Below are 144,179 nucleotides of genomic sequence, written 5' to 3'. Positions count from 1 at the left end.
CTTTGGCTGGAGATCTTGGCAGTGTGGTCTCCTCGGGAGAGGTAGCACTCTGTTGGCTGCTTTTCTTATTGTTTCAAACAGGACATGACCACCAAGTATTTAAAAGCTGTTTTTATTTCTTCTTCCTTGAGACAGCTCATCCTGTCTCTAGCTGGTTGCTTGTGAGGAAAAAGAAAGGAAGGAAAATAAGGAAAGAGGGAAGGAAGTTCCTTCCCCACATTGAATGACCTGTCTCCTTCCCCAGGACATGCAAGGATTCACTGCAGCGGGTCCTTCCCACCCACCCTCCTGTTTCCCCTGACTCAGCCCCTCCAGCACCTCACAGCTGGGCACACAAATCTTCCACCTGCAGCCTCTGCCTGCTGCTTCCCAGACCAATCCTGACAGGAGGCAGGAAGCAATTAAGCAGCCCTCCTCAGGGCCAGACATCCTCACCCTCTGCCTGCTAACCAAGGATGGGTGTCACTCTGCTGAGGGCTGGACACCTGCAGCTGACTTCTCCAGTCGCTGCTGGCCCCTGATGGTGCATGTTCAGGTTTCTAAATCCACCATGCTGCCTGCAGATCACCTCAGAGAGTGCTGAATTCTGGAAACTTCTCAGTGGTCTGCAGTGTGTGTTTTCTGTTGTTTTTTTGGAAACTGGTGTCCTGCTGTGCTGTCCAGGCTGGTCTCGAACTCATGGCTCAAGAGATCTTCCTGTTTCAGCTTCCTGAGTAGCTGAGACAACAAGCATGCACCACTATGCCCAACTTGTGGTACATGTTTGAGAAGTTTAAGCTTGCTCTCCAAACTCCATACTTCCCCAGTTTTGGGGATGTGGAGAATTGGCATGTCCTCAATCCTATGTAAAGTCCTACATGAAATAAAAAAATTTGAAATTCTCTTCAAAGTAAATTGCTATCTCTAAGGCCTTCTTGGTGAAACTGGGGAAGTGTCACTGCCCTCAGCCTTCTGACTGGGACTTGCTTGACTGGGTCCTTGCTGATATTCCTCAGCCTCAGGCCTGACTGTTTCCTAGCCGCTGTTGGCCTGGCTGCCAGGGCTTCGACTGCAGTGGGGCTTGGTTTCTTGTCATCGGGTCCTGCCTGCTGTGCCCTGTGTCCTGAGACTCAGTAATAGCTGTCTGTCCTTCTGGACCCACCCGGGTAGGTTGGGGACTAAGAGAAGGATGAGCACCTGGGACCCTTTGAGCTGACAGCTTTTCAAATCTTCACATTCTTACAAAATGGGGGAGAATTCATCCTAATGTTTGCTTCAGAATTTTGTTCTTTTTGTGGAAAGGGACCAGTTTAAATTTTGACCATTCTTTAATGAATCCTGTGTGCTGATCTGAGTGAACCTGGGCCCTACTTTCAGATACATTTCAGGAAGATTCCAGCATTTCTTGTAGATTGAAGCTCCTGAGGGCTTAACAGGCCAAGGGCCTCCCTGAGTATCTTCAGCCCCTCAGCAGACTTCCCCTTACTGGGCTGTCTGCAGCCTGTGGTGCCAGCCCCAGGCTGTGACGCTAGCTGTGTAAAACACCTTGCCAGGCCACTCACTGTGAGATGCCACCTGCACGTCTCAAAAGAAACAAAGTTGTTAGAACTGTGGAAGCATTTAGATATCCATTTGTCCTCCGGGGAACAGGAGGGTTGCTTTTGCTGACTTCCGCAGGGCTCTCTGCAGTCCAGAGTGAAATAACCCTTCAAATGAGCACTCCATCTCATCCCTCAGGATGAGTTCCTACTCCCATAAATTCTGCTATCAAGACAATTTTAGGAAAAAAGGGTCATTTTTGTTTCATTTCAGGAAAATCGATTTTGACATTTCCATACTTATGGGAAGATTCTGCTGGAAAACTTGCTGTGCAGATAAATGGCTCCGCGATGTGGGACAGACTTGAGAAAATAAATGAAGTGACCGAAGTCCTTTGAGGGAGCATCTATTTTATGCTTGTCTTCTAGCTTTTGAAAAGGGCACAGGTGTGACTGTTTTCAGCGGGTCCGACAGGGTCACAGTGTGGCTCACTGAGCTCGGAATCTTCCCACGATGAGCAGGAGCTGGGGAGCTCAGAACTCCCCTAGGAGATATGATGTGGGGGAAGGGAGGCCGAGGTCTGTGACTTGGTCCTTCCCCAAAATGTCCAACCCCAGAAAGGAAGGTATTGCATTTAGACTACAGGGAGACATTCACCCTCTTCTTCCTCAGTAGACTGTGTGCTGTTTGAGAGCGGTGACTACTTCTAAAATAAGTCTATACCATAATAGACAATTATACTGTAAACATTTGTCTGCACATTGTTCTATACACACTAGTAAATTGTTTCAATTCATAACAGTCCAAATGGAAGAGAAATAGTCCTATTTTATGGACAAAGAGACTGAGTTTTAAATTCTTAAATTGTTTACCTTAAGTCATACAGATATTATGCAGAGAGCCACCTCAGCAACACACATAAAGAAGCAGAAAATTCCCCCCAAATCTACCTGGTTCCAAAACCCAAGGTCTCAAGACTGATGCTGTTTTTCTCTCTAATCCTGAGCGGTGCCCGGAAGACATTCAGGTCTTGTTACTGACTGGCATGTTGTGCTTTTTTGTCATGGGGCGGGCTGAAGGAATTTCACCCATTGCTGTCTCACTTCTTTGATAACAAAACCATATTTCTTTCATGCTACTTCTTTTTTAAAAATTTTATTTTATTGGTACATTTTAGGTATACAACATAATGACATTCATCATTGGAAATTTGCACCTTTACATAATCTCTTTTGGTTCTTATTTTTTCTGCCTTCCCCTGCCCTCCCTTCAACCCCTCCACCCCTCCCTATTTACAAAGACTTTGTTTCCATTTTTTCATTTTCTCAGATTAATTCCATTCCTTTCTTTCCTTTCCCCTACCCCTCCCACTTCCCCTTTGCCCCTTTTCTTCCTATTTCACATTATCTATTATACCTTTTAGTCCTTATTTACACTTTCAGTTTCTCACACTAGAGACACTATTTGGTATTTACACATGTGTGTCTCCTATTTATTTCACTTAAGAGTATCACCTCAATGTGCATCCATTTAGCAATAAATGTCTCTAATTTCTCATTTTTGATGGCTGAGTAGTATTCCTTTTTATTAAAAAACCACATTTTCTTATCCAGTCTCCAGTTGATGGGCATTTGGGCTGTTTCCAAGTTTTACCTATTACAAATTGTGCTGCTATGAACATGGACATATATGCACATATATCACTGTGGTATGATTCTTTTAATTCTTTGGGGAAGATCCCCAGCAGGGGAATGGCTGGATCAAATGGGATTTCCAATCCTAGTTCTTTGAGGTATCTCCATACTGATTTCCACAGTGGTTGCCCCAGTCTATACTCCCACCAGCAATGGAGCAATGTTCCTCTTTCTCCACAGCGGCCCCCCCCCCAGCATTTGTTATTGGTTGATTTCATGGTAGCAGCCATTCTTTCTGGAGTGAGGTGGAATCTCAGCATTGTCTTCATTTGCATCTCTCGAATGACCAGTGACATTGAACATTTTTTCACGTGTTTATTTGCCATGTCTACTTCTTTGTGTGAGAAATGTCTGTTCATTTCAGATGCCCATTTTGGATTGGGTCTTTAAATTTGGGAGGTCTGATTTTTTTTTTTTTAACTTCTTTATAGATTTGAGAGAGTAGACCTTTTTCTGAGGGGCCACTGATGAAAATTTTTTCCCACATTGTGAGTTGTCTCTTCACACTGTTGGTGGCTTCTCTTGCTGTGCAGAAGCTTTTTAGTAAGAAGAGATCCCACTTGTTGATTGTTTGTGCTAGTTCATGGGAAACTGAGGTTTTGTTCATGGAGTCTTTTCCTACCCCAATGTCTTCAAGAGTTCTACCTAAACTCTGTTTTATTTGTCAAAATGTTTTGGAGTGCTGGTTTGGTATTCATGAAGTTCCTAAGGTGCTCTTTGTCATGAAAGTGTCTTATTTCACCATCAATTTTGAAAGATAGTTTTGCAGAGTACATCAATCTGGGTTGGAGGCTGTTTTCCTTTAGAGCTTGAAATACATCACTCCAAGCTCTTCTTGCCTTGAGGGTTTGCGTTGAAAAGTCTGCTGTGATTCTGATGGGCTTTCCTTTGTATGTGATTTGTTTCTTTTCTTTAACTGCTTGTAGAATTTTGTTCTAGTGTTGTGATTCTGGAATCTCAACAGTTATATGCCTGTGTGTAAATTTTTTTTGATCCAGGCTAGTTGGAGTCCTATATGCCTCACTTATCTGTATGTCAAATTCTTTCCCCCTGCTTGGGAAGTTTTCTGCCATCACTTCTGTGAACAGTTTTTTTATGTCATTTGCACTCTCTCCTATTTCTTCTTTGACTCCAATCAGTCTTATGTTATTCTTCTTTGCATCATCTAGCAGCTGCTGGATTGATTTCATGTAGTCCCTTACAATTTTGAAGCAATTTTTCTTTTCCTGGTCACTAATTGCAATCTTATCTTCTATATGTGAAATTCTGCCTTCACATTGGCTCATTCTGCTGCATGTACTTTCAATGGAGTTTTTAATCTCCTGGAAATCTGTTTGCATCTGTGTTATGGATTCCATTTGTTTCCTATGTTGGGATTCCATCATGTTCCTCAGCTTCTCTATTTTTTTATCTGTGTCCTCTCTAGATTTATTAATCATGTTTTGCACTATGGGCACAATCTTTCCTTTTATGTGAGAAATTATTTCTGATTTCATTTTTTCCAGATCCTCTTTTTTTTCGCTAGTTCAGGGAGTCCAGGTGGTTGAGTATCAGATTGTTCCATCTCATTTCCCTTTGAGTTTTATGTGTCTTCTCATTCTGAGGGGGGGAGATGGTGCTGCCGGAACCCATGTGGCTCACCTCCTCTGTGCTGGGAGCGGTAGTAGGTTGGCCTGGAAGCCTCCTCTGCACTGGGAGCTGTGGCACATTGACCTGGAAGCCTCCTCTGTGCTAGGAGCTGTAGCACATTGACCCAGAAGCCTCCTCTGTGCTGGGAGTGGTGGTAGGTTGGCCCAGAAGCCTCCCACTCTGCACTGGGGGCTGTGGCACAGTGACCCAGAAGCCTCCTCTGCCTCATGCTGCTTCTTCTGAGTCCCAGAGTCTTCTCCCACAATTCTATCTCTTCCAAAAGAAGCATTAAATTATCAAGGAAATTTCATTTTATTGTTTTTTTCATGTTTTATTTTATTTCTAAAAGGAGCAGTTCAAATAGATTTTGGATTAAAAAAATACAGCTTTCTGAGAACTATGGCAATGTCATCCTCTGTGGGAAAGTATGATTCAGCCTCTTGTCAGCATCTTTTATGGGCTCCGAGGGATGCTAATGTGGGAGGCAGCACAGTGTATTGCTCTGCTGCAGGTAAAACCAGGCACAGGGCGAGCTAAACATGACCTTATTGTTTTCAGACCATTGGGACAGTTGGATGTGGCCTCATCAATGGGGTCTTTTCATGTTGAGTCTTGGGGAACAACGGGGTATGGAAGCTAGACGCTGTGGATACCAGTGAGCAGAATTAATGAACCCAGTTACAAGTCTTCTTAAATGAGTTTAAAAGATTTCAAATTCTTTGGCTCTGTGCACTGATACAGCCCAGGGTGAAGTGTGGAAAAATCATCATGGCTCAGCAACCGGGGCTTTTAGAGGCAGAATGAGACACGTGAAGCGGCTGACAGGAATCCCAGTAGAGCTGGAAGTGAAAGATGTGGACAAGCCAAAGGGGCTGGAGGTGCATGAAGTCCAGAATCCTCCAGGAAGACCCATTCGGGGAATTCTGCCACCTAGTTAGTGAGCCCGGCACTTGTCACTGTTGGATCCATTAAAATCCTGTTAATATGGTCCAATGGGCTCACCTGCCTTCTCCGACAGAAAAAGCTCACAGTCTCTGGTGATGTGTGTGAAGCCCTGAGCCAGGAAGTTTGGTTTATTTCTGAAGCAAATATAAAAAGGAAGGTCCATGCTGAAGCCACCTGGGCAAATCTGTGAAGAAACGAATTACTTTTAGTCAGGGGACTGCTAAATTATACAACAGCACATCACACACTCACGCATGCACAGGTGCGATCAAATCTGATCGCTGTAGACTGAAGGCTTACATCACTGCCAAACTGCTGGCCACATGGAAATTACTTTAGTTTTTTAATAATTGATTCAAAACACAACTGTCACTAAAGAAAACATAGAAATCTTTATCTTCTTTTTAGGTGAGAGTTATTGCAGTTCTGCTGGTAGTAGTGGGCTGGATTTTTTTGTTGTTGTTGTTTTGTTTTGTTTTTTGGTACTGGGGATTGAACTCAGGACCTTGTGGGACCTTGCACTTGTGAGGCAGGCGGCGGAACCACTGAGCTAAATCCCTGGCCCTGGGGTGGATTTTTGTTAGCTCATTTCAAGCAACTAGTTTGATTTCTGTGCGTGGTAGGGCTGTTTAACTGTGTTCTCAAATCAAGCTCTTTGGAATGTCAGGTGTTCTCCTGGAAGCCTGACTTGTGCAGGTCCTGGCTCTGGGAGTGAGTCATCATCCCCATTGTATAGGACAGGAGATCAAGGGTCAGTGACTTGCACTCAAGGCCACACAGTGGGTTAGCGCTGGGATCTAAGGTAGGGTCTCACCAAAAGGTCCTCCATGGCATGGGATCCCTGGTTGGGTTTCCTTTTTTTGTGCTGGCTGCTAGACTGCTGAAGACACATTTGTAGCTTGTTGGTAGCAAGTCTGAAGAGAGGTATCAAATATATTGAATTTTCTGGCTTTCTTTTATTTTTACTACTCTTACTTTTTCATTTTCAAGATTTATTTATTTACCTATCAGTGTCTTACTGATCTATTATCTATCATTTATCTATTCATCCGTTCTATCAGTTTTCACACACTTATTTACATTTTAAGCTGTCTCAAATATTTTTGACAAGATATTTAGGGCATGTAGTAGCAAATGGGGAGGAACACCTAGAGAAATAACTATCTAGACCCAGTAATTGCTAAGGTTTTCTACAGAGTCATAAAACTGAGCATGGTCTCTTTTCTTTTCTATTTTTCTTATCTTCTTCCTCCTCTTCCTTTCTCTTCTTCCTCCTCCCACCTCTTTTTTCTTCTTTTTTAGTGGTAAAAGCCTAAAGCCACCACCAGGCTTTTGGCTATGTGCAAATTGTTTTCTTTTTTAATTGATTGAGTAAAACCCACAAGTTTCTAATGAAATGTTTGGGGGCTTTTTCCATTCTTTATTCTGGTGTCATTGAAGTTCAGCTGGCTTTGTTTATAAGAAGCCCACAGTTTTATAACAGATCACTTTCCCAGACATGGTGGCAAATGAAATGCATTATGACAATCTTGTGAATAATATAATTTTACCTCATTGTTGAGAGAGAAAAATGACCATCTTGGCCACTGTTGGATATTTCCTGTAACCACACACATTCTCTGAGTCTGCGAGACAAACTTAAACCTTCAAGTTGGAGAGCTAGCCCCAACTCCTGCCTAGCTAGTAAAGCAGTTGTCTACCACTTCTGGAAGCTTGAAAGTTTAGCTTACTAGAAGATGGAGTCTGAATGGTGCTTCTTGGTAGTTAATCAGCAGATATATAGAACGAGTTTAATTGGCCTGATAGGGGTTTTTATTATAAATTTTTATTATTTTTGTATCAGACAAAGTATAATGCCACATCAAATATATTATTTTAGGGACACAATTATGTAGTGTAAATCCAAGATTTATAAAAATGACTGGAGGGGCCAGGGATTTAGCTCAGTGGTTCTGCTGCCTGCCTCGAAAGTAAAAGGTCCCGAGTTCGATCCCTGGCACCAAAAAAAAAAGACTGGAGTTTGAGACATTATCAGTTAAACAATCATCCTGGTGGCAGCACATAGGGCAAAATTTACTAAGGTCATGGGCTAAAACTAATGTCTTAGAATCTCTGAGTGAGGGCATTACTTCGTGGAGAAATATGGGGTGAGGTGTGCAAGCTGATGGGTACCTAGAAATTTTGCAGCTACTGAGACTGATTCACTGGAAGGTCTTGCTGCCTTTATGACCTTCTTCACCTCTTGCAATTTTGCTAAATGTCACTTCTTGCTCTATTGACTAAAAGTCACTTTGATTTGTGTTGCTACTGCACTGTTGATGAACATTCTGTTTATCAGCTTTTCTGGATTGCAGCAAATTCCCTTTATGCCTCTTGTGTCATGGATTTTTCATTTTGAACACCATTATTCAACATTTTGCTTGTATACCTATGAACAGAATTTTTAACATTTAGTGTTATCAACTTAAATAGTTACCATGGGGTAGTTACTAGTATTTTACATATACTGGCACTTAACATGAAATTGACACCTTAGTTCAGTTGTTTTAGTGAATACAATACAACAGAATCCAATGGAATTATGACCCACTTAAAATGCAATGTACAGGTTCTTCTATACCAGTCAAAAAATGTACATCTCTCCTTTCCCTCCTCAAACTTCTATCTGTATTCTTTCTCTTTGCCTTTTATCTTAATGTACACTTTTGGGCTTGAAAGTTTTCTATTGCACATCTTACTATATTTCCCTGCCATGTAGGTGTACGTTGTTTCTATGAACAAAAGCCTCCGTATGTTAAAAAAGAACTTTTATAAAAAATCAACATAGTTATTATTGCAATTAAATAAAAGTAATACAGACAGTTTGATAAATTAAAAAAATTTAATACAAACAAAAGCAATTATTCTTTAGGAATACAAATTTAATGAGTTGACTCAGATGCATATTTGTGGCACCTTGCTTAAAACATTTGTCTAAGTGTCTATTTTAACACCTTTGGTTTATATAGCATGGTAGGATTCTGGATGAACAAGAGGTCAGCCTTTGTTTTGAAACAAGGAGAAAAATGATTGTGAAAGGGAAGCTGAGAAAGGATGACTCTTGCCACAGAGCCTGCTATGGCAAATTAGTTTTAGAAACGTGGGAACTAAGATATGGAAGTTGACTCTCTTAGAACCATCTGTGGCTCATAGGCCTTGGGTTTGAAGACAGCTGATGGAGAAGTTGCTAATAGTCTTGGACAAGGCGAGTGTTATGTGTGCACCATCTGGTCAGCTGCTTTGAGGTCCCAGGTGTGGAGAGATCCTATCTTTGGTTTAATGTTCTGCTGTTGCCACCCTAATTCTTTTTGAATAAGGGATTTTCATTTTGGGCCAGCAAATTACATAATTGGTATTGGTCATGAGTATTTGGAAGGGGTAAACCTTGGCAGCGGAAGTAAGATGTAGTTCCAGAGCCACCTGGAGGAGCTGAGTAGCACCATCTTGTGAAAGCCAACTTAGTAAATATTTGGAAAATTTGAGCATCAGGTAAACCTTTGATAGCTTGAAATCAGCCATTGTAGGAAATATTTACACTCTCAAATCTTCAAATGCTCCAAGTCAGGATGTTTTTCTGATCACACCACTGTTCATTACCCCCCGCTCCGCCCCGAATTCTGACTGGTCATGCTTCATGATTCACAGCTAGAACAATGAGATTAGGAGGAACAATTATAATATCTAAAGTTAGTTGTCAGGCACAATGCTAAACGCATTACAAAGACTACCTCAGTTAAACCTTAGAACATCCTATGAGGGGTGCCATGGCCTGAACGTTTGTGCCTACCTTGTCAAAATCCATGTGCTAAAATCCTAACCCCAATGTGATAGCATTAGGCTGTGGGAGCTTTTGAAAGGGGACTGGGTCAGGAGGGCAAAGTCCTTAGGGGTGTGATTTGAGTGCTTATGAAAGAGGCCCAGGGAGCTCATTTGTTCCTTTCACCAGGTACTGTCTACAGGGAAACAGGATCAAGCCTCACCAGACACACATCTGCAGGCACCTTGATCTTGAACTTCCTAGGCTCCAGCACTATGAGAAATAAACTTCTATTGTTTTGTACACTATCTAGCAGCCTGAAGTGAATATGATCAGGTACCTGACTATCCCCATTCTACTGAAAATGGAAAACCTTATGGTTGGAGAAGATGACTAACTCGCCTACAGGCACCCAGCTAGTAATAGAGAGAAGCAAGCTAGGACTTAAGTCCAGAGCCTGTGTTTCTGACTCTCATTAAAAGCTTTTTTCCATGTCTTCATCCCTAACCCCAGTGAGGTTATTTGCAGCTACCTCTTTTTCCACCAATCTCTTGGGCCTGCTGTCCTTCAGTTTTACACCACAAAATCTTCAAGTCTGTTAAATATCTCATAGTTGTCCTTGAGGATTATAATTCTGACCCAGCATATCCATCAGGCACCACAAATCCCAGCAGAAACATTTTTATCCAGATTCATTTGTGGTGTACCTTTTGATGTAGGTGAGAATATTTGTATTCACTTCGACTTACCCATTCACAAATAACCCAAACAATGTCAAACAACATTGTCATTAAAAATTCATTAATTTTTCCAATTATAAAAATATTAGAAAGTGTACATTCTGCAGTTGGATGGACCTATGTTCAAATTCTGGTCCAGTCACATATTTTGGACATGTGACCAGTGTGTAAAATGAGTATGGTAGCAGTTGTTACCTCATAGGATTGTTGCGAGGGTTAATTGAGATAATATGCACATCCTTCTGCCCACACTGCTCTGTGCCTGAATGCCTACACTCTCAATTTGGACTAGTGCCTTGACTAGTGTGGCAGACATTGCTAATGACTGTTCAAAATCACCCTCTTCCTTTGCCACCTCCCACTCCAGAGGCTGAATTATATAATGTTCATACTCGCAGCTTTTCTAACGGCTAAGGACAGTAATGTGATATTATGGTCTGTAGATCATAATAGTAAATTCAGTGGGCGTTGCTTATGGAAAAGTTTTTTTGGGGTACCAGGGATTGAACTCGGGTCCTTGAGCTTGCACAGCAGGCTACGAAACCACTGAGCTAAATTCCCGGTCCAAAGTTGTTTTTTTAACTTGATGAAAATGGGACAGATGTAGAAGCTGACTCAGTTCATCCTGTTTTTCCTCCTTAATGTGATGTCTAGAGATTTGGCAGCCTTTCCCAGCCCTGTGGCAACAAACATGGAAGAAAGGCCAAGGGACTCACAAGACATTAGCCCTGACACACTGCCAACCTTGAGGCAGCTGCAGACCCTCAGACTTCTTACTATGTGTTAAAGTTGCTGTAAGTTAGTTTTGTTACTTGCAGCTGAAAGCATCCCTAACAGATAGATTATTCTTCATTTGTCTGCTTAGACGGTATTTTTTCCAAGATGTCTTCCTAGGTTCCAAGATGGATTGAAGGTTCTCTCCTCTGAGTGTGTATAGCAGGCTGTGCTTACTTCTACCATAACACTCAACTGTTTCTTTGTCTCAAAAATCCTTGAAGAAAGGAGTTGTGTTGATATACACTTGAGTCTTTCTGAGCACTTACAAAGTAGATGCACTACTATAGTTATCATAAAAACGGATGGATGCTTTTATCAACATATTATCTAAAAATAAATCAATCAGAAGCGAGAGTTGGGAACATTTCTCTCACTCCCTTCTCCAGCTGTGCTCACTTTCCTTATGTCTTAGTGACTAAGGAACTGCTTTTTGAAAGGGAGGTCATAACTTCCACAGACCCCTGGTTGGAGAGATCCACACTCCCTCCTGACAGCTCTGTTTGGAAACATCTTTGTATTGAGTGACTACGGTGACTCAAAATTTCTTCATATATTAACTCTTGGCTGGAAGCTTTGATCAAGTATAAGTTTGCGAGTTCATCAGCCACATTTATTTTGCTTTTATTTATTTATATATTTTTCAGGCCCTAAAACTACATTTATTAAATGTTTACTACTGGGCAAATCATATACAAAATAGGTAGAAGAGAGGCAGATAACAATTTGAAAAAATCAAATACACATGCTTAGAATCTTGTCATTAATTCTAGCTACTACAGAAGTACAAAATTTGTGCAGGTTATTTATTTATAATGACATTTTGATGCTTACCAAAAGGAAGACAAGCTACTAATATACTTCAATAAAAATTGTGCTTACCATTACAGAATTTTCCTAAAATGGATTGGTAAAATGCCTACATAGCATCTATTCTTATCACACATTTATTTTATATTAAAGATTGTTTGAATAGAATATTTTGACTCCATTCCTGAGAAATCCATGATTGACAACTATATTTGCAGTTCCTCTAAGAAACATCATAGCCTTTGCATTAAGAACATTTCTCCATAAATAAAATACTCATTAGCACATAACCAAGTTCTCTTCAGAGCTGTTTATATGTCTTTTGTCTAATCATCTTCCAAGTTTCCTGATTTCATTTTTTAAAACAATTTATAGTTTCATGACTTGATTTTAATCTCTCCTTAAACTCTGCAATTTCAAAGCTGTGTTTTCTTTTTGGCAACTTCTAATTTTTCTCTGATTTTCACTTCAAGTTCTGCAAATTCTGTTTCCTGGTTATAGGCCCCAAAGGTTAGCTGACAAGACATGGTTAATAATTGTTGCATCATTGTTGTTGAATCTTGAAATATCATTTTATCCTAGAACTCTGAAACAACTGTCTTTTCCCCCAATATTGCATTGGTGCCTGACTGCAACAGCTTTAACAAATGATACAGGCTTACAGGTCTTTCATTAGTGTCAATGAAAAATATTTTTATGATTATTTTGAATTCTCCCCATCCTGTTTCAGTAACTTCATATGGTGGCTTAGTAACAACTCTTAAATGGTTGCCATAACTTTCACATAATTTTACCTGGATTTTTTTCACATATGATAACATATCTTTATTTCTATATGGTTTTACATATACTGTCCACTGATGAGTGTGCCCATCTCCCCAAAATATCGAGTGACATTACCATAAAGTATTGGTTTAATGACAGTAACCCCCTTCACTCCTGCTGGAGTCAGGCTCAGATTGTCCCATGGAAGAAGCCCCCACCACCAGGGAAAGAGACTGAGGTCGCCAGGGTTGCTGGGCCCAGGCGGTGGGTTTCTGGCCAAAAGAGGCCAAGTCACCGCAGTTCTCTGCGCTACCGGCCAACTTCTCCTGGCCATTGGCCATATGATAGGCCGTTCAGCGGTGTGAGGGTGAGGGTGCAGAGTGGAAGGAGGGGGCAATGGCCTATCTTGCTTTTAGAAAAAACTCAACTGTTTTCTATTCTGAATATTTAAATTACTGTGCTTGCCTTTTTTTGTTTTTTGTGGGTTTTTTTATTCCTAGTGCAAGATCTAGTAAAGCCTGCCTGTGTGCATTGGAGTTCATGGTATTGAGGAGCTGGAGACTTATTTATTAAACCTATAGTAACTATGGACTAAGAGATCTTAAGAGAGAAACACAAAACGCACTCTCATTTATAGGCTTGTTTTGTTCTGGTCTGTTGTAAGCAGCATGCAGAGGAGTAAGCAGAGAAAACAGAGCAAAAGTGACAGTTCTCAGAGCAATGGTGGTATGCCAAGCAGTTACAGAGAGCAGAATTTGCAAAGTAATGTGTTGCTGTGGGGGTGTTTCCTTACCATTCTGCCTTGGAATCAGAAAAACTATCCAAACAGAATTATTTCACCCATTTTATAATAACCTATATTTACCTTATGTAATCTGTTCTGTGATCGCTCAGAGGAAAGGCTATTGCTGTAGAATCAAGACATGCACTGGTCTCAATTGGGGGAGGGCAAAACCTTAAGTATTTCTGCAGTTTCTGGTCTGGTAAATGTGTCATGAAGTTTATTCTTCAAAAAACGACACATAAAACACTTAATTCAATTTAACAACAAAGTTTGGCTTCTAAGCAGTTTCTTGTGTGTGACTTCAACAGGTTTCTAGAGTTGACTACAGGCATTTGTGAGGGGTTTTGCATGAATTAACAATGGCTTCACACAGAAAATTAAGTGTTACTTTGCTATTTATGCTGCTATACCCCTTGGTGCAAACCCCAGTGGAAAACTTGCGTCTCCACGAACTATTCCTAGCAGAATACCCTTCTAGCTCCATGATACTAGACAGAACTTAAAACATATGAGGGAATAACACACATGCGGGCTTTTTGTGCTTTATTATCCTGGTGGAGTGGTCATGCACTCCTCTTTCCAAAGCCAGGGCGCTTTGCTGCAATGAAAATCCTTCCTCCTCGGTTTCTGAGCAACAGTGGTACCTCGGTGAGTGAGGACTAGTTCATGTTGGTTTCAAAGAAAGCCTTGTGTAAAAGAGGGCACTCCACCTAAGAATCTGCCATTTGGGGTGTGTTTTTTAGATTAGGAGCTTCAGCCTGACCCTGGTGTGTTGGGAAGTAGAAGGCCTTGGTTTAGTTCTGTCTCATCTCCGGCTCTGACTTGATCGAGTGGAGTCATGTGGTTGCTTGCTCAATGTACTACTTTGGAGCAAAACTGGGAAGAGGCTCAGTTTGTTTTCAGAACTAGCTCTGTTTTTTTCTCTTTTCCTCCCTCCCTCCTTCCTCTTCCTCTCTCTCTTCCTTCTCTTCCTCTTCTTCCTCTCTCTCTGTCTCTCTCTCTCTCTGTCTCTCTCTTAATTAGGGATTGAACGAGGGCTTTGTACCTGCTAGACAAGCCCTCTAGTGCTGGGCTATATGCCTGCTCCATTTGGTTTTATTTTAGTTTTTATTTTGAGACAGTGTCTCACTAAGTTGCCCACCTGGGCTCAAATTTGTGATCCTCCTGCCTCAGCCTCCTTTAGTAGCTGGGGTTAGAGTCATGTATCATCACACCAGTGCCAGCTATGTTTTAAACTGTAATCTTGCCTCAAAATTCATTTCTAATACACAGTAATCTGTGATTTATTAAACTATTTGCATAGCCATCGACATAGTATAATACTTAATGTATTTACTATGAGTTAGACACTTCCTAAGGAATTCTCATATTTTAATTTATTAGTTATTTCATACTTGTAACAACCCGATTGGATAGCTGAAATTAGCATCCCATTTCAGAGATGACAAAACTGAAGCATAGAGAGCAGAGATGACTTATGAGGTCAAAGACCTGAGCTTTGGTTCAAATAGCCTGAATTCAATCTCTAGCTCTTAACTATTCAAATATGTTTATTTAAATGATAGTGTTTCTGATCACAAGCTATCTTTTTTTTTTGCTTAAATTCTTTTATTGGTACATTTTAGGTATACAATACGTTTATATTTATCATTGGGTGTTTGTACCTGTACATGATGTATCTTGGTTCTTACTTTTTCCCCATTCCCTGTGTGCCCTTCACTCCCTCCATTCTTCCCTATTTGCATAGACTTTGTTTCCATTTTTTTCTTTTCTCATAATTTTTCCTTTCCCTTCTTTCCTTTCCCCTACCCCTTTGGACTTTTTCTTCTTATTTCAAATTACCAATTATTTGTTTTAATCCTTATTTACACTTTCAGTTTCTCACACTAGAGAAACTGTTCGGTATTTACATAGGTTTGTCCTATTTATTTCACTTAAGAGTAATGGCCTCAATATGTACCCATTTAGCTATAAATGTCTCTAGTTTCTCATTCTTTATGGCTTAGTAGTACTCCATTTTATAAAAAACCCCACATCTTCTTTATCCATTTTCCAGTTGATGGGCACTTGGGCTGTTTCCAAGCTTTAGCTATTATGAACTGTGATCACAAGCTATTTTATTTATTTTTTGTGCCTCTGGAGCAGTGGAAGAAATTTTTATTTCTGTCACTTTTTCAACTTTTTTTTTTGTACTGGAGATCGAACTCGGATCCTTGAGCTTGCGAGGCAGGTGGTGGAACCACTGAGCTAAACCCCCGCCCCAATTTTTATTTTTGGGTACCAGGGATCAAACTCGGGAATTTGTGCTTTCCAGGCAGGTGGCGGATCCACTGAGCTAAATCCCTGGCCCTCTTATTTATCTTTTGAAGGCAATGATTTTAGGCATTCCACAGTGTTTGTATCCCTAGGCATTGTGGGTAAAAAGGGAAATTAATAATAACAAGTATTTGTGTAATCTTTCACACTATTACAAGGCACATCCACATATGATGACAGGAATAATCACCATTTCCATTTATTAAGTGCTTCCAATATAGTAGGTATCTTTCTTGAAGGTTTCCTTATGTGCACTCATTATTCCATTTAAAAATCACAATTGTGATTATTAATACCACTGAACAGTAAAGAAAACTGAGGCTTGGTGAGGCTGAGGGACTTGTGCAAGGCTGCCGCCTCACCAAGTGCAAGTGCTGGCTCTGACGTCAGACCTGCCGGTTCCTCGCCTTTTGCCTCACCATTGCCCAGTTTATAGAGGAGAAAAAAGTGTGGGTTGGTAGAGGCTGCATTGTTTTCTTATGGTTTAAAAGCCTATATGATGTGTATTTCAGCACACTGACCTTAGACTGGCAACTGTTGGAAGCAAAGTGCTCTGATTGCTGATTTTTCTTAAACAGAGTTACTGGTAAGTATTAATAATGATAAAACCACACCTTATAGAGGAAGAGACTAGAGTTTCAATGCCTGGCCCAAGATATTTCTAGTAAACGGCCAAGCCAGGACTTGAACCCAAAAATTCTGACTTCTAATACTTTACTCAAGATGACAACTCAAGCCGGGGACTGCAGAAAGTCCCCTTTTCTCCTGAGCCTCACCACAGGGTTACCCCAGAACTAGCCAGTAACTATGCCATGAGTCAAAGTGACTGGTCCCTTTTGTATTTCAGGCAACAGAAAGGAGAGTTCTGCACTGCTCTTCACCTGACTGAGATGCCAGCAGTCTGCAGCTGGTTGAGACCCATCTGGGAAAACCAAACCTCCTGGTTGGGGGGAGGGGATCTGAGTCACATGTGGCAGGGTGCCCAGGGACTGGAGTAGAAGCAATGTGCTGTCTGTGTTCCTGGATCCAGACTGGGGCTGACACATTTGCAGTTGCTGTGCAGCTGTCTTTGGCTCCTGCTAGAGATGAGAGAAGGTTGTCTTTGAGAGAGGAGACCACCCCTCCATATGGAATTGGGCAACTATGGGTTAACTGAGTTATTAGGCAACTATGGGTAAACTAGGTAACTATGCTCTTTGTAGAATGTACTTGAGCAGCCATGACAACTTCTGTAATCTGTCACCAAAGAAGCGTAACGGAATCAGAAACTTGCCAGAACTCTGCTCTTCCTTGCTCCACTGCTCTGCTTTGTGTAAATCCTGCTTGCTATATTCCCAGGGAAACTCCAATAGAATTAAGCTTCATAGATGTAAAAAGAGGTATATAAAGAAGTGCAATCTTCTATTCAGGACTCTCAAGACTGACAGGAGCCAGTTGCTGAGCTGCTAGCATTAAAAGCCGAATTTTGCTCCTATCTTCGTGTTAAGAGTGGTCTGTCTGGGGTCCTCACAGTTTCCTGCTTTGTCTTGACAGATGTAACACTAAAAGCTGCAGAGTCAACCAGGACTTTGGGTAATACATTAAGAGATCTGGGTGTGGATCATCAGAAAGAGGTCAAGGCTAGTCAGCGGGGAGATCCACAACTCTGAGAAAGAGTGCCAGTATAGAGTTAGGTTGAGTTGCAGCTTTTGATTTGAGGCTGCCTGACTCCAAGTTGTGTTTGCCATGTTCTAGCTAACCATGAACTTCCTACCTGGAAATCTTTTAAACATTCTGTTTAAAAAGCAAGGAACCCACAGTGCTTCAATGAGGAGCTCATGCTTTAACATCAGAATTCAGTTCCTGGTTTTAGGACTCAAAAGACTGTATTCATTGCTCAGTGGTGTATTGTCCCTTAGTTCAAATGGATTGCCATTTAAATTTGCTGTTTTGTTAAGATTGTTTTATATAAAACAATAAACAATCATAACTCATTAACTATCTTTGGGTACATGCCCACACTCTCAGACCTCACCTGTGGTCTGGCCACTGCAGGAGAATCTACTGGCTTGCTCTGCAGCAATGCTGAGGAACAGGGAGAATGGAGGTGGGCAGCAGGTACAACTATAGCCATGTATTCATGGAGGGGTTGACTAGTGAAGTGGGTGGTGGGGATGTAGCTCAGTGATAGAACACTTCCCTAGCATGTGCATGGCTCTAGGTTCAATCCCTAATACTGAAAAATGTTAGTGAAATGAGCTTTGAGATTCTAGGAGGGCTGTAAAGTCAGAAGAGGACATGATTCAGTGGTTAGTTTATTTCTTCCACTGAGCGAGAGCTTTTCATTCTAAATTTGTTTACCTGGTCTGGCTCTGCATCCCTTTGGTTCACTGTGTGCTTGCTGTACATTGATGAGACACTTCTTGGTAATCCCAGGGTCTGAGTGTCTGGCTGTTGCCACAGCAGTCACTGCGTCTTCCCAGGTACAGGTGGGTGAGAAGGAAGTTCCTGCCCAGGGCAGAGGCACTGTGGGGACTGAGAAGTGACCTGGGCTTTGGTAGCTCATGTGTCCCAGGGATAAATGTTATGTGATCAAAAGTGAGCTGGACAGACAATCAGGACAAAGTATGGAAAAGACACAAGGGATGAATGGTGCTCAGGTGAGGGATGGAATACTTATTTTGGGGGCACAACCAGAGGCATGAACTTGAGATGAAAGAGCAATTGCCTTGAGGAGCAGTACTTCCTAGACACTGGCAGTCCCTAAAGGAGAAGAAAGTAGCTGGCTGGCAGAGAGGAGTCTCCAAGTGGGTGTGTGCCCCGTCTTGCCTTCCCCTGGAAGTTCTGGACCTGCTCATGATGGAGACAGCAAAGCTGTGGGGTCAAAGAGTCAGAAACAATGTCTGTAAGAGGAAGGCATCTGCTGGGCAATGGTTGGTTCTCCTCAGTGCACCAGTGCACGTTGCCATGGGACCCCAGGGCTGGCAGTCATCACACACATATCTGTGTGTGTTCACATCTGGCCCAGGTGAGTCAGGAATTGTATCAGCATCCATTTAGTAACTAGGGGCAGCCAGGATCCAGGATGATGTGATCTGTTTTCTGAAGGTACGGCTTGATTCCTGCCTCAGCCATAACTGACATTAGCCTATGTCGTGTACACCTTGTTTCTGTAAGTTCCAAATTTTTGCCCCACGGCTCTGAGACTTTGTCTCTCTGATCCTGTTAGTTCTGATTTGGACGCCCCTGGATCAGCTGTGGAGAATTCATGATTGCTTGGTGGCTGATTTGATCCTAGACAGCATTTCTTTGCTTTTTATGTGATTGTATACTGGATTAAAGAGTATAATCATGGCAGGAGAGTTCCCATGCACTTCTGCTATGACAATTGCAAAAGTTATTCCTGACTCCTCTATTGGAAAGTGTAGTGTGGATTTAGTGACAATCACATATCAAAGGCAATTGATATATTGTTGCTGTTTTGTCACAGGCAAAGACCAATTTAGAGATAAGTAGATTTGATGCAGAGGGGGCACTCCCAGCTTGGTTATTTACACTTAAATTTCTCAAAGTTTAACAATAGAGATGTCTCTTCTCATAAGGAATGCCAGAAACAAGGAGTTTCCCCCGAGGGTCTAAATAAAATCACACATGTGGGTTGAAAAATTTAAAAAAATCATCCAGATATTTCTATATGGCTGGAAGTTTACCATAACACGTATACAAGACCCAGCATTTCCCTACCACCAGAGTTCTTCCTGTTTCCTTGCAGAGAAAGGACCAAATACTGTCACAAGGCAGAAACCCTAATTGGGAAGAAGAACTTCGAATTATTAAGCTTTGAAGTTGGCCTTCTGTAAGAGTCAGTACTGGGGAATTCTTGATGATCGGGATGGTTGTCAAGCAATGTATTAACGAATTGGAGAGCAATTCAAAAAGTCCTGCATCCTGGCTGTACCCTGGATCCATTAAAACAAGACCTAGGTGAGATGTCTGCATCAGTAATTTTGTAAAACTTCCCTGGGGTTTGCAGTGTGCAACTGAGGGGATTATAGGTGTAGCAGGAATTGATCTCAGCAGTATGTGACCAGAGCCCCTGAGCAGGGGATGTCACCTCTAGCCTCAATCTTCCTCATCTAGATTGCCAAGAAATATGATCATTTGGTGTGTGAAATAGGTTGAGAGTACCTGGTGGTTTAAAAATCAGTCCTTTCTTTTGTAGCAAATGCTATGGTTCAGATATGTCCCTCCCAAGATTTATGTGTTGAAACTTAATCACCAGTGCAGTATTGGGAAGTGGGGCCTTTTGAGAGGTGCACAGATTATGAAGGCTTCACCCTCATGAATGGGTTAGGGCAGCTATAAAAAAGCTTGTGGTTATGGGGTCATTCTTTCCCCCTCTACCTGGCACCATGTGGGAACAAGAAAGCCCTCCCCAAAAGCTGGTGCCTTGATCGTGGATTTCCAGCCTCTAGAGCTGCAAGAATGAAACTTCTGTTCTTCCTAAATTACTCAGTTTCAGGTATTCTACTATAGCAGCACAAAATGGGTTAAGATAGGAAGTTAGCCCAACCTGATGTGGTCAGCCCTTTGGTCACCCACGTCAGCCCACAGCTTCTAACAGAGAGAGCCCTACTCCTGTGGTACGTGCTTCCTTTCTCCCCCTCTCACCTCTTTGTCCCTCAGTCTGTCTGCTGACTTCTTTACTTGTTATTAAATCTACTTATTTATATTATTTTGCCAACAGTTTCCCAGGGGAGTCCCAGGAAGCCATTATAAATAATAACTGGGAGACATCAGTGGCTGAGCAAGCTGATTCAACACTGTTCCTGCCCTTCTAGATTTATTCACTTGCTTCCTAATCTGAGATTCTCTTTCTCATGCATTTCCTTATTTCTTGAGATTCATTTACTTTTGCTGTCACTGGAATCCCCTTTCCCATGTTTCCTCTTATATTCACCTTTTGTATTCTTTGAGGCCCATTGCAGATGCTGTCTTCTTTGGACACCCCTGCTATCAGAAATACAATCCCTCAACTTCTTGAACTGCTGTAACACTTTGCACACAATGTCTTTTTAAATTATGTTTTTATTATCCTTAATTGAAAAATACAAATTATCTTTGTGATGTACAACATGATGTTTTGACATATGTGTGCAACATGGAACAGCTAAATCAAGGTAATTAACATAAGCTTCATGTCAAATACTTAACCTTTTTTGGTGGTTGCCTCCCATCTCTTAAAGTACCTGCCTCTGGAAGCAGGTGGGTGTCTGCATGTGTGACTTCTCCCCTGGTGGTCGGTGTCATCGGTAGCCTACCAAACTCCCATTCTCTTTGTGGCAGACTTAATTTAAACAAAACCAAACCAAACAAAAACAACAGCAACAACAACAACAACAAAAACAACAAAAAACAAAGCAAAAATGATTCCAGTCTCTCATACTCTTTCAGAACTTTTCCACTGAACAATCAGGATGTGGAATTTATGTTCCCATCCCTTGAAACTGGGTGCGCCTTGACTGCTTGTATGAATTTTGATGTAAGTGAAGCTATGTTAGGTGAGTCAATACAGCATGACCCACTCTCTCTGCCTTGGGGCAGGCACCTCCCAATCCCTGAGCTGCCATGTAAGAAGTCTGGCCATTCTTAAGTCACCACACTGGAGACCCTAGGTGGAGACAGAGGTGCCTAAGGAATCACCCACTGATCTTCATCCAGCTCCCCTTTCCCAGCTAACTCCATACTGAGCATATGTGAGTTGTCCCTGTCTAAGTTGCTCACTTATAAACTAAGTAAGATTATTGTTGTTCGGGGGCTACCAGGTTTTGTGCAGTTTGTTAAGATGACAAGTAACCAGAACATTACTTTTCCTCCATCTTAACACAATTTAAATTTTGTTTAACCATCTGGGTTTCTTTTACCAGTTGTGTGCCTGGCCTAGAAGAAGCAGACCCCATACCCATTCTATAGGTTGTTCTATTTGGTCTAAGGAGAATCCTGTCTACTCTCCAAACAGTTTTTCAGGATTCAGTTTAGGTCTAAGTGCAAGAGGAGAAATTTGTTGGGGGCTTCGAACTTTCCCCCTCCTTATAGACCTTGTGTACAGATGTTGAGCTGCAAAACCTCTACACCTCTACCATTGCCAGCCTGAGACAAGCCCTGCTCGTGGAAGGCAGCAAAGGCCGAGTATCAGAAGGAGTGGAACTGTAGTCACTAGGTCACACTATTCCTGAAGCCCAGCCTACTGTAAGATTCCCCATGACCTAAGTACATCATGAAGGTTAGGCTTCACTGATTCGTGAAGACCTAAAGTAACAATAACTTAAGTAGGAGGATGCTGAACTCCTTTTCATCTACAAATCCTTATCAGTATAGGTCAGGGATGATGTGGTAGCTCTGCTTCAAGAAGTTTTGGGGGAACTAGGATTCTTCCAGATTGTTGCTCCACTACCTCCAACAGATGGTCTTCATCCTGCAGGTCCAAGATGATGGCATCTGTTTTCCAGGTTACTGGAAGGAGAAAGGCAGAAAAAAGAAGGTGATGTGTATATACCACCTAGCTCTTGAGGAAGATACTCAAAAGCTGTTAATTACACTTCTGCTTACATCTTGCTGGCTAAAACTCAGTGTGAGGGAGGCTGGGAAAAGCAGCTTATACAGTAGGAGGCCAAGTGCTCAGGTGATAATTAGGAGTTATAATGATTATGGGGTGTTTGAGGACAACTGAGTCTCTGACACAGTGAGGCAAATATACATTCTTTTAAACATTTAAATTAGTTTATTAATTTGTAGCCAAGGAGATCTTGACTTATACATCCCTTTTGGGGCATATAACCTTAAAAACCCTTCTTTCACCAATCTGTTGCCCCTGAAGTTGAAGTGCTAGTGATCTCAAATTAGCAGGAAGAATAGTTATGCTGTTTCCCTCTCATCTTATGTCACCTGAGACAAGGAAACAATAGCACATAGTCTAAGTCAGGGATGGAAATAGCTTTTGTGTCAGAAAACAGGTGAAGTTGACATTTAATAGTGCTCAAGAGAGCAGAAACCGTATTTCTCATCAGTTGCTGCTATAATCCAGTACATATTACAATTCCCAGCATCTAGTAGGTACTCAATGCTTTGGCTGAACAAACTGAATGGGCAGATGAACGTCTATCTCTAGTAGATTGACATAGGTTGCCTGGGAGCTGTGCTGAGGACTCCAAGACTTTGTTTGGGGTGAACTATGGTCCATTACCAATATCAGCTGTCAGCTCAGCATGGGGAATGCCAGGTTATTTACCATTGCAGATGACTGATAGAGAAATGCCTCAGATGATTCTTTATAGTAAGTATCTATGATAACACATCTTATACATTTTACTCGAATTTATATTTCAATTAACTACCATCTTGTTCTATAAAATTACATTTTTTTCCACATAAGAAAACTTGCATAGTAACTTGCATGTGGTAGGAATCAATCGATATTTGTTGAGTCTGAGTTATGTTTTCCAAAAATACGGCATTACTTTCAGTGGGCAATCAATGAACTGTCCAAGTGTCTTTTAATCAAATATTTTTATATATGTCTTCATGTGTATTTACATCAGTTAGCATCTTTTAAATTCCCCAAGAGAAGTGTAATCAGAACATCACAACTTGTTGGCAATGTTTAATTGAAGGAGTAGCAAATACAAGACAGAGTTCAACCAATATAAAAACCTTCTGTGCAAAGGTTTTTGTTGATAAGCAAAATAATTCAAAGTATATATTAAGGATCTAGGAGCAGTGACAAGACAGGAATGTCCAAACAGTCGTGGTAATAATGGGAAGACAATGAGACCCATGTGTGCAGCATGATCTCCCAGTGGGAGAGGGCACAAGTGTTCCCGACAGAATGTCTCCCGGAGGAGGAAGACCAGTCCTCCTCTAAGAATCTCTCAAGTGTTACTGCATTTAAGAATGCTATGACCAAGCTGGGCATGGCCCACATGCCTGTAATCTCATCACTCTGAGAGGCTAAGGGAGGACTGCAAGTTCAAGTGCAGCCTGAGCAACTTAGCAAGAGTCTGTCTTAAAATTAAAAAAAAAAAAATCAAAAGGAATTGGGGTTGTAGTTCAATGCAAAGGTCCTGGGTTCAATTTCCATTAGTAACAAGAAGGAGGAGGAGGAGGGAGAAGAGGAGTGGGGAGCAGCCATGTCTAGTTTTTACGCATATTCTTCAAAAGAGGCTCATATGCGTGGAATTAAAAGAGAAATTCATATGGATAATAATAATTATAGTAGCCAATATTGGTAAAGTTTCATTCTCTGTACTGGACAACACTATATGCACCTTATAGTTATGCTCAATTTATTTCTCTCAAGTCCTTGAGGTAGCCACCAATACTTCAAGGAACAAAGGAATGATTTATGATGAAAAATACAAAAAGCTCTGTGTTTTTGATTGCAGAATATACTACAGTTATTTAAAACCAAAGAGGAGTCACTTATATTTGACATAGAACATGAAGAAAAGAGATATTATTCAGAAAAAGAACCCAGACTACATGTTGAAGACAGCATTTTAATGGTAATAGTGCAGTAGAGACTGGTACTTTTGAGATGCTGAACTGCACTGGCAGTTGGTGGAGTGGCCAGCCTCACTGGGTGCAGTGTTTATCTTCAGTAATAATCACGCCCAGGATATAAACTCCATTGGCAGAAGAAAAGTAGAGGGGATGTAAGTACAAGGGATCTTTCTAATCCTTAGTGGTTATATGTCTGTATTAGCTTTCCCATTGCTGGTACAAAATATACGACACACACAACTTACAAAGGAGAGGTTATTTGGCTCACAGTTCCCAGTGGGGTCAGTTGCTCCAAGGTAGACACAGCATGGTGGAAGGGCCTGGTTCATTTCATGGCAGCCAGGAAGCAGAAAGAAAAGGCAGGAGCGGGGGACAAGAATTTGCTCTTCCAGGTCACTGCCCCCATTGACTCACATCTTCAGACAAGGCTCTACCTCCTAACAGCACATTCGACTCTGAGTTCATCTGTGGATTAATCCACAGATTAGTACAGTGTCCCGTGACCCAATCACCTTCCACAAGCCCCACTTCTTGTTCTATGAGACTTTGGGGGGACGCTTTAGATCTACGCTGTAATAATGTCATTAGATTAGAATAATTCTCCAACTTCAGATTTTATTTATTTATTTATTTATTTATTTATTTATTTATTTATTTGGTACCAGGGATCGAACTCAGGTACTTGTGCTTGCAAGGCAGGCAGCAGAACCACTGAGCTAAATCCTCAGCCCTCCAACTTCAGTTTTTTTTAAAAAAATATCATCTGCTGTTTTTTTCTTCCTGTTCTATGAGTTCTTTCTTAGAAAGGGTTTGGTTATGGTGCTGTGAACAGGAATGGTGGAATAGGAATACATTAGACAGATGCACTATTGTCATTTCCACCCTTGGGGTTTTGTGGTCTGTAAGTTACTGAGAGTTAGTGGTGCAGGAGAGCTGGCTGAAACTTAGACCCAGTAAGGGTGATGAAGGGGAGAGAGGAAGTAGGAGAAAAGAAAGGCCTTTGATGAACCTGCTCACTGCTAGTAGCTCTTTTGTCATCAGGATCCCTAGGGCTGGCCATCCTCCTGCTGGAAATGTCACGGGGAAAGTCAGAATCAATTATAAACAAAGCTACTACATGCAGCTCTGTGCTATAGAACTTGTTCCCAGTAGTCTGGAAAAGTTTCAAGATGATTACAGGGATGAGGGCAAGACTCACCAGTCTTGTGTCATTGAATCTGAGGCATGGTTGGGGTGGGGATTGAAGCCAGGGTGCTTTTCCCAGGGAGGCTTTGGATTACCCTGGGTCAATGACTGTAAGTCCTCTGAGAATATTTAATTCAGCACTGCCAGGGAATGGTAGATTGTGGAGGAGACCTGGAAGAGCAGTTTCGATCATGAAAGAAAACAGGGCATATGCAACAATGAGTAGAGGGAGTCACATAAGGTCAAGGAAGTAGAACATGGGATCAGAAGTGAAACCCTGCTTCAGCTTGGGTATTCATCAAGTGTCCTTGCATTTGCTAAATTAACTAACCAGTGAATAAGGGCTGTGGTTCTCTTTCCTGATCAGAACTCATAGATTCCTCTTGTTCCACAATCTGATGGGGGTATGGGACTAAAATGTTTGTAAAATGGAGAGGGGATAAACTTATGAGATTCCTAAATGACTAAAGGGATCGATTTGATGGTGCCAGGAATTAAATAACCCACTGGGGATGGAAATGGGAACTGAGAGATGGAATGGTGCCTTCTGCCAAGTTGTGTGAAATAGAGAATTTGGTGAAAAAAGTCAGATTATTTAAATTATTTTGGGACAACTTGCCAGTTGCCAAGCACACATTGGGATCTCTTCCTCTCTGCCATTAGGATTCCTACCCACTCAAGACAATGTCTCCAAAGAAATCAATATATTAATTGACTTTTAGGATTCTGTGATGTGGTGATGACTAATGGTCCTGTCACCAGTGATGAATGTGTGGCCTTTGATTGTTTATCAAGACTTTGATGTCTTCTTATGCTCTGGGTGCCAGTTTGCAAATCTTAATGCTCTGGAGGTGAGAAGTCAAGAAGAACTGGAATGGCAAAGGGATTCTATTGTGGCAATAAAAGTGCTTCCTTCTAGAGCTTTTCTCTGGAGTTTTGTAAGTTCAGCAGCACTCTTTCATGGCCTGGACATTGAAGATAGACAGAATCTTCTGGAGATCTACAGTGTTTTTCCCAGTGACTTCCATCCTATGTCCTAGGCTCTCTGCTTCTTCATTTCTCCTCCCATGTTCCTTTACCTTCAGGGTCAATGAAGCACAGATGTTTAGTGTGAGGACACTGGGCTGTCTGAACTGGACCCTGAGGGAAGTGTCAGGGCTGATGGATGGCCTGCCCGCAGCCCGAGCCGGGACCTGCCCTGGAGCAGCCCTGCACTAGCAGAAGCTTCTCTGAGGAGCCTGCTGTGCTCACTTCCAGATTGTTCCTTAGACTCAGATATATTCTTCAAAGGTTCTTCCAAGTCTCAACGCCCAAGCCCCTTCTGCCGGCAGCAACGTGCTCAGAAGCTCCCTGTCTGCCTCAGCTCGTTTCCTATCTGCACTACAGAAGTTCTCAACTCACTGAACCAGGAGTCTAGTTTCTCAGCCTATTTTTGGTTGTAAAGTGGGTGTTTCAAGCTGGATTAATGTTCCATACAGCCCCTGAATTTAGCCAGATTTCTACATAGAAACCCAACACCAACTTCATGCCACCAGTACAGAGGCCACAGGGTGGGAGGCAGCTTCTCTGGGAAACTTCGAGGACAGAGTTATCATAATGAGCTGGGCTCTCTGCTGATGCAATCACAGAAGGAGCTGGGAACTCCGGAAGCAAAACCATTTCAGCTACAAAATACGAAAAGGGACGACCCAGTGACTTCATTCTGCTGGGAATCAATGACATGTTTTTTAAAGAAGTTACCAGTTCTCAAAGCAATAGAAATATTTCTTTTCTGCTTTTCTTTCTCCTTTTATCTTTGTTCCCTTCCTTCTTTCCTCTCTTTTCCTCCCCTCCTTCTTTCCTTTCCTCTCTTCTTTTAACAATGTTTCATAATGTAAAGAATCCAGGGAAAGTTATTTCTTCATTGCAAGTGGGCGATGATCTGCACAAATGATCTCTTACCTTTTATAATGTCCCTGTGTGCTGTGTTTATATCACATTGGCCTTTTAGGATGTCTACGAAGGATTGTAGATCAAGGTGTTACAAAGCATTGCCATTTACTTTTATTCATTTGAGTTATGCCATTCATGACCACACTTTCCAAATGTGATGGGCAGAAAATGGAACTTATGTGGTATACCAGATGTTTCAAACTAAATGTAGCCACTCAAGAGGCCATACATTCTGCTCTTGAAAGTCAAGGTCTTGCCCTATATGCCCATGCCACATGGAGCCCATGCCAGTGTCACACTCAGACAGGAGAATCAGTCAACTTTCTTTGTGGACGTGGAAGGTGAGAGTCTAGCTGTCTCTCTCACTCTGATGTGACCTATTAGAAGGGAGGAATTATGTCTAATCATCATCTGCAACAACAGCAAAAATTCAGGCAAAACAAAACAATCCTACCCAAAACTCCCAGAACGTTAAGTCCCACACACTAGGTGTTGTGCAGCAGATGACAAAACTGGAGTACATGTTCTGTGCTTGGTGAATAATGGCAGGCTTGATCTTAGGTGTACAAACACTTCTTGGATTACCTTTCAGGGTTCATATAAATAGAACAGCAGAGAGTGTTAGGTCATCTATTTATTCTGCTATAATTTTTTTTCCTTAAATTCTTTTATTGGTACATTTTAGGTAAATAATATATTGACATTTATCATTGGGTGCTTGTACCTGTGCAAAATGTAACTTGGTTCTTATTTTTTTCCCCGTTACCTGTGCGCCCTTCATCCCCTCCACCCTTCCCTAAGAAAAAAGGACATTTATTGTGCACGTCTGACCATGTGTTACCAATTTGGGAACTATTGTAGTTACAGTCTCATGTTTTAGAATCCAGTGGCTGTTGCTTGTTGGCTTTTCTCTGTCCCTTGCTCTGGAAGTCTGGGAATACCTGGCCCCAGAGCAACAGCGCTGAGTGAGCCTCAGGGTACAGAGCCTGGGGCCAGGCATCCCATGTGAGGAGTGAGCAGGGCAGGAGGAAGGACGGACACTGAGGAGAACATAACTGGACGGGTCTTTTCGTTTCAGGAACTTGCCCTCTTGCTGGAGGAAGAGATAATGCACACAAACACACATCTCTCAGCACCCATGTTATTTATGGCTGTTTACTCATGCTTAGCTCCTCAGTACCCCAAGAGAAGCTGTTTTGAGGCTATTAGAATTATTTGTTGTCCTGAAGCAATGAAAGAGAAGCTACATTTTCCCAAATGGAGCTGCTATCTACAGCTTCTTATTTGCATGGTTGTGTTACACACACACGCACACACACACTCACTTATCACAGGGTTCTTTTCTTTTTTCCCTCTTTTTTCTTTTTTGGGTAAGGTGGGTCCCTTTAGAATTGGCCTTGGTTTGTCACGTTCTTTTACACAAATAGTGATCGCTAAAGGTATCAGGTTTTTATAATAGCTTCTGGCAGCCTAGCAGCTTTCAGCAGGTGTGGTTTCAATTTATATTTAGTTTCTCAGACACCTTAGCGGGCTTTTCTCACCATGAGGTGAATGACAGTATCCGCTACACTGCAAGTCACCTTCCTGAGTGTGTTCTCATGGACTAGCTTCTCAGGCAGTGGGGTGGCAACCTGTGTGTGTAGCGCTGTCTACCAAAAAATTCAAAGCTCTCACAGACAAAGGCCAATTGATCTTAGTGCAGTTGTCCTTGGTGGAAGGTAGGTATCCCATTCAGAGAGAGAGAAGCTGAGACACAGAGGTGAAGTTACTTTCCCGAGGTCGTGGAGAGCTTGTGGCAGACAGGAATAGAAGCCCCAGCAGACCGGCTCCTGGTGACAGCCTCCTGCCTCAGCCTGACTACCATAGGGGTAATTTTGAATCAGATTTGGTTCCCTTCATTGATTCTTTATCCAACAGTGGGACTAAGCCTGTTTCTCTTGTAGTCCTGGAAGAATCTTTGTACTGTGGGGTTTTTGCCAAACAAAATATAGGGGTTTAATGCAAGAGAGTGGACTGGCAGGCCAGTGTGGCCTCTTAGCAGCTCTATGGCTGCAGAAAGTCATGTTTCTCTTTGGGGTTTTGTTTCTTTCTATGTAAAGTGGAAATGCAATGCTGCCTACAGGGTACCTCTCAAAATAGATAATGCAACAGAGTGCTTAAAAATTTAATACAACCACTATGGAAGTCAGTATGGAGATTCCTCAAAAAAGTTAGACGAGAAATTCCATTTGACCCAGCTATTACCCTTCTAGGTATCATCCTGAAAGAGTTAGAGATGTCATATTAAAGTGCTACATGCCTACTCATGTTTACAGCAGCACAGTTCATAACAGTTAAGTCTTGGAAGTAACCCTAAAAGTATATGTCCACCAATAGATGAATGAATAAAGAAAATGTATTTACACAATGGAGTACTACTCTGCCATAAAGAAAGATAACCTTGAGTCATTTGTAGGAAAATAGATGCACCTTGAGACCATAATGTTAAGTGAAATAAATCAGGCACACAAGATTAAATATTGTATGGTTTCTCTTATATGAAAAATCGAAATTATAAACAAAAAGCAAAATAAAAGGATGAAATAGATAATAGAAACTAAGGAGATAGATCTTTCTCAAATAGGAAGGGGATCAAAAGATGGAGGGAGTGGGAAGGAGGAGAGGGAAAGCAGATGAAAAAGGGAACTAAGCTGTGTTATGCACATGAACCAACTCCACTCAAGGGGTGTAAATGTTATGTATTGCAAACATGTACTAATAAAAACCTCAATATTATTATGCATGTTTGTAGAATAGAAAACTCTATGCAAACAGAAAATACACATATTAAATACTGAACCCCCCATGAGAATATTAGAGTCTGTATGTGTTAGTTACGTTTCTCTAGTTGCTGAGACAAAATCCCAAAACCCAAGGTTCAAGTGGAAAGGGTTTATTTAGCTCACAGTTTTTAGAGGTTTCAGTCCATAACCCACTGGCTCCAAGGTATAGATGCCAAACAGGCATCACAGAGGAGAAACAACATGGCACGCACAAGGTAACAAATGCAATAAGGGACCTTAACAGCATCTTTCTGCTCCTTTTATCCTCTCTAGACTACCAGGATTAGCATGGTGCCAAACCAATCACTCATGTGTAGTGATTTAATAATTACACACCCTAATCCTAGCATTACACACTCTAGAGTCACCCACCTCAGAAAATCCCCACCTACCACTGTATGAGGCTTTGGGGGGACATAAAGACACAACCATAAGACTACTCATCTAATACTCATACTCTTTGGAATTCCTTGAAACTGAGATTCCTCCTTCTGTCTGTCTCACCCATTGACCACCTCTATCCTCAGAATTTCATGCTCCTTTCTTTTATTTTTTTTCATTCTTCTTTCTATCATGCTGGGGCTTTATCTTCATATTCATTCTTCTAGAAGAATGTAGCTTCTGATGCTTTTCATGCTTTGTTGATTATAATTATTTATTGGACTACTCACAAAAAGCACAACTATATGTATGTAGTGACAGATGGAACTGTATCTAAAAGTACATAAAGAAAAAGTTAAACAATTTCCCTTCCTCACTGATCATATCCAACCCCAATAATCAAAGTTAATAATTTGATATGTGAGCTTCCACTCTTATCTGGGCTTAATCAACCACAGTTAACTCTGCATGCACAAATATCCCCTGGGTAACTTTTTTTAAACAAAAAATAATCATATTATTAATATTTCTTTGTAATTTGTGTTTTGCTTTTAAAATATTACACATCTCTTTTGGTTAACACGCATATAGCATATATTTTATTATATTTTATTTATTTATTTATTTTTTGGTACCAGGGATTGAACTCGGGTCCTTGTGCTTGCAAGGCAGGCAGTGGAACCACTGAGCTAAATATACAGCCCAACACACATGTATTTTAAAACTAGAAATTCAGTATTTCCTAGTTTGGGTAATTATGATTTATTAAATAATTTTCCTTTCTTATGTTAAATTCTTTTATTGATGCATTTTAGGTATACAACACAATTACATTTCTCATTGGGAACTTGTACCTTTATATGATGCATCTTAGTTCTTATTGTTTCCCCATTCCTAGCCCTCCCTTCACGCCCTCCACCATTCCCTATTTACAAAGCCTTTATTTCCATTTTTTCCATTTCTCAGCATTTTTCCTTTCCCTTCTTTCCTTTCCCCTGTCCCTCCCACTACCCCTACCCCTTTGGACCTTTTCTTCCTATTTTGCATTATCAATTATTCATTCTAATCAATGGTACATTTTAGGTATACAGTATAATGACATTCATCATTGGAAATTTGCACCTTTACATAGTCTCTCTTGGTTCTTATTTTTCACCCTTGCCCAGCCCTCCCTTCAACCCCTCCATCCCTCCCTACTTACAAACATTTTGATCCTATTTTTCCATTTTCTCATATTAATCCCATTCCCTTCTATCCTTTCCCCTAGGCCTCTCACTTCCTTCCCCTTTGCCCCTTTTCTTCCTATTTCACATTACCTATTATACATTTAGTCCTTATTTACACTTTCCGTTTCTCACACCAGAGAAACTATTCAGTATTTATACATGTGTGTCCTATTTATTTCACTTAAGAGCATCACCTCAATGTGTATTCATTTAGCTATAAATATCTCCAATTTCTCATTTTTTTGGCTGAGTAGTACTCCATTTTATTAAAAAAGCACATTTTCTTTATCCAGTCTCCAGTTGATGGGCATTTGGGCTGTTTCCAAGTTTTAGCTATGACAAACTGTGCTGCTATGAACATGGGCACACATATATCACTGTGGTATGATTCTTTTAATTCTTTGGGGAAGATCCCCAGCAGTGGAATAGTGGGGTCAAATGGGACTTCCAGTCCTAGTTCTTTGAGGTATCTCCATACTGATTTCCACAGTGCTTGCACCATTCTACACTCCCACCAGCAGTGGAGCAGGGTCCCTCTTTCCCCACAGCCCCACCAGCATTTGTTATTGGTTGATTTCATGATAGCAGCCATTCTTTCTGGAGTGAAGTGAAACCTCAGTGTTGTTTTCATTTGCATCTCTCGAATGACCAGGGATGTTGAACATTTTTTCATGTATTTATTTGCTATTTCTACTTCTTTGTCTGAGAAATGTCTGTTCATTTCAGATGCCCATTTTCAGATTGGGTCTTTAAATTTGGGAGGTCTGATCTTTTGAAGTTCTTTATAGATTCGAGATAGTAGACCTTTGTCTAAGGAAGAGCAGGTGAAGATTTTTTCCCACATTGTGGGTTGTTTCTTCACACTGCTGGTGGTTTCTCTTGCTGTGCAGAGGCTTTTTAATAAGAAGAGATCCCACTTGTTGATTGTTTGTGCTACTTCACGGGCAACTGAGGTTTTGTTCATAAAATCTTTTCCTACACTGCTGTCTTCAAGGGTTCTACCTAACCTCTGTTCCAACGGGTTCAGAGTTTCTATTTTAATATTTAGATCTTTAATCCATTTTGATTTTAGTTTAGTGCATGGTGAGAGATACAGGTCTAGTTTTAATCTTTGGCAAGGTGAAACCCAATTTTTCCAGCACCATTTATTAAAGAGGCTATCTTTCCTCCAGTGAAGGTGTTTGGCTCCTTTATCGAAGATGAGATGGCTGAGTGTCTCTGGTGTTGTTTCTGCATCTTTTAATCTGTTCCACTGGTCGTCAGGTCTGTTTCTTTGCCAGTACCATGCTGTTTTTATCACAGTAGCTTTGTAGTATAGTTGCAAGTTGGGGATTGTGATACCCACAGCCATGTCTCTGTTACCTAGAATTGCTTTTGCTATTCTGGGTCTCTTCTTGTTCCAAATGAATTTTTGGATTGTTTTCTCAAGGTCCATGAAGTATGCTGCTGGGATCTCAATTGGAATTGCATTGAATCTATATAGCAGTTTTGGAAGTATGGCCATTTTCACTATATTAATCCTTCCTACCCAGGAGCAGGGGATGTCTGTCCATTTTCTGATATCATCTTCAATCTCTCTTTTCAGAGTACCATAGTTTTCAGTGAAGAGGTCTTTGATTTCTTTCATTAGGATGATTCCTAGGTATTTCAGTGTTTTGGATGCTATTGTGAAAGGAATTATTTGCCCTATTTCTCTCTCAGTGAATCGGTCATTGGTGTAGAGGAAAGCTATTGATTTTTGTGTGTTGACCTTGTAACTAGCTACTTGACTGAATTTGGTTATTAAGTCTAGAAGACTTTTGGTGGAGTTCTTGGGGTCTTCTATATACAGTACCATGTCATCTGCAAATAATGACAATTTGACTTCTTCATTTCCTATCTTTATTCCTTTTATTTCTTTCTCTTGTCTAATTTCCATGGCTAATGTTTCCAGAACTATATTGAACAAGAGTGGTGATAGTGGACATCCTTGTCTTGTTCCTGATTTGAGTGTGAAGGATTTCAGTTTTAGACCATTTAGTATGTTATTGGCTGTTGGTTTTTCATAGATGGCTTCTATCAGTTTGAGGTAGAGATCATCTATTCCAATTTTTTGTAGGGTTTTTATCATAAATGCATGTTGGATTTTGTCAAATGCTTTTTCTGGATCTATGGAGATAATCATATGGTTTTTGTCCTTGACTCTATTGATACAGTGTATTACATTGATTGATTTTCGTATATTGAACCATCCCTGCATCCCTAGGATGAATCCCACTTGATCAGGGTGTATGATCTTCTTGATGATCTTCTGCATTCTGTTTGTCATTATCTTATTAAGGATTTTGGCATCTATGTTCATTAGAGAGATTGGCCTATAGTTCTCTTTTTTAGTTGGGTCTTTCTCTGCTCTGGGGATCAAGGTGATGCTTGCTTCCAGGAATGAGTTTGGGAGTATTGTTTCCCTTTCAATTTCATTGAAGAGTTTAAACAGTAGTGGCAGCAGTTCCTCTCTAAATGTCTTGTAGAATTCAGCAGTGAAGCCATCAGAACCCAGGCTTTTCTTAGTTGATAAGTTTTGAATTACATTTTCAATTTCATTGGTTGATATTGGGTTGTTTAGAATTTTTAGGTCTTCTTCATTCAACTTTGGTAATTCATATGTGTCTAGGAATCTGTCCATTTCTTCTGTGTTGTCCATCTTATTGGCGTACAGGTTCTGGAAGTAGGTATTGATGATCCTCTGGATTTCTGCAGGGTCTGTTGTAATTTCACCCTTTTCATTCCTAATTGCATGGATTTGGGCCTTTTCTTTCCTTTTTCTGATAAGGTTGGCTAAAGGTTTGTCAATTTTGTTGCTTCTTTTGAAGAACTAACTCTTGGCTTCACTGATTTTTTGTATCGTTCTCTTAGTCTTCATTGCATTGATTTCTCCTCTGATCTTTATAATTTCCTCCCTTGTATGAGCTTTGGGGTTGTCCTGCTCTTCTTTTTCTAGAAGCTTGAGGTTCAGTATCAGGTTGTTTAATTGGGCTTGTTCTGTTTTCCTAATATGCGTGTTCACTGCTATGAATTTCCCTCGTAAGACTGCTTTCATTGTGTCCCATAGATTCCGATATGTTGTATTGTCATTGTCATTTATTTGAAGGAACTGTCTGATTTCTTCTTTAATTTCCTCTGTGACCCATTGGTTATTCAGCAGTGTGTTGTTCAATTTCCACATGTTTATGAAATTTTTTGAGTTTCTTTTGCTATGGATCTCCAATTTCATCGCACTATGGTCTGATAATATACAGGAGATAGCTTCAATTCCTTTGCACTTACTTAAACATGTTCTATGTGTGAATATGTGGTCTATTTTTGAGAATGACCCATGTGCAGCTGAGAAGAATGTGTATTCTGATTTTGTGGGGTGGAAGACTCTGTAAACATCTGTTAAGTTCATTTGTTCAAGAGTTCGATTGAGTTCTAGTATTTCATTACTTATTTTTAGTCTAGTTGATCTATCTATTTGTGACAGTGGGGTGTTGAGGTCCCCCACTACAATTGCACTAGTGCGTATATGACTTTTCATGTCCATTAGTATTTGTTTTATATAGTTGGGTGCACTAGTGTTTGGTGCATAGATATTTATGATTGTCATCTCTTCCTCTTGGATTTTTCCCTTTACAAGGATGTAGTGTCCTTCTTCAGCTCTCTTAATCAGTGTTGGTTTGAAATCTACTTGATCAGCAAAGAGGATAGCTACTCCTGCTTTTTTACAGGTTCCTATTGCATGGAGTATTGTTTTCCACCCTTTAACTTTCAGTCTATGAATTTCCTTTTGAATTAAGTGTGTTTCTTGTATGCAGTATATTGTTGGATTTTGCTTCTTGACCCATTTTGCCAGTCTATTTCTTTTGATTGGTGAATTGAGGCCATTAACGTTGATGGTTATAACTGAAATGTATTGACTTGTCATTGCCATGACTTTTTCTTTTTGTTGGGTTCTCCCCCTTTACATTTAATTTCTTGTTGTGCCAGATGGGTTCATTGTGCTTTGCTTCCTGGGGTTGTGATCCTCAATGTCTGTTCCTAGGATATTGTGTAAAGTTTTTTGGAGTGCTGGTTTGGTATTCATGAAGTTCCTAAGGTGCTCTTTGTCATGAAAGTATCTTATTTCTCCATCCATTTTGAAAGATAGTTTTGCAGGGTACATCAATCTGGGTTGGAGGCTGTTTTCTTTTAGGGCTTGGAATATGCCACTCCAAGCTCTTCTTGCCTTGATGGTTTGTGTTGAGAAGTCTGCTGTGATTCTGATGGGCTTTCCTTTGTATGTGATTTGTTTCTTTTCTCTAACTGCTTGTAGAACTTTGTTCTTCTGTTGAGTTTCTGGAATCTTAACAGTTATATGCCTATGTGTAGGTTTTTTTTTTGATTAAGGCTATTTGGAGTCCTATATGCCTCACTTATCTGTATGTCAAGCTCTTTCCCCCTGCTTGGGAAATTTTCTGCCATTACTTCTGTGAAGAGATTTTTTTTGTCATCTGTACTCTCTCTCGTGTTTCTTCATTGACTCCATTCAGTCTTATGTTATTCTTCTTTGCATCATCTAGCAGCTGCTGGATTGATTCCTCATGTCCCCTTATAATTTTGAAGCAATTTTTCTTTTCCTGGTTACTAATTGCAATCTTATCTTCTATGTCTGAAATTCTGTCCTCACATTGGCTTATTCTGCTGTGTAGACTTTCAATGGAGGTTTTCATCTCCTGGACATCTATTTGCATCTGTTTTATGGATTCCATTTGTTTCCTATGTTGGGATTCCATCATGTTCCTGAGCTCCTCTCTAGATTTATTAATCATGTCTTGCACTAGGGGCACAATTTCTCCTGTTATCTGAGAAATTATTTCTGATTTCAATTTTTCCAGATCCCCTTTTGTTGCCAGTTCAGTGGGTCCAGGTAGTTGAGTATGAGTGTTCCATCTCATTTCCCTTTGGGGTTGCTGTAGGTGATCTAGAAGTCTGGTTTTGAGACTCATTTACGTGTTTTCTCATTTCGACTGGGGGGGCGGGGGGGGTGCTGTTGGCACCCTCACGGCTCACCTCCTCTGAACTGGGAGAGGTGGGCCAGGGGTCAAGAGTGGCAGGATGGTTGGTGGCCTGGAAGCCCCTTCCTCTGGACCAGGAGCAGTGGGACAGCGGCTCAGAAGCCCCTACCTCTGGGCAGGGATTCTTTAAATGCTGAGAACTTGATTAGCTCCAGTACATTGGTCTGGTGGTCCGGTGTCCTCTGTGTCTTTGTAGTGTGGAACCAGGTGGCTGTACAGAGAAGAGGCCAAAGGAGCGGGAGGGGGGAGAGGGTATCCAGTGGATTGCTGCTTGGGCATGGCCTGATTCGGTGTTTTCAGTGCGACTCTATTAAATAATTTTCTTATCTGGATTCAATTTTTAAGTCCCCCCCACTAAGAAATTCTTCAATAACTATTCAAATATAAGTGTCTTTCCATATATTGGTGCTTTTATTTCTTTGATAGATTTTCTTTTCTTTTTTTATGTGTGTACTGAGGATCAAACCAATGGCCTTTGCACTGAGCTACATCTCCAGCTTTTAAAAAATATTTAAATTTTGAGACAGGGTCTTGCTAAGTCATTAAGTTGCCCAGGTTGGACTCAAACTTATGACCCTCTTTCCTTAGCCTCCCAGAGTGCTGGGATCACAGGCATGCATCACCATGGCCAGTTTACATGTGTGATGGATTTTCAAAGTGGAGGGATTTGTGGGATCAAAGGGTGTGTGCATTTTAAAATGATTTAGGTCTGGGGATGTAGCTCAGCAGAAAAGCATGTGCTTAGATGAATGGCTCTCTATGTTCAACCCCAGCATCCCCAAACAAAAAACAACTAACATAAAATGTATTATATGCTGCCAGATGACTTAGAATGATTGTAGCAATTCACAGTCTCATCTGCAGTGTAGAAAAAAGCCTGACTCCCCATACTCCCCTTACCATGTGTGGTATCAATATTTCTGACAGGTTTTTATTTTCATTTTCTTAATTACTGAATGTTACATTTTCTTTTTCAGATGTAAACTGGTCATTGTCAGTTCCATTCCTGTGAATCATTCTTCATATCTTCTTGCCCTTCCTTCTTTTTTTCTTTTTTTGCAGTGCTGGAGATTGAACCCAGGGGCTCATACCTGGCAGGCAACCACTTTGCCACTAGGTTCATCCCCAGCCCCCTTTCCCTTCTTTGAGCACAGATTTCCTCCTTATAAATATGAATACATATGCCATATGTAGTTCATATATACTATGAATTGGTTGCTTATGTCCCTCTAGAATCCACATGTTGAAACCCAGTCACCCACGCAATTGTATTGAAGGGTGGGTCCTGTAAGGTCCTGTGGGCAGTGATCAGATGAGTGGCTCTGCTTTCACAGATGGGATTAGTGACCTTATAAAAGAAGCCCCAGGGAGTGTGTTTGCCTCTTCACCACAGCAGCACACATGAAAAGTGCCTATCTATGAAGAACTGGCTTTCACTAGACACTGAGTCCACTGGGTTCTCGGTCTTTGACTTTCCACCATTCAGAATTGTGAGCAATAAAGTTCTGTTTTGTAAATTACCCAGTCCAAGATATTTTGTTATAGCAGCCCAAATGGACAAAGACAAAATGTTTTGTCCTGTCTGTCATTTGTTTTCTACTGTTACTTAGGGCACCTTTTAACCTCACTGGCATTTCTAAATCACCTCCTCTCTTCACAGACACTTCTCTTACCATCTGTGGGGCTCATGGTCCATGCTTTCTCCTTCCCTGATCTATTCTTTTCTTTCCTCATTTATCTCCTTGTCTCCTTTTCTTTTTTTTCATTTTACCCCATGGCCATGAACTGTGCCCTGTTGATCTTAAAGTTCAGAACACTTATCTGTTCTTTGTCACCTCTCACCATCATGCTGCTGACATCTGTATCTGTATCTCTAGCAACAACTTCTAACCTTGAGGGTCCAGTTGCTCATTAGACACATGCACTGGGTTTTTCTCTCTCACCTCCTACAAATGGGGTAAGAATAAATTCCTTTGTTTTACTCTTTAAACCAGTTTTCCTCCATCAACTTCTCTGACTTTCTCAATACAATTAGTTCTCTGTCACCTGGATGTGAAACTTTGGGGTGATCATCAACTTTTTTTGAACTCACAGTGTAGCCCAGGCTGGCCTCAAGCACATGGCAATCCTCCTACCTCAGCCTCCTGAGTTCAGGGACTACAGGTGTGCACCACCATGCTTGGGTTCATCATCAACTTTTATAGGGAGGCACTTATCTGAATTTTGTCCATCCAGCCCAATCTTTTTATCTTTTTAAAAAATTTTATTTTCTTGGTACATTTTAGGTATACAATATAATGACATTCATTAGTGGAAATTTGCACCTCTACATAATCTCTCTTGGTTCTTATTTTTTTCCCTTCCCCTGCCCTCCCTTCAAGCCCTCCATCCCTCCCTATCTACAAAGACTTTGTTTCCATTTCTCCATTTTCTTATATTAATTCCATTCCCTTCTTTGCTTTCCCCTACCCCTCCCACTTCCCCCTCCCCTTTTGCTCCTTTTCTTCCTATTTCACATTATCTATTATATGATTTAGTCCTTATTTACACTTTCAATTTCTCACACTAGAGAAACTATTCGGTATTTACACATTATCTTTTTATCTTGATGCCCAACACCTCCTCTTTGGTCTAATACCAACCTCCTTGTGGGGAAACACTCTCATTTTCAGGTGTGTGATTTTTCCAACACAGTGTTTCAAGAGTAAAGACATAGTTCAGGGTAACAGTTATAGGCATGGGGTCAAAGATAGAAATCTCACTGGGAGAATGAAGTCATGTGTGATGCCAATCAACTGGGGGACAGGTGAGCCTTCAGGTGAGTTGACGGAAATGAGAAGTGTTCTACTATTTCTTTAAGATAGATGTCTGGGCAGTTGCTCCCATACTGCATATTTTATAGATGGTTTTGCCACATAGAATAGGGTGGAAGGTGAGGGTCTTAGGTGAGGGGTGTACATGGACATCGGTCCTGGGGGTGAGTGCAGTGTTCTAAGGAGATCATGATGAAGAACAAGGCAAGCAAACTATGAAAGAATTAGAGACCGTGTTCCCAAGATTGCATTGCTTCTTCCCATGCTTCCACTTGTTTTCCTTTATGATTTTGAAATGACTTTTATAAGTATTGGCCTGTGTCAGTGCTGCTGAGGGACAGTGGAGATCACCACTGGGCTCAGCATGGTGGTGGCAAAGAGATGGAGATGGGTGGCCTCAAGAGGAAGTCCTGAGTTGGAGTAGCTGAGTCCCGGGAAGGGAGGGGGTGTGAGGCAGTGGTGGACGATGCAGACTGCCCAGACAAGTTCACTTAGGCATCCCTGGATGCCTCTGTGCCTGCCTCAGTTTCTTCATCCACAGCTGGCAATACTAATGCTTTCTATTTCGTATTGTTCCTGGGCATACTAAATGAATTAGTATGTAAAACACAATGCCTAGCATATTGTCAACATAAGCTAGTTTTGCTATGCTGTAGCCTGTCCTTTATAACAGGGTACTACTTTGGATCTGAACTATCTATCTGTAAACAAACAGTTCAGTTTTTATTGGTGTATATTGTAATGCAGAATGGTGAGATTTGTTTTTGTATGTTAGTACCTGCATATGGCATATTTTGATTATTTTCATCCCCATTACCTCAAGCAAGTGATGGCAACAGCCCTCTTTCTGTCTCTTGTATTCTATCCAGGCTATATGTCCTTAGGGCAGGTAGCGATCACACCCAGGGTGCGCCTTTCCATTATCCACATCTATAACTATGCCAAACCAATCTGTGGACTAATTTAGTAATCACTCACCCTTAATCAACATCACACACTCTAGATCCAGCCAGCTCTGTAAAGCCCCACCTATGACTGCACGAGACTTTGGGTGGCCATCTAGACACATACCATAATAGAGGGTTTTTAGTTCTTTTCATCTTCACCAGAATTCATTGATTTTGTGTTCTAGATGATAGTCATTCTGCCTAGGGTGAGATGGAATCTCAATGTAGTTTTGATTTGCATTTCCCTAATGGCTGAGATTGTCCAACATTTCTTTCATATACTTTTTGACCATTTGTACTTTTTGTTTTGAGAAGTGTCTGTTTATTTGTGTATTTATTGATTGGGCTATTTGCCTTTCTGATATTAAGTTTTTGAGTCTTTTATATCTTCTAGATATTAATTCTCTATCTGAGGAGTAGCTGGTAAAGATTTTCTCCCATTCTGTAAGCTGTATCTTTATTCTGTTGATTCTCTTGCCATGCAGAAGCTTTTTAATTTGATGTAATTCCATTTACTGGTTCTTGATATTATTTCCTATGTTACTGGGGTCCTATTTTCTTTTTGTTAAATGTCTATTTCATTTTCATCTTTTTAAAATATATATTTGCAGTGCTGAGAATCAAACCCAGGGCCCTGTGCATGCTAGGCAAGCACTCTACCACTGAGCTACATCACTGGCCCATTGTTCAATCATGAAAGTAGTAAAAAAATTTCATATTACATTAAAAGTAAATGATTTACTCACAGGCCTTCCGGGTCGCCAATCAAGCAATGAGCTCCCTGTGGGGGGTTATTCATAACCCTCTCATATGTGGCCCATTAATATTCATTGAATAAATTAATAAACAGAATAAACCATACTCTTTACAACTGGCACATGACTTCTACAAGGACAAACTCAGTTCTTTATATATGTGCTTGCATCCCTCTCATACTTGTCACGTTGCGATCAATGAATATTTAGTGACAATCTTTGTTGGACTCTGCCACAGAACTGGAGTCTGTTTTATATTTTCATTCACAAATGCTCTTATGCTTACATGCCATGCTCTTACAATGAGATTTAAGTTCCTGGAGAATAAGGATGGTGTTTTATACATTGCTTTCCCTTCAGTGCTATTTAATGAATAACCATTGATTGAATAAGCAGGTAGCAAAGCCTGGATTATTTTCCCCCAGCTTTTATGGCATTTTATTTCCTGGAACTGTTTCTGGTGTCTCTGGTCAATGGCTCCTGGTGAGGATGTTGCTGAGGCCTCCGGGACACTGTTCTCTGCGCCCAGCCTGGACTCAGATCTTTATGCACGTCCTGATGTGCTCTGGCCAAAATCACATCTCCGGGTGTTGCAAATAACACACTCTGGAAAGTACCTAGCCATTGGATTTTGCAAGAAATGGCATGGCTCCAGGGCCGGTTTGCGCGGGCTGGCAGCGGCTTGAGGACTCCAGTAGCCTTCACACTTGGGTGGCCACGGTCAGCTCTGCCCTAAACAGCGGGCGACTCCTCTGTTCTTATCTGCCAAGCAAAACTGGCAATTGCCTCCTATCTACCTCAATGAGATAAGACGAGGTAAGACTACTCAGGAGGCAGGAAGCACGGTTTGGAAGTGCTTGAACAGCATAAATGCTGAAGAGAAGCCGGAAAACTCCTGCTCACCCGACATTAATACCTGCTGTGACCTATCACTGAGTGATGAAAATCAGAAATGATTAGGAAGTGGAGAATTGTTCCATTAGATAAGGATAATTACAGAATTATGAACATGAAAAGCCTTTTTTCTTCCGTTTTAATACATTTTAATCCAATTATGGAGCTTGTCGCCTTCAAGGATTGTGTGTTTATTAGTAGTGTAAAGGGAATGAATAACATTCTGCGTCCAGGTCCCAGTTTCTCTTCACTACGGCAGACAGGAGCGCTCTTGCCCAGGATTGGCTGGGTCAAAAGAGTTGTCCTCCCTGTGATCCGACACTGCCCTCTGGTGGTCAAATGTGATTTCACATTTCCTCCAGAAAGGAAGCTGATCACAAATATGAACCAATCTCTCTCTCTCTCCCCCTCCCTCTCCCTCTCTCTCTCTCCCCCCTCCCCCTCCCCTCCCCTCCCCCTCCCCTCCCCTCCCCCTTCCCCCCTCCCTCCTCTATTTTCCCCAACTTCTCTCTCTTTTCCCTGCTATGCTTCCTCTCCCCATCTCGTGATTTTACGCCACCACACCTGACACACATCCTACTGTGGTTCCTCTGTGGACTTGTTCAGTCCAATGAGCAAGGAAACATTTCTGGAGACTTGCGAAGGGCCAGGCATTTTGGCACCAGCTCAGACAGGAATCCTCAGATTTCCCCTAGTTGCTCTCTCCCTTATTTGCTACCAGACCAAGATTCTCATCACTCCCAGGGCCATGTGTTTGTTGTTGATTTGCCCTCGCCAGTGTGTAAGGTCCCTGCAGACAAGGGCCATTTCTATTTTGCCCATTATCGTGTAATTAGTACTTGCCCACATTAGGCCCTTAGTTGCCCCTTAATAAAGTTTGTGGAGCGAATGGATAAAAGTTAAAGAAAACATTTCAGCTGCAATGTGGTAATTGTTGTTAGAGGCCGAGTTACAGAAGCAGGGAGACATCCAGCCTGAGCAGTGGGAGGGGTGGGGCTGTGGTCCCCAGGCTCTCCTGGCGAGGCCACTGGGTGTCTGAGAAGCAGAGGACGCAGGGGAGCAAGTGAGGGAACAGAAGGCCCCAAGCAGGGAGAACAGCTTGGGCTGGGAAAGAGCTCATGGGGGCTGGGACGGCTCCGCGATGGAGGAGGCAGCTCAAGCTGGGTGTAGTGGGAGTTGCAGCTGGCGAGGAGGTTTGAGGTCAGACCAAGGTCTATGCTCTATGCTTTGTGGTAGCCGCAGGGTGGCTGGCAGCCACTGTAGGCGCATGTGATGCTACATTTGCTGCCTAGATCTGCTTTTTAAGCAGACCAGCATCTGGAGGGCCTCAAAGCTGAGGATCAGGTTCTACTCCTTTATGCTCCGGGGCCTGGTATGCAGGAGGAGCTATGTACACTTTAAATGATATCATGAACCAGTAAGAACAAGAATAAAATAAGGACACCCACGGGCATGGCAGACACAAGCAGAAGGCAAATGAGGAGATCCAGCTTTGTTGGTGGACAGAAAAGCAGAGGGTAGATGGTGCTGTGGTTGTTTTCTTGGATTGTGAAGCCTCATGATAGATCTTCCATGAATGTTTGCTGAACAAACCAAGGAACCTTAGGGCTAGTTACTGAGAAATAATTAAGCTGAAATTGTACAGCTTCTGCAAAGTTTTATTCAGTGTTTTCCCCATGCTGGGCACTGTGCCTATGGGTTCCACTTTCCTTCTGCCCTCCTGTTGTACTTCTAATTCTGTAATGCCTCATCCTATGTGCCATTTAAAGGCCTGGGTCATTGATTTGCTTAGATTTAACTTACATTTCATAAGGTTCCCACTATGAAATAAGAGAGAAGCAAATCCCCTGAAATCTGAGTATCTCTTAGAAAGAGAGCCCTACCTAAAAGTCTGTAAGCCTTGCTCTAGGTGTGTTGCCATGAGATTTATATTTGGACTCATTCATAGAGCAGGATTTTATCTTACACGTAGTGATAGAGCAAAGTGCATTTAGAGATAGTTCTCCTCACACGTTTTTCTCTTTCTGGAGACTAATAAAAATATTAGGTTTTTAAATACATTACTTGAGAGTGAGTTTTTCTGCATGGCAAAACCATTTCTATTTTATTGCAGTCCCTAGAGGGGATGAAAATGTAAGAGTCTAGCACTGCAACATACAAATATCCTGGATTAAAAAAAAATCTTAAGAAATGACATGTTATTTTTTTTTTAACTGAGGTTTCTTGTATTGTTAAGTATATTGAATTCTTTAGGAGTAAGAGTGGGAGAAGCCTGATATGAGGTTTGAAAAGAATCCTGATAGAAATTTAGATTCCAGAGAGTTTCTCTTTATGAACATATTTTTGGAAAGCATTTTTTTCTTTAGGTTTCAAACCATACAGCCTTTAAGAAGCCCATTATCAGCCAAAATTGAGTCATCCTAGTTATGTCCCACAGAAAGATATTTAAGGGAATTAGGTGCTTCCTTGAGCTTTGGAAGAGCTGAAGAGTGAAAATCAGAGCACAAATGCTTTAGCTGTGATTCAGAAAAACAGGAAGACGTTCCTGCCACACAGGAGCCAGGAGATAGCGAGAAAGGCGGATCCCCACGGTATAGTTTGTCTGAAGTGAAGGGTGGCCAGGGAAATAGAACAGCGACAGGAGATCAGGTGTGCACTGCCAACCCCAGAGGGGAAGGGAAGGCACCTGCTTCCCTTCCATCATCCGCATCTGATCCACCATCCATCACTAGCAGAATCGATAGAGCACCAAGGATTCTGCAGGCAAAGAGAGCAAGGAGATGCCATCCCCAGGCTTCTGGTCCTGGAAGGAGCACAGAAGGGGGTGGGAGCGACACTGAGTGACAGTAGATAGCTGGCGTGTTCACCAACACTAATTCAAATAGTATACACCTTTCTAGCTTTTTCCCATTGACAGAGTGTACCCGTAAGTAATTATTTCAGAAAAGGAAGTGATTGGGAGTTTTATTTAAAAAATCTATTTTTTTCCTTCGTATCAGCTGATTATTCAAATAGATACAGGATCCTACATTCAAAAGTATTTCCTTGAGATTGCACAGATATTGCTCCTTTATCCTTTAGCATCCAGGGTTACCTAAAGCAGGTCAGAGCAATTTGATTCTATTTCTTGTGTACGTGGTTAGATCTTTCAGTTTGCTGACTCAGGTTCCTCTGCAGCACCAAGAAAGTCCCTTCTGCCATCCGCTCCCTTCCTGAGCATCAGCACTGCCGCCCCAGCAACCCAAAGAGCTCCGGGAAAACTGCAGCCTCCAATCAGTCCTTTTTTTTCTTTGTAACTTTCCTTTCATTGATAGAGTACTCTAGGTTTGAGGAACTGTTTGAGGATATTAACTATTTTAAAATTCCTCTGTTTTCTTCATGAAGCTAATTTTAAATTTTCTTTTGTTTTGTTTTGGTTTTGCTTCTTTTGTTGATTTTCGTGCCACTATATTATGGTTTTTGTTTTCTTTAAACATTTGTGATTCTCTGTGGCATGTTCTGCTGTATTTTTGAGTTATTTAGCATGGACTCCATGTGGTCAACGTGAGGACGGGCAGGGTGTGCCATTTGTTCTTGGAGTTGTGGTTTCCTTATCATTCTTTGGCTTTAGTGACTGTTCCAGGACCTGCTCTGGCTTTGTCCTTGGGGCTGGCAAGGCTGGTGGCTCCCACTGACCCAGCAGAAAGAACAAGTGACCTGGATGCTCAAGGGTCATGCTCTTGGTTAAACACTCTGGTGCCGGAGGATCCGTTCCCTCTTAACTCTGGGCTTGCGGCACACACAGATTTCATGCACCCATGCAGTTCTTGGCTTTGGCCAGCCAGCTCTCTCTAGAAATCTGAGTTCATTTGCTCAAAGGCTACTTGACATTTCTGCTTCTTGTATAGAAGTTCGTTATCCATTACTGCAGTAAAATTGTTGCATTGGTAAATACCTTTAATGCCATTTCACAGGATTTGGATAGAAGCAGTGATGGATGAGAATACCTAGACCTGGATCTTGATTCCACTGGTGACATCTCATTTCTGTTTTTAACAGAATTGTTCCTTAAGTCATTTATGTTGTCACTCAAATAAGAGAAAAATCACCCTTTGCTTTACACTTTTAATTAAAAATTAATTTTCAAATTTGTCCATTAGAAACCACTACCCTTAGTTAGTAGAACAAAAATTACAAAGCTGTTCTATCTATCCTGTCTTACATGAAGACCTGCCCAGTGATTGAAATATTAATTTAATTCCTTGAGATCACTTTTGAATCTGAATTTTTTTTCTGACACTGGGGATAGACCTCAGGACTTTGTGCTTGTGAGGCAGGTACAGCACCACTGAGCTAAATCTCCGGCCCCTGAATTTTAATTTTTAATTTTTGTTTACTGTCCAGACTCAAAAAGTTGCCATTGGCATGATTGTGGGCTTCAACCCTGAAAGAAGAGGAATTAAATCACTAAAAAATGTATATGTTTCCTTTATTTTATCCTTTTATTTTCATTCATTCATTCACTGCCGAAATGTTTATTAGGCTCCTGCTATGAAGCAGGTCCCCCATTAAATGTTGTGAATAGCAATTTATAGTGCTTTTCAGAAACTAAAGGAAGTAAGGTTGCCACACTTTGAAATGAAGACAGAGCTGGCTAGTGATGAAAGTAGTGAGATCGCATGTTTGTGAATTATGCTGGAGAATACAGAGACTCTTTCAGGACACTGGGAAGTTCCAGGAACATTTTAAGTGGGGAAGTTGCAGGATCAAGTTTCAGTTACAGACACCCCTCCCTGGAGTGTGCAGAACAGATCAGAGGTAGGGGAAGCATTTTCCAAATGACGCCCTGTTTCTAGCACTCTTTCCCCCATGTTCTACTGCAGTTGGTGACAGTTTCCTTTTACAAAAGTGAAAACTCAGCCGAGAAACTCCATGTTAGATAACATAGAAGGTTGTTTCTCTAATAGTAGACATTGCTTGTTTAATAGATTTTCTCACCCTTTTGGTGATTTTTCCCATCCCTTTTGTGACGGTGCTTGATTTATAGCTATGTCTCTTTCTTCTGTAGCCATCCGTTTCATACTGAATGTGTGAACATTCACAGTTTTCCAGATAAGTATTATGCAAAGTATAACACTGTGGGGGATTCCTTGAGTTGGTTTATTGCTGCCTATTATTTTTTTATAGTATATAATTTTCTCATTAATTGTTCATGTGCCAGTGAACAATGCAAAATGTATATAAGCAAAATGTTATTGCTAAGTAAGTGGTTGTTTATTAGTAAACAAACAGATCACATACAGGAAGTTGTTGACGGCTGCTTGAATTTACAACAGACTGTCATTGTTGTGTTGGGCTATCAGTGGTGGTGAACCCAAGCCACACATGCCGTAGTGGCATGCAGAGCCCTCTCTGCTGGCATGCAAGCCAAGTCGCCCCAGCCAAGCTTGGACAAATTATCAGCATGCACACAACAGCAAAGAGCACATTAATTGTGCAAAAGCATGCCAAATACAAACTTTTACCTTTCAGTAAGAAGCTGTTTGTATAGTTGAAAGCTCTGTTATTATATTTCTCCTTCAAGACAAGAGATATTAATATATGAGTTGTTTTTTCTAAACCTAAAACCTCAGTATTCAGGTTTAATTGCAGGATTGGCACTTTGCGATAAATAAGTGGGGTTTGGGTTGCAGTTTGGGCACTGGTCTCTAAAAGGTTCACCATCCCTGGGCTATGTGTTCCTTCATCAGAGTAAATGTATGTGACTAATATGTGTGGGCTTGGTGGCTACAAAAATTGTGAGTAGAAATATATTTATTTATACCCCACTCTGTTCTAAAATAATTCTAGATATATGTATAAATATAGGTCCTCATTGGGCTGGGGATTTAGCTCAGCGGCACTGCATCTACCTCGCATGTGCAAGGTCCTGAGTTTGATCCCCGGTTCCAAATAAAATAAAATAAAAATATAGGTCCTCATTGTAGAGAAAGGGGTATTTTTCTGTTCCAAAAATATTATATACCTTAATGTACATATGTACATGTTATATAAGTAAATATGTTTATGATGTATACATACAAAATCTCATCACAGACAAAGGAATGTTTGGAAATGAAAACTTGAGGGATGGAGGGTTTGAAGGGAGGGGGGGAAGGGGGAAAAAATAAGAACCAAGAGAGATTATGTAAAGGTGCAAATTTCCAAGATGAATGTCATTATATTGTACACCTAAAATGTACCAATAAAATAAAAAAAAGAAAACTTGCAAGAGAATCTCAGTAATTCAGTTATAACTAAAAAATATCATTCCAACAGCTATTAGGAATGACTTTAATATAAAGTTCATGAAAGAAAAGCTTGTACTTCTTTTCCTTCTAGATAAAAATTGCAAAAAATTATCATTTTATAAATAGGTAACAAGGAGTTTTTAGTGTTTAAAGCTGCTAATTCATTTAATTTTCATTGTAATTTTATGAGGTGAGTGCTATTTTTCTCCAATTGGGGAAACAGAGGCAAAAATGGTGAAGCTGTTTGTTTATTGGCACAAAGATGGGATCTGAATCAGGCTTAAATGTCCCTATTATTGCCCTGCACATCTGCACAGTTAGGGAGGTATTTCAATAATGCAAGGAGGAGATGGTGTAGATTAGTGTGGATGACAATGTCTAGCTCTATATCTGCACCTATAGCCCAATAGATAGATTTCGAGAATAGAGCCAGCTGCATTTTCCAATGTTTGTCTATGCAATGTGAGAGAGAGCACTCAGAGATGGCTATAAGAATTTGGGCTAAGCAATTTAGAAGGATGAAAATGCAAGAATGGGGCAGCTTTGGGAAAAAATACCAGGAGTTTCATTTTAGATGTGTACATCGAGACACCTGCTCTACATACAAATAGGCTTTTTAACAGTCAGTTGGCTACCTGAGACCAGAGTTCAGGTGAGAAACCTAGAGATATTTAAAAGGAAGGACAGAGTGCATAGCTCACCTGCATAGCAGACTGAAAGCATAGCATCAGCAGTGGGTTTTTGGATATGTGGGAGGGGCGCTGCTATGGTTTGTGTATAATTCCAGTGGGTCCCCTAAAGGTTCGTGGGCTGGAAGCACTGCCTGTAATGCAACAGTGTTGAAGTGTCAGAAACTTTAAAAGTAGGACCTACTTGAAGATGATGAGATCACAAGGGCACCACTGTTGGAAGGGATCAATGTCAGTCTCACTGGAGTAGGTTAGGTTCCATGTCACTGGATTAGTTCTTTTTTAAAAAATTTCAAACTTTTATTAGTACATGTTTGCAGTACATAATGATTACATAATGATTACTGTAGGGATTGACATGTGGATAACATGTTTCAGCTTATAACCCCCTCTGCCCATCCCCTTTTATTTTTCCAGCATCAGACTAATTTATTTATCTTATAAGACCTCATAAAGGTAATTATCATATGTACAGATTGAAAACCAAACTAATAGGCCAAAGAACATATAGAATATGTAAGACAACTGTACTAAGTAAAGGTATATATTCTTTGCACTGGCTTACAATACCTTTTTTTTCTTTTCTTTTTTCCTCATCTTTTATTTCAGACTATATATGATATATATATGTATAATTTTTTTCCCCATTAAGTTTATTGGTAGATTTTCAGTATAAAATACAGTTACATTCATCATTGGGATCTTGTACCTTTACATGAGTATCTTGGTTCTTATTTTTTTCCCCTTCCCCTGCCCTCCCGTCACCCCCTCCACCCTTCCCTATTTGCAAAGACTTTGTTTCCATTTTTTTCCCCTTTTTTCATATTTTTTCCTTTCCCCTACCCCTCCCAATTCTCCTGCTCTTTTAGACCTTTTCTCCCTGTTACACAATGTCAGTTATACATTTTTAAAATTACAATATTAAGATCTAGGAGACATTATCACAGATTTTACAGAATTTAAAAGGCTATAGAAAGCATATTACAAGAATCTGTTTTAAAATAAATTTGATAACTTCTAAGAAGTACCTTGGAAGACAAATTAATGAAACTAACTCTGGAGGAAATATAAAATTTGAATAGCACCTATTAAAGAAAGTATATTCCTAGCTTGAAAACCTACCTAAATGACATCAGGCTCATATACATTTTAACTGATAAATTATATCAAACAATTAAAGCAGAAAAAAGAAGGAACACTTCTCTCCTCATTTTAAGAAATCAACATTGTGCTAATCCTAAAACTGGATAAAGATAATGGAAGAAAAAGGTATGAACACAGATAGAAATTTGTTTAACAAAACAAACAATTGGAAGTCAGATCTGGCAGGATGTAGAAAGTGGTTTTGTTATGGGGATGGCAGTGTTGTTTCAGCATTGGAAGATCCACCCCCAAAAGTCATCATTTAAACAGAGGAGAGGAAAAGCCATATGATCCTGTCACTAGTTGGAGAAAAAGTATTGGACTAAATTCCACAGCTGTTCATGGTAAAAGCTATCAGGAGCCTAGAAGTAGAACAGAAACTTCTCAACAGGTTAAAGACATGTACTCCATACTTCCAGTGAGAATGCCTTATATGAGTGAAGAAGATACAATGCTTTCTCCTTAAGGTGGGGAACAAGGGCAGATATGCTTATTCTTTATCTGTCCATTAAACTTTGAAACCTAGTCCCCACCAAAATATTCTGGCAATAAAATGACACAATTAGGATAGGATTGGCAAGGCAGAAGCAAAATCTTTCTATGTAGATGAAATAATCTTCTACAGAGAAAATACTAAGAAATCTCTAGGAGCCCCTAGAACTTGTATTTGAATTTAGCAGGATTAGAAAACACAAGGTATATATAAAAATTCAGGTCTGTGTATACTTGCTATAAATGAAGAATTGGATATTGAAATTTAAAAGTTATGTAAGAGTACAAAGGACCTAGAAAAGTTAAAAACAAAAACAAAAACAAAATCAGTGTTGTAAGACATTTAGTACCTAATTTTAAGACTTCTTCTAAAGCTACAGTAATCAAGGCAGTGTTGGTGTAAGGAAAGACATATAGATCATTTGAATAAAACAGAGAATCTAGAAACAGAACCACACATATATGGTCCACTTAGTTTTGAAAGATTATTTAACATTAGAATTTTATAGAATATAAACTCAATTCAAGAGCCGAGGAAGAGATAGTGTTTTCAGCAAATGGCACTAGAACACCTGGTATCTGTATATAAAAAATTAACCTCAACCCTTTTTTTCCATACATGAAAATAACTTGAAGGGATCTATGAACCTAAATAAGAAAGCCTAAAAGTATAAAACTTTAAGAAGAAATTATAAGGGAAAGTATTTTTGGATTCAGGGTAGGCAAGAACTACCTAGGATACAAAAAACATGATGTATAAAAGAAAAAAATTGATAAATTGGATTCCATCAAAATTTAGAACTTTAAATGACATCATTAAAATGAAAAGTAGTCCTTAAACAGACCATATTTACAATACATATAACCTATGACCAGAATATATAAAGAATTCTTAGAGCTCATTAATAGACAACACAATTAAAAAGTAGACAGAAGATGATAAATAGCCAGTACAGCACAAGGAATGGTGTGCAACTCTAGAATCAGAAAAATACTAATCAGTACAATAATAAGATTGAATTATACACTCATTAGGGAGATGAAGTTAAAAGTTTTAAAAGCCTTGTCATGACTTTTTCTTTTTGTTGAATTCTCCCGCTTTGTGTTTAATTTGTCACACCCAATGGATTCAATCTGCTGGGTTTCCTGGGGGTGTGATCCTCATTGTCTTTTCCTAGGGCATTGTCTAAAATTTTTTGGAGTTCCAGTTTGGTATTCATGAAGTTCCTGAGGTGCTCTTTGTCATGAAAGTATCTTATTTCTCCATCAATTTTGAAAGATAGTTTTGCAAGGTACATCAATATGGGTTGGAGGCTGTTTTCCTTTAGGGCTTAAAATACATCACTCCAAGCTCTTCTTACCTTGAGGGTTTGCATTGAGAAGTCTGCTGTGATTCTGATGGGCTTTCCCTTGTATGTGATTTGCTTCTTTTCTCTCACTGCTTGTAGAATTTTGTTCTTCTGTTGGATTTCTGGAATCCTAACTATTATATGCCTATGTGTAGATTTTTTTTGATTAAGGCTAGCTGGAGTCCTATATGCCTCACTTATCTGTATGTCAAGTTCTTTTCCCCTCCTTGGGAAATTTTCTGCCATTACTTCTGTGAACAGTTTTTTTATGTCATCTGCACTCTCTCCTGTTTCTTCATTGACTCCAATGAGTCTTTTGTTATTCTTCTTTGCATTGTCTAGCAGCTGCTGTATTGATTTCTTGTGTCCCCTTACAATTTTAAAGCAATTTTTCTTTTCCTCCTCACTAATTGCAATCTTATCTTGTGTATGTGAAATTCTATCCTTACATTGGTTCATTCTGCTGTGCAGACTTTTGATGGAGTTTTTAGTCTCTTGGAAATCTGTTTGTATCTGTTTTATGGATTCCATTTGTTTCCTATGTTGGGATTCCATCATGTTCCTCAGATCCTCTATTTTTTTAATCTGTGTCCTCTCTAGATTTATTAATCATGTCTTGCACTATGAGCAAAATCTTTGCTGTTATCTGAGTAGTTGTTTCTGATTTCATTTTTCCCAGATCCTCTTTTGTTGCCAGTTCAGAGAGTCCAGGTGGTTGAATATCAGATTTTTCCATCTCGTTTCCCTTTGGGGTTGCTGTAGGTGATCCAGAAGTCTGGTTTTGAGACTTGTTTGCATGTCTTCTCATTTCCATGTAAGGGGATGCTTCTGGCACCTGCGTGGCTCAGCTTCTCTGTCCTAGGAGCTTGGGATGGAGGCGGAGATCTTCCTTCCGGGTGCTGGAGCTGGCTCACCTTCTCTGCCCTAGGAGCCTGGGATGGAGGCGGGGAGCTTCTGAGTGCTGGGACCAGCTGAGCTTCTCTGCCCTAGGAGCCTGGAATAGTGGTGGTGGTGGGGAGCTTCCTTCCAGGTGCTGGAGCTGGCTCACCTTCTCTGCCCTAGGAGCCTGGGATGGAGGCGGGGAGCTTCTGAGTGCTGGGACTGGCTGAGCTTCTCTGCCCTAGGAGCCTGGGATAGAGGTGGGGAGCTCCAGACTTTATATATATCTTAAGTTTTTCACATAAGAGAAACCATGCAAAATTTAAACTTGTATGTCTGAGTTACTTCACTTAGCATTATGGTCTTAAAGTGCATCCATTTTCCTAAACTGACTGAAGTTTGTCCTTCTTTATAGCAGAGTAATACTCCATTGTGTAAAATACTACAATTTTTAATCCATTCGTCTGTCGATGGACATACAAACTGTTTCCAAGATTTAGCTGTAATGGATTGTGCTGCTATAAAGATGAGTATGCACATATCACTATGGTATGAAGTCTTTAACTCTTTTGAGAAGATTCCTTAGAAGAGGAATAGTTGGGTCAAATAGAATTTTTACTTTTAGTTTTTTGAGGAATCTTTTTTTTTTCTACTGGGAATCAAACTCAGGACCTTGTGCTTTCAAGGCAGGTGTGGCGGCTACTGGTATCTGATATCTGTTTGCCAGTATCTTATTGAGGATTTTCACGTCTGTGTTCATTAAAGAGATTGGCCTGTAGTTCTCTTCTTGATTGGTTGGTTTTGGAATCACAGTGATGCTTGCTTCCAGGAATGAATTTGGGAGTTCTGCTTCCCTTTCAATTTCATTAAAGAGTTTGAGAAATATTGGTATTAGATCTTCTCTAAAGTTCTCATATAATTCAGCAGTGAATCTGTTGGGACCTGAGATTTTCTTAGTTGGTATTTTTTTCTTTTTTAAAATTACTTCTTCAGTATCACAGACTGATATTGACTTATTCAGGATTTTTTTTATATCTTCTTGGTTCATCTTCGGTAATTCAAATATATCTAGGAATTTATCCATTTCTTCAGAATTTTCCATTTTATTAGAGTACATGTTCTCAAAGTAGTTACCAATAATCTGGATTTCAGCAGAATCTGTTGTGATTTTACATTTTTCACTTCGAATTGGATGGATTTTTTATTTTGGTAAGATTAACTAAGAGTTTGTCTATTTCGTTTAGTCTTCAAAGAATCAACTCTTCAATTCATTAATTCTTTGTAATGACTTTTTAAATCTCAATTTCATTAATTTCTTCCCTGATCTTTATAGTTTTCTTCCTTGTATTGGCTTTGGGTTTGGATTGTTTTATTTTTCTAGGACCTTGAGGTGCATCATTAGGTTATTTATTTTAGCTCACTCGGCTTTTCTGGTGTGGGAATGCACCACTATGAACTTCCCCCTTAAGTCTGCCTTCATTGTGCCCCATAGGTGCTGGTATGTGGTATTGGGCATTATCATTTGATTGTTGAAACTGTCTGGTTTCTTCGATTTCATCTGTGACCCACTGATTAAGAGTCTATTGTTTTATTTCCATATGTTTGCACAGTTTACATGGTTTCTTTTGTGGTTGACTTCTAGTTTTATTGCACTATGATCTGATAATATGGATGGGATAATTTTGATTCTTTTGCATTTACTTAACTATGCTTTATTGGCTAGTAGGTGGTCTATTTTAGAGAAAGTCCCTTGTGCTGCTGAGAAGAACATGTATTCTGTTGTTGGATTAAGTTCATTTGTCTGATGGTTTGGTTCAACTGTGACATTTCTTTGTTGATTTTTTTGTCTAGTTGATCTGTCCATTTGTGATAGTGGGGTATTGAGGTCCTCTATTATAATTGTATTGGTACTTATCTGATTTTTCATGTCCATTAGTGTTTATGAAGTTACATGTGCCAGTATTTGGTGTGTATATGTCTATAATTGTTACTCTTCTTGTTAAATGTTTCCCCTAACTAATAGTATGTAGTGATCTTGTTTATCTCTTCCGATGAGTCTTAGCTTAAAATCTACTTTGTATGAAATTAGGAGAGCAGCTCTTATTTTTTTCTAGGTTCCTGTTGCATAGAATATTGTTTTTTAGCCTTTGATTTTTAATCTGTGAGTATGTTGTGAATTAAATGTGTTTCTTGTATGTTGTGTATGGTTTGGTTTTCTACCTTCCTTGATCCATTCTGCCAATCTGTGTCTTTTGATTGGAGAATTGAGACCATTCACATTGAGAGTTATTACTGAGAGGTATTGACTTATTCCTGTCATTATATTCCTGTTGCTGATTTCCTCATTTTTCCCCTTTTGCTTAGCTGCTCATCCCACCAGGATGAGCTCATTTTTTGGGACTTATTGACATTGTTGGCTTCATCATCTCTTCTTAGGATATCTTTGAGAAATGTTTGTAATGCTGGTTTGGTGGTCATGAATTTCTTAAGGTGCTCTTCGTAATCGGAATACCTTACTTCTCCATCAATTTTAAAAGAAAGTTCTAAGTTGAGTTTGGAAGTTGTTATCTTTTAGGGCTTGACACACTTCACCCCAAGCCCTCTTGGCCTTTAAGATTTGTGTAGAGATGTCTGCTGTGATTCTACAGGGTTTACCTTTGTATGTGATTTGTTGCCTTTCTCTAGAAGCTTTTAAGATGTTTGTCCCTGTGATAGACTTCTGGAATTCTGAGTATAATGTGTCATGGAGAGGTTCTTTTTTGGTCATTGCTATTTGTCTGTATACACCTCATTTATCTGTATGTTTATTTTTTCCCTATATTTGGGAAGTTTTCTGCCATTATTTCTATGAAAAGATTGTTTATGCCATTTCTGTGGTCTTTTGATTTTCCACTTATTCTAGTTGTTCTTATATTAGTCTTCTTGACATCATCTAGCAGTTGTCGGATCAGTTTTTCATTTCTCTCGTTGTTTTTAAGGTGTTTTTGAGTAGTTGGTCTTTGAAAACATCACTGTCTTATAGTTCTGAAATTCTGTCTTCACATTGGTCCATCTTGGTGGCCATCCTTTCAGTATGATTTTTAATTTCCTGGATTTGAAACCTTTTCTAATTAAATTGGTCATTCATGTTTTGAATCATTTTGTTTAGCTCATCTATCTTTCTTCTGAGAGTTCCTACATCTTTTCTTGTTATTACTTTTATTATATATTTATTATATATTCTCTAATCTTGCTGAGCATCTCATTGAGCTGTTTCTGACTTGCTCTGCTCTGCTTTGGAGTAACTGAAGTTTGTGACATATACTATTCTGCCCCTTGGTGCTCTGTGGACTGGCTTTGGAGGAGTTGGAGGTTTGGGAGGCTTTTTGTTGCCTTTTCTTCCCACGTTTCTATTGGTTTTGTTTGTTTTGTCTCATGCTGAGGTTTGTGGATGTACAGTCTAAATACTTTGTTCCTAGTGTAGAGTCTGTTTAGTTGCTTTTCAGTGAATGTACTTTGGGGCTGGCTAACTATAATCCTTTGCTACAGCCCTAAGATTTGACTTCCTTGGTTATTTTGGGAAAGAAGGATGCAGCGTAGTTAGTCCAGCAACCAAGGTCTCTGGGAATGTACTGTAGCATTGTTAATGTCACAAAAGCAATGTGAGTGTCGGCTTAAAGAGAAATAACAACAGTTGTGAGACCCTGTCAATAACAAATTAAAGAGCTACAGCTGCATTGGCCAAGACAGATTAGATATTAACATACCATAAGAAACAGTTATGTACCACTCCCAATCCTAGAGAAGAAATCATTTATTGTGATGTAAACATTAAGACAACCCAGGTATTGACTTGGAGCTAATATGTACTAAATGTAATAGCTGTATCTCTGCTGATGGTAGAAAAGAATTCAGTAGTAATTTTATAGTTAACTATCAACATAGTAATAATGCTTTTGGTTATATTATTAAAGATTTAGGGTTTGGGAATGAGGGATGCGAAAGGAAAATTCTGAAACCTTAAACTCTGACTACTTCTTTTTTTTTTTTTTGGTACTGGGGATCGAACTTGGGACCTTGCCCTTGCAAGGTAGGCAGCAGAATCACTGAGCTAAATCCCTGGCTGAAACCTTAAACTCTATGATACAAGAAGGAGAAGAGAGAAGTGGCACAAAGGATCTTATTGGGGAACAGAAGGATGTCTATGGAATTACGTAAAGGTAGGACAAAAAATTGACAAGAAATAAAGATAAAAAGAGGGAGAAAAAAATAAATTGAATAGAGTAAAAAATAAGAGAGAAGTGATTAAGGGGAGACAATTTAAAAGAGAGAAGAAGAAGAACCCCCCCCCCCAAAAAACCCAAAACAACAACAAAAAAAAAGGGAGAAGAGGAAAAAATAGAGAAATAAAAGAAGAAAAAGAGATTACAAGCAAGTCTGAAGGGCAAAGGCAGATTATCCAAGCTCCATGAAACTGGTGAGGATAGGAGGGAAGAAAAAAAAAAAAGACCAAAATAAAACATAAAAAACAATGTTCACACTTACAAATAAACCAAAACAATCAAAAAACAAAACAAAACAATAGCAACAAAAACCCAACTAAATCAACAACCAAAAAGCAAAAAAAAAAAAAAAAGAAAAAAAAAATTCTCTGTGGTTTCAAGCCTGTGGTTACCTTCTGGGGTTTACAGTCTTGTGGCAGTGTCCAATTCAAGGTGTGACCCTGCTCTTGCTGGTTGACAAAGACAATAGTCAGAGCCCAGATCCAAGTGAGCCAGGATTAGGGTGGGGTGCTGGTTCTGGTACTTTCAAATCCACAGAAGGTCAGGGCAAACCTGGCCTCTGGTTGTGGGGCTGGAGCCCGAGTCATTTAGCTTGTAACACTCTGGATGTCTCTTGCCCAAGGACCATGGCTACTTGACCAAGAATGGCCCTGTGGTTGTCCCTCATCCAGTCACCATGGCAGTTTAACAGTAGGAGCCCTGAGATGAAGCCAACCCACGGCTGCTCTGAGTCCCAGGTTCAGTCGGCCCTTGCCTAAAATGCTGTCTGACCAAGCACTCTCTCCAGGGGACATGGCAGTAGCTTGGACTGGAGTCACTCACTGCTCCATTCCACTGGTGCGTTTATCCCTGAAGGTATCAGGAGACTCCCGCTCTCACTGTGTTTCTACAGATTTGGCCTTCCTTTCTCATGAGCCAGGAGCCAGGGACAAAGTGCAAATTGCCTTTTCCTTTTTTCTTCATTGTGGTCTCCTCAATTTCTCTGTAGGCTCCAATTTCCCCATCAGATCCTTCCTGGGTCCCAGGGGATCTACCTCCCTCCTTTTTTCCTTCCACAAGTTGTTATTTTCCAGTGTCTGGATTCTTTATCTTGGAGAGGCTGATTTGTTGCTGCTTACTGCTTCACTACCTTCTTCCTTCCCCTTGGATTAGTTCTTAAGAGGATGGATTGTTACAAACTGAGGACACTCCATGTGCTTGGCCCCTTCTGCCCAGGGCAGTTCCCCTTTTGCTTCTCTACCATGGTGTGATATAACGAGAGGCCCTCACTATGATGCCAGCCCCATACTATCCAGACCCCCTCACTACCAGAGCTGTGGGCCATTAAACTTCTTTACTTTATGTTACCAAACTTCAGATATTTTGTTATAATAACACAAAACAGACTATGAGTCTATGGGAATTGTATTCTAATTGCTTCATTTTCACAGAGGAGTGAAAAAAGGAGAATTACAGCTGAAAGTGAAAATAGAGGAGGAGGTGTTGGAAGTTTGAGGAAGTTTCAGTGTATAAAAATGAGACTCGGGAAATATAATGTGATTGCCAGGGAAAAATGAAGGGCTCACTTAAATTTAAGATTTGTGTTCATGAATTTATGGAGACAGGTGAACATGGCTGTGTGATTTCTACAGTAGCTTCATCTGCCCACATATAGTCATGGGCTAGAAAGAGAGCTAGTTTAGCTAGCATTATGGTTTTGACCACCTGACACATTAAAAGAGGCAGTTACAGGGATATCTGAGAGAGATTCCAGTGATTAAATGACTGGAATTTTAGCTGGGTAAGGAGGGAAGTGAGGACTAAGATAAGTAAGGGACATAAAAAGGTCTTGTTTCTAACGGTTTGGAGTCCAGTGTGGTTGGTGGATAGGAACTTCACTGGAAAGACAAGATTCTTCACTGTGGTTGGAGGGTAGGATCCATACAATGGAGATAGTGGAGGAATTGTGATTGTTGATGACAATAAAATCTAGGGAATGACCCTAGGGTAGAATGGATTAGCAAAAGCTGGGGAGCAAAGGGGAGGGAGTCAAGAAACTCACCACAGAATGTGGAAACTTCCTTTATGTGGTTATTAGAATGGCCATTCATGAGGACAGACCCACAGTGGAAGAGAACAACAGTGACCAGGAGGTAAATGGAGAACTGAGAGAACACCAGTGACGAAGAGAAGTCTAGTCACATGAGATTCAAGAGTGAGTGTCTGAGGGAGAACACTGAATGATTGAGAAGTGTCAGAGAGTAAGGAAGATTCTTAGCACATTTCTTTGAGAAGCCTGCAGAGGAAGCAGAATCCTGGGGGGCGGGGTGGGGGAGATCTGCATTGGGAAAGACTGTTTACAGAGGGAATTTAAAATTGAATGGAGATAGCACGTAGGGTTTAGTGTAAAACACCAGGGATTTATTTGTGATCAGACACTAAGAACAGTGCTGGAGTATATTTCCTCAAGACAGTTTAGTTCAGCTAGACTCCATGTCATCAGGAGTAAATGGAAGCTTCAGGATTCACAGACCTGGAATGGCTGCAGAGCCTGCAACAGGTGATGCCATCCCGAGGGGACCAGCATTGGTAGCTGACAGTGTGGCGTTAAATTCCTAGTCAAGGAGTGGCTCTGAAATTTCATTCTGAATGTTTCTGTGGGTAGGTGTCAGGAAGATTCCCATTTTTCACAGAAGCTTATTTTTCTGATAACCTAAAATACTCTTTTGTATGACACAAAGCTCAATTTCAAGCTCAAATAATATGAAACCAAGCAGACACTAGCAGACTATAGAGGAAGGAAAGAAGATGGCAACTAAAAATTAGCTGTCTACATGGGCCAAGGATTGCACTAAGTATTTTTCCATCTGAATTCATTAATTCATTTTGTTCATTCATTTACCTGCATCATATTGTGTGTATATGGTTGTATACTGCACTCTGGCTAAGTACTGGGATCCAAAACTATTCCTGAGAGGATCTTACAGTTAAATGAGAAAAACAGCTAAGCAAACAAATTATAATGCAGAGTAATGCACATTAATAATTAACAATTCTTGAATATTCATTATGTACTAGATGCTATGGTAAGCCCTTTTACATTAGCTCATTTAATCTTTTCAGCAATCCTTATGGACATTATATGAATCGTCTCTTGGTAATATTGCAACAAGCCATTCCAAATTTCAGAGGCTCATGACCCTAAATATTTACTTTCTTGTGTATTTTATTTTCAGGCTGTTGGTCAGCTGGGCTTGGTTCCAGGCTTTTGATTGTGTTCAAGTCCTCTCCACTAGTGTCCACATTCTCTTTGTTGGGTGTAACAACAAAGAGGTCATAAACCCTTTCAATGCAAATGTTTACCAGAAGGCAGATGGTTGTAGATGAAAGAGTGAGTGGGAGGTGAAGGAAGAAAGGCAGCTTCCAGACGCTTGGCTGAGAGGGATGGGGAGAAAATGCCAATAGGATTGGAACAGAGGAGAGTAACATTTTATTTTTCTTCAAAAACCTGAGTGCTTAATGCTAATCTGGAAGTTAATAGAGAGATCTTGTTGGATTTGGATTTGGCCTCCAACATATGCTTCATGTCCTATCCCTTGGTACAAGTTGGACTCCCCTAGGTATGGGGTATAATGGGGGAGTTGAATATGGCTCAGGCAGAGGGATAAGGGATGATGGCAAGGGCAATGGCTGTGTACTGAGAATATGTGGTATAGCTTAGTACAGAACTGAATTGACATTTTAATTTAGCTGTTATATAGGGTACCAGGTAACATATTTATCCTGAGCAATTTTTAAAAGACTTTCTTGGATACTCACTGATTTCAAAGGTTTCTTTCTTTCACAGTATTTCATGCTAGTCGTAGGTTAGCAAATGGTGTCCCTTCATTTAACATCAAAGGAATATACTGAAGTGTCCATCAAGTCATTAGAATTGGTGTGTTAAGAAATTGTAACTGTCAGAGGTGGCTGACACAATTTTGCATTGAAGTTTTTGAATATCAGAGTTCATACAAAATTTAAAGAATTTTTTTGGATCTCTTACTCTTTATAATTACCATCAAAAAATGTCTTTTAGCTTCTAAGGTAATAGCTTCAATTAGTTGTATCAGGACCCCCTCCTAATATCACAGCTTTAATTAGCACTTTTGGCATTTCAAGTGAATGGAAGATATGTAAGCCACTTGAAAGGTGTTGAAAAATTCACAGAGAACGCCCCCACCCTCCCATAAGCTTTTGGTCTGGAGTTGATGTGGCTGACAGAGAGGCTGGGCTTGCAGAATGGTAAGACGTTTGTCTACTGAGGGCCGGGGATTTAGCTCAGCGGTTTCACCTCCTGCCTCGCAAACACGAGGACCCGAGTTCGATCCCCAGTACCAAAAAAAAAAAAGTTTGTCTACTGATATTTATAATCAGCCACTCCAAAATCCTGGAGTGTGAAGCCCATGAACAGCTGGGCATGGTGATGCAGGCTCATAATCCCAGCTTGTGGGAGGCTAAGGCAGGAAGGAGGACTGAGTTTCTGGTCAGCTTGGACTACACAGTGAGAACCTGTCTCAAAAAACCAAAACCAAAACAAACCAAAAATCAAAAACAAATACCCAAAACCAAACAAAGAGACAAACAAAAGCATAACATAATGACCTGTGCGTCCCCAAGCTTGGTGGGGAGTAAGCAGGCTGAGAAAGCTGCTCAGATTCCAAGAGGGGCCCTGTAGATGTGGCCCAGGAGAATGAGAGGACATGAAAATCTGCTTAGAGGACAAGGCTGAGAGCCATGGAGAACAAGGGATAGGGAGCTCCTTTCTGGGAACAGGAAAGAGGCTGACACAAGGAGTTTCCTGTCCCTCATGTCTGGACAGTGGGATGACCCCAGAATTTCTACAGTCACTGGGTTCTGTGTATCTACTGTTCTTTCCTTTAGAGCAAGCATGGTTATTGTGATTATCCCATCCCATCTCACCATTGAATGCCTGGGGAAGATGACTTGTGTTTTCATTTTGATTCATTTGCCTCTGCTCAATAATATTGCAGATAGCTAAGCTAAGTTAGTTACAAATTATTATAAGGCAGGTTGACAAAGCTGGGCCCTCAGCATAGAAAAACAATCGAGGCACATTCACTGGTTAGTATTATAAAAAAAAAAGAGGTACTACTTTCCCTAGAGATGGATAGCAGTGATTGATATTCTAAATGGGCCTCAATCTCCCTAGGCCACTTCCTTTCTGGAAATCCCTTGTACATGACTTGTTTTCCCATTTGATCCCCATTTAATCAATATTACCTGGGTGATTCTACTTGTAATCTTATTGGTTGGTCATGGTTTTGCCCACTTCATGCCCACCTCGTAATTTTCCATTGGGTCTTATAGTTTTATCTCATCTTGAACCCTTCTCACCTTTAAGCTTTGCTCAAGAAAATCCCTTTGAAAAGCAAGGTGAGCAGGCAACCCACTTTCTGGTCCCCCTTCTATCTCTCTTAGGCAGATGCTTTCTTTCTCTGAATAAATTTTTCCTACTGTTAACCTCTGCTGTTCCTAGAATTCATTCTTCGATTTTAGAGAACATGAACTCGAGTTTCAGATTATCTAACAAGTTTGGGAGTTACATCTATTCCCCCTATATCAATAGGACCCATGTCTAGATGAGAGGGAGAGAGGAGAGAGAAAGAAACTGTAAACTGTGCAACATCCAGAGGTCTGGATATTGTGCTTGATGCCATGGCCAGATGGGACTTGGTGGTCTTAGATCTTGAAGACTGTGTGAATGCCCTTCACTGGGAGGCAGGGAGTGAGCTGAATATTTGGTGACTAGCAGGATGGTGGCTATCAGTCAGTGCAGCTCACCAAATATTTCTGTCTTTCCTCCTGAGTTTATGGTTAGATTATGCCTCTCTGCCTATTTGGAGTTAAGTGGGATCATATCACTTGCTTTAGCCAATAAGATGGGATGTGTACTGATAGGTCTCCAACCACCTCAGCAGCTATTATGTATAGTAGCTGCCCTCTTCCTATCGTGCCTTGCCCCCTCCCCTGCGTGACATCATGCCAAGATGGTTGCTCCTACCAAAGAATAAACCCTTCTTCCCAGCATGCCCCTGTTCCCGCCTAGAGAGTAACCTAATACTCGCTCACCTCCTACCACCTAGTGTCATCACCGGCTCCTCCACTCCCTGATCACTACCTCACTCAACCCCACCTCAGCCCCTACAAACCCCACCCCAGTCTCTATAAAAGACTCTCCCTGCCCTGGCCATATTGCTTTTGTCTCTCCTTTGTTCAGAGACAGCCTGGCAGATCTATTCCCCTAATAAAGGCTTGTTGTGGCCTGGTCTGGTCTTGGTCTTCAGCCCTTTTACCTGACATGTACCAGCCCTGGGTAGAAGTGTTAAGAGAGCCAGTGTAAGATTCACCAGGCCCACACGTTCCTCCTCTACAGTAACCGGAAGTGTCCCAGGGATAGGCAGCTCCCTTGGTCTTTGGTTCCAGAAGGGGAAACGACCCAGAGAAGAGACCATGGTGACCCATGGTGAACATGTAGCAGGACTAGTGAAATGGAAAAGAAACAAAAGAGCAGAAACTGACGGTGTCAAAGCTTGGCAGAGTCTGACTGTCTCAAGGGTGACAGTCTAAGGCTTTCCCCTCCTGCTAAGTCCACGAAGGTCACTGTGCCCCAAAGATGAACTGCTGAAACACAGCTGCCTACCTCCCCATGTCTTAAAGATAAACTGTAAAAGCAACGTTTACCTGCACCTCCCTACACTTTGCTAAGTTCTGCTGTTGTAAAATTCTGTCTGCCCCACCACCCCCAGGCTAAAGAACAGAGAGAGAACAAACGGAGAAATGGGGCTCAGGCTCTGGAAGGTGACTTCCACTGGTCCAGGCAGCCATAATAAACCTGCCTTTCCTATAAATTCTCTGAGAGCTACTCTCTTCCTTGGTCTGCCTGCCCTCTGAATGCCATTTTCCTAGCAAACAAAAACTTTGGATTTTAATTCATAGAGTTAAAAACATTATCAAAAATTTAAAAATTAGCCTAACCTAATCTGGCCTCTCCTGACTAAATAGTAGTGACTAAAACAATGATTTTAATTCTATACAGAGTGCAGCATGTGCACGGAGGCCTGAAATGCCACATCATCCATCTGTTGGAGTGGACAGCTCAGTGTGCAGGGGAAGGAGAAATGGTGGGGCACTTTGGTGCCGTGCACCGGAGTGCAGATTTTATTCTGCATACGACAGATTGAGAGAAGTGATAAAGTAGTGGAGAGGTTGTAGGGTGTAGCAGAGGCTTCAGTCTGGAGGAAATCCTTGTTAGGTGGCTGTTATAAGTGGGCTCAAATGGGCTCAAAGTAGGCAGCATTTATGGAAGTAAAAAGAACCATGGATGAGGCACAATGAGGAGGTCAAATTGATATTACTGGATGATCCATTGAAGATGAGCAATGGGGAACAGTGAGGAATCTGAGAACAGATTGAGGTGTTTTGGGGACCTCAGGGACCTTAGTTTTCCTTTGAGCTCTGTGTTTGCCTTCATAAATGGCCTGCTTAGAAGTCAAGGATGATTGTGTCATCTGGGCCTGGAAACATGAGAGGTGATTGATTAGCCAACCACAGAGTTCCCTTCTCATTCTCTCTTGCAGCTGGAGGTGGGCATATGCCCGATGGATACATTTTTTTACTCTTTTTCTTCTCTGAAATATTGTGATAGCTGGTGTAGAACCCAAAAACAGGTATTATGATTGAGATGAAGGGTCCCCCAAAGGTCCCTTTTTGAAGACTTGGTTACCAGCCTGTTGTGCTACTGAGAGGTGGAAAAAACTTTAAGAGCCAGGCCTAGTTGGAGGTCTTTAGATCTCTAGGTACACCCTCGAGTGAAACTTTCTCTTTATAAGTTGTTTATGTCAGGTATTTGTTGCAGTAACAGAAAGGTGACTGACAAAACAGGGATCTCACTAGATAAGGGAGCAGCATTTGTTAGTACTCAGTTGTCCCATACATTTTTGGATATAGAACAGATAGAGAGATGGGTGAATTGTCATATTCATGGGATTTTGTGAATTTTTACAGAACATTTCAAAGACGTTTACACAATTTAAACAAAGCACAGAAGAAGCCAAAACTGTTTTTAAAATCAGTAAGTGGAACCAGGCTATAAACTGGGTAATTCCTCCCGGCAAAGAGCTCTCAATTTATTTCTGAGGGGCTTGGAGCTTCTTCAGATATTTTAAGTCCTCCTAAAATACAGTAACTATCCAGTTTACAAACGAGTTCCGTTTCAGGAGGATGTTCCTAAGTTGGATTTGCTTGCAGTCTGACAAAGTGAGTCTCACAGTACACCTCTGAAAGTTCGCAACTTGATTGTTCGGACACCTGGGACCTACTGTAACGTGTCGTGGGAGAGATGCCCAATTATTGTTTCTTTGATCTCACCTGTTTCTCAACACCATTCCAGTCCCAGTATACATTGTTCTTTTCTTATTATCTTGCCAAGTATAGTTATTCATTTTCCTTTTTCTTAGGTTTCTTTGGATCCCACTCACTCCCGGCTTTTTGAGAATGCTTAAATGAATTGCTTCTTAGCCCTGCCCCCCATGGAACCTGTCCTGCCAGTTCCCAGAGATACCTGCAGGGTGGCAGCCACACACCTGGATCAGATCCATCACTTATAGGGAGGGATTCTCAAGCAAGGGCTGCAGACAAGTAGTATGAACATCACCTGGGTAATGTGTCAGAAATGCATATTATTAGCCTTGGACACAGAACTTCAGAACCAGAAATTCTGGAAGTGGGCTTAGCAATCTGATTTAGTAAGTTCTTCCAATAACTCTGAAGCATGCTAAAATTTAGGGACCTCTGGTCTAGGACAGCTTCATGACATAACCTGTCCTCACCAGAGAGGTGAGATTTGAGGATCATCTGAGGCTCAGATGATGTAAGGAGAGAAATCGTGAGAAGTGGGTATTTTATTGTGGAGCAATTCACTCACCTTTCACTATGTTGTCCAGGCTGGCTGTGAACTCATGGTGATCCTCCTGCCTCACCCTACCAAGTGCTGGGATTATAGGTGTGTCGCATCATGTCTAGTTTCTTTTACTTTTAAAATTATTATTATTATTTAAATTTGAGATTAGGTAGTTGAACTGGTCAACAATTCCAGTTTAGGGACTCACACAATAGTATGAGGTGTTTGCAGCTATTTTTAAATAGTTCAGAAAGCTTCATAGAAATTGTTTTCTCTCAATATACTACAGGGACTGGCCCACATATCTTCTTTTGCTATTTTGGGGACAAAAAAAGCTACTAGACTGTAAGCTTGTGATAATCTGTGTTCATGTTCCCAGAGTTTTTCACAGGATCTGGCCCAATGAAAATCATTTAAGCAATGCTTTCAAAACTAAGCTACATAAAATCAGTGTGAAAAAAAATGCAGCTTATTTCATGCTGATAAGAAATGGTGATATTTTAGCATGTGTATCATTTGTTGCAGTGTCAGATTCTCACAAATATGACAGGATATTCAATATAGGGACCAGGTGGCCTCAACCCCACACTTGCCTTGTTAGTATGTCCATGGAAGACATTTCAGTGTACTTATTCCTAAGTCTACATGGTTTCAATTACTTGTAATTTTCTGCTAAAACTGGATGCTGTTCCTTTTGTCCTATAAGATCCAACTGGGTCACTGATGAACCCTGCTGTGGCCATGTGTGCAGTGTGTTTGTTGGCAGTACAGACTTCAGCAGTTTGGCATGGAAATCACATCTCAACAGACGGCCTAGGATGGGGGAGGTGTCCTGTGGGTGTCCTGAGAGAAGTTGAGATGGTGCCAGGAACCTTCTAGTGCCTTAGTGGGGGTCCCCTCCTCAGCACCATGAGGCGGAACCTTTGTCCCTCCCTCCTGTGTGTTGGTAAGGGGAACAGGTTGAAGATCTCTCCCACTGTGCTGGCCTGTCCAAGGGAGGGAGGAAAAGGAGCCACCTGCTGCTCCAGAAGGGAAGTGAATCAGCAGGCCACTGGCTTCCTTTGAACTCATTCTTGTCTCTTTGCTGGTGAGACTGTCCAATCCACAGCCACTCCTTTAAAATCTGAACACCACGATCTGAACACACAGGGGCAAGAGAACAGACCAAACCTTTATTAGTTCACAGAACTCCAATTCTTTATTAATCACAGCTTGCTCACAATGACATACAGGAAAATAGCACTAATGAAGAGTAAATATGCAGGCAGCAACCTTCAGGAGGTGGGAGTTGGGAGTTGGGGGAGAAACAACTTCAAAACTGCGATAGGTACTTATGGTGGGTATCTGGTGATTCTCTTAGTTGGCACAAATGCCCTGCTTAGCCCCCCCCCCCCTTAACTGCGTCAGCTTCACAGATGGAGTGATTTGTTTTTCTTAACAGGCAGGATTGCCTCACACTGGGAAGAAAGACCAGCTTGAGTGAAAGTCCGCAGTGTTTTTGCTTTTGTTTGTGTTTGTGTTTTAATGCAACAACCAGCTCACAGTTTCCTAGTGGAAAAATATTCAGTAGCATCATGTACTTGTACTATAGGCAAAAGCTTAAAAGGAACATCATCAATCATGGCATCCACAAATAAGCCACCTGACACGTTAATTAATTCATTCCATCAAAAGAACTTAAACTAGAGAAGTAAGCCCACTGTATGAAGAGTGGTGTCATGGCTGCTTGAACCATTGGAATATGGACTTGTGTTCAGCACTTTAAAAGTTTCAACTTTTTGCTTCTACCCAGATTGATCTCAGATCTGTCTTCTAATCCATCCCTTTCAAAAGCCAAAGCACATTTGTAGCACATAATCTACAGAAGTAATTGCTATCCTTGGTTGTTTATCTTAGACTGGTTTTGTAGTTTCTAGGCAGTAAGTAGATTATGAGCAAACAAATGTGGAGGTTTGTATGGAGTCGTAATACCTGTGATGTAGGTATGGTCTCAGTCAAGATCAGAGATTACAAAATCATCTAGGTCATTAGGCAATGGTGGGTTCCTAGCACCATAAACTGTCTACTGACCTCATTTCCTGTTGGAATGAAAAGGGTAGGGAATGGAGTTAGACATGGGGAGCTTCAAAAAGAACAGACCTAGCAAATTCATTTGAGTGGAAAGACACAACATCAAAAGCCTGTTACAGGACATGTAAGATTATGAAATAACTTGCATAATGCAATACTTGTATTTTTTAACAAAAATGTAAGTATTTACAAAATAAGATCCAAGGTATTTTTTAAACATCAAGCAAAACATTCTGCAAAGAGACCGCATTGAGTTTTTAAATTTTTGATTCTGGGTTTTGTTTTTTATAATGAGTTCTTTTTAAACCATGTCATACATTTCCCATACTGATATCGCATGATCCATTATAATATAGGCAGGGGGATTTACTATTGGTGGGGCGTGCCATACCCTCCATCTCTTCAGCCGGACAGTTCAACCTGGAGTTCCTTGTTCCTGCGCACCTCCGCAGCATGCCTCTCCTGCAAGACACCAGGGGGAGGAGGGACGTGACAGGGCCTTAGCGTGTGGGCCACAGACAGCCAGGATGGCCGATGCCATTCTCTGCACACAGTGTGCTCCGCTAGAAGTAACTCAGGTTGTCATCTGCCTTTAGGAATTTTACCCATTTCACAGAGAAAGGTAAACATAGCCCCAAAGAATAATCATACTGGAGAAGATTTTAGAAGATTTATAGACTCTTTAAAAAATGTTTAATACAGGTTTTGTTTAAAGTTATGATGGAAAAATGATTAGGAGAATTTGGAATATAACGATCTATATAAATTTAGAGAACTGCAATAACATATCAGGTTCTTGGTCTCCCTATTATTTTTAGTAGCGTCTGTCTTTTTCTCCAATACGTTTAGGATTTAAGAGTTGCAGATGGACAGTTTGGGAGGATTACATCTCACAAGAAAGCCTTGTGAAAGCCTTATTCTTCTCTTTTTTTTTCTTGGCACCAGAGATTGAACTCAGGACCTTGCAACTGCAAGGCAGGCATGGTGCCACTGAGCTTAATCCCTGGCCCTTGTGTCTTGCTTCTTAAACTTTGTCAAGGTCCTGTGCTACTGAGCCAAGGACTTTTCCAGTCTTAGCTGCCACTCTTCTCCCTCACACATTTGATGTTTGGTTTAATGGAATGGTCTTTTCTTGAGATTTTCAATGATCAGATTTCTAGTCTTTCAGCACTGCTAGTCAGGATCATAATCGTACTCCTTAAGCCCTGTGGCATTCAACCCTTTTGCTGTGGAGATCGAGTCCACAAACTAATCACATTTTGCATTTGAATATCTGCATAATAAAGCTTTCCTTTTATGTGGCAGCCATTTTATTCCAGTGTATGAGGTTTCTCATTTTTGTCTCATCCTCTGTACTTGATTGATTAGAAGCTCACTGAGGGCCTGAATAGTGTTTTCTCATTTATGTTTCACTTGAAAGCCTAAAGGAATAGTGCAAGTACATAGTACAAGATTGGCAATGTTTATTCACATGAGGAATTGAGGGGCTGGTCATGGGCTGAGAACTGAATTTCTGAGGAGGCAACTGATGAAAAAAAGATGGATCCTGTAGTTTTTAGTGCATAGTTCTACCTTGGATGATTGTAAGCACACTGTTTTGGGTATAATAAGTGACAAATAGGTGCCAAACTGAACTTTTATAATACTAATTATTATTGATATTATTTATGTTTCTGACTAGAATGTCACTGATACTGCACCCCCTCCAGAAATTTCTTGAGGCTCTATGGTTTCCATTAGTACAGGGACAAAAACATGACCAGCTATAAAGTAAATCTTAGTAAAAGTTAAACTTCATTAACTTCAAGAAGTCTATGTGTGTAGAGTTCTTTGTATTACAATACTGAGCATTTGTTAGGCACTTAATATGTACCTGCATCAATACAGATCTTACCTATTTTAATTTCCTTAATCCTCACAACGCTTCTGTTTTCACTCTCATTTTACAGATGAAGAGGCAGACAGACAAGGCCAAGTAACTTGCCCAAGTTCACAGAATTAACCTGGGGAAGTTGAGATTGAAATCCAGAAAGCCTGGCTCCACAGCCCACTCTCTTATCCACTGTCGTGCAATCTCAGTGTTAGTGTAAGGAGACAGTTGTACAGTTGTATGGGAAAATGTGACTTTTCATGTATAGGTTTTAAGAGGAAAAAAAAAGCATAGAGCAGCCCCTACTTTCTTCAGAGATATAGAATTGAAGCAGGAAGTTGACTCTAGAGACTGTCAAAGCAATTATACTTAACTGATGTAAGATAGCTTTTTATATATGTTCAAGACCATGAAGAGGGAGGAAAAAAAAGACATGTATAGAGAGAAATCAAGTCCTGTTTGGAAATGTCCCAGGGGAAATTAGGATGGATGCAGCTGATTCTTCTGTTTGTTCTGCTATTATGAGGAAAAAAGATGTGCAAAAACTTTTTCTTATAAAGAGACTAATTAGCAAGTGCTGAGCTCTTACAAAAATTGAGAAAAAGCTTAGACCATCACTATGCTAGAAAAAAGCCTTAAGTTTAAAGATTCATATGCGCTCAACATTATAACAGGAAACATTATAATTAGTATTATTAGTCTACTTTGGAGTACTCTTCTTTTTTTTTTCTTCAGTTTTTTGAGACAAGGTCTTGCTACGTAGTTTAGGCTGGCCTTGAACACCATGGTGATCCTCCTACCTCAGCTTCCTGAGTGCTGGGATTACAGGTGTGCACCACCACGCCTGGCTGGAGTATACTTCTTACAGCTCAAAATTAGTTACAAAGAAATGGATTGTGCCATAGGGAAGAACAAATGTAATCTGTGAGCTTGAGGTAACATGCAAGATGGAAGTTTAAATAAATTCTCAGTTTCTAAATAAAAATTTCAGGCATTTTGGTTAATCCATTATTTGAAAAATTTATACTCATGATATATACATACTCATGAAATGTTAATTTGACTTTATATCAAAATGTGAGCAAACCAAAAACAGACATGCAAGAAACGTGTGATTGTTTGCACAGTAAGCAAACTACTTTCAATTCTCCAGAAACCTCCAGTCCGGAGGTCTCTGTCTAAGAAGCTCATTGAGAACACTATTCATTTCATCATTGGGTGCCAGGCACTGTCAGCAGCCCTAGTCTGGACAGACCCAAGTGCATCTAACTTTACAATATGTTCATCCCCATCCTTCCCTCAAAAGGAGGGAAGCATCATCAAGAGTATTTTTTAGTTATAAGTACCTATTTCTTGGGTATGAAAAAAAGTATGATAAGTGGTTTTAGGAAAAATTGGGGCCTTCTAAAAACGTGATTTAGTAGAAAGTCTTCTCTACTCAAAGGTAAGAAATATGAGATCTTGTTTTCCTTTATCTCTTAATGTCCCTTTAATTGTACTAGGTATCAAATATAGACAAGGAGCTTGCACTAGGTAATGTAGTGTATCATTATTTGAGTATATTTAAATGCAGAGGAAAGCACCCCATCAGGAACCTTTCTTTTTCCTAATGACTATGCACATGTACTAGGAAAGAGGGGCAGGAGAGAGTTGAGGGCACCCCAGGAGTTCCCATTTTCATGATGTTTACAGGGTCATGAGCAGCCATGGCGTGCAACTCCAGTGCTTCTGCCGAGACTGCTTATGGTGCAGGGCTTAATGACAGACAAACAGTAGCAGCTTCAGCCTACTACAAACGTGTAGGGTCAAAAGATGTGCATTCAAATATAGACCCTGCAACCTGCTTAGCTTTGTGGTTCTGAGTAAATGGCTTAGCCTTGAAATAGGGTATTAAGAGTATTTCCTTTTAGCAGTGCTGTTTGGATTTAATGTGGTAGTACTTGCGAACATGCCTGGCCTAGAGTGAGCAATCAATAAAGGCTAGATTTGGTTTTCTTTCCCCTTTCATAAACCATGTTCTTTATTTTCTAAATACTGTACTTTGTGACCAGCTAAGGAAACTATTGTCAAGGTTTTCTGGGTTACTTACTTCTCTTACTCTGCACACCATTGAAAGCTGCTTTGGTGTTTGTTATTTTATGAGCTGGGCTGTCAGGTGGGACAGATGGTAAGTTTTCTGCAGGGTGCTGGGCATGCATTAGGGAAAGAAGAGATCCTTCAGGGAAGGAAGCAACTGTCTCCTTAATCGTTCCTGCCTAGCAAGAATAGGTGTTTTCTACAGTGTGATAACCTTGATATTCTTCAGTGCCTTTGTATGTACTGTGTTTAATAAACCATACTATATATCATATTGTTGGTATAATATTATTTATTGCTGGATCTTGTCTTATCTGCATTGGTAAGGAGATGGCTGGTAAATATCTTTTGGTATTATATCCCATTCCAGGTTCCTAATTATATAGTAGGGACTCAATAAATGCTCATTGAATGATTAGCTCCCTGGTGGTTATCATTTCAGAAGTAACCATCTTTTGATGTGGCAGATTTCGGAACAGCTTCAGTTATATTGGGAGCTTTAGCCATTTTTTTTTTTGGTACTGGGGATCGAACTTGGGACCTTGCGCTTGCAAGGCAGGTGGCAGAACCACTGAGCTAAATCCCCCCCTTAGCTTTAGCCATTTTTAACATTACTATTATCATCTGTCCTCTTTTTAGTTACTAACCTTATAGATGTAATTTCATTTAAATGAAAGGCTAAATATTTGATAATGACAACAAACTTACTTTGTCCTAATTCAGGAAAAAGAAGAGTAGTTTTAGTTTACACATAGATTCAATATGTAACAACAATTTTGTTCCGAATTTATAATCTATTTAAAATATCTGAAATGGAAGCAAATTTGGTGTTCCCTAAGGAGTATCTCCACTTTCCCGAGGAGATAAATCTTGTCTGGCAGTCACCAAAGACCCTATTATTTCTGAGAAGCCACCCTTTCACCATGGACAGAGGAAAAATGTGGTCCTAGAAATGATTTGGGCTGTACCATTTGACAGGGATAGAATATTGTCAGCTGAGATTTAAATCAGAACAGCTTACAAACCACTGATTCTCAAACCAAAATAACATGGAGAATTAAAAAAATAGCTGCTGTGTCTCCCTTAAAGATTTTTATAGCTTGGTGCAAGGAAATAAAAATCCTTCCGAGGTTGGTTATTTTCAGGAAAAGCTGCAGGTAGATATGCATATGTTTTGAGTTGCTACCAAAGATATGATAGATATGATGGATATTTAAATTTAAAAAATTATTACAATAAAAGACACATTGCTGCCAGTTGCCCTCATAATACTTTGAACACACCCCTCCCATCTTGTCACTTTCTGAAGCAGTTTTAGAAGTCCTCTTTTGCGAGTGTCTTTAGTTGTGTTGTTGTGGTGTTGTGGTTGTCTCAATGTCATGAATTGATTCAAAATATTTACCTTTCGTGGTCATTGTGACTTTGAGGCAGAGCCAGAAGCCACAGTGCCAGTCTGGTGAATAAAGTGTATGAGGTCACACCACAATGTTTTACAAGCCTGCCTTTCTGATGAATGGCACTCAGCAGCAGCATTCACTGTATTTTTGGTCACATCTCATAATGACACAAAAGAAGGCTTCTAGAACTGCTGCAGAAGGTGGCAAGAATGATAGAATAAATATGTTTGAGGTGAAGGGGAGTATTTTGAGAGGGATTAATGGCAATGTGACTTTTTTTTATCATGTCGTCTACTGAAAGGGCTCTTTTAAATTAAGTAAAATTTTATTAGTACATGTTTGCAATACATAATGATTACATTGTGGAGAGTTGGTACATGTACATAACATATCTTACTTCTTTTTTTATCCCCTTTTCCTCCCCTCCCTCCATATCTTGGTCCTTTTTGTAAAAGATCTATCTCCCTATTTCCTATTATCCTTTATTTTACTCTATAATTTATTTATATTTTGGGTTTCTCATATAAGAGAGATCATGTGATACTAAGCTTGTGTGTCTGACTTATTTCACTTAACGTTATGATCTCAATGTACATTCATTTTCCTACAAATGACTCATGTTTATCCTTCTTTAGGGGATATATATTTTTAATACATTTAAAATATTTAAATGTTCATCTATTTTGATCACATTGTGTGTATAATTGGGGGAAGGGACTAAGTTTGGTGAGAGAGGGAGACAGTACAGAAAGGAGCTAGGTAGGGGAAAAAACACGGAGAGGGCTGGGGATTTAGCTCAGTGGTTTCATCGCCTGTTGCGCAAGGGCAAGGACCTGAGTTCGATCCCTGGTACCAAAAAAAAAAAGGAGAAAAATGAATTGCCTATTAAAAGCCAGCATTACTGGAAATACTAGTTAAAATATGCAAGTTTTATGAGTATTTTACGACTGAAAAAAACAATAACGCTCCTGGATTGTCCATGGTATAAATTTTGCACTCAAAACTAAAAGAGGAATTGAGAGTGCTGGAGTAAGATCAGCATGTCCCCTTCCTGGCAACTCCACTTCACTTTTTCAGGGCCCAGGATGGGAGGTAAAAGCTGAGTCACAGATATTGTACTTAGAACACACAGAGGCTCTTTGCCGTCCACGGTACCAGCATGGGCCAAGCAAGAGTCTCTCAGTTCCCTAGAAAACTGTAAGCTGAGGGCAAATGGAGGAAGACTGACTGGTTAAACGTCAGGGGAGTAAACTTTAGCAAATGGAACTTTGCTCTCCTGTTATCTCAGGAGAGCATTTGTTTTGGTGCTGTCACACACAACCAGCACGGAGCCTTGTACTGGTGCTTCCTTCACATCCTGACTTGGCTCATTTGGGTGAAAGTTGATGGCCTAGTTCTGAGAATCTGGAAACGCTAACGTACAAGTGAAAATTTCATCTCAAGTACCATTTGTGGTTCGCTCTGGCTCCTGCCCAAGTCCGTAGGACTTGAGCCTGCGCTTCCGAGAGCCTCTGTGTCACCTCTTCACCAGAACCTACACACCCTTCTCAGCACAGCTTTAAAAAATCCTTAACAGCACAGACATCCATGAAAACCTCCATTAAAATGACATTTTAAAAGGTTTCCTTTGGCTTTTGCCTGGTATTTATGGTTAGAGAATGGAATAAAAACAAAGAGTGACCAGAACTCCAAGATTAGGCAACTTCAACAAGATGGGCCAACTCTGACAGAGACAAGAGGCTTCCTAAGACTACTCAAAACACAGGGAGCTGCTGTGCCTGACCTCCCCGGACTCTGACGACAGACACAGTCCTCTTCCTCTCTGAGTCTTCAGTGCCTAGCACAGAGCAGCTCTCAGGACTGGCGGGGAGGAGATTGTTCAGAAGAGGATTAAGGCATCTTTTTCTCAAAGTTTCTATTTTTCAAGCTTAACTGACTTTTATAATTGGACAAAGATAAATTACTCACAGCAACACTGTACATATTAAAGGAAAGTTGTTTTGCATCTACACAATAGAAAGAAAACATTTTTTATAGGAACTCCAGCACTATGCACTCAGATTGATGGTATAAAATGTCTGTGCCGATTGCTGAAGGGAAGGGCACCAGAACTGTAGAACTAGAACACCAGAACTGAATTGAACATTGACAGTTATCTTCCCTTTGCTGTGGTTCCATGAAGTCTTATTAACACCTAGTTTGCTTTGTAGGTTTTTCAGAGTTCATAAATATCCTAGCCATTCCTGACAGATATAGTTTTTCAATTTAATACTTAAATAATGTGTGAATTAAGTGAAATATCATTTACATCATATACTATAGTAATATATATTTGTATAACTAACAATATGTATGTAATATTTCCAATTTAATATTTTTCCAATTGATTGTTTCTTAAGGTTTGTGCAGAAGTCTTACACATTTGAAAGGCGTGAATTTACTTCCCTGAGTCCCATTCACCACTGGAAAGTTTGACAAAATTCCAGTGTTAGTGTTGGATTCCAATTTCTCTACCATACTGTATCCCTGAACTGAATCAACATACCCCGTAGATCCTGCCTGTGGAGCTAGTTACCCTCCCACCTATAGCAAACATGACTCTAGTGCTTGAGCAGATGGGCCTTCACCCAACTATGCTGCCTAAGAACAGATCTATCTGCTTAGGACTCGGATGTGATTACCTTTTCCTGCAGACGTTCAATAATAGCAGCTAAGTTAGCCTCACGGTTTTCCTTGATTTGTTCCATTTTCAGGATCAGCTTCTCCTCTGCCATCTTGCTGAAGTTGTTGTTCTCCTCTAAAGCCTTCTGAAGGACTTCTCGCTCATGCTCCCTCTTCTCTGCCAACTGTTTCAGCACCTGGGCCTCCTGAGACTGGGGAAGAAAAACACATCCATCTTATAATTGCCTCAATGCCAACCTAGCAGAACAATGGTCCACAAATTCAAGGAAGGGTTCTTTTCAGATGAACTGCACTTCAAGCCTTGAGTGCTGTTGTCAGTTTTATACTCATCTGCATAGCTTGGGGTTTTCTGTGGAATGTAGTTAGCTGAAAAGTGTGACTAGCTAAATTTTCAGCTGTTAATTTTTGGGACAGATTATCTTAGAAGAAGAAGCATTTAGCCTTCACTGAGGATGTTTTAAATAAGTTGCTGCTAAGCATTTATGTAACAGGAAATGCTGTAATTAATCTCTGGATGGCAGCATTTCATGGAAGCCTGAGGAAAATGGGCAAGAACTGGGGCCAGTGTTTCCTTTTCCTTTTGGCCTTTTTTGCTGTCCCGCTGTTTTCTTGGATGGGCCCTATTAAAAGCTTTTCAACTTTTGTCAATCAAATCATCAAATTCACTTTCTCTTTTTATTCCATGCCTTTCTCTTCTTCTTTTTTGTTTTTTTTCACCATGAATCAAATTCTTGACTTGAAAGCAGTGCAAGTTCAATGTCTACTTAGCCACAGACAGCAGAAAGTCCTTTTTCTGACCCTCTCTTGAACGTTCTGAGCAATCACTGAAACCGTGTGGTTGCTCAGTGATTACAGCAGAAAGAATATCAGACACAGCCCCCTCACACATGCAGCCCGTGCACTGCGATTCTTCTCCAGCATCCGAAGGTTGCATGGCTGTGTGCAGGGTGTGTTACCACTGGGCTGCTTGAAACGAATGCAGATGTCTGCTGTTTACCTCCAGAGTTTCTGCTCTTGAGGTTCTTTGGTGAGGCCCAAGGATCTACAGTTGTGATAAGCAGTGATTCCCCAGTGATTCTGTCACAGGCAGTCCACAGGTACTGTTCCCAAAACACACTGGCACAGGCCTTTGTGTCAGCCCTTTCAGTCTCAGCTCTCTTGGTGACCCTGGATCTTTTACTTATGTTCTTTCCCTATTTATTTTCTCTTCCACACTGTGCAGCTAAGGGAAGTATCATCCAACACTGATCTATCTGTATAAACCTGGGTTTAAGGCGAAGTTATTGCACAGTCATTGTCCCTGGGGAATTCCTTAGGATTGGCTGATGCTCTGTGGTGAGCCTTCACTGGAGTCATTATAAATGTAAACATCCACACAATTGTAGATCAAAAGAATTCCCAAGTGGGGCCAGGGATCTAGCTCAGTGGTTTCACTGCCTGGCTTGCAAGTGGAAGGACCCGAGCTCGATCCCCGGTACCAAAAAAAAAAAAAGAAAGTAAGAATTCCCAAGTGGGTTTTTAAATACTAATCATTGCTGAAAGTATTAATAGAAAAACTTTAGTTTTGTGTGCTTGTAGGGGCTTACAGGAGAGATCTCGATGTATAAGTATTATGAGGCCAACAAAGGGAAGAAATTTCTCTTCATATAAAATTGTACATATGTGATAAAAATCACACAGTCTCATGAGTCTCGTTTGATGTGTTTGCTCCCAAGTTTATTCAGAGTAGGCTCACTGAAGATTAGACACAAAATCCCAGGAACCAGCCCTGCTTCTTGCTTTAACCCTGTACAAATTTTACTGATCTTTAGTAAACTCTTAAAGTGAACTCCTCATACTCTTTCTTTGCTTTAGCTTGCAGGAAAGCTAATATGAAAAAATAGCAAGAAAATGCCAAAATAGCACAAACTGAGTGCAAAATCTATTTCGGTGGTACCTTGGTTCCTGAACTTATTTCTGGTCACAAGTTGACTTGGACGAGAACCGAATCAAATTTCCCCCTAAGGTCAACATTAAACATAACCATTGAATTTTATTTGATTCTCATCCAATTCGGTTTGTGATCAGAATTGTGAAAAGAATTAAGTTCATGAACAGTGGCACCACTTTATTGTGATTTTTTATGGAAAAAAATTGATGTATTTTCAAGCTGTTGCATTCTCCTGCCTCTAGGGAGAGCTGTTAGTAAGGAAGCTCTCTAGTTTCATGGCCATTTCATTCAAACGCAAATGTCTAATATCAAGTAAATTTCTACTGAAAAAAATGGCATTATTATTGAAAATAAAACTCAAGATACATGTGTTCAAGAGATGATGACTCTAGACTCCCTGGCACCACTAAACGCGACTGAAAAGGTCAGCCATCTCATATGTATAGAGTATTTGTTCAGCCCCTTGGTCTATGGACACTTAGTGGGTTGTCCTCATGGCTGGGGACAGGCTAAGTCCTTTTTTGAGGCTCCTTTATCCCCACCACACATATACCCATGTCCACGGAATGGGATGGAAAATCTCACAGTGCTGTAAGCACTGTGAATAAGAGGAAACAGCTTTGAGTTTCCATTTCTAAGAGTTCCATCCAGGCGATGATTCCCAGGGCAGAGGAAGAAGGGTGGGTCATCACCCAACAAGGTGTGATGTGAACATCACAGAAACTGGAGACTTAGGCTTCTCTTACACTGCACAGAAACCTGCGGAGGCAGCTTGAGAAATAAAACAAAACCAACCGAACAAAAATAAAGCAAAACAAAACTAAACTTTTCAAAATCTTCCAGTGTGGTGCTTTTGAAATAGTTTTCCCACCTGAACACACAGTCAGTGAGGGGAGGTACTTCTGAGCAACACGGACCCAGGGGCCACAGCTTCAGGAGACCGGTACATTGTGAGATTTCTGCTCAGGGTGTGAGCAGTTGCTTCCTCCTTTCTCCTCCAGTAGCTCAGGGTTTCCAGTGCTGCCCTGACAGGAGCCAGCTGGTTTTTTCATGGCCTTTATACAGGGCTCCTGTGGCACTGGGAAATGAGCCCTGGCCTGCTGTTCAGCAGACCCCTGTCTCTGCCCTGTGTTGCCGAGCACCAGATGGGGATGGGGATGGGGATGGAAAAGGGGCCCTGTGTATGCTGCTCTTTGCGCTGGGTCTGTGAGCAGAGGTTACTGTGCGTACTTATCAGGAGGCCACTGTAATTGCTGAAGTTTTCATTTTCAGATGTTCAACTGAACTTCCAGATGTTTTAACTTAATACGTTAACTTCTTGTTTTAAGTTAGTATTTGTCTTAACTTAATATTTATATTTCCAGTTTTAATTTCTTTGCAATAGAGCCCAAGTCAGGAGGAGATGTCAGAGGGAGAGGATGGAGAAGGGAAGCTTTTGAAATGAAAAGAGTGATATAGCAATGCAGCCCTTTTCAAGGGACACATTTGGTCAGCTTGAACAAGTACTCCTGCAGCTCCCATTGTGAGTAACGGAGACATTGCATTACAAATACTGTTTCTGGACTTCTGGAGGGCAGCCTGTGGCTCACTTTGGAATGCCTCACTTAATGAGGTCAGTACTTTTGCAGCCACTGGGGCTAAATGAGATTACACAGCTTGGGTGTCAAGTGCATTTTTTTAAAAGCACAGCTAATGGAATGAAAGAGAAACAGAAAGCAGTAGTGAGAACCATCTTCTGAGACTGCTGTTAACTGACAAAGACCTGCCAGACAGGGCCATGCCACCTGCCAGGGCTGCACACCTCAGGGTGTCTTTGCACTGGAAGGGAATGCTGTATCCACCATCGTCTCAACATGCATTTGTGAGATCGAATAACTGTCTATGTTTCAAATATTTGAAGTGCAGGTATAGGGTGTGGGTTTAGCAATGGTGAGGAAATACTTGTGGCTCCCTAATTTGGTCCCCACTCCTAAGCACACAGTCCATAGAAAGCGTCTGAGAGCCATGGGGTCTTTGTTTCTCCACTGGTATGGAAAGTCATAAGCACTGCTCCTCTTTCCTCAGCCTCACCTCTGGCAACCATTCCCTATAACTCCCTAACTTTATTCCTGGGAAGAAATTGATTCTCATGTGAATATAGTTCATGCTTCCATTTATACCTTCAAGGAAGAAAATTGGGTCTCCTTCCCTATTTGTATCCTACAACGTGACATGAAATGAATGGAGCTGTGGAATGGAAACGAATGATACCCAAAGTGGAAGCATTTTCCTTCATTTTCAGTAGAAGTAAAGTTCTCACTACATGGTCTAACAGGTATTCTTACTTTATACCTTGGTTGGGCAGATTAGCAGAAAGGAATCTGAGCTGGGTGGACTGATAAAAAAGTCCAGAGAGTAGGATTACTAAAAATTATTAAAAATAAGTTGTTCAAAGAAAAGGTATCTGGCCTCAGTGGAACATTTCTGAAGCGTGTGTACCTAACAGAAGGTCACTGCAATGCTGAAATGGGAAAGCAGGGCAGATCAGCTGATAGAATGCAAATATCAAGGCAAAATGTAAAACCAAGTTGTTCATTGTGCCATCCTGGGAGAATAGGGAACCTTCTCTATCTTGCTATTGTAGAAGCAAGGTTCATGTTGCTGGTGAACGCTTTTCCTAGGCATAAACCTCCTTACATGGAACCCAGTACCACATGAATAATTGTAGCTGAGGTACCTGAGGGAAAGTCACGAGACAGGGAAGAAGAGTTATTGTACATTTAGGAACACTTTAACGTTTTCCAAAGAGGTTAATTACCATTTCTTATATTACTGAGTATAAGAGTTTAATTACTGCACAAATGAAATGGAAGATAAATTTGAGTTAACTGGTATATAAAACGCATTTTACTTTATGTACACATAAGGGATTTAAGACTACATTTTAGGTAGCACTCGTTTTCCATTCACTTCTGAAGGAAACACATTTATACCACTTTATTTTCTTATCCCTTTTGTCATCTGCAGGATATACTACTTGCTATTTAGAACCATTTATCAGACATCAAATCTCCTAGTACCAAAGTGCCTTTAGTAGGCTACATGATATGTCTGTAATTATCGGCTTTACTGCTAACAATGAAAACATATTTCATCCAAAAAGTCACAAATAATGTCTTGTTGAAATCTGACAATTGAGTGTAATTATGTAAAACAAAAGGGTACATTTCTGATTTGTATTGAGAAAATCAGAAGCATAATAAGTAATTTAAAATAATTAAAATTCAAAGACCTTCAAAACGAGTGCTTCTGGGTTTCCTGTGATTGGCTCTTGGGTATAGGCCAGCACACAAAGGATTCTGTGGCCTGTGTGTCACCCTGGCTTCCTGAATGTCAAACTGTCAATAATCCAGCTCTGGATTTCATATTCCAGCTCTGGATCATCCATTGAGTCTGCCAGGCTTGGTCACTAGGGATTCACTGTTAGGCCATTTCATGACTAAGCATCACATCTTTCTCTCAGAGGCTCACCCATTTTGGACTCCATTTTGGACCCCATTTTGGAGTTTATCCTGCCAGTAATGTCTGTGGGTCAAATCAAATCTCACTGGACTGGTTGGAGTAGGGTGCCTTTTAATTTACTCTACTTTAGTGTACAGTTTTATCAATGTCATTAAGATCCTTAAGATTTCAACATTTTTCACTTTTCAGTTGGGCTGACCTATTCTATATCTATTACCTATCAAATGGCTTCTGCTTCTATGCAATTTGATAGAGAACTTTATCACATTTAAAAATACTAATAAAATACGTTATGTGATAATGTTTCAGTATCTATGTTAACAAAACTACTGTCCTTTATAAAAGCTTGGCTTTGCTAGGCCATACTCTCTGTGAAATCAGGAACTGGACACATTTTTGTAAAATAGTTGCCAATCTTCTCACAGTTCTTTAGGTAGAGTAACCTAATTTTCACAATAACTCTATGGCATAGGTCTTATTAGAAGTCTTTATTTTATTTTATTTTATTTTATTTTAATTTTGAGATAGGGTCTCACTATGTACTTTAGGCTGGGCTTGACCTTACTATGTACCTCAGGCTGGCCTCAAACTTGCAGTATTCCTTCTGCCTTAGCCTCCCAAATGCTGGGATTATAGGCATGTGGCACCAAGCCTGGCAACAAGTCTCATTTTATAGGTGGATAAAAGAAGACAGAGAGGTTAGGCAACTCGCTCAAGAGCATAAAGCTATTAAGAAGCAGGCTAGAATTTGACCAGACATCCTGTTAATTGTATGTTCTTAGTTATCCTAGTTTTAAAGATGTTTTTAAATATCACACTGCCGCAGATGACCATATAACTGGTTGTCCAAACTGGAACACTTATGAGGTTGGATGATAAATAATTGTGGTGATATTGAAACAGAAAGGTAAGGTAGAGTTGTCCTGGACAAATTGGGATATGTGGTCACCTAGCTCTGCTGCCTCTTCCTAGATAAATGTTTGTCGAATGAACAAATAAGTGAAGGGATAGATAGCTAAAGTGCTATTATTTCACCCATGTGGGTCAGCTGCAATAGAGAGACTCCGATTTTGAAAACTGAGCTTGAATTGAGCATGAGATGAACATAGTCTCAGTGGAGGTGGATACTGATTCTCAGAGATAACTTCAGAAGTGAGGAAAAGCAGGAAGAAGATGTGTTCTTTTTATAATGAGCTTCCGCCACTAGCCAGTCAACGTGGCATCCATTCCAGTTCAAAGGAGCCCAAGGGAACATCCTCCTTCCATCAGCTCTCTGGCCAGTACTACAATGAGCCTGGAAACTGCCAGGATGTTTAAGACAAAGTCCATAAGGCCTGGGACCTGCCCCCCTCTAGGGAAGTTTCTAGCCAAATCCAAGGAGCCCCTGCCATACGGAAACAGGCCAGAGAGACACAAATGTGGGAGGTGGGGCATGAGTTCAGTTTTGTGTTTCAAATATCCATAGAAATCACATTTTACATCTATATCCACATCTGTCTTCATTTATACTTGAGTTAGAATTATGTTAACTCAGTGAGAAATGCTTATTATGATAATTGGCAGTTACAGGTATCTTTGATTACAACCATACCAAAAAGTTATTCATGCTTTTTGAAAATATAGTATCACATCTAGGCAGAATTTTAAAAAATCTATTACTTATGGGAAAGGGTTTAGGTCAATGCAACTTGCTGCTGGGTGGCCTGGATGTGCACATAGTTTTAAAAAGCCCTGAGTGACTCCTGATGTCTTCTGTAATGGAGTTTGCACACTAACCTGGCATTCAAGGCCTTCCACAACCTCAGCTCTTCACTACCTACCCGTGTCCACCACTCTGAGCAACTGGTTTGCCTGCTGCCCCGACAACACACCTTCTGCATTCTTACCTCTGTGTTTCCCTAGTTAAGGAATCACTGTCTTGGTCTGGAATATTTCTCAGTTTTCTTTATTTAGCTAAAACTATTTTTCTAGTTACCTCTCTTTAAAAAATTTAGTTTTTTGAAAAGCTACTGTGATTCAGATCAAGTACATAATGATGTGTATTTATTTTTGTCTGTGACCTCCATTTCCCTTGAAGTGAAAGTCCTTAAAATGCTACCTTCTGGCTGCAGGTCCTGCTCAGTCTCCTCTTGCATTCTCTGCTTCAGTTTCACTGGCTTCTATGTTGTTCCTCAAACACACCCAGCACTCCCACCTCAGGTCCTTTGCACTTGCTATTCTTATTACTTTGAATACTCTGGCCCAATAGAAAAACTGCATGTTTCACTCTTTCACTACTTTCATGCTTCTTTTCAAATGTTCTCTTATTTAAGAGACTTTTTCTGACTACCCCGTATTAACAGCTCCTTTTACCTACATTCCTAATTCCCACTGGCATGCTTTATTTTGCATCATCTGACATATCTATCTATATCTGTCTATCTATATTAGTGATTTGTCTCTCATTGGGATATAAGGTTGGTGAGGATGTGCTAGTGCTTAGCAAATAGTAAATGCTTGATAAATACAAGTTGATACACTAGGAATTATTTGTATTAGAGTTTCTAGTGCACTTTCAGAAGATGTAACTTGGAGACTTACTATTTCTGTTTTACAAAGGGAAGATGGGATAAAAAATCAAAATGAGTTACATATTGCAACTTTAACATTTGGTCCTAAGAGTTACAATTTATTTATTCACTTAAAATTACTTTTAGTACTAACTATTGCTGGCACTATTATGTTTATGGAGTTTATAACCTAATGAGAGATATTAAGGATGGATACAAATAGGCAAATAAGAATATGGCTACCAATTACGCTAAGTGCTACTGGGAAAACCTGGGTCCCATGAGAGAGAATAAGAGATGAAACCTGGGCATGGCGATGTCCCCTCCCCACTGTGGAGAATCTGCACACATAGACCACAGGACCCATGGAGGACAGTATGAGATAGACAGGCCTAACCTTCACTCCTGTGGGTGATGGTAGCAGAACTGTGGCCACCATAGTGTGGGAACATCTTCTTGTCTCTCTATGTCAATAGTCTTTAGGCGATGTATGTTAAAAACTTTAAGTCAGAATAATTATCTGGTCCCAATTTTAGAAACATAGACATAATCCTTCTCTGTCGCAGATGGCTTTCTGGTCTAATCCCTTGGGGCTCAGCTCCCCAGTTCCCGGGCTACCGGCCACACATGGCTACTGAATACTTACAATGCTGTGACTGTGAATCCCATGCAATGCAAAATGTAAAATCCAAACATGAACAAAAAAGAATGTGAACTGTCTCTATATAAATGTCTCCCTAAATGTCTATATTGATTACATGGTGAAATGGTTTTGAATATGCTGGGTTAAAATTTAATGTTGAGGTCATTTTGAAAATAAGGACTAAAAGGTATAATAGGTCATATGACTCTTTTTAATGTGGCTGCTAGAAAACTTTGAAACACGTGTGTCTCACTTTATATCTCTAACACACAGTGCTGTCCTATATAGCTGGGTAGAGTGCTCTTTTCATTATATTTATATGAAAAACCTCACATCGTGCATAGCAGGGTGAAAGGAGAGAATGACAAGTATGACAGGTTGAGTAGTACAGGGGCTAAATAATTATTTAAAATTTTATAGTGACCCTAAACATTGACAGAGAAAAATGACGGACCTCTGTGACTTAGTATGTCTATTTTCCCCTCTTCTGGTGAAAATACCTCCATTTTCTTTTTGAGAACCACTTTTCACCCTAGAGATCTTACCTGAACTCCCCTGATCGTCAGTGCTAGTCATGTGATCCAGCTTTGCACACCAATCCACTGCATCCCCTTGACTGCCATGACTGGCTCAGGTCAGGCAGGTGATGCAGGTAAAGCCACCGAGACCCCGTTCTAGGACTTTCGTTAGAATTATTCAGAAAGAGAAGCTCCCTTCCTGCAGGAGTTGCTAAGATGTGAGAAGAGTAATTTGGGGCTGAGTGGAACTCAGTTGTTTTGGTAATGAAACTAATTTGATGCATAAAGAAATGATAAATATAAAACAAAAGTTTTCTGATGATATTGCCTGGCCACTTGGATTCAGCTGTTCCTGAGGCAACAGTCAAATCCAGACTTTTAGTCACATGCCTACCTGTTGTTTTAACTAGGTGGATTGGATTTTGGTTATTTCCCTGTCCCCATTAAGATATTTACTCAGATATATGCCCTTGCTCAAGACTTTAAAAAGAATTAGCAGTCCTCCAAATGAGCACTAATTAAGCCAGTATAATCCAATAGAAGAAATCAATTGATGAATCTTTAAGTTGGTGCTCCTGTTAATTAATTATACTTTCTTCTAATTAAAACTTCACTACCAACACATAATCTACTTAGTGATTTGTGCACTGAAATTTTTAAACAAATAATTCCAGAAATGTGAGGGAATATTGCTTTTAAAGAATTCTAAAGAATATTATTTTCTGGGCCTAATAATGCTGACTGATTAGATTTGCAAATGTCTTGTAGCTATGTGGTTAATTTTTATTTAGACCCAATTGTTTAAATGTATAATTTTTGATAATTTATTGTTGCCATAGTGCGGGAATTTTACTAGAATCATTAGTTACATCATGGAGTTTTATAAGAACACCCAGTTAATTCTGACCATCTGTCTTCTTTTTCCTTCAATAATTTCTTTTGAATTAAATACATTACCCAGAAATATCATCAGTGTCCTAAACCATGGTGTTGAATTTTGATTCTGAGTTTGAATTTCAGCTCAGTCGCTGACTTTGCATTCTAATCAAGTCACAGAGTCTGTGTATGGCGATTGTGACCCACTCCTGCACCTGTACCTACTACCTATGTCAGCTCTGGAGTGAAAGCTTACCCTGCTTTGTGTACAGCATGTGCTCCACTGCTGTAGTTAGTTGGTTGCAATTGCCAGCCACAACCTTTCGATGGGCTGTAATTTTGAATGATTTAATGTTGTTGTGGCATGAGAAGGCTAAAATAACAACCAAAAAGCTAATAAAAATTAATTCCTGTACATATACTTGGGTTTTTAGCTCAGTTTCCTTCTTTAAAAATCTATATTTAAAACAATAGTAATTGGTAATATCTGTATGTACATATATATATCTATATATACACTGAATATTCAGCAGGCACTTGGACAATCTTGCTTTGGTGAAAAATGAAATTGAGATTAGTATACTAATGTGTCATAGGAAGATTTTTTCAACCACAAAATTAGTACTTTCTTGTTCAGAAAACTTAATCTGAGAGCTTCTAATCTTTGAGCCTTGATATTTGATACTGTATGAATTTGTGTATATATTCATGTGTGTATGTATGTGTGTGTATGCACATATACCTCACACACATTTGTGTTTGTCTACTTACTGTAGGAGAATTCAGTCATTGGGAGATAGGAATTTTTTCATTCTCTTTGTAATTATCCAACAGAAAAGTTTTTTTAATATGTTGGCTAACTTTATAGACAATATCTTCATAAAATAAAAAATATTAAAAATGCAGTTTCTACTAATATCATAAAAACTTGTATAGAACATATTCTTAAATGACTACTTTAGTCTAAATATATATTATGAACGAGTAAGTGGTAAATGCAATGTAGGGACAAGTTACCTAAAAGAATGCCATTTGAGGATGACTGAGTATCCTTGATGGGATGAACTACCCTGACCACACAGTTGGAACAGATATATCTGGACATAACTTTTGTGTGTATGGAGTTCCTAGAATTTCTTTGTGCTCTCAAATCTTGATACCATTGGCTTTTCTTAGCACCTGATTGTGGAAAATTATTAAGATTTGGCAAAGAAAAGCTCTTTAATGCAAGCAGGGACCAATGGCAAAAAGAGGACAAAGTCCAACAAGGCTTAGAAATGGGTGTAGGAAGATACTCAAAGATCTCAGGAAGTCCTAATCTTAGGAGGACTAGCTTTAGGGGTGGTGAGGTTCTGGAGAGGAAAGGGGCAGGCTCTACCCCTTACCCTGGGGGCAAACCTCATCTGGGCTGGAAAGATCTCAGAGGAAAGATCTGGTAATTGATAATTCCAAGGAAAACCATGCCCTAGGCTGGGAATGTGATGAAGATCCTGAGAGAAAGGGATTATCACTTCTGTCTTCCCACTCTAACCTCACGAGTTAGCTAGGGTTGTGCTTTCTCTTGTCTGTGCTGATGGGTTAAGGGTGAGGGAGGCATTCAGAAAAGAAGATCCAAGGTGAGGGGAGCACTAGAGCACTGAAGCTCTTTTAGTTTCAGAGACCTCTGGTCTAGTCTAGCCTAAAAGGAACAGTTATCTTAGCCTGATTGAGTTCTTACCCCCAAAGCCAAGCTCTATGTCTATTGAAAACTTACCTGTGTTGAGATGGTGCAGATTCAGGAGTCACTGTCCCATGGAATCTGGCTACATGTAGATGTGGTGTGTGTGTGTGTGTGTGAGAGAGAGAGAGAGAGAGAGAGTCAAAAGTCTATGAAAAAGTTACCTTTCTTCTTTCCTCTGCAGCCTCCAGTTTTTTCTGGATCTCCTCCAGGGACAGGTCTTTCTTCTTTGGAGAAGCTAAAGTTCGAGGGGCTTCTGAGATAGGAGATGGTGGCTTTAAGATCAGCTCAAAAGCCTGGCCAGAGGCACGTTTGTTGATTTGCTTCACTTCCATATCTAGGAAAGAAAGAAGAGAGAATGTTAAGCATGTACGACTGGGTTTATTTTAATAATTTGGCTTCCAGTGATTCAAAGAAACATTGTTATTCCAGGAAATAGAGCTAAAATGCTGCATATGATAATTAGTTCTACATTGCTTTGAATATGTAAGACCTCTCTCTTTAGCATAACTATGGATATATTTTAATGGAATAAATATTTACAGTATTGAAAAATGCAGCAGTGTCTATAGGGAGTCGAATAATGGGAGGCATACTGAGAAAAATAGCTTGAATTGATTTTAACTAAGCCTTATTTTCCTTTTGAATAAATATGAGCTTTGCATGAAAATCAAGTAGGACTTTTTTTTTTTTGAAATAACTATGACTGGAGACATTAAAAAATTTTTTTTTGTTAGGACATGAGGAAAATAACAAGAGGTCTCCAGTACTCACATATAATGAGAAATTATCTATCTATCATCTATCTTACCATTATCCTACCTACCTACGTAGCTACTTATATCATTATGATGTAACTGTTCCTGTGGTTGGGAATCACAGAAGCCATGTTAGAAGCAATCTTATTCCCTGAGTGGTTGGAAATACTTGGTCAAGTCAATGCTAATGTGCAAAGCATCCTCCTGGCTCCTGTCTTGCCCATCAGTGTGCCTGCTGTTCCTAGCCACAGAGCATATGTAGCATCTTCTCTGTCATGAGTTTCTTTGCCTTCAGAGTGTTACAGTCTAGTGGAGACAAGAGACACAATATCTTTGCTCCTGTTTTGTTGCAGCATACCTCAGCTACAGACAAGAGCCAGGGAATGAGGAGCTGCAGGGAGGGAGGGGAGGGAAAGCTTCGTATCTAATTTGTGCCCATGTACTTGGAATATGATTCAGCCTTTAAAAGGAAGGAAATGCTATCATTTGTGGCAACTGGGACGAACCTGGAAGATATTGTACTAAGTGAAGGAAAGCCAGGTACAGAAGGACAAGTACCAAAAGATCTTTCAGATGTGGAATCTAAAAAATGTTGAATTCATAGTAGAGAGTACAGTGGCAGTTACCAGAGGCTGGGGGTAGGGGCAGATGTTGGAGAGATGTTGGTCAAAGGGTAAAATTTAAGTTAGGAAAAATATACTCATGAGATCTATTCTACAACCTGGTAATGAAAATTAATAGCAATGTATTATGATCGTGAAAATCGCCAAAGACAGATTTTACCAGAAATACATGATAGGTATGTGAGGTAACACATATATTAATTAGCTCGATTTAGCTATTTGAGAATATATATATATATTTCAAAACATGCTGCACAACATAAACATACATGATTTTTATTTGTCAGTTACAAAAGGAACTGAAGAATGAGTATTTTTTCATCAGTTGCTTATGTGGTAGAGATAAGCAGATCATCAGACCCTTAAGTTTTAACCCTGCATAATATGATTATAAGATAATATAATTTAAAATATAAAAGTGATAGCATCTGCTGAGGCATTTATAGCTACATAACTCACAACTTAGTAAAATATAATGAATTTTTATAAAAGTCTCATTGCTAAATTCTCATTGTTAGTTGAGTATATTGTTTTGCACTTCAGATAGTATCTTTCTGATTTTGCCCACTGGTCCTTGCTTGGAGTCTGAAACTTCTCTAGGTTAGGCCACTTTCTGTTGTGTATCCCTGGACTTTCAGGCACAGTGGTTCTTGGTGCTCTTGGGAGTACAGTTCCAAAACCCCTTGACGATTCCGAAATCTGAGGACACTCAAGTTCCTCATAGAAAATGGAGGTGTATTCGCACATAGTCTACTCAGATCCTTTGGAACACTTTCAATCATCTCTGGATTACTTACACCTAATATCATGTACATAGCTAGACTGTATCGTTTGGGGAATAATGACAAGAAAAAAGTCTGTATATGTTCAGTACAAAGGTAATCTTCTTGGAATAGTTTTAACCTCAGATTGGTGAATACGTCCATCTGGAACCCATGGATATGAAGGTCTCTCTGTATTTGAAAACAGTTAAGGTGTCCCATCTCATTGTTTGGAGTCAGTGGCTGGAGGGAGGTTGCTTCTAGATCTTTGTCATTACACATTCCTTGACCTGTAAATGCTCCTAATTCACTGAGGTCCCTTTTCGGTTGTAGCCACAAAGGTGGCCGTTTCTCCAGGCCAGCCCTGACAGAAGCTTCTGATACTGCTTGTGAGGTGAGGATTCTGCTTCCATGACTGTTTTGGCAGCCTGTCTAGTGCAAACTGAGGCTGTGGTCAGGTGAGACTCAGGCGATAGACATTGCCTTGGAGCCTTAAATGCTGACAGACGGTCCAGGTAAAGTGCATCAGTCAGTACATTGGAAATGAATGCAGAAGTATTTTTACATTTTCCCGAAGGCAGACAATATCATATTTACATCTTAAATAGAGCTCCATGAAAACTGTGGAAGCCTTTGGAAAAGGGTTACAAGAGAACACGGGCAAATAAAAATAGCTCATTTGATAAGGTAATGGGATTTTTAAATGGTTAGGTTAGAGACTGTAGCTGTGTGATCCTGGGAAGGCTAATTAACTGTTTTAAATTCTCATTTTCTCACCTAAAAGATGAAGATAAAAAGAGCACCTTTCCCATAAGACTGTAGTGAAGATTAAAAGATAAAGAATACTGGATGTATAGCGCGAGTCATGGCACTTTATGTTTATAAATGTAAATAACAATAATTACATTATTAATTCTTATTATAATGTTTGACTGCAATAAATAATTCACATTGTTATCAAGACAAAAATACAAGGCCAAGGTAAAGACTTAGGGAAACTTGAAATTCTCTGCCAATTCTTTCGGGAAGCAGTGCATGAATGATATGGAATCACCTTCAACTTCTAAGGGGCAGCTGATTAATAGTGTCTGCTTTTCTTCTACTCCTCTCCTCAGTCCCTACATTGGCAGAAACTATCACAGCCTCCTCTGTCCTAACTACCGTGGACTCTGCTTCCTGTTCATAAACTTGGGCTAAGTCCCGAGTCCCTTGAAATTGAGGACCATCTTTTTTGTGTTCATCTTTGGAGCCTCGGTGACAACACATTGTTAGATTTTAGCATTTCATATCCACATGGGTAGTGGCAGCTACATCTGGAAGATAATAAAGATCTGTGTAGTTTTTTTGTTGACTAAATGAACTTATACAAAGCAGGCACCGGGCCTACATTCTAATGAAAGTTTTGGTTGGAAAATGAAATTCGTTCACCTGGAGGGTATTTTCTTCTGGAACAGTTAATTAGCACTTCTGATGCTGGAGCTGACAGAACAACTTGGAAGGAAAATGCCTTTGAGTCCTCAAATATGCATTAAAGGCCCTCAAGGCATTATGTGCCACAAGGTCACTTTGCCTGGTCTTTAGTCTCTGTTTACACAGGTGGAAAGAAAAAGTAATTGTGAGCCTATCAGGTAGGAAAATATGCCACAGCTATATTTAGTACACATATAACGCATTGAATATTTTGATTAAATTGACCGATGATATAGTTGATAATTATAGCTATCATTATCGAGTGCTTATGAGAGGCCAGGCCTGGTGTTGAGTGACTTGCTTTAAGTCATTTCAACCTCCCAATGCCCTGGGAGAGATGTTAGTGTTAAGTGAGGCTCAGAGACTCGTAAGTATCTACTTGCTTGGGGCTGTATGGATAGTGGCAGAGCCAGAAAGGAAACCAAACTAAACATAATGAATAAGGATAAATCAAACCTAAAAGGTTGCCTGTCAATAAAGTTAATTGCTATATCAGCTCTTTAGGTTTGTCTTTTTAAACTCTCTTTACCTGGAGCCTCAGTCATAAATTCAGTTATTATTATTAGCTTATTGATATATATGTGCAAAATATGGGAACTTCATACAGAAAAACAGTGATGGTTGTTGATTTTCTCTCTCAAGTGCTCTAAGTATAAAGTATTTTCTTGCAAATTATGATCTAGTCTAATTACAGTTTAGCATATTATGTTATTTGCAAAAATGAGCCTTAGACATATTGTGGATTTGATAAGCTGGATGTGCCTGCTAATAACAATCTAGCCATGCTTAAGAGACATTAATGTGTTATTAGCACCAAATTCAAACTGTTGTGAGTAATAAACAATCAATAAGACCTAACAGCTCCATGAAGCAAGTCAATAGCAAGATCTCCAAATATTGATTTAATTATAGCAGGAACTGAGAGAAAAAAACATACATACAAGCTTTGCAAATGATCTGGCCAGCAGGGGATTTCTGTTGTTGGCAACTTACCATCATAAGTGTAAATGTTGATGTTGCGGGGTTCCGGGTAGAAGCAAGAGCAGATCAGTGACAGCATGGACAGCTCCTTCATTTTTTCCTTGTAGGCTGAAACATAAAGACTCAAGATTAGGATCTTACATTTACTGAACTTCTCTAAATTTGAATAATAATTACAGCCTCCTGCAGAATGAATATTTCCAGGTATGCTGCCTTGCTTCTTTCTTTCGTGAAATATAAATGGATGAAAAATGAAATATAAATGAATGAAAGCAGAACTCAAGCCCATATTCTTTATTATAGAGGATGTGAATTAATTATTTCAGCAGATTCAATATAGTGAGAAAGAGCATTAGATAAAAGGAATGTAGAAGAAATTAAGATGTATCAGGATAGGAGAAAAAAATCTGAAAGCTACGAAGGAAGAGGAATCTGACAACATTAGTAGAGAGGCCGGCTTTTTTAGTAAATGTGTACACAAGTCTGCCGTACCTAAGATTCACGAGGGTTCAGCCTGAATCGCTACCAACTCATTTGAGGATAATTAGAGGACTCAGCAGGACAGTTATTCAGCAGATACATCCTCCAGGCACATTTCTTGGTGCTTTCTCTCACCTCCTAGTGCAATTCCTTATCTCTTCCTCTTCCCAGATATGCCCAGGCCTGAGATCTGATGGGAAAGGATAAGGCTCTCTTCCGCTCCCCCTGGCGATCAGTTTGGGTACTAAGTTGCCAAGCAGCAGCAAGAGTTCAGACTCCTGACAGCCTTGCTCCTTCACTCTTCCCCCTCCCACCTCACTTAATATCCTCTTTTCTTCTCTAGGAGGTCTGCCGCCCAAGTAAACTTGGTGAGTATCCAGTGACTATGTGTTATAAAAAAGATAAGTGTCTGTAGACCACCAGATATGAATAAAGGGGGGAGTCTCTCACCTTTCATTTAGATTAATTTAATTTTTTGAATTAACAAATTAAGAAAAATGGAAGAAAAATGATGGGTATGTCATACATTAACTTGTGACAGGAAATAAACAGATGGCTATGGCCTAGCACACTGAACCTCACTGGTGACATCTCTACCATGGTGAGTTTTTTAACCATCACTGTAACCCAAAGGAGAGGGTCTGCCACGGGAGGGAGGGAATTCCCAGAAGATAAGTTTAGACATTACAGACAGGTATATCTTTTGTTGGCCAATAGGAAATGGATCTAACAACTAGATGCTTTAGAGCCTCAGAATGCTAGACTGAGAAGTTTCTTTTGTTTTCTCTTCTCTTCTCTTCTCTTCTCTTCTCTTCTCTTCTCTTCTCTCTTCTGTTCTCTTTTTGGTGCCGGGGATTGAACTCAGGAACTTCTGCTTTCGAGGCAGGCAGTGGAACCACTGAGCTAAATCCCAGGCCTGAGAAGTTTCTAAGGGATTAGTCGATGGTCCACTCTAATTTTATATATAAGGAAACAGCCTCACAGAGGTCAAAGTAGCCAGTGGTAAAGATGGGGTTCTGGATGGGATGCAGTAATCAAGCTATCCTAAGCCTGCCAAGAGGCTTTCTAGCTCTACTTTAGGATGAAGTCCATGGGCCACAGGGGTGGATATGTTGTTGGATAGTTGAACCACACACAAAGATGAATTACTGTCACTTTCATATAGTTCAGCCTAACTATATGCAGAGGATCTGCTTTAAAAAAACAGAACTCTGTGAGCTTTTTCCTTAAAATAAGCAACACAATTTGCCATGTGGCATAAAAGTCCTGGCAAGACCCATTCTGAGAAATTTTATTGAATACCTTTGCATTTTTAGAAGGCAGAACCACATTTCTTTGTCTTATTTCTGTATTTGGTTAATGAAATTACATCACTTATAAAGACCTAAGCAGGACTTTGCATAGATATCCAATGTGAATCACAATTTTTATCAGAGGATAACATTTTTTGTGGTTTAATATATTTAATTCTATGGATTGACTGAAAACACTAACATCCAATCTTTGTATGATAGGAGTACCTTTATTTTGTGTAAGAAAATGTAATATAGCATCCAAACATTTTGTGATATTAAGCATGCAATTAGCCCTCCATATCCATGTGTACTACATCCATGAGTTTAAACCTATTGTGGGTCAAAAATATTTGAAATAAATAATTTCTCTATGCTGAACATATATAGATTTTTTTTTTTTGGTACCAGGGATCGAACTCAGGACCTTGTGCTTTCGAGGCAGATGCGGTGCCACTGAGCTAAATCCCTGGCCGCATATATAGATTTTTATTCCCTAAACAATACAGTGTAACAAACTCTTTTCACAGAATTTATATTCTATAGGTATTTCAAATTACATTCTATAAGCATGATTTAAGGTCCAAGAAAGAAAAAAAAATAAAGTTCAGGAAAGGAAGTGCATGGGGTGTATGTAAACACTACACCATTACAAATATGGGGCATGGGCATTGGAAGATTTTGGTATCCACAGTGATGTAGAACCAATCCTCCATGGATACTAAAGGGTGACTATATTGTAACCACATGTTATAAATACCAACTTGCTTAGGAAGAGATAGTCCAAACATAAAAAGAAATGATTTTCTATCTCATAACACAGTAATAATTTAAAGCTGTAGAGGAACGTGAATTTCTACTGAAAAAGAACACTTCTCAACATGTCTTTAGTTTCCTGTAAATTAACTCAATAATTTTCAGTAAGACCACTGCTTTAATTCTGCCTGAGAAGCTGGTGAAGAGAGGGGAGTGTAAGGACTGTCAGACCCCACATGTTTAGAGCCCTGTGTATAATGGATAACTGTTGCTGTTAGGGACTGAAGGTTTATATCCCCCCTCCTAAACTCATATGTTGAAATCTAATCCCCACTGTGATGGTGTTTGGAGGTAAGACCTTGCAAAGTCATTCAGTCACGAAGGCTGAACCTTTATAACTGTGAGAAATAAGTTTCTGTTGTTTATAAGCTGTCTGGTGCTTTGCTATAACGGCCTGAGCAGACTAAGACAGTGACTGATAAGATGTTGGTCTTTCCTCCCCGAGGTAGTCTTTCCTCTCCTAGGTGAATCTGAGGACAAAACCTAGAAAACCTCTATTGGTGATTTATTTGATAGCACCCTACCTTGCTTATTATCTGTATCAAGGTGTATGGCATGACTCTGCTCATGGGGAGCCATAGTGTAGATTCTCACTAATATGGGTGCTCTGAATCCCAGAGAGCTTCTAAAAACCAGCAGCAACCACAGATCAGGTGAGTCCTGGTTGTTTCCCTGCGATAGACTCACTCTGCAGTTTGCTTTCTGCTTAGTGCAACTGGCAAACTTTCCCCTGGGAAACATCACCTTCCCTGATCCTCTTGTGCATCTAAATCCTTTCCACAATTTAAGTCCTAATACAGGGCCCTTATTCTCACACTTCTGTCTTTTTGGAGGCGACCCACACTTATTTCGTACTATCCTTTGTGGACTGTATTACACAATCTTGATTATTTATTGTTTGGAATCATTTGTTACTAGTTTTTATGTATAATTTTTATTAATTAATCTATAACCCTTTTGAAGGCAAATATTACATGTTACTCATCTATCCAATAATTTACACACTAGTTCTGGATGATATAGAAAGCAGTTGCTCAATAAGTAATTTTGTTGGTTGTCTTGTTGATTTTAAAATCAATTTCTCTATTAATAAGTATTTATGACCACCACCTCTGGGCAGGAGTCTCTGTGAAGCATTATGGAATTACAGAGATATAAGAGGATTATTGTTTTTGAGTCAGGTGGGTGGAGTACAGGGATATAAAAATTGATAAAAAGTAGATGCAAAGTAGGGGAATCATCATATGGGACACAGATGCATTGGGTTGGAAGGCCAGTAGAACTGTACAGCCTTGTGGCAGTGAGGTGAGTGGTCAAGAATAGCTTCACAGTAAGGGTTGCCATATTTAACAAGTAACAACATAGGGCACTCAGTCAAGTTTTAAACCAAATATTGCATGGAACACACTTCTGTTGTTTTTCTGAAATTCAAATTTAACTGAGCATCTTGTATTTTATATGGTAACCAGAGCTAATGGATCTGGATCTTAAAGACTGAATAGTATCAGGGGAAATAAGGAAGAGAAGCGAAGATATATTTATTATTGTAGACATGGAAATGAAGTTCTAAAAAGATCTTACGGAAAACTCTTGTCAGGAGGTCCATGTAAGGAACAATTACTCCACTCCAGTGAGCATCCTTCCCTTCCTGGTCTTTACAGTTGGCATTTTATGGGCTCCAGAGGCAGCATTTTCTCAGAGTGCATTCCAAGAGGGCTTTGCAGAGTTGTACCCGGACAGTAGGTCTTCTTGGAGTAAATTTTTCTCCCTGATTTTGGGTAAGATCTTTGAATTTTTGCTCATTTAGTGGTTTGTAGTTTAAAACATTATGTTTACATTAAAACAACTATGGGTATATTTTGTGCTAGAATGTCAGAGTGGCATACATTTTAAACATAAACTTAAAAGAAATTCATGCCTGGGTTCACTTTTTTGTTCACCCTTTGGAATATTCCTGCAAGCCTGAGAAGTACAAGAAGTAGCAATGGATAGATGGGCTTCAAGTCCTGGCTTTCCCTGACAGGTCTGGCTTATGCTCATTAATAGGAGTCCCTGTTTAGCCATTATGATCATCTTAGCAATAGGAAGCCAATGAATATTTGAAAGGAGGGATAACCTCATAAAATTCTTGTTTTAGAAAGATTTTTTTCCTGGCCATTTTATGTAGGAATGACCAGAAGGCACATTAAGAAACAAATGAACAGGTTCAGCAGGCAATGGGATGTGGCTTAGGAAAAGGTAGTTCAGTGCAAAGGAGAAAAAAGGGAAGATGAAGAGACTATGAAAGAATTGATAGGATTTGAGGACAGGGGTCTGCAAGAATTCAGAGAGAAGAAGATAAAAGATCCTTGAAAATGGATTGATAAGGGAAGCTTTCCGCAGGGCCTGACTAAGCTGAGGCTTGTACAATGGGTTTGATTTGAGGGAAATAGGATGTGGAACAAGGACCAAAATACAGATAATTTGAATAATTCTTCTGTTAACAACAAAAGAATCTCTGTCAAAGGCAAAGGGCCATGAAAACCATGCTAATGAGAGCTTACAATTGATGTTTCATACTTTGAATCGACAATCGTTTTTTTCACTGATTTTTGGGAAACAACATATATTAATCTTTTCACTATATCTCAACACTAAGCAGAGTTGAATGCATGTTGGAATATGGAAGGTGATTCCATATGTTTTTTAAAATGGTTGATTGTATTTGCTATTAACTACTAATGTCTGGAAGTAAGTATTTTCTCTAGGGAATTCATTTAAAATTCAGTCCATACTGATTCTATAGAAAGAGTCATTTAACCCAATGATGTACAAATACTAATTGTAGTTTTCTTCCAAATGGCTACAAGGAATCATGAGTAATGATAACAGCTGTTTGTTGGGCACAAACAATGTACAAAATATTTGCATGAATTTTTTCATTTAATCACCTCAACAATGCTATGAGAAAGGTGCAATAATTAGTCCAGATTTCCAGATGAGGATAAAAGACGCAGAGAAGTTGAGTAACTTGCATGAGGTCTGATGTATCATGTCGGGTAAAGTTCAATCTGAACTTTAGCGTGGGGTATGGGCCTGCGCTTCATGCTGTACATTTCTCTCAAAATTTGCTCAGATGTTCAACCTCCATCTTTATTGTCTACAAATGTTTCCAACAATCAATATTATTATTGATTTTAAAGCAAAATACCTAAGACTTTTTTTGTCTTTCTGGTTTTCTTTGATATTCCCTCCTTAATTAATTCCTATGTCTGAGTTATTGATGATATGGTTACAGGTAAGGATAGGAGTCCTTTGGTATTCACAGAGTATTGGCTCCAGGTTCTCCACAGGTACCAACATCTGAGGATGCTCAAGTTCCATCTATAAAATGGTGTAGTTTCCATATAATCTATGTACATCCTCTTCAGTGCTTTAATCTGTAGATTACTTATGATACCTAATACAAAGTAAATGCTATCTAAATATTTATTTTACTGTATTATTTAGGGAATAATTACAAAGAAAAAGTTTATACATGTTTAACACAAATATAATTTTTATGATCTGTTTTATCACAATGTTTTAAAATTTTTGCCATGTTGAAGAAAATGGTTACATTTGGCATATCACTATGAGTACAGACAGCCTCATGTGCCACTCTGAGACGCACCAGAATAAATTTCTACATTTCTGACCCAGGGGGAATGCTTTCCACTGCATATAATTTTAAGCCCATTCAAATGGGCTCTTCACAATGTGCGGGGTGGAGGGGTTGGAGGCCAGAGGATCCTGTGCCTTGGTGACGTCACTAAGGATGTGGACCCCTCACACCCCTTTTCTCCTCCATTCCCAGTGTTCTCCTCGTGATAAGCCTTGTATTGGCACACTTAGAATCTCACCGAAGGTAACTGGATTTAATGCTTTCCCTTATTCACACTCAGCTAGAGAAATGTTTAGCCCTCCTGGGACAACCTATGTTTTAAAAGTAATTTATAGTGGTTTCTTTTTTGTATATAACTTGGTATCTGTTACAAGTCTTTCTTCATTCTACATTTTCATTTTCTGTGACTATTGTCAATTTTTCTATATAAATGTTGAAAACAGTGAATTGAAAACACTTGATTTTGAATGCAACTGTATTGCTGGTATATGACTATTTTTATTTTATGTGTTACAGTATTATTTTTTATTTGGATTTTTAAATTAACATATGTTTGTGATAGTCATACCTAAACACATTCATCATGAGGAATTGGTTCATATACATATCATATGCTGGTCCTTTTTACTTCCCTTCTTCCTTCCCCTCCCTCCCATCTACCCATCCTCGGATCCCCTTAATTCATGATTGAATCTATGATGCAAAACCCCTGCAATGCAGAGGCTGACTCTATAGCTTTGGGGAAGAAATTATTCACTTTTCTTTCTTTTTTTTTTTTTTTTTAGTGTTGGGGATCAAACTTGGGACCTTGCACTTGCAAGGCAGGCAGCAGAACCACTGAGCTAAATCCCCAGTGCACTTTTCTTGACATATGGATTATACTTGGGCAATAAATATTGGTACAGAGATGGCTAGAAACTTTGGAAACAGTTTCGCTAAAGAATACACAGATTCAATAATCAGATTTGATTCTGGGATAGATTAAAATAATAAAGAGATTTGCTTGCTTGGTAAAATGGACACACATATTTTTTTCTCCACCCTTCTATACATACAAACCTGGGCTCTTTTCCCACATTTTCATTTACATCACAATTTTATACACACCTTATTTGAAAAAGAAAATAATTATATTACTCATGACATTATACTCCGTTATTTTATAAAGACTCAAACAATTAGAAATAGATGGTTTACATTTTTTTTTTTCAATTTTCTACTTCATTTGGCTTATGGGTGAAAAACCAGTAATATGAATTCTCACAAATTATTTTGTTATTTAACGTAGAATGAGTGGTCTTATTTAAATTTCTTTTGTTTGTTCATCCTGTGCAAATGTTCATTGATTCTTTAGTTTTGGCTAGCGTTGAGTGTGAAGAAAGAGTAATAAGTATTTGACTTCCTGTTAAGATAGTAATGAGTGCTCTGGAAATGGAATTAATATACAACTTTGGGATAAAATATCTCATAGTCTCTGAATGAGATACTTGTCTATATCCTGACACACTGCCATTCTTTTTTTTTTTCTGTTCCGCGGATCGAACTCAGGACCTTGCGCTTGCGAGGCAGGCAGCGGCACCACTGAGCTAAATTCCCGGCCCACACACTGACATTTTTAATGACCATGACTGTAGGGAGCTGGTCATTCAGAAGACAGCATGGCTGCCCATGACCTGCATTTAGGCTGGCTCTACTGAAGAGCACCTTGGGTCTGTTAACACATTTTCTTTCCTTTCTTTTATCTTGTATTCCCTGTGATCACATTAGTCTAGCAGGGAGGTTTTCTTGGCAAATCTTAAATAGTCAATTTGAATTCAACTTAAATTTCTTCTTTCAGAAGGGCACTGGGGAAACAGTAAAGGATAAATCAAATGCTGCAGAATGCAGGATAGAAGTTTTGTGAGCTTGTTTTTGTAGCAATTACATTTGCATGATTTCTGGTAGAAAAGGACAAAAGCCCTTTGCTTGAAGCTTACCAGTTTATATAAACAAAAACTACCTATTTTAAAAAAATGTACTCTGTCATTTCTAGGCAGAGGTATTATTTCCTGGCAGTATCCACAGCTGACTCTAAGGGTTTAAAAAGACAACAGACAATGGGAGAAGTAATGTTCTCTGCTAATGGATTCTGAACAGAGCCGAATTACACCTGCAATTATTAAACATTGCTGCACTCCTAATTTTGTTCAGCCTCTCTTTTTGTCATACCTAAGTCTTAACATTGATAGGAATCAGCTACCTTGTAGCTCTTTTTGTTGTTTTTGTTTTTTTCCTTTATTTTTCCACTCTGTAAATTTAGGCTCCTGATGCTTATTCTAACTTGATATTGACCACAGTGTGTGTGCGTGCACGTGTGTGTCTGGTAATTTGCCTCTTTTGGGATCTTATAACTCAATGTCAGATTATTATTTTTTACTCAGATATATCATCTCTCAGAAATATTTTGGGAGCTCCACCATTGTGATATTCTTCTTTCAAGAGGAACTAGATTAACATGATATTATTTAAAATACTTCTTACATACAGTACTGGCTTAAATTTGGAGCATGAAATTATTTTGGTTGATGAATATGTGTAAAATCTAAAAAGAAAAATAACTCTGATTTCTAAAGACCTATTTCAGCATCCAAGAAGATCACTGATATGAGGTAATGTTCTAGATATTTCTGCTATGATGATGTAATGCTGATTGATTAAGTATAAAATTAGATTCAGTCTACATTCATTCTACCCATATTTTCTCACAAGAATTATGGTCTCTGAAGCCAGGGAGGTTTTGAAAGATTCATATTTTGATCAGTCAAAGCATCCCAGTTTTCTGAAGGTGGTAGCTATGAAATCAAATAAAGAGACATTTGAGAAGGTCAAAGTGTTATAACCCGTCAATGGGTTTTACAGAAACATATGAAGCTTTTAAATTTCAGTTCAATGGATTCTTAGCATCAGCAGTGCAGATCAGGAGAAGAAATTGGATGACATGAATGAGCTCTTGTGATAAACACTGTAATAGAGGCAGTAAATTGCACCACCCTGGGACCTCACCTTACTCTTGATTCATTTAAGCTCCTGCTGTGTTTAATGAGAGTTACAGTACATCATGCAGGCTTTCTTTTCTTTTCTTTCTCCACTGATAAAAGAAATTCTTATTGTCCTTGATGTAGACCAAACTACACTGTGGTTTATGGTAGTATTTGAGGCACTTTACTCTGTTTAGGTGCCAAGATTTGTTCACCAAGCCTAATTCTGAGTACTGAGGGATTTTTCTTCCCTGAAGTCCCTAAAAACTACCAGGTGGTAGTAATAAGCTTAAAATGATAGCTAAGTGGGTAGGGACTTAAAATTAGACAAAGTCAGGGTGAGAAAACTAAACTGTTCATCTGGTTAAGGAGAGTTTTCACATCACAATGACGGCTCTTCCCTTCTGGGTCTGCTGTGGGTAATGTGAGGCGGCCATGACAGCCTGTAAGTTGTTTCTCCAAAATGGCTGAACAAGTGATTAAAATGTGTTCTCATTACTTTTTAATTACAGACCGAAGAGAGAAAAAAAAAGATTTTGCATTCATTCTGAACTCAGAATAATTTATATAATCTATGTAGAATGAGTATTGCATTTGTGGAGTCAACAGCCAGAGTCATATGTTTTGGTGTTGGTTTCTTTGCTCCCTTTGTTTTAATGTGTAGTTTTTCTTCAGAAAATAAGCCTTGCATTCTACTTCACGTGGATTTTGGAATTTAGTCCAACTATATGTAGTGATATATATATAATATGGGTTACCTGTTATGTTCTCAGTGAAATCAGGAACTTTCAGAACTGGAAAACAAGATTTTTGTCATAGGGAAAACAAAAAATTATAAGATTCTGATGATTATATCTCAGCTTAAAGGCCTGGTGACTTTCTCTTTTGTTTGAACAATGGTTTGAATACTGAGGGTACAAATTCAATTAATTAAAAAGGAGCCCTATTTATCATCGCAAAATGGGGTTGTTAGTCTTCAGAAAATGAAATATGCTAACTTATGTAGAACATTGGAAATAAACAGTTAAGCAGGAATCCTGAAGTAATTTGTGCTACAAGCCCAATAAGTTATATTATAATTTAATTCTTCTATCAAGATGAAAAATTTCTAGAAGTTGAAAGCATATTTTTAAAGAGAATTTGCATATAAACCTGTTCTTCTTGGAAGTGGTAAAAAGTTTCAGTGCATTTAAAGGTTCCTTGTCATTTTAATTTTGAATATATCTGTTAAAAAGTCCATGCAATGTGTAATAGTTGCTAATATCAACAGTGACTAAAAGAAACATTGTAACTTAGTGTTATTGCCAAATAATAGTTATCAAGTTTTCACCACATAGAATTCTTATCTGGGTAGTATATACATTGTACTTATGTTTTCTTAGGAAATGAATGACATAAATAATGGAAGATAACTCAAGCAAAGGTCACAAAGTCCTCATGGAGGACCCATAATTTTACTTGTTTCTTGAAATCCAAAGAAGATTCCAGGGTCTCCAGTGAAATTTTGTGAAACGCACTGTATGTGACATTTTCTTAATCATAACCTCAAATTGGATTTTCAAATCACATTCCTTAGTTTTATTTTAATTGCACATTGAAAAACTGTGCATTAAATGTTTGTGTACCTGGTGCAGAACTAAACAATCAAGTAAGAGAATTCCTCCCTGAATGAAAACAAGTTCTGATTTTGCTAATCATAGTTGAGTCATATGTCTTATGGTTACTTTGTATTTAAGAAATAGAATGAATACATATATACACATACATATACATGTTCACACATACACATACATTTTAAATACAGAAAATATAGTGTCAAGATTTTTAACTATCTGATATTTTAAAAGTGATTGCAGAATTTTATTTTTGAGTAATGCTGGCAGTATGTGAGAGAGTAACAGAGACTGTGAAATAAGTGTCAAGCATCTGACTATTGCTTCCACAATGTAATTATCTTCAACATCCATTTTAGAGACAGCTAAATAGTGTGAAGGAAATCCTGCAGGTTAACCCAGATATGACACTGAAAATTGCTTTTCCATTTTGAAATTCAAATGGTACTTCAAGATTTGCCATATAAAGTCTCATTTTCTGAAATAGGTCTCATAAAATCATGTACTAGAACTTTAATTAGTACAATTTTCTGCAATGAACCTAAAGCAAGCAAGCAGTGAGTCTGAAGTCTTTTCATTCCAGTTAGTTTTGTGTCATCCAGTTTGTCACAAGCAGGATCAAAATGTAAGACAACTTAGTCTAGGGTAAGTTTTCCAGATTTTCTTTCTTCTTCTAGGTATTTAAAAATAAAAGCTACTTTAAGAAATAGTCATTTTTGCCTGAAGAGGTATTTGTCAAAGGAAGACATGAATATCCAAAAAGCTTATGAAAAAAATGTTGAACATCACTAATGCTCAGGAAAATGCAAATCAGCATTACAATGAGATTCCAACCCACACCTGTTAGGACCACTATTATAAAAAAGACAAAAGAGGGGCCGGGGATTTAGCTCAGTGGTTCCACCGCCTGCCTTGCAAGCTCAAGGACCTGAGTTTGATCCCCAGTACCAAAAAAAAAAAAAAAAAAAGACAAAAGATCATAGGTGTTGGCGATGTTGCAGAGAAAAGGGACATTGTTGGCAGAATGCAAATTAATATAGCCTTATGGAAAACAGTATGGAGGTTTCTAAAAAATTAGAAATAGTACTAACATATGATCCTGCAAACCTACTTTTAGGTATAGATCCAAGGAAAATGAAATCAGTATTGTGAAGTATTATCGTTTAGATCTAGAAAGTCCCCCAAAGCCTCACATGTTGACAATTTCATCCCCAGGTCCCCAGTGCAGCAATGCTCAGAGATGGGGCTTTTAGAAAGTGATTGGATCATGAGGGCTCAAACTTCATCAGTGAATTAATCCATCATGGAATTCATGACTTAATGTCATTCTTGGGAGGTGACGGAAGTAGCAGTGGCCCTACTTCAGGCAGTGAGTGGGTAATGGAGGTGGCCTGGCCTCTGCTCCCTTCCTCTTGGGCTTCTCTCTAACTCTACCTCCTGTTGACCATAAGGTGAGCTGTTTTGCTTTACCATTTTGTCCTCATCATGATGTTTAGCTTCACCACAAACCCAGAAGCAAAAGAACCAAGTGACCATGGACCGAAACCTCTGAAACTGTGAGCTAAAATAAATCTTTCCTCCTTTCAGTTATTCCCAGGTATTTCTGTCCAGCAATGGAAAACTAACACAAGGAGACAACCTGCACTCCTAAATCCACTGCAGCACTATTTACAAAGGTCAAGATAGGTGTCAACTCAAATTTCCATCAATGTATGATATATGTTCCCACACAATGGAATACTATTTTGTCTTTAAAAAGAGGGAAATCCTGTCATTTGTGACAACATGGATGAACCCAGAAAGCATGTTTAGTTAAACCAGACATGGACAGATAAATACAGTATGATCTCACTAAAAAGTTGAGTTCACAGAAGTAGGCAGTAGAATGGTAGCTTCCAAGGATGGAGATGGGGTGGGAGGATGAGGAAGTTGGTAAGAATACAAAGTATCAAACAGAATTATCAACTTCAGAGCCTGTTGCTAGTAATAACACATTGTATACTCAAAGACTGCTGTGAGTTGATCTTAAATGTTCTCAGTACAAGAAAGATGAGTGTGTGAAGTTATGGGTATGTTAATTAGCTTAATTTAACCATTTCACAATGTATACATACATCAAAGCATCATATTGTACAGCATAAATATATATTATTTTATTTATCAATTATACCTTAACAAAGCTGAGAAAAACATAATTTAATAAAAGAAACACGGTCATTTTTTATGGCACAAAAATCTTGCATACCTATGTTATGATAAATGTAGTTGTTGTTATTATTTTCAAGCCCAAATATTAATTTACATGTAATTGTAATAAAGCAAATGGCCAAGAGAAGATGAAGTTATTGAAAATTGGGTGGAGATTTACTTGAAATAAGCAATTACACAACACAGAAAAACTAGAAAGATTTAAAAAGTAACTATATTCTTTTGCAAGTTGCATTCAAACTATTCTTAAACTATAAAATGAAAATAAGAATTTTAGGGAGCTCAGAAGTGTTTTGTGCATTATGAAGAGTTTTTGTTTGCTTTAGTTATTTCATTGTCCTCTTCTTTTATGAGACCTGTCTGACTTGCTGAGCATTAGCCCTCTGAAGAGTTACTTTAAATTCATCCATATAGGTAGATTTAGGAGTAAGTTTGCATTTTGTCTCATGTAATTGTAATCCTCACTTGTATCATCTTGGACCAGAGGGAATAGTAGAAATCAACTACTGACAGTTTCATTTTACAGACAAAGACATCAGACCTAATAACCTTTATTTCTTTAAAGGCACTATACATCCCCCCTCCCAATCCTCCTATTTTGGGGATTGTAGGTGGTAAAATGGTGGCAGTGGCCTGACACAATGGAAAACAGAAACAGGAGAAGGGATGTGATGAATGGATTGATGGTTGGCTCTTTAAAAAAAGTTTTTAAATTTGATATTTAACTCTCGTTTCTAAATCGATTTTTATCTTTTTTGGCATGAGATATTAAAAGAATAGCTTTTGCTTTGTGGCAGATCCCAAGATTGTATAATAGCCTCTTCCAAGTGGGAGCAGCTTTTCAAAGGGGGTCACATTGTCTGTCAGTCCCTCTTGGGAAGGGAATTCTCCAGAACCTCAAGTATGGATATGAAGTTCTTGGGATGCATCCAGAAGTGTGGTACTTGTTGTTTCTGACCTTTGCAATGTACGTGAACTTTTAATGCTTCCAGGATTTCTCCAGTTATAAAATGTTCATAAAAATGGCATTTCCTTTTGATTTTATAAAATTTTGCAATGTATTGAGACTCGTTCAAGTGAAAAATGACCTTAGATAGTAGCACAAGTTTGGATTAATCTCACATTACATGTAGGAAGATGACATATAAGGACTTTCCATGACTTTGGATTTTTTTTTTTATTCTAAGACCTTGAACATGTTAATAAATCTTTCTATCTATTTTTCTCATGTATAATTGGTTTCTCAATGCTCTGGTCTTTTATGACTCTATAAATTTAGTAAAATTTGTATTATTTAAGTGGAATCATTTTCCTATCATGTACACATTCATTCTTTTATTTACCTACCTTATTAAGAAATAATTTTATGGTACCTCACATTAAAGAAGAGAGAAATTTGGGCCAGGGATGTAGCTCAGTGGTGCTGTGCCTATCTGGCAAGTGTAAGGTCCTGAGTTCGATCCTCAGTACCAGAAAAAAAAAGAAATTTAATATTCATATTTCTGCTTTGTAAATTATTTTTTCTTTCTGAATTTTAGTATTCCAAAAGAACTATGTAGATGATGGACATAAATAATTATATATAATGTGACAAATGCTTCATGAATCAATTCATATCTTGAATTTCAAATTGTGAAACTATCAAGGCAAATCTTTCTCTTCCTCATACTACACGAAAGGTCTATTTTTGGCTTAAAATATTCTTTTCTCACAGTTAGGCAGAATAAGTGATGCATAAAATATAAGCTTTTTGGATGCCATCTGGGAGTGCCTTTGAATTCATAATAGTCATTTTTAAGATATGAGAAGGATTACATGTTGGTGACACTGGCTGAATGGCACTAGAAAATCTATGTATTTATTTGTGGCAAAAATATTATGCATATTGCTCATAAGCATTTCTAATAAAAATAAAGGCAAAAATGGAATCATATGTTTGATCTGCATAAATAAATTTGAATAGTAATTTAGAAAAAGTTGCTGATATTATAAAAAAGAATCACAACTTGGGAATCCATGATAACTAAAGGCACAATGTTGGTTCTCTGTTAGGTCCTATTTTCTCTGAATTTATTCAGCCTAAATATTGTTCATTAAAAGGTCAACTAGTGGTTTGGAATATTGCTTACATCTTCAAAAATTTAGCAAAGTTATAGTACAGCAGGAAGGAGGATCTGTGGATGGGGATCTGGTAATTATTTATAAGTTTCTTCAATGGTGGAACTTATGCAATTCCAAAGGTTGTGCTTGTATCTCCCTAAAACAGAACCCAACTTAATAACCCCCATTGCTGGGCCAGGGATTTAGCTCAGTGGTTTTGCACAAGCGCAAAGACCTGAGTTCGATCCCTGGTAAAAAAAAAGAAGAGAATAACTCCCATTGCAAAGGCCTTGGGTAGAAGATTTTCCTTTTCAGAGGCAGTCTCTTTCCTGGTTTGTTTCACAGAGGTTAGCTCTTACTCCTCTACTGCTCTGTTTGCTGCTAGTCTTTTCTTCTCAACTATATTTGAGTTTTTTGAAGGGGTAGGAACAGATCTCCTTAATTCTGTATTTACCCACCCTATGTATATGTGTGCAGTAGTTATAGGTGTTTTATAAATGCTTACCTGTTGGTTGCTGAGCAGGGAGGGGCTGTCCCTTTGCCGAAGACAACAGGTGACTTCCCAGGGGGACTAAGGACAGAGTGAGGGTTAAGAGCCCAGAAGTAGAAGCCAAACAGCTCAACTCTTCTCTGCACGAAGTTCACTAGCTTTGTGTTATTCTACTGAGTAGTCTTGCAGTGTGCTCTGAAGTGGCCTTCTTCTCTTAGCCCTTATCCCATAGCTATAGTCGTGTTGACAGTTTGGAAAAGGCACTAGTTGATGGTAGGAGTACAACTGCGTGGTTCATAAGCAAAATTTAAGAAAGACCTCTCACTTCTGTCTTTTATCAGGCAACTTCACAATAGCAGCTAAGCAACAGTTGGTGCAAGGAGATAAAGAAGGTGGTGAAGTTTCCCTCAATAATTTATATACCTCTTTCTGTTCTCTCAATAATGTCTAGTGGAGAATAATAAAAATGCAGAGAATGTGGATGGGAACTGAAGACTCTTGCTTCTGCTCAGGCTGTATCCCAACCTTAGATAACATGCTAAGCTTCTGACCATGAGTTCATTTATCCACAAAACGGGAGACAAGATATTATTGCAAGGACTGATTTAGGTAATATGTTGAGAAAATGAAGTGTTGTACTGTTGTAAGATCTGATTAACAAAGAGTAATCTCTAGCTGGGTGTGGTGGTGCACACCTGTAATCCCAGCATTTGGGAGGCTGAGGCAGGAGGACTGCCATCAGTTCAAGGCCAGCCTGGGCTACAGAGTGAGTTCAAGGCTAGCCTGAACTACATAGTGAAATTCTGTTTCAAAAAACCAAAGAGAGGGAAAGAGAGAGAGAGAGAGAGAGAGAGAGAGAGAGTCTTCAAATTGATGTTTACCTTTGAGTGAGCTTTTGAAGTTTTAAAGGACTTAGCTATAGCTAAGTACATGGAATTTTATTTCTAGTAATTGTGCTTGTTTGTCTTACTTGCTTCTTTCTTATAAAATCACCCACACAATTGGAGCCCCTGCTATGTCTGAGGAGATTATACGTAGTGGTTAACTAAGTGGGCTCCAAGGTCAAACTGATTTGTTTCAAGTCCTGGTGCTACCATTTGTTTGCTATGAGTGATTTTACCTTCATCCATCCTTTTCCACCTGGAAAAATGAGGATGCTAACCCTTCTAAAGTCCTTGGCATAGTCACAGTACTTAACACAGTGAACACTCAGCTTCATTACTGCAAGTCACAGTGGTGCCACCCAGGAGACAAAGTAAATCAATCCTGTATGCAGCTTAAAAGGAGCCTTCTATATAGCTGGATATAAGGGCAGGAACAGTAGAGCTAGTTCAAGATGAGGAAGCTGGGGCCCAGGGGAGCGTGGTGGACCAGAACCTGGCTCCTAAATGTTTGTGACCCAGATAGGTCACATCACTTCCCCTCTTGTCCTGTGGGGAGAACAGAACCTGTCTCAGAGTTTTGATTAAATGGGAAAAAGTACAGACAGTCTTACAACTATATTAGCTCATGCATAGTAGGTGAATGATAAATGACAGGGAAGATTAGAAAAAAACTTGTAACAATTTGATATATGGCTAATTGCCAAATCTACTGTTATACAGTAAACTTGCAAGAGTTCACAGGAAGGAAAGGTCAAGAAAAACTCAATTTTGAGGTTGACTTGGAAAGCTTGCTACTGTTTGTTTCCTGGAGAGTGTGCGGTGACTCGGAAGAAACTCTGAGAAATGTCCTTTGATGTCTCAGGTGATTATCATCATCCTATGCCTTCATAATTCACACTTGAAGTTTATCAAAAGTGATAAAATGTGTCATTTTCCGTATGGAATGCTTCATGGTGATTTATTGTCAGGAGCAATTCTCCCATTTACAATTTCCTTATGCTTTTCAGGAACGCAAGTCAGACAAGTCCAGTGCTCTTTCCAAGAGACCTTTTTTTTTTTTTTTTTTGCATTTCCTACCTTGGGTAAGTTGTAATATAGCTTTCCATAATTCATAAACAATAAAGCTGTAACCATGCATACTCTTTATTTTTAATGGTTATGCTTCATTTTAAGAAAAATTTCAACAAATGGAATCCAATTCTTTCAATGCTGCTTACTTAACTTAATATTTTTTCAGTGCTGGTCCTCAGTTTTGGAAAAAAAAATTTCACCCTGAATACTGAAATTCATCTTCTTGTATTTCTTTTAGTACTAAAATTAAATGCAATTCTTTTCTTTGTTTTTGCTGTGTTGAGGCATTTTAGAACTTCATTAGTTTTTTTTTTTTTTTTTGGTACCAGGGATTGAACTCAGGACCTTGTGCTTGCAAGGCAGGCATGGTGCCACTGAGCTAAATTCCCAGCCCATTTCATTAGTATTTTTTTTTTTTGCAGATATCAACAAAATTTTATTTATAAAGTTGTTCAAACACAAAAAAATTCTGGTTCCTTTTCTATGAACTATCAAAAGTTGGGGACAGAATGCTCTTTCATCTCAAAAAAATCAGGTTTTGGATGACAGCTTTTCAACATAAAATAAAGACAAAATCAAGTTGAAACACGTGAAACACTTTTCTAGTCCATATATACTTGGATAATCTTGTAATAAGTTTCTTCAGCAACTGACAGTGTTGAAAGAAAATCTGTCTTGGGGTAGTGTTCTAAGAAGCCATTAGCAGCAGTGGTAGCAGTATCAGTAGTACTTCCAGAATCTATAAAATCTCAAAGCTATTACCAAGCAAGTAAACACTGAGGCTGCAAGATAATGAATCATCTCAAGTTTGTTAGACTCCATCAGCGTTTTTAAGGAAGCAATTTCAGTGTCAATTTTATTACTGGTCTCTGAAATAACACTTTTGGTTTGGGTATTCTTTCTGGTAAATTCTGTGGTTGCTTCCATAAGTTGCTTTTCTTGATCTGTAAACATATCTGTTACTCTGCTTCTTTCTAGGTTGATGTCCAGTTTATTATCTGCTCTGATTTGACTGGTTTCATGTATCAGTTGTGGTTTAACTTGATCTAATTCAATTTTCATTTTCTCATTCTCTGCTCTCAGATTTGCAAATTCACTTTTTTCTAGGATGACCATATCTTTCCTGATAGAATCCAAATGAGCCATTAGCTGTTGAACTGTTATTTCCTGTTGCGCCTGAGTGACCATCTCCTTATAGATAGTATCCAGGCTGACGTTAGATAAAGTGGTGAATGCTGATGCAATTGTTTCCGCTTGTGCTTCGTCAAATCCATGAGTTTCTAAATCCCAAACCAATGCATGGGTATCAAAAGTTAATTTTCTTTGTTCTAAAGGAGTTATGTCCACTGGCCTCCTATCATATCCTTCCTTGCTTGTGGTGGTCAAGAAATCTCCCCAGGGAAGCGGGGTCCTGGAAAACATTTCCTGGCATGAGGGACAGTCCAACAGCAGGCTCCCTGGGGAAAGCCAGTGTCTACTCGCAGTGGGTTCAGTGGGGATGGGGATCCGTCTCCTTCATTAGTATTTTTTATGAGCAGAATGCCTCTGTTTTCTTCAAAGCTGGACTGTTTGATTGTCTTGCAATATATTGTGACCTTGTGAGGATTTCTTTGTAATTATTCCATGCTTACCAGTTTCTTATCATCTGTATTTTATGGCTTACAAATCAGAAGAATATTTATTTTTATATGCAGACTATTATCATTAACAGTATCTAATTTGAAAATGAATACACTATACTGATAAATATGTGCATATATTTCTTTTAAATGTCTTGTTATGTCATAAATATAATCGCTAGTTTAGATACCATATATTTATATAAATAGCTTTTTAAAAGAAAAACAAAAGGCTTAAAGTGGTTTTTCATATCCATAGTCCTCCCTTAACCCTTTGTAAAGTTAAGATGCCAGATGAATGCCAATTTGATTTTTCAAAATACATTTCTGCTCTAGTAATTGCATTCTGCTGACACTTTATAGATTTTTAAAGCAGCAATAGCAAATTACTGATTGTCACTTGAAGCACTATTGATTGGAAAGGTCTTACTTTCATGCAGGATTGGCGGAACGACACTAAACACCGCATATCTCTTTCTCTCCCCACCAATCATCCAAGGAATATCCTGTTTGACTCTGGTGTCTCTTGTGTCCATTTACCAGTGAGTGGTGAAGAGAAAGGCTAAACTGACGCAGAGAGGAAAGAATGGGCTTCGCTCCGAAAGACAATACCTTGCAGAAGGGTGTTGAAAATGGAAGTAGGTGAGCAGAGAGAAGACAGGAGAGGTGGGATGGAGACTGGGCAGCCAGGAACTGAGCCAGGATTTGGGAGAAACTGACAAGCTGACAACATTTCAAGAAAGAATGAGAGATGTGTGTGTGTGTGTGTGTGTGTGTGTGTGTAGAGGGAAGGAGAGAATTCTCCTTATTCCACTTTTCATGAGACTTAGTGTAAACTTTTAAATTTTATTTATTTATTTTTGTGGTACTGAGGATTGAAACAGGAGCAACGAGCTGCAGCCACAGCCAATTATAATGAGACACATCTCACTAAATTATCAGGCTGGCCTCAAACTTGGGCTTCTCCTGCTACAACCTCCCAAGGAGCTGGGATTATAGCATAGACTACTAAACTTGGCTTAGACTTTTAGATTTTAATGCTTCTAGAGTCAGTTTTATTTTTACTAAATGTGATGACTTGTGTGGATGTTTCTTCCTGGGTCAGCAAGAAGGCTTCCTTTTATTGAAGTTACATATGTATCTGAACTAGGATGAAAACACAAAACAAAACAAAACAAAAGTAGGATGAGATATGAAGTATGATAGGGAAACATGACTAGAAATATATGCAGGAGAACTGCAGTTTTACTCTGATTATTCTCTTTGCTTACTGTGCTTCAATCTAGATAAAATGCTTAACCGATATTTTGGCAATACTTAGAATGCATTTATTTGTCTTAGAGATATTGGCAGCTCTATCATAAATATGTTATCGACTGTCCCTGAACCACAAAGAATTCAGTGATCATTTCCTCAATTCTAAGTAATTTCTAATGGCTTTGCTATTATATGTAGAATTCATATAAGAATTGAGATGTTTGTTATTATTTTTATTTAATATTTTCATCATTTATCTAGACAGGGAAAGGGGACCACTGTATTTTATTATCAACTGCTTACTATCCATCGCTTACCTGATCTTGCTAATGCCCATGTGGTGTAGGCATGATTTCCCCATTTCCTACTGGTGGAAACTGTGGTATAGAAATTGGTCACTTGTTCCAGTGTTCCCCAGAGGTAAGTGGCGCAGCAGGGTTCAAGGCTGTGTCCCTCTGACACCCCACCCACCTCCAGGCTCCAGCAGCTCTCCTACCTGTGATAGGAGTGGTTCCCGCTCTAAGCATTTTGGGGTAAGTTCAAAGTCCTGCCTGTTAATTTTTGGAGGATTTTCATTCCCTTGGGTTCCATGACAAGCCACATTTTCTTATTGCATGGAGCTTACCCTTGTGTTTTAACCTTTAATGGCAGCTTTCAGCCCAGCCTTCAGCACCACGAACATCTGGGCCTGGGACACTGTTTCAGCAGAGCTTGGGCAGTCTCAGGCAGGCGACTCCTGTGTCAGGGCAGTGTCAGCACGGGGCAGAGACAGGACGGTAGCAAAGCACACACTGAGCTCTATCTTGGGTGCATCTGTCTGCTTGGGTCCTTTTCTGCTTTCAAGGCGCCCCTGCCGCCTCCAGAGTCTCCAAGACAGCTGTTATCTTGGGCCGTCATTCACCTCCCTTCCCTTGGAGAAACGTGGCTAAAGGGAGAGTTGAGTAGGGACTGTATAAAATGTTGAGTGAGTTAATTGCTTTTTCTCAGCCAATCTTCAGGAAGCAGAAGGTATTTTAGAAAGACACTTAAATATCTACATAAGGCTGGAGGGGGCGGTTTCTAATTACAAACCCTTCAAAATGTCAAATTTTGTTATCTGAGGGCTTCAATCAACATTTTGATTTCCTTTTCATTATTTAGGAACTACTTTTCAAAAATCAAATGACTCAGTTTCTGATTGTGCCACTTGTTCTGTCTTTACTCATTCTAAATGCATGCACATGGGTATTTTCACTAAAAAGTGAAGTATCCACAGTCACTATACCTAATGATCACTAAACAACTCAAGGTCTTGCATTTATGTAGTACTTGAGAGATACGAATGACTTTTACATTCATTTCCTAGATTCTGACAATAACTCTCTGATATGGACTAGGCATATTCGATACTGCTGCTTCACTGGTGCCAAATCAGAGGTGTGGAGGAGACTGTTTTGACCCAGGTGCACAGTGAGCCTGCAGGGGACACCTCAGGGCTGAGTCCTGCTCCTCTGTCCTTCTTCCAGAGCAGCATCGTGGGGCACTGGTGGAGAGGGGCAGAGCTGCTGGGGCGAGGCAGGCTGTCTGTTCTTTGAGTCCTGTTGCAGAGCTTGTTCGAGACCACTCTTCTACTGGAGGTCCACGGTGTCCTGGATGCCCCACCTGGCACTGCCCATCCCTTTACTCCAAGTGGAACCAGTCACATCAGCTCCAGAGAGCTGGATGGAAATGCAAATTTATGGGTCCCACTTCAGACCTCCGGAATCAGAACCTGTGGTGCTGCTGGATCTCTAGCTGGATCGGTTCATAGATGAGTTAAGGATTTAAGTTTGTAGCCCTTTGGTGGATCTTAGTACTTTCTGTTTGATGGTGTTGTTAGATTATGTACTCTCTTGTAAGCTAGGGTAGTGTGACACAATTGTTAAAATGATAAAACCTATTACAGTTTTAAGCTAGCTATTCAAGATTTTGGTATATGAAATATCTTGTTTTCTTCAAATGATCAACTGTATGAGGATTGTATTTATCTACATGTTATTACACAGGCTCCAGCACGGAATTGGCATTCAAGTCTGCTTTTATTTTGGACTGGAGACAAATATGCCTAATGTGTAGCTTTCCACACTGTGCGTTTGGTTACAGGACAGAGGCCTGAGTGCTAAACTTTGCTGGTTTTCTATTTCTAATCTATATTGAAATTGATGTTGATCTTTATTAGACAGACCTGTCTTCTGGTCCTGCTAGGAAGCTTACCACATATGAACTTAAGTGAGTAAATTCTTTGGGCTTAAATGTACTTGTACTTTAGAGTAACTTGTATACTATGCCCATCTCACAGGCACTAATGGAAATTAAGTGCAATGAAACAGGGGTAGGGTAGCTCAGTGGCAAAGCAGTTGCTTTGTGTGCACTCCCGCCTCAGTGTTGGGGGGGTACAAATAGTGTAACATTTTCTACATCATGCTATCTAACTCCCCCTCTCCTTTGTTTTTCAATATGAGACCTCACTATGTATTCCAGGCTGGCCTCAAACTTGCAGTAATCCTCCTGTCTCAGCCTCCAGAGTGCTGGGATTATAGGCATGTGTCACCATGCCCAGCCTAATTTTTCTTTTGAACAATTTTTAATCTGCTATGTTAACCTGCTCCTGTTTTAAACTATAAAAGGAGAAAGTTGGTCTGAAGTAGAACAGACAGATAATTTTTAAAGTTGTGGCAGTGCTGGACCATGTGACCTGTTGTCAAAAGACCAGAATTGAGGGCTGAGGATTTAGCTCAGTGCTTCCACTGCCTGCCTCTCAAGTGCAAGGTCCTGAGTTGGATCCCTGGTACCAAAAAAACACATAAAAACTAGAATTCAGTATGTTAACTGGGAGCTTGCTATATGCTCACAAAGCAGTAGATATCTGTGTTGGAAAGAAAAGGCTGCTGCAGCGGTGGAGATAATTTTTTTCCTGAAGCAGGGCTCCTAGGGAGGCTGCTCTAAGTCAGTCTAACCTTGTTCCACCCTTAGAAAAGCCTGGCACTCCTTCCTCCAACAGTCTGCAGTGACCACAGGGCCGTCTGGGTGGCACTCTTCTGGTCTCACTTTTCTAACAGTCAATATATTATGAGTGGGGGTTTTTCATATGAGTTACATTTCTGCTTACTCGGAAACCTGAACTGGAGGACTACTGCTAGGTCTACTGTGAACAGTTTTGTTCAGTGGAATTAAACTTCATCACTGCTATTCACAGGAGAAAAATACTCCAAAAGAGGCAGTCAATTGCTAATAAAAATTTCATTTACACTTTAAAATGATTTCTTGTAAAAGTGTTTGTGGGATTAGACTTAAGTCTCATTCAATTCTCTTTATCCTGATATAAAGACATACAGCTTAAAGACTGGCAGATTAATATTGCTGGTGATTTATTGTTATACTAGATACTTGGACTAATGGAGAGTATACAAACTCCAACATCCCAAATGACAGGTATTCCAGAAGAGTAATTGCTAAGTGGGCAGCCTTGCAGACAAAGCTGTACGATGTCGGTAAAAAAATTTGTTCCGGACAATATTCTTGCTCCACAAAAATAAATTATTTTAATGTGTTAGCTGAGGACTATAATTATTGATTTCTTGTCATAAAAACAAATTTTGGAACCTATAACTTGTTTCAGAGTATTAAACATTTTAGTCTCAAGGTCAACATTACAAATGAGAAAAAACCTAAAATATTTTTGTTACAGTTTTATAGCATAATGTGTGGCTTCTCTGAAGTACAAATCTTCAGGAAGCTGTATTTCCAGATGACTAGCAAAATGAGTGCTGAAATGCATTAATTAACCTTTCCATTCACATGAAACTGCCTTGTGAGAACAAATGTACACAAAATGTTATTATTAATCATGACTAATAAAAATGGGTTATTGTAAACACAGGTTTTACTACTGCAGATGTCTCCTTGACAAATGACAGGACCTGATTCTTTTATTAAAGATAATTAAAAATGGTTCACAAGGGATTCAGAGCCTTCCCACAGATCTCCCTGCCTGCCTGCTTTTAATAAGGTAATAAGATGAAGAGAAACTTGAAGTAATGTGTAATAGTTCTATTAAATATGGATGCCTGGGCTGTATATTTCTTTTAGTTCTAAATTTATTTCATAAAACAAAACATTAAAATTAAATATCTAGCATCTATGGAAGGAGTTAAGGATCCATTTTGAAAGGCACTAACCATGATGAGACAGATGAAGTTGTCTTTTTTTTCCAGAGGTGTTCAGCCCAGTGTGTCCATCGTGGGTGACGGCACTCTCAGCTGTGCCATGTGCTCAACACGTCACACTCCCAAGGTCTCTGTGCCTAAGTCCCAGGTTAGCTAATAAAACTAGCCATCAGTTTGAAAAGTGCTTCCTCTTTAAAGTGAGTTTGTACTCAGAAAAGACAAGATCTTCCCAGGCTCATCCAAGTAGATGATGTTGGTCCAAGGTCCAAGGTATCCTGGGACCATTTCTAATATGGAGCAGATGGAGGACTAGTAAGCATAGGTTAAAGGTAGATTCTGGAACCACAGGCTCCAGGTTCAGATTCTGGATCTGTCAGACTTGGGCAAATCACCTCACTTTTCTGTGCCTTGGTGTCATTAACTACAACAGGATCTCCTTCATAGGATTATTAGATGATTAACATAATCAGTGTAAAGTGCTTTTCTACAAGTCACTTCCTGTAGAAAATCTGAAATTTATGTCTATTCTAGTAAAATGATTTTGAAAAGAAGAAATATTGAAGGAAAATTGTTGATTAAAGGACTAGTTAATAAGACTTTTTGGTTCGTGGCCTTCAAGTTTAGATTTTTTTTGGCATCTCCATGTAAAGTTATACATATGGCTGAGACAGCCAGGATTAAATGTTTAAAACACAAATTGCTTTTGTAATGGTGTTCTAGCATATCTCTTTCTTGTAATGCATTAGGAATTGCAACAATTGAAAATTTCTCAGCTTCTGAAAGCCCCTGTAATGATGAACTGTTAAAAACAACAATAAATGAACAGATAATCTTGAGGAATGGATAACCTTGAGATAAAATCCAACTTCATGTTAAATAACAGTATATTCTACTGACTGCCTAGTTTTATTTGGGACCATGCTCTATTTGGGAAGTGCTGTATTTCTGATTTGAGATATTTTATATATGGTATTATTTTTGCAGGACAGTATTTCCAGAAATGTGGTAGTGTTGTGTTCAGCCTCACACTGCACGGGAGAACTGACATATGATATCTTTGATAACATTCCTTGAAGACCTATTTTTCCCTCTCTATGTTGACTTCCTTAGAAATCTAGTATTGAATAGCATAGGTCCTTTATTATATTAAGTAAGCAAGAGGAGAAAAAAGGACATTCTGTTTTCAAATATATGGCCATACTAAAAAAAATCTTCATACTTTTCTCATGTGATATACAGAAAGAAATACTCTGTCAGAATTTTTTGGTATGTAATAAGTATGGGATATACCTAGAGACAATTTTAGTGTGGTTTAATCTTCTGTTTTGATTTCTTCATCGTGTTGATGATTTGTGGTGAATTAATTTATGATAAATGAGGTTACAAACTTCTGCACATTTTTCCACATCTAGAAGTTCTGGGTTGAACTTTTGTTTTTCATATTATTTGTATCTAATAATACATTAGCATTATTGCTTTATTTCTGAACTGTGTCACAAGCAATATTTATTTCTTAGACACACACACACACACACACACACACACCGTCCAACTCTTATTTTCCCCACATTTCTCTCAAATATCTTTCGTTAAGTCCTGTGATATAAACCTATTTTAAACAATCTAGTGAAGAGAGAATGGTGGCACAGGAAGACAGTTCTCAGAGGAATACAATCCCTAAGTGTATGAGTTTGGAAGTGAAATATTTTGCAATGATTGCCATGTATTTAAAAATGTTAAGACACAATCAAGATCTTATTACGAGAGGTACATGGATTGACAGTGTGGTGATCAAAATCAGCACCATCTGGGAGCCTGTTGGGATGCAGAATATCTGGCCTTAACCCAGGCCTACTGAGTCAGAATTTGGGTTTGGATGAAAATCACAGGTAATTCATATATACATAAAAGTTTGAGGATTACAGTAATATGACAGTATTAAATATTTTACAGATGGATTTTAGTTACATAAAAGAGAAAAAGAGTTCCTCTTCTGCTGCAAACATAAAACATTTCACTTTTGATGAACCCCCCAAATTAGCCTATTCTTATCTGTTTCTTCTTCCTTAAAATTAACATCAATTTTTCTAAACTAATAAAACTATAACAAGGTTTCATTAGTAAAACCTATGTTTTGTTGGCTTTCACACTGAAGTTTCAAGTTGAAAGCTAACACAAATTAGGTTTTAGTCACAATGGATTTGGTTTAAAAAATTTATCCTTTAAATGGAAAATAGTAAGAGGTTGAGAAAAACTAACGTTTTTTGGTTCCCCCTCCGGAGGACCACACTGCATCTACTTGCTTTATCCACCAATCTGCAGTTTTCCTGAAGGCAGAGACTCTGATACTAGGTGTGTCCTCAACACAGGGCCCATTTTAAATAAATGAATAAGTAAACAATGACTTTAATTTATTCCTTTATTTAAAAATTAAGGCATTCTGTTCCTAAATAATTTTTGCTGTTACTACAGAGATTTTCTATCATTTATCCACTACAAAACCCCAAAAGTAACACACATGATATTATAGTAACAATATAATGAAACTAGAAAGCAAAATCTCAAGGCAACAATTACCTAGGCTCTATGCCTACTTGTAGGTTATAATCATTCATTTAATCTTATCTCATTGAAAAGACGTACAGAGCCTTTTCATTCACCAGCGTAAAACACTTATTTTTTTTTCATTGAATAAACAATTGAACATTTCTGGCAAAAAAAAGATTTTATTAAATAATATTTGAAGTTAGGTTTAAAAATCAGTCATCTGCTTCTTTGGGGAATTAGCTTGCCCTCTAGTGGGGTGAAAAGTTAATGCAGACTCCAAGGTTTTCCAATTGAGAGGAGGGAAGAGAACCAGCCTTGGTTCTGGAAACATCTGAGTCACTGGCTAATGCAGCATTTTCTCCTGGTCTGGCAGATTTCTTGAATTTTTCATAAAAGCCTACAGGTCTGTGTTTTTCCACAAACAAAAGGGGAGAAATTTGTTGTGAGCTGGGGTTAGCTATCAGTAGCGTGGGTTGGCCACACCCAGGTCCAGGTTTGTGCCATTACGTTAGCTCCTACCTGCTTCTACACCAGCTTTTTGGAGCCTTCTATGACCAAGCAGCTACCTGGGTGGCATAGGCTTTGGTCCTCTTATTCAATTGAAGTAAAAAGCAATGATGACTGATAAATCGGGATTATTCCTAAAGATGGCCTGGATTATCAATGACAGAGTCTTCAATTCAGTATGTAATCGATTCACCCTTATTTTCAGTTATTCAGATTTTACTTTAAAATTCTTCTTGATAACTGCTATTAGTCACAGAATTAAGTAACCATTTCTATCCTAAATTATAAAGGAAAACTCTTTCATTGGATAAATCAGCTTTATGGAAAGGAAATGTCCGAGGGGACATTTCCTGAATCTAAATAAAATGCAGCTTCTTGCAGCATTATTATCACGGAGACTGAAGGATTTGATGGAAGTCATATTGTGCCAAATGATCAAATACCTATTTCACAATCTACCCATTAGCAATTAAAAATTAAATACCAAAAATAATCAAAACTCTTTAATGCAACTCATAAAATCTTGCTAAAAATTTTAGTGACTACAGGCAGGGACAACTGTTCTAACAATAAAAATAACAATAAAAATACCTCCCTCCCCCTTAGAATAATTTACTACAAATTTATAAACATACTGCAAAGCCACTGTGAATTTTCACTGAAGTTCTAGATTATAATTTCACAAATCATCCAATCCATTATCATTTTAAAATACACTTTTAGATAATTTTCACATGCATAGACAAACATCACCAGATTATTTTTACCACCATACTAGTTAATCAGCGTGTGCTACACTGGGGCACAAACATTTATAGCAGGCTCAGCTTACTCACCTGGTGTGAACTAGATATATGTAATTAACCGATAAGCTACTTTTATTTTTTTCAGTTTTTACCTGAAATCTTGATCAAATCTTCAGCTTTGCACCTCTAGTTATTTTATATATATCCATTTAGAAGGTGCCTACTTAGAGAAGATAACTGGTAATATTGTACGTACTTTGTGTACAATCATGCCCAAAACAAAAATTATTTAATGAATCAGGGGAAAAGTATCCGCCCTAGTGATTAAATGATTAGCGTTGCAATCGGGATGATTTTGCAATCTGTTATTTTGATATTGCTATCGCAAAGGTGGGTTTCTTTTCATGATTTGCAAGCGCAGCTTAAGTACGGCAGAAAGGATCTTTGCCTTTATCACATTTCAGGTGGGATTTTTTAAGGCAGCTACAATTTCACGATTCTTGTTTCCGTGTCGAACCGAGACAGTTATCAAGGATCAGCAGTTGGAAGAACAGTTTCGGGGAAAAACAGTTAAAATTTTGTGTATAACCGATATTTATATGTTTATGGAGGTAACCTCATGCAGAAGAGCCTAACATCTCAGCTACACGTGTATAATTTTCACCCATCGCAGCCACAAACAATTCTCCGGAGAATTTGCCAGCGATCGCTGGCCCACGGGCCCTGCCCCTAGCAAGCATCTACGCCTAGGTTCCAGCCTCACGAACATACGTACTCCGGACAGGAAGCCAAAATGTATTTGCTTTATAACTTAAAGGAACAACGGAGACAAAAACCTTGTGGGGGGGGGAGGACGAGGGAGATTGGGAAGAAGTGAGTGCAAGGGTTAATCGTGAGCTACAAGCAATCAATGTCCTCTGAACAAACCAGAGCAAATAAGGGCACCGAGTCACGGAGTGATAGCGATGATTTGATATAATAATACTGATGACGAGCTTGGAGCCGCCCTCCCGCCGCCGAGGCCTCTCGGTGGAGCAAGTCTTTCTAGGGTGTGGGTGATCAGCCAAGGGTGCCGGCGGGAGTAGCTCGGGACACTGCGCAGAGCTCTCCGGGGAGCTGCGGCGGGGGCGGGCGCCTCGGGAGGGAGCCGGGCGGGCGGCTCTGCAGGGCTGGCGGAGCTCCACGCGCCACGTGCGCCCCCACCCGGCCGGCGGCGCGGGGCTGCGAGCCGCGCCCGGACTAGGCGCGGAGCCTCGGCCGGGGGCCTTCCTCGGGCTCCTTCCCGGCACCCGGAGAGAACTGAGGGTGGGAAAGATGGCACTGGGCTCTGCGGGCCGTGGCTGAGCGAGGGGAGAAAACCGCCCCGCACCCCAGCGACGGGGTCACCTCTGCGAAGTGGCGGCCTGGCGGGGTGGGGCCGCGCCTTTGTGTGGCCGGGCGGGGCTCGCGCCGCTTTTCTGCAGAGCCGCCCAGCGCTGGGAGGGGCTCGGCGCCCGGACCGAGCCCGCGGCAGGTGTCTGCGCATCCCAGGGGGACGGGGCGGCTCCGGACTGCGGAGCTGGAAAAGAGGATTCAGGACCGCACCCCGCTCAGCAGGCCCCTCCTGCACCCCCTTCTCCGCCAGCCCCGAGCCTGAGGGGTCCCCAGCCCCGCGGAAGGGTGGGGCAGGGCGGGCCGTCCCGCAGCGCCCGGCGCAGCTCCCCCCCCTTTCCGCAGCCCGCAGCGGGGTTCTGGGGGAGGGGAGCTGCCAGCCGCTGCTTCCCGGCCGTGGAGCCCCGAGCCCTGGGGCACTCGAGGCGCAAAACCGATTGTGGATAAAGGCCCTGTCCGGAATCCGGTCTGGCTGTCTGATAAAGGTTAAGCCTATGAAATTACCAGTATCTGTTCCTGCCTCACTCACAAAATGGAAATTTCAAGTAGCTCAACTTAAGACCTTGACCTCCTTTGCTTTCTACGGCGTTTACCTCTTCATCTGTGTGGTATGCACACACACGCATCTATGTTCCAGAAGCGTTTCCCCAGAACGATCAAAGGAGTTCAAAGAAGGCTTTATCTGCGATTATGTCCAAACACCCTATTTCATGTGACTCTGGAAAGAAAGATGTTAACCCACTCTCCCCATTACAGAACAATGAGGCCAGGGCGGGGCAGCGGGGTGAGCGACCGGGTCTCTCCGGGAAGCCGAGGCTGAGTCAGGGGCGCGGAGTGCGGGGCGTGGCGTGGAGCGCGGTCCTTTCGGCCCCGTCCGCGGAAGAGGCTGAGCCCGGCGGGGGGCGGGGGCGGCGCGGTTCCGCCCAGGGTGGGGCTGTCCGCATTGTGCGCCCCGCGCTGCAGGTGCCCCCCCCTCCCCGACCGCCGGTCCGCACACAAAGAAACCCCACCCCGGCGCCTTCCAAGCCGGGTCCCTCTCCCCCTCCCCACCGCACTTCCCCGCCCCAGCAGCTGCCCACCCGCGCCCTCCACGCCCTCCCAGACTTCTTCTCTCCTTCCCCTCCCTTTCCCTAAAACAAAGAAGCGGAGGTCCGACCCCTCCCTCCCCGGCCGCCTCACACCTCTGTACCGCGCCCAGGGTGAGGGTGTTCCCCACAGACAAGGCCATAAAACGTGCCCCACTCACCCACCCCAGGCCCCACCCATCTTCCCAACAGCCCAGAGGGGATCACTTGGACTTTGCTTCTTCTCCCAACCTCTCCCCGTCACCTTCCCCATTTTCTTTTTTAACTGCAGAAGAGACATAGGACGTTACGAAGCACTTTCCAAAATGTCCCTTAACCCCCCTGAAGGCCAACAGTTAAGGTGGTCCCCTGCCCTCACAACTGAGCTTTAAATTTAAACATGGAAACAGAACAAATTCCCGATCTATGGGAGGGCAACTTACCTGCTTTCATCTTTTAGAAGAAATTCTTCGCTTGAGATTTCCAAGGACCCCTTTTTTGCCCTCCCTCCTCCCCGAGAGCTACACCCGACCTTCCTGGTTCCTGTTACCATGAATGTCTTTTTCTTTATAAAATACACCTGAATGCCTTCAGAGCTCTAAGAAAGAAGGCGAGAGGTGGGCTCCAGGGAGAGCGAGGCGCGGTGCCTTACCCATTGCTGTTTTAGCCATTGTAGGGGATGTGCAGATGCCGAGCGGTGGCAAAGGCGAGGGGTCCGGCTACAGCAGCGGAGAGAGCGAAGAGAGGAGACTGAATAAGGCACTGAGTCTGCAGAGTGGGACCGTGCTAGAGAAAGAGCAAGAGGCAGGAGCCCATGAATAATTATCACTCAGAAGCTCAAGCAGATTGGCTCCCACAGTCCCCTGACACGACTCCAGCAGAGTCAGAATCTCCAAGCATTAAATATTGATCGGCCAATGGTGCTGGAGTACGAAGTACCAGAATGCAGTTTGAAATGGAAATCAGTTCTCCCCTGGCAGCTCCCCCCATTTTGGGGGCCTGATAGTATAGTCCAAGTAGACTCGAGCTTTAGCCTGGAAGGCTCTTAACAGCTGAGAACTGGGCTGTGCCTACCTGTGCGCCAAGAGGTCTGACTTTGTGCACACATGTTTCGTTGGCACAAATAGAAATAAAAAAGGGAAAGGGATTCAGAGGCCTGAGAAGTTCTTGCAATGTGTGAGCTTATGGAAACATCTTTTAAACACAGTGTTATCACTTTTTCATGTTTTCTCTTTCACCTTCGGCCCTGTCCTTGGTAGATTGATTTTCCAGGGCTAGCCCGTGTTTGGCCGTGGTGTCTTCTCAGAGGAGACTTGCACATTGTCCTTTACTTTAGCACAACTGGACTTGGGTGTCTCTGAACTCTTAGGGTCTCTCAGGAGATGGAGGCCTGGTGTTTTCTCCTCTTGGCATAGAGGAAGGGGCTGGTGGCTGCTTGAGAGTAGGGACAGCAATTATGGGGCACCTGGGGACCTGGTGGAAGAGAGTGAGAGTTTATCCCCTAATCATGTCCCCCTCCATCTGGTAACAGGGCATTGGGGGAGCCACTGGTGGATGCCACTGTGCCCTAGAGGTGTAGCATTGAAACCCTAGTGACCTTTCCAGGACCCTAAAGGGGACTCTACATTGAAAGCTCAGTAGAGATGGAAGACATGGTCTACGGCATGATTTTTCTGTGATCTGGAGAGACTTTATTGATCTAGCCCATTGAGCAATGGGTTGTATAAGGATCTTAGAGACTCTGTAAAATGTGGCCTTTATTACAAGCAAGAGTTCATTATTTCATTCCTTTACATTTGATGAACGTCAGTCATCAATTCATTTTCCTTTAACTCGAATATTTATTGGGCGTTGACCATGTGCACAACATTGAGGATACAAGCAGTGGGATATACTTTAGGACTTGCTCCCATGGAACTTTTAATACTTGTTAAGTTAATTTTCCTGTAACTTCATTGAACTTGTCTTAGCCCCTGCAGGAATTGTGATTTGGATATTAAAACAATAGGCAAAGAATCACTAATTCCAATGTATTTGAAAGCTGAAAGAATAGCACATGGTTGCACCATAAACACATATGAAATCCTTTTAATTTAATTTAAGAATTAAGATTTTTTTCTCAGTAATGAAATAAGTTTATTTTAGCAGCTTCTTTTTTTTTTAAGCAGCTTTTTATCAGGCCACATTTCAAAATTTCATTTTAGTGTTAGGAGTAGTATTATGCAGTTTGAAACACTTGAAAAATGGGAGAGCACTCTCCTTGGTGCTGAAATAAATTTCTTCACCTCTGATGAATTTATAAAGATATTGTAACTCCATGGGCATTTTGCTAAGTGATAAGAAGTGACTGGAACTAGAGCAATTCTGACCTGCTGAATCATGGGGAAAATAAAAAATAAAGTGGAGATCGATAACATTATTTTCTGAACGGAAGATTGGAAATTATTGTTCCTGTCATTGTCCAGATCTGTGACCATGACACAGCAAGAGAGTGATGTAGAAATTGGCAGGGTCTGGAAATAAATAACCATTTTCTCCCTCTTTATAGTCATTTCCCAGTGTAAATGTGAGAGTTAATTTCTTCTCAGTGGTGTACTTACCAGTCATGAGCTGAGGGATCTTCAGCATGCCTGTGTGACTAATATCTGTAAAGCATTTCTCTTCTCCCCACTACACCTTTCTCCTCTATTGTGTCATCTCTACACGTTTTTCAGCCTAATTCGTGGCAGTAAAGTCTTTAACAACATACAATTGGCAGTTCAACAGATATATTTCACTTTGATTATTATAAGAAAACAAAGCAAAACACTCATTCTACTGTCCTAATTTTTCATTCTGGTGGATATTGCTTATTGATGAATAGAAGGGAGGTCAATATAAGTAGGGACAAATATCAGATGCATGGCTGTTTTCTATTTTGACTTTCTGGATGCGAGCCACCTAACTTCAGTTATGTATGATTTTTAAGATAATGTTAAATTGGAGAGAGGATAGGCTTATATGATTTATTATAAAATATAAAGATAGCAGGCTATTGTTAACTGACCAAGATAAGCTAAATAAATTCAGAACTAAGTCATTATCAATTATTGTTTTTTATTTTAACATTACAAAGTGCTATTATGCATCTTCATCTGGGAGAGCAAAGGCACATAGCAACAGAGAAATTACTTCATAGTCAATAGTTTGTTCACTCATTCACTCATTTCAGCCAATTCATTCATTCGGCAAATGTGTATTTAATGAAGTTTTAAGCTTTTGTACAAAGAAGTCAGCCAAGCTTCTCTCTAATGTCTAAAAAATAGAAAATGAAAACTGTACTTTCTGTTTAAGAAATGTTAACTTTTGAGATTGAATATCATCCTGTGTATCAGAATACTTTTGAAACAAATAGTAGAAAAAAACCCTCAAACTGGTTCTGATTATAAAAGGGAGTTTGTTGGCTCATCTAACTGTAAAGATAAAGTGGGTTCTGGTCTGATTTTTCTGAAGTAAATGGTTTTTATGGCTCCTGTAAACACCTGAATTGATACAACTAGATAAGTCCAGTGTAGAATAAGAACAGTGTACCTATCTTGAAGAGGTTTGTCGGGGCTAACGTAAGAATTGTCATATACCATCATGGATATTTAATACATTGTAGGTTCTATTACTGTGCTTAAGTTTTTCAATACATTTAAACTTTTAAGAGTAAGTGCTGAGTAGTATATATCTCTGTATCTGTTCTAGTGCTTGGCTTCATGATTCACATGGGAGAGCATCCATAAATGCTTATGAAATACACTGCTGGAAATGACTCAAAATTATTAAACCCAGTGAAGTCATATCAAGGACACCAACCACCCTTCTTTGCTTAGTTCATTTTGGGAACAAAACTAGATTATTCACTATTATTTATTTATATCCTGACCCATTCCCAAAAGGGCATCAGTGGATAGTGTTCACAACCATAGAAGGCCCTTGTTATTTTTTGTCATGTTTAATGACAGTAAGCTGAAGTTGTGGAAATCAAAGTTGTGCTAACAGAAATATTAATACTGATAGTTATAGCTTATTGTGTATTATCTCTGCAATTAGGCCTGAGATTTCTTTCCAAACTGGAGAGGAACAGTTGCTTTGGAGGATTAGCTGATGTCATCTAATACAGTCATGTGATTTTCTGCTATTAATAATCAAGCATCTGGGAAAGATTCCTACAGTAATCATTAAAAGTTAGTAAGATATGAAGAAATGTTGCTAGGACTGAATTAATTGTTTTGATCTGACCTCAGTTGATTTCAAAGATAGTTCAAAAATTAAAAGCTACAGAATTTTTTTAGGTGGCTAGAAGTGCAGGATATTATGTAGTTATAATTGAAGGTATCTAGAGAGGGATCTAAAACAATTACACATGAAAAATAGCTGATTGACCAACATTTTGATTATTTTTCCATATTTAAATCTCTATAGATTTAATGAAAAATAAAAAGGATCAGATATTCTTTACTATAGCTGTCCATTATGCTTTATTCAAAAGGAAAGTCATTCCAAGGAGGGAGAGCTGGTGTTCTTTATTAACAATTCAATCTATATTGTTCAGGAATTTGCAAGCATGTTAGAATTATTTTTAAAATGCAGAATGAACATTATTTTACCATTATTAAGTTAGTTATTTACAACTGAAGAATGCTTAGTTATTATCTCTTTTTCTGCACCTAGGGTTGTTATGTTTAAATGGTACGTGTACATGTTAGTGATTAGTATAATTCACCCCTGGAAGCAAAATAATATTGAAATTAGTAAATCCTACTGATGGCTTTATAATTGAACTTTTTGGGACTAGAACTTACTCTGATCTAAGAAGAGTTTGATATAAATTTAATAAGCTGAATCTTTACATTAAATTGGCAATGGTATAAAACTATTTACTATCTTTTCAGTGGATGCTGTAACTTTTTATTTCTTTCCATGAGCTGATATACACCTTGAGTCCAAGGAAAGCAGTAGTTGGACACCACTGAAGCTGGGAAGCTGATTCCCCTTGGGATTCCACTTAGCTTCTTAGCTGACAACTCTTGAATGAGAACACATTGGAGACAGCACTGCACTGTCTGGGCAAGAAATCTAGGAGAGTCTGACTTTATTGCTCTCATAGGCCCTATTTAAATTTTTTTTGAAAACAGAAGCCCTGCTGTTAACATTGCAATATATATACAATTAACATTAGTTACCTAAAAACTTAGTTCTTCTCAGTCATGGAAAGAAAGGGCAGAGGGAGGTTTTGGGGAAGAAAAATACAAACTCATTTTACCATACTGCTTTCCAGAGAGATTTTTTCCAATGCATCATTTATTAACTCATTCTTTGACCTTGTGAACTTTCCCACTTCATTCCGCTATATTATCAAATAGAATTGAATTAATAGATATAAGTAGGATTTTAAAAAGCTGGTTCATCAAAAATTCAATTTGACAGTATAGCCTTGAAATCAACTATAGAAAAGAAAATCTCATTCCAATTTTTTCTTTTCTCTTTATATCTTGAATGAACCCCCACCCCATTAGTTTCTGAATCATAGGCTAAGAAACCACACCTAACTTTTAAGGCGTTCAGCTCAACAAAAAACAGGCCAATGTGAGTTAGATAGCAAAGGCTGCCAACTGCAGCAGAAAAAAATTGCTCTTAAGTTAGCAAATATGTTACTGGGTTAAGAAGACTAAACAGGATGTGTATTCCTTTGAAAAGAATATGTATTCCAAAAGCTTGTGCAAACGTAAATCTTTTATCTTAAATATTTTCTTTAAAATACAAAAATATGAGACTTATATTTCTGTCATGACCTATTTAAAACTGACAAAAAGTAAATAAACTTATTTCTAATTAAAATATGAAGATTTCATTGCTTTTATTTCTTTTTTTTTTATTTTTTCACTTTTGCTGTGTTCTTTGAAAAGAGATCTCTGACATCATTTAAATTGACTTCCATACTTAAGTGGGAATTTCTGAAACCTATGAACCTTTTCTGACATAGACACAATTCTATTATTATACTTTACAATTTTACAATAATTCATTGATATTATCCATAGTCTATAATCGTATTTTCAAAATTATCTCAATAATGTAATTTTAGGCCAGTAAGAACATGGAAAACATTCAATATCACTGGCTGTTACAGAAATTCAAGTTAAAACAACTCTGAGAATCCATTTTACCCAGAAAGAATGGCTATCATCAAGAAATCAAATAATAACAAATGCTGCTAAGACTTCAGGGGGAAAAAGAACCCTTCTACCTTGTTGGTAGGAATGTGAACTAGTACAACCCCTATGAAGATCAGTATGAAGTTTACTAAAAACACTGAAACTAGAAATTCCATTTGACCAACTATTTCCCTTCTAGGTATCTTCCTGACAAAATTAAAGATATTATTTTACAGTGATACGTGTACACCCATGTTTATAGCAGCACAATTCATAATAGCTGAGTCTTAGAAGCAGCCTGTATGTTCATCAACAGATGAATGTATAAAGAAAATGTGGCATTTATACAAAATGGAGTACTGCTCTACCAGAAAGATTAACTTGAGTCATTTGTATGGAAATAGATGCACCTTGAGACCATAACTTTAAGTGAAATAAATCTGACACACAAGCTCAAATAGTGTATGTTCTCTCCTATATGAGAAACCCAAAATATAAATAAAGAGCAAAATAAAAGAAGATGGTAGGAAATAGCAAGATAGATCTTTTGTATATGGGAAAGGGGCCAAGAGATCAAGGGAATGGGGAGGGAATTGGGATGTGTTTTATATATACGTACCAACTCCTCATGAGGAATGTGATCATCATGTACTACAAACACACACAAAACCCCTTCAAAACAACAACAACAACAACAAAAAGGGAAGGAATCAAAGAGATGGAAAGAAGGGGAGGAGAGGGGAAATGGATACAGAAACTAAGTTAGTACATCAACTAATTCTCCATGATGAATGTAATCACTTTGTACTCAAACCTGTACTAATTTAAAAAAAGAGGAAAAAATAAGAATGCCTTGTTTGAAATAGGATCCAAATATGATCTTCATGTTCTATGCCTCTCAAATCTCTTAATCTGGAGCTGTCCACCCCTTGTTTTTCAAATTCTTGCCATCAGTTTCTTGCAGAAACTGGGTCATTTGTTGTATGAATGTTTTTAAATTTTGGATATGGCTGCTTCTAATGTAGTCACATAATTTGTTCCCATGTTTTCTGTTAAAGAGTCAACTTTTGAGGATTGATTAGGTTCAGGATCGTCTTATCAAACAATTACTCAAATATATTCATTTTAATTAAAAACAGTTACTATTGATTTACATGTGCTGTTGATCAGTTGTGGAACTAAGGCAAAGAGGGCTTTATAAAAACAGAACTATAGTTACCCAAAGAAGAGTGAAATATAAATTTTTGTTTATGGATAAGCTGATTAGTTAAAACTTACCAAAGCAGGCATTTTTCTTAAAACAGATTGGTATTTATCAGGGAGCTTTCTGAAAATCTCATGGCTGAAAGCAGCAGGAAGTAATATATATATATATATATTTTTGGTACCAGGGATAGAACTCAGGTCCTTGAGCTTGCGAGGCAGGTGGCGGAACCACTGAGCTAAATCTCCAGCCCCCAGGAAGTAATATTTTATTTCCAAGTGTAGCTATTGCCAAACTCTCCACTTTACATAAGCTAAGATTGTATCCTTTCTTTATTATACTATGTTCCCCATTTGGTTACAGTCTGCGGAGTGAACCACAATTATTTCAATCTTTTTGATCCAACACTGTGATGGACTGATTGTTATGCCCCCCCAAATTTATATGTTGAAATCCTGATGATAGTATTAGTAAGTGGTTAAGTCATGAAGATGGATCCCTCATGAATGGGATTAATGCCTATAAAGAGAACCCATAGAGGCCTATTTTCCTCCCCACACGTGCAGATGCAGCTAGAAAGCAAGTACTCACCAGACAACAAATCTGCTAGTGCCTTGGGCTTGGACTTGGACTTCCCAGCCTCCAGAATGGTGAGAAATACATTTCTGTTGTTCATAAGCTACCCAGTTTATTGTATCTTTGTTATAGCAGCTCAAACAGACTAAAACATAGCTGGGTGTCAGGTTAACACAATGCCAATGTAGTAATTTTAAGTACCTTCATTTCATTTAATAAAAAAGAGATATGAAGACAAGAAATATTTGAACTTTGACTTTGTATCTAGTTTTTAATCGACTACAAACAACCAGGATAATAAACACCATGGATCATTCTGGATCCAACCTTAACTAAGTGGCTTTTTACAAATTTATGATTCCACTTTTTCTGAAACCATTTACCCAGGTTTTAGTTAATGTATTGACTAAATAGATGATGGCTCTCTAAATGGTCAGGGACAATTTCATGAGCTAGGACTATTCCATTGGGAATAGTCAATAGCTAGGGACAATAGTCAATAGCTAGGACTATTGTTGATTGGGTGAGCTTCTAATAGTTGGGCTGTTTTGTGTTTGGTCACAATCATTTATAAATGATGGATCACACATTTTGGTCTAAAGAAGAAATCCCATGTGGTGTCTTGGATCTTTTTTGGTGAGTTACCACGTGAGGATCCTCCCCAAATACAAGAAACTGAAGGATTTCTTTTCACTCTTTGGAAAGGCAGGATGATCTTTTGATGTCACGTTTTGATGTCAGTAGCCTGGGAGACCCATCTAATTATACAGGAAAAATGGTCCTTTGGGTTCATGATGAAAGGACATAAAGTAATTACTTGGTATCATTTACTGCCTGAATATGTTTGGTCTAATTACAAAGAACAAACATTTCTAGGTAGATTTAAACAAATCATGTAACAGTTCTGAATTGATTTATGAGAAAATAGTTGGATCATAGCTTGCATTATTTGTCATCTCTCCCTTCCTAACATCCCGTAGGTGTCTGTGAGGCTCTGGATGCATATGTAACAGCAGTAATTATGCGGGTGGGGCTAGAATTCAACTGGAGCATGTGGGTTAGATATGTTTGGGTTAAAATTTTTTAGAAGGGTCTGAGCCATATAAGAAATTTCATGATGACAACAGTAGAAGCTGTGGCAATTGCTTGTTTATTTCTGTTAATTTTGTGCTTCTGGAGGCTTTTTAGTTAATTCAGGGTTCGATCTCTAGTGGGGATGGGTATTCATACAGTGAGACTTTTAATATGTTTGGTTGAGAAGTATAAATCTGTAGGTTGTATGTTCTGGAGTTTCAGCACAGCATTAATGGTTAGAAACACTTGAAATGATGTTTTTCAGTACAGTTTGAAGGCTTTCATTGGTATCTTTCCCTATGTTACAAGTATACTGTTCATGTATTATACAGGATTGTGTTCACTGGTATCTCTTTAGGAAATGCAGTTTATGCTTATTGGGTGTGACTTTGTATATGACAGTAGATTTTGAAAACATCCAACAAGATCAGAATTTAATGTTGATCAGGTAATGTCTATCAGGAAAAGGGTGAGAGTTTATGAAGATTTTGTGACATGAACTACACTGTCATTAAGGCCAAGGTAGAACTTTAGGATAAAGTGGATTGAATTTTGTAAATAACTGTTCTGTTCTGATTTTCATTACCATTAGTCTATAACTGTGTAGTACAGAAGTGGAAATTCTGAAGCCATTTTGCATACTTAGTAAGATTAAGAAAATGAGTAAATATAATCTCATTATTGGCAGTTAGGGTTCTCACTGTGGGATAAGGAAGATAGAGATATGAAATTGTGAAAGGTAGGAGAAATCTTGTATTCAACTGGAGTTAAAGGTATATGAATTCATAGCATAAAATTATATACATTTCTTAAATCACATAACATATACTATATTTATAAAAGTCTGTATTTCTTTGACCTGTCCACTAAATGGGTTTATAACTGACTACACCCTTGCAGAATAAACACAGCAAGCATCCAGGTTTTATTTTGAAATATTACTATATCATTCTTCACTAAAATGCAGGAGAGGATGAATACTTGGGAAGGCAGGGTGATCTTATCAAATTATAGGTCACACTCCCATGAAGACAATATGGGAAGATTATCTAACTACACAGAAAAAAAGTCCCTTACAAGTGTGTATTGAAGAGGCTGCAGTTATTGATATACCTGTAGAGAATAAACACTCTAGGCCAGTAATGGTTTCTGAGTAGCTTAGAAACATAGCTGACTTCCAGGCTGGAACACAGGACATTCAAGATGAATTAGATGCATTTTGTCAAAAAGTAAAGAAGTTCTAAAAAATAATGGAAATCACGGAAAGGACATAGGAGTTAGCTTGATGGGATCTTGATGGCTAAATCTGGAACAGTCTAACCATCAACACAAGTGGATACAAACCATTAAATAAGATAAGAATCTATGGGTTTCTGTGGACACTAAAGAATAATACTGTTATAGAATAAATGTGAGGGGGGAAATAGAATTGACAAAAATCACCACCACACAACTCTCATAGTAATAACTGACTTGGGCAAGAATCAATACATGCTAAAACAACTGGGTAAAAGTTTAATGGACACCATCTCAGGATTTTCCCATGGATCACTTTATCAGTTATAAAGGGAACTTTGGATTTTACATGGGAAAAACATTGTGGAAGCCATCTGATCCAAGTGATTGAAGCTAACAGCACTAGAAATGTGATAAACTAATAGCAGTGTCTTTTGGCATTAGACACACTGAAAGGACATAATATTATTCATGTGGTATTTCTGCCTAACATGCAAAATAAATTGTGGCAAAGCACCAAAAAACTTTGTATTGAGAGAGAGTTCATGTATGAGTCACTTTTGTATTGCTGGGACAGAATACTCAACACCCATGACTTAAAGGAAGACAGGTTTATATTGGCTCACTGTTTTTTAGAGGATTTAGTCCATGGCTGGTTGGCTGCAAGGCAGTAATAGTATGGCAGAAGGGCATGGTGGAGGAAAGATGCTTGCCTCATGGTAGCAAAGAAAGGATGAGGAGAGAAAGAGAGAGGATTACACCCTCGAAGATCAACTCCCACGTCCACACCTCCAACCAGGTCCCACCTTCTAACAGCTCATTTAGCTACTGAAGTCATCAGTGGATGAATCCAGTGAGGAGTACAGGCCCACTTATCCAATAATCTTCCAAACACATGGGACATTTTAGATCTAAACCTTAACAGTCTACTATAAGTAGCTTTTACTTTTAAAATATCAATGTCATAGAAAATAAGCAAGGAGAGAAATTGTTCTAGATTAAAGGAAATTAAAGAGACATGTTAAGTAATTGCAGAGGATCATCACGGATTAGACTTTGGATCAAGAAACACTAATTATATAGATCGGGAGTAATTGATGAAATTGAAATACAAACTGCATAATATTCTATAATATTTATCAATATTGAATTTTCTGAATTAGACTGTATTGTTGGTTATTATTCTAAGAAAATGAGGTTTGTGCTCTACTATGGAGTCAGAGCATGAGAAGTGAGGCCAGGACTCTGTTGAGGATACAGCTAGTTGAGGTTCTGACACTATCACATGGAAATGGAATGGATGAGTCATAGCTACAGGGTAGAAGAAAACACCGGAGTGGGGGCAGCAATAGGCAGATGAAAAAATTCCACTTTGGGTAATAAGTGCCATATAACAGCATAACTTTTTCCTTGACCTATAATGAGGAATTTAAGAGTTTTAGTAATATCTGCTTAAAAAAAGAAAGTAGTCTCTAGGTCATTATTTTAGTTTACTTTCATGGTGGTTGAACATAATTACTCTATGAAGAATATTGTATTTTAGTCATTTCCAGCATCCATTCTTTTTTTTTTTTTGTTAAATTCTTTTATTGGTACATTGTAGGTATACAACACAATTAAATTTCTCATTGGGAATTGTACTTTTACATAATGCATCTTGGGTCTTATTTTTTCCCCATTCCTAGCCCTCCCTTCATCCCCTCCACCCTTCCCTATTTACAAAGACTTTATTTCCGTTTTTTCCATTTCTCATCATTTTTCCTTTCTGTTCTTTCCTGTCCCCTGCCCCTCCCACTATGCCTACCCCTTTGGATCTTTTCTTCCTATTTTGCATTATCAATTATTCTTTCTAATCATTGGTACATTTTAGGTATATAATATAATGACATTCATCATTGGAAATTTGCACCTTTACATAATCTCTCTTGGTTCTTATTTTTCACCCTTGCCCAGCCCTCCCTTCAACCCCTCCAGTCCTCCATATTTACAAAGATTTTGTTCCTATTTTTCCATTTTCTCATATTAATCCCACTCCCTTCTATCCTTTCCCTTATCCCTCCCACTTCCTTCACCTTTGCCCTTTTTCTTCCTATTTCACATCACCTATTATACATTTTAGTCCTTATTTACATTTTCAGTTTCTCACACCAGAGAAACTATTCAGTATTTATACATATGTGTCCTATTTATTTCACTTAAGAGTACTGCCTCAATGTGCATCCACTTAGCTATAAATGTCTCTAATTTCTCATTTTTTATGGCTGAGTAATACTCCATTTTATAAAAAAACCATCTTTTCTTTATCCAGTCTCCAGTTGATGGGCATTTGGGCTGTTTCCAAGTTTTAGCTATTACAAACTGTGCTGCTATGAACATGGGTGCACATATATCACTGTGGTATGATTCTTTTAAATCTTTGCAGAAGATCCCCAGCTGCGGCATAGCAGGGTCAAATGGGACTTCCAGTCCTAGTTCTTTGAGGTATCTCCATACTGATTTCCACAGTGCTTGCATCTACACTCCCACCAGCAGTGGAGCAGGGTTCCTCTTGCCCCACAGTCCCGCCAGCATTTGTTATGGGTTGATTTCATGACAGCAGCCATTCTTTCTGGAGTGAGGTGGAATCTCAGCATTGTTCTCATTTGCATCTCTTGAATGACCAGTGATGTTGAACATTTTTTCATGTGTTTATTTGCTATTTCTACTTCTTTGTCTGAGAAATATCTGTTCATTTCAGATGCCCATTTTTGGATTGGGTCTTTAAATTTGGGAGGTCTGATCTTTTTAAGTTCTTTATGATTTGAGATAGTAGACCTTTGTCTGAGGAAGAGCAGGTGAAGATTTTTTCCCACATTGTGAGTTGTCTCTTCACACTGCTGGTGGTTTCTCTTGCTGTGCAGAAGCTTTTTAATAAGAAGAGATCCCACTTGTTGATTGTTTGTGCTAGTTCATGGGCAACTGAGGTTTTGGTCATAAAATCTTTTCCTACACTGATATCTTCAAGAGTTCTACCTAATCTCTGTTCCAACTGGTTCAGCATTTCTATTTAAATATTTAGATCTTTAATCTATTTTGATTTTAGTTTAGTGCATGGTGAGAGATATAGGTGTAGTTTTAATCTTTGGCATGTTGAAACCCAATTTTTCCAGCACCATTTATTAAAGAGACTATCTTTCCTCTGGTGAGGGTGTTTGGCTCCTTTATCAAAGATGAGATGGCTGAGTGTGTCTGGCGTTGTTTCAGCATCTTCTAATCTGTTCCACTGATCCTCAGGTCTGTTTCTTTGCCAGTACCATTCTGTTTTTATCACAGCAGATTTGTGGTATAGTTTCAAGTTGGAGACTGTGATACCCCCTGCCATGTATTTGCTACCTAGAATTGCTTTTGCTATTCTGGGCCTCATCTTGTTCCAAACGAATTTTTGGATTGTTTTCTCAAGGTCCGTGAAGTATGCTGCTGGGATCTCAATTGGAATTGCCTTGAATCTATATAGCAGCTTTGGAAGCATGGCCATTTTCACTATATTGATCCTTCCTACCCAGGAGCAGGGGATGTCTGTCCATTTTCTGATATCATCTTCAATCTCTCTTTTCAGAGTGCTATAGTTTTCAGAGAAGAGGTCTTTGATTTCTTTCGTTAGGTTGATTCCTAGGTATTTCAGTTTTTTGGATGCTATTGTGAAAGGAATTATTTCCCCTATTTCTCTCTCAGTGAGTCTGTCATTGGTGTAGAGGAAAGCTATTGATTTTTGTGTGTTGACCTTGTAACCAGCTACTTGACTGAATTTGGTTATTAAGTCTAGAAGACTTTTGGTGGAGTTCTTGGGGTCTTCTGTATAGAGTATCATGTCATCTGCAAATAATGATATTTGACTTCTTCATTTCCTATCTTTATTCCTTTTATTTCTTTCTCTTATCTAATTGCCATGGCTAATGTTTCCAGAACTATATTGAACAAGAGTGGTGATAGTGGACATCCTTGTTTTGTTCCTGGTTTCAGTGTGAAGAATTTCAGTTTTTGACCACTTAGTATGATATTGGCTGTTGGTTTTTCATAGATGGCTTTCATCAGTTTGAGGTAGAGACCATCTATTCCAATTTTTTGTAGGGTTTTTATTATAAATGCATGTTGGATTTTGTCAAATGCTTTTTCTGCATCTATGTATAATCATATGGTTTTTGTCCTTGGCTCTCTTGATATAGTGTATTACATTGATTGATTTGTGTATATTGGACCATCCCTGCATCCCTGGGATGAATCCTACTTGATCAGGGTGTATGATCTTCTTGATGATCTTCTGCATTCTGTTTGCCATTATCTTATTAAGGATTTTTGCATCTATGTTCATGAGTGAGATTGGCCTATAGTTCTCCTTTTCGGGTGGGTCTTTGTTTGCTTTGGGGATCAAGGTGATGCTTGCTTCCAGGAATGAATTTGGGAGTATTGCTTCCCTTTCAATTTCATTGAAGAGTTGAAACAGTAGTGGCAGCAGTTCCTCTCTAAATGTCTTGTAGAATTCAGCAGTGAAGCCATCAGGGCCCGGGCTTTTCTTAGTTGATAAATTTTGAATTACGTTTTCAATTTCATTGGTTGATATTGTGTTGTTCAGAATTTTTAGGTCTTCTTCGTTCAACTTTGGTAATTCATATGTATCTAGGAATCTGTCCATTTCTTCTGTGTTGTCCATCTTATTGGCATATAGGTTCTGGAAGTAGGTATTGCTGATCCTCTTGATTTCTGCAGGGTCTGTTGTAATTTCACCCTTTTCATTCCTAATTGCATGGATTTGGGCCTTTTCTTTCCTTTTTCTGACAAGGTTGGCTAAGGGTTTGTCAATTTTGTTGAGTCTTTCAAAGAACCAACTCTTGGCTTCATTGATTTTTTGTATCATTCTCTTAGTCTCCATTGCATTGATTTCTCCTCTGATCTTTATAACTTCCTCCCTTGTATGAGCTTTGGGGTTGTCCTGTTCTTCTTTTTCTAGAAGCTTGAGGTGCAGCATCAGGTTGTTTAATTGGGCTCGTTCTCTTTTCCTAATATGCATATTCACTGCTATGAATTTCCCTCGTAAGACTGCTTTCCTTGTGTCCCATAGATTCCGATACGTTTTATTGTCATTGTCATTTAATTGAAGGAACTGTCTGATTTCTTCTTTAATTTCCTCTGTGACCTATTGGTTATTCAGAAGTGTGTTGTTCAATTTCCACATGTTTATGAAATTTTTCGAGTTTCTTTTGCTATGGATCTCCAATTTCATCACACTATGGTCTGATAATATACAGGGGATAACTTCAATTCCTTTGCACTTACTTAAACATGTTCTATGTGTGAGTATGTGGTCTATTTTGGAGAGTGACCCATGTGAATCTGAGACGAATGTGTATTCTGATTTTGTGGGGTGGAAGACTCTGTAAACATCTGTTAAGTTCATTTGTTCAAGAGTTTGATTGAGTTCTAGTATTTCATTATTTATTTTTTGTCTAGTTGATCTATCTATTTGTGACAGTGGGGTGTTGAGGTCCCCCACTACAATTGTATTAGTGCATATATGACTTTTCATGTCTGTTAGTATTTGTTTTATATAGTTGGGTGCACTAGTGTTTGGTGCATAGATATTTATGACTGTCATCTCTTCCTCTTGGATTCTTCCCTTTACAAGGATGTAGTGTCCTTCTTTGTTTCTCTTAATCAGTGTTGGTTTGAAATCTGCTTGATCTTCACAGAGGATAGCTACTCCTGCTTTTTTTCGGGTTCCCGGCATAGGGAGTATTGTTTTCCACCCTTTAACTTTCATTCTATGAGTTTCTTTTTGAATTAAGTATGTTTCTTGTATGCAGTATATTGTTGGATTTTGCTTCTTGACCCATTCTGCCAGTCTGTTTCTTTTGATTGGTGAATTGAGACCATTAAAGTTGATGGTTATACCTGAAATGTATTGACTTGTCATTGCCATGACTTTTTCTTGTTGTTGGGTTCTCCCCCTTTACATTTAATTTCTTGTTGTGCCAGATGGGTTCATTGTGCTTTGCTTCCTGGGGTTGTGATCCTCAATGTCTGTTCCTAGGATATTGTGTAAAGTTTTTTGGAGTGCTGGTTTGGTATTCATGAAGTTCCTAAGGTGCTCTTTGTCATGAAAGTATCTTATTTCTCCATCCATTTTGAAAGATAGTTTTGCAGGGTACATCAATCTGGGTTGGAGGCTGTTTTCTTTTAGGGCTTGGAATATGCCACTCCAAGCTCTTCTTGCCTTGATGGTTTGTGTTGAGAAGTCTGCTGTGATTCTGATGGGCTTTCCTTTGTATGTGATTTGTTTCTTTTCTCTAACTGCTTGTAGAACTTTGTTCTTCTGTTGTGTTTCTGGAATCTTAACAATTATATGCCTATGTGTAGGTTTTTTTTTTGATTAAGGCTATTTGGAGTCCTATATGCCTCACTTATCTGTATGTCAAGCTCTTTCCCCCTGCTTGGGAAATTTTCTGCCATTACTTCTGTGAAGAGATTTTTTTGTCATCTGTACTCTCTCCTGTTTCTTCATTGACTCCATTCAGTCTTATGTTATTCTTCTTTGCATCATCTAGCAGCTGCTGGATTGATTCCTCATGTCCCCTTATAATTTTGAAGCAATTTTTCTTTTCCTGGTTACTAATTGCAATCTTATCTTCTATGTCTGAAATTCTGTCCTCACATTGGCTCATTCTGCTGTGTAGACTTTCAATGGAGATTTTCATCTCCTGGACATCTATTTGCATCTGTTTTATGGATTCCATTTGTTTCCTATGTTGGGATTCCATCATGTTCCTGAGCTCCTCTCTAGATTTATTAATCATGTCTTGCACTAGGAGCACAATTTCTCCTGTTATCTGAGAAATTATTTCTGATTTCCTTTTTTCCAGATCCCCTTTTGTTGCCAGTTCAGTGGGTCCAGGTGGTTGAGTATCAGAGTGTTCCATCTCATTTCCCTTTGGGGTTGCTGTAGGTGATCTGGAAGTCTGGTTTTGAGACTTATTTATGTGCTTTCTCATTTTGACTTGGGGGGGGTGCTGTTGACGCCCGTGCGGATCATCTCCTCTGAGCTGGGTGTAGTGGGACAGGGGCCAGGAGTGGCACTAGGGATGATGTCCTGGGAGCCCCTTCCTCTGGGCTGGGAGCGCTGGGACAGAAGGTGGCCCAAAAGCCCTTTCCTCTGGGCTGGGAGCAGCGGGAGGGATGAGCATCCATTCTTTATAAGGAAAAAGAGTAAACTAAGTGGCCCATTTAAGAGACAAAAAAACACTTAGGGAAAAAAGATAGGACATTATACTAAGTGAAATAAGTGTCACACACAAAAATATATTGTCGGTTTTTACTTGTATGTAGAATCTAAAAAAGTTTATATAAACATTTTTTTATAAAGATAAATTTATATAAAACACATAAAACATATATATATGTAAAACAGTGGTTATCAGGCTTAGAATGGGGGAAGAATTGAAGAAGAGTGGTCAAATGTTACAAAGTAATAAACACTTAGGACGAAGAAGTTGAAAAATTTCATATACAACATGAAACTATAGTTAAAAATATCATGTTACACTCAAGAGCTTTGGTAAATTAGTAGATTAACACTGTTCCTGCCACAGGCCGTGGGAAATGGGTAACTATGTGGGATGATGGATATGTCAATTTGTTCTGTTCTAATAACTGTTTTACTATATATCTCTCATAACACAATGTTGTATACTTTAAACAAACACATGATTTGTTTCAAATTTGTTCTGAATTTTGGCCTAACTTGGGAAACATAATATCAAAAAACCTTTTTTTTTTTAAAGGAAAACAAGTCATATCAATATATTAGTATAAATCATAGAAGTCTAAAGCTAGACTACTTATAACACCTAGTACAATGTAAATGCTATATAAGTAGTTGTATTATTTTGAGAATAATGACAAGTTCAAAAAGGCTGTATATGTGCAGTACAGACAAATTTGTCTTGCAAATAATTTTTAATCTATGATTTGTTAAATCCACAGATATCATAAATGGATATGGGGTGTAACTCAAGATTTATTCAAAGGCAAGGGGATCACCAAGAGTTTGAGGCCAACCTGGGCTACGTAGTGAGTTCAAGCCATCCTGAACTGCATAGCAAATGCCTGTCTTTAAAAAAAAAGGTTTATTCAAGATTTCTTTGGCTATCAGTCTTTTTTTATCTATCCACAAAACTTTTAGAGCTTTTTTTTTATTTTAGTGAAGACTATCATTAAAAATTTGATAGGGATTGCATTTAATCTGTATAGCATTTTGGGTAGTATGGATATTTTATCAATACTAGATTTTCCAGTTCATAAACATGGTGCATGATTCCATTTATTTGCGTCTTCTTCAACCAATAATTTTTACTTTTCATTGTATGATCTTTCATCTCCTTAGTAAAGCTTATTCCTAAATATTTTATTTTATTTTAAAAAATTTCATCGGTCTAACTTTGTTTGCTAGCATTTTTTTTCCATTAAGTTTATTGGTACATTTCGGTATAAAATACAGTTACGTTCATCATTGGGATCTTGTACCATTACATGAGTATCTTGATTCTCATTTTTTTCCCCTTCCCCTGCCCTCCCGTCACCCCCTCCACCTTTCCCTATTTGCAAAGACCTTTTCTCCATTTTTTTCCTTTTCTCATATTTTTTCTTTTCCCTTTTTTCCTTTCCCCTACCCCTCCCACTTCCCCTGCACCATTGGACCTTTTCTTCCTGTTACACAATATCAATTATACATTTTTAAAATTACAATATCAAGATCTAGGAGACATTACTACAGATTTTACAGAATTTAAAAAGATATAGAAAGCATATTAGAAAAATCTGTTTTGAAATAAATTTGACAACTTCTAAGAAGTACCTTGGAAGACAAATTAATGAAACTAACTCTGGAGGAAATATAAAATTTGAATAGCACCTGTTAAAGAAAGTATATTCCTAGCTTGAAAACCTACCTATATGACAACAGCAGGCTCATAAACATTTTAACTGATGAATCACATCAAACAATTAAAGCAGAAAAAAGAAGGAACACTTCTCCTCTCGTTTTAGAAACTCAACATTGTGCTAATCCTAAAACTGGATAAAGATAATAGAAGAAAAAAGTACGAACATAGATAGAAATTTGTTTAACAAAACAAACTATTGGAAGTCAGATCTGGCAGGATGTAGAAAGTGGTTTTGTTATAGGGATGGCAGTGTTGGTTCAGCATTGGAAGATCCACCCCCAAAAGTCATCATTTTAACAGAGGAAAGGAAAAAGCCATATGATCCTGTCACTAGTTGGAGAAAAAGTACTGGACTAAATTCTACAGCTGTTCATGGTAAAAGCTATCAGGAGCCTAGAAGTAGAACAGAAATTTCTCAACAGATTAAAGACACGTACTCCATACTTTCAGTGAGAACACCTTATATGATCGGAGAAGATACAATGCTTTCTCCTTAAGGTGGGGAACAAGGGCAGATATGCTTACTTTTTATCTGTCCATTAAACTTTGAAACCTAGTCTCCACCAAAATAGTCTGGCAATAAAATGACACAACTAGGATAGGATTGGCATGGCAGAAGCAAAATCTTTCTATGTAGATGAAATGATCATCTACAGAGAAAATACTAAGAAATCTCTAGGAGCCTCTAGAACTTGCATTTGGATTTAGCAGGATTAGAAAGCACAAGGTATATGTAAAAATTCAGGTCTTTGTGTACTTGGTATAAATGAAGAATTGGATATTGAAATTTAAAAGTTATGTAGGAGTACAAAGGACCTAGAAAAGTTAAAAACAAAAACAAAAACAGTGTTAGAAGATGTTTAGTACTTAATTTTAAGACTTCTTCTAAAGCTATAGTAATCAAGGCAGTGTTGGTGTAAGGAAAGACATATAGATCTTTGGAATAAAACAGAGAATCTAGAAATAGGACCACACATATATAGTCCACTGAGTTTTGAAAGATTATTTAACATTAGCATTTTATAGAATATAAACTCAATTCAAGAGCCAAGGAAGAGATAGTGTTTTCAGCAAATGGCACTAGAACACCTGGTATCCGTATATAAAAAATTAACCTCAACCCTTTATTTCCATACATGAAAATAACTTGAAGGGATCTATGAACCTAAATATGAAAGCCTAAAAGTATAAAACTTTGAGAAGAAATTATAAGGGAAAATATTTATGAATTCAGGGTAGGAAAGAAC

The 144,179-nt window shown here is 39.3% G+C and overlaps 1 protein-coding gene and 2 pseudogenes across 3 annotated transcripts; all 3 read right to left on the bottom strand.

Annotated features, from left to right (window-relative positions):
- Positions 1-12,217: 12,217 nt before the first annotated feature.
- On the bottom strand, positions 12,218-13,005 carry LOC101717833 (YEATS domain-containing protein 4 pseudogene; annotated as a pseudogene).
- A 54,523-nt stretch (positions 13,006-67,528) lies between these two features.
- Positions 67,529-124,633, bottom strand: Stmn2 (stathmin 2). Of its 2 annotated transcripts, none has more exons than XM_004842019.4 (5): positions 124,341-124,633; positions 92,792-92,887; positions 88,351-88,523; positions 76,452-76,643; positions 67,529-68,889 (listed from the first exon to the last, which is right to left on the bottom strand). In XM_004842019.4, exons 1-5 carry the CDS (start codon positions 124,357-124,359, stop codon positions 68,830-68,832), a joined length of 540 nt encoding a protein of 179 aa, XP_004842076.1. In that variant the 5' UTR covers positions 124,360-124,633; the 3' UTR covers positions 67,529-68,829. The 2 variants fall into 2 exon arrangements, with proteins under 2 accessions (XP_004842076.1, XP_004842077.1); XM_004842020.4 differs by having other exon boundaries at positions 124,132-124,366.
- Positions 110,395-111,940, bottom strand: LOC101712454 (coiled-coil domain-containing protein 90B, mitochondrial pseudogene; annotated as a pseudogene). The gene has a single exon (XR_015442754.1). The product of XR_015442754.1 is annotated as a coiled-coil domain-containing protein 90B, mitochondrial pseudogene (transcript).
- Positions 124,634-144,179: the final 19,546 nt, after the last annotated feature.

Source organism: Heterocephalus glaber, unplaced genomic scaffold (genome assembly GCF_053883595.1).
Source record: "Heterocephalus glaber isolate CG9 unplaced genomic scaffold, H.glaber_assembly_v1.0 deba00001553, whole genome shotgun sequence".
NCBI classification, from domain to species: Eukaryota; Metazoa; Chordata; class Mammalia; order Rodentia; family Bathyergidae; genus Heterocephalus; species Heterocephalus glaber.
The sequence above is the reverse complement of the archived record's forward strand: the minus strand, read 5'-3'. Positions and strand labels throughout refer to the sequence as shown.

Bases quoted from the DNA above. Each gene is read 5' to 3' on its own strand.
- Stmn2 (XM_004842019.4), bottom strand. The intron at 88,524-92,791 runs GTAAGTTGCCAA...TTTCTTTCCTAG, and splicing joins CAACATTTACACTTATGATG to ATATGGAAGTGAAGCAAATC. The intron at 68,890-76,451 runs GTAATCACATCC...GGTGTCTTGCAG, and splicing joins TTGAACGTCTGCAGGAAAAG to GAGAGGCATGCTGCGGAGGT.